The sequence below is a fragment of the Antennarius striatus genome, chromosome 7, assembly GCF_040054535.1.
Source record: "Antennarius striatus isolate MH-2024 chromosome 7, ASM4005453v1, whole genome shotgun sequence".
Classification (NCBI taxonomy): domain Eukaryota; kingdom Metazoa; phylum Chordata; class Actinopteri; order Lophiiformes; family Antennariidae; genus Antennarius; species Antennarius striatus.
Window position 1 is genome coordinate 20,009,448 of NC_090782.1, and position 127,639 is coordinate 20,137,086.

Genomic DNA, 127,639 nt, shown 5'->3' on the forward strand with positions numbered 1-127,639 from the left:
GTCTTGATTATGGATTTAATTCGATGTCTTAATTTCTATTTCCCTACATTCTCTATTTTCATCTCATCACTGGTTGTGATAACTGGTAAGTAAACGCTGTTTTCATTTCACCTTTTTGCTTTTGTTGGCCTGTAACCTGGACTGTGTCGGTTTTATGTTGCATTCAAAACAATTTTAGTATAATAATTTTCAAAAAGATGTAAAACTTGAAGTTTTTTCTCAACTTTGTCTTGTGTTCCAACAAAGCCATGCCTGGAATATCAATTAAGAATGTGACATCATGGCCAAACATTTCCTTTCAAAGTGAAAGATGACAAAAACAACAATGGGGTGGGTTGGTGACCCATGTGGGAGGGGGTGGTTTGAGAATGAGATGGGTCAAAAAGGGGCAAGCCGCTATATGTGTCGGTGGTTGTAAAAATAACCCAACGATTGTGTGTCTTCTTATCGCCACTGAAACAAACAGACAGACAACATGCATCAGTCTGGGGACGTCAGGTTGTCCCACATGTGCTGATTGAGGGCGTCCAGATAGGACCAAACAAAGACCAGTGGGGTTCATTTGCATATGAAAAAGCCCCCACATGCTGTGGGAGGGGATGTGTGGATGACCAGAGCGAAAATAGATGACAGTTCTGGCCCTGAATCCTCTGAATCCTGACAGAGTTGTGAAAAATGAAAAGGAAATCTTCTCCATGGTCCTAAATACTTATCAGATGTTTGTGTAGACTTCACACTCAACTCTGCTGCTTCATGTCCCTGACTGATCGGATTTAGTGGCTGATCCCTGAAGGCCTGTAACAGATCATCACCACTCACATACATGAGCTCCAGGCCCAAACCTCCACATCAGAGTCTAGACATGTTTAAGCTACTTGTGGAGAAGTTTCTGTAAATCTAACAGACAGATGAAGATGGAGCATTAAGTATAATTGCGCTCTTCTCCATCTTTAGAGCCTACACTCAGACTGATTGCGCTCTTGAGGGATGATCACTGTGTGCGATTATCATCTGTGAAGAATATGACTGGAGGATCGCTGGTGATAATAATATTCAATCCGTTTTGCATGCGTCTTGCAGCACAACAATCTTGCACACTTGTCGGATGGATATCCATCCAATATCGCGGATGAACAGACATGATGCAGCCACGAGTGTTCAGTTTGAATCCTCATTTTGTGGCATCATTCCATTCGGGTCAGTGCTTCTGATCTGGTTCTGTTTATTCTGGATCAGGGATATTCTGGAGACGACTCAGTGTTGGCTGTTTGTGTTTGAGATGAAAAAGTGTTTCTAGGTGGAAACAGTCCCAGCAACTATTTTAACAACGTTAAATGGGTAATGTATAAGAACTGTCAGGAAGAAAGTGTTATTGATGATGAGATTAAGGTCCTAAAATGCATCTTGTTTTTGCACAAAAAAAGGAAAAGTTTTAACTTAAATTTCACAAAAAAAGTCCCCGAAAATCACAACAAATCATAAACAAAACACAATTTAAGTTGAGCAACATTCATGTAAACAACACAAACCAATGTTTGAGGCTTTTATCAAGTTTTCTATGATTTGACACCCTTTACTTTTCTGTCTTGTTAATGGAGGAGCTGAAGAGCTGATCCTTGAATTAGTATGTGCACCATGTTCTGACAGCCAGACTTAAACCCCAGAGCTCTGTTAGCATGGCATTAATGTCCTGCAGATTATAACACACTATAGAGTGTCAAGGAGTAAATGCCTCAAGTGTGCAGTTGGATGTTGTTACCATGGAAACAGATTGAACGCAGAAGCCAAACAGTGGAACTGATTACCATGGCAGGCTGCCATGATGCCTTGAGAGGCCATTAAATTTCAATCCCTTGTAACGGCGACTGCCGGTTATGTCAGCGCTATAAAAGAGCGTCATGGCTCATATGACCAAACAAAGTGAGTGCGTCTATTCACATCAATGCAAGATGCTTCATATCACACAGAGATAAAGTGAGTCAATCGCTCGCCTTATTTATTTTTAATTTGCAACAGTGAAAGAGAAACTAGAGGAGTCTGATGGTGCTGGAGAGAAAATCCTAAACAGTAATGGGGACACAACCAAATGCTAACTTAAATCCTTAACATGTAACTGTTTATCTTATTCTTAAACATGCAGAACACTTCCTTGGGGGGACCATAACGTTCTGATATGTGATCCTTTTTGCAGGTGCGTCCCCCAGCAGCCTGCCTTCAGCAGTGGATCAGTGCTCTCCAAACCCCTGCAGAAACAGGGCTCTCTGCAGACCCCGCGGCGATGGCTACTCGTGCTTCTGCGTGCCGGGGTTCCAGGGCGCCCACTGTCAGATTGATGTGAATGAGTGTGTGTCACAGCCCTGCAGAAATGGAGCTACCTGTGTGGACAGAGTGGGTCGTTTCTCCTGTGTGTGTTCTGCTGGATTCACCGGTGAGTGGACAGAGAGACCCAGGGCCTCCCAGGACCATCAGGAACAAACCCTGAACATGTTTAATGAATAGTATGAATAGTATTTTTATTTTTAAATGCTTCAAGTTTGTGGTTGTGCCCCTTTTTAAAGTCTAAGTCAAATATTGTCAACATTTAAATTTGTGGTCATCCGAAAGTACAGGTTTTAGATTTTTTTTTTTAATCCACAAGAAATATTTTTATCATTTCAAAACATGCAATGTCATCTGGTGACTCATGATTATTTTTTAGTAACAAAAGCTACTAGAAAAAAACCCCATAACTGATTCATTCAGTCCCATATTGGCAAGTGACATCACTTCTTTTTTTGTAACTCTTATCAACTAAAATAAAAAGAATGGTTCATTTCCTGGTGAGTTTCCCACCATGCACCTGTGCAGTGATCATGTTCAAACAGCGTCTTGATCTGCTACACCTGTGGCGGGTGGATTATCTCCATCAAGGGTAAATGCTCAGGGAAATTTAAAGTAAGTAAATGGTGAGTTTTTACAGTAATTAACATCTTCCTGCTTAGCATTGGGATACTAACACCCCATATTAGGGATATATTTATTAGATATGTTGTAGACAATATGCTGTTGTCAGGCTGTCTAACAACAGGCATTGTTGTAGGATAAAAGTCCAGACATGATCACAGCTGCTGGAATCTTTGTTCCTTCTGCCCCCGTCCTCCATCTGTGCCGCCGGCTCAGTCACCCTTTCACATCTGTGCTGCTTTCATGTTCTCAGGGGCCACTTGTGAGGTTCAGATTGATGAGTGTCAGTCACATCCATGTCTACATGGCAGCAGTTGCCACGACTACAGCGGTGGCTTCGCTTGCACCTGCACATCCGGTTTCCAAGGACACCGGTGTGAAATCGACATTGATGAATGCCGGGAGCAGCCATGCCAAAACGGGGCTCGGTGCATTGATGGGGTGGATAAGTGAGTATATCAGGGCCCCCGGTTTGCTGAAAAAAAAAAAAGGATTTCATCATTTTAGTGAAGCATTTTTTAGAATTTCAATGTTTTACACTTTTAAAAACTGACTGAAAGATAATTTTCAATAATCTAAGATATGTAATTTCTGCACCTTTGACTGTTTCAGCTACACATGTGACTGCTCTCTCACAGCATTCACTGGCTCTCACTGTGAGATCCCCTTACCAGCCTGCCACTCTGAACCCTGCTTCAACAGCGCCATCTGTCAGGACATTCAGGGGAACTACACCTGCGAATGCTGGCCAGGTAGATGAAACACAAGTTTGTAGTATTTAAAGGATGTTTGTAAAGATGATGCATGTATCCTGTACACCGTAGCTTTACCGGGTGTCATACCCTGCTGTCAGTCACATGATTTCTTCCCATCCGTGACGTTAACTCCAGGCTTTGAGGGGCGTCAGTGTGAGGTCGACATCAACGAGTGTGGCAGCAGCCCCTGTATGCATGGAGGCCGCTGTGTGGAGAGGTCATGGCGGGTGTTGTACGGCAGCGAGCCTCTGCTGCCCGAACGCTACGACCAGCGGAACGCTGCAGGCTACATCTGCAGCTGTCCTCCAGGAACAACAGGTAATTTATTCTGATGAAACAAGAGGAACTCACTCCTGCCTCAAGCAGGTCTCCAGCGCCGGTGAGACGCCGGCAGGTATTTATGAAAAAAAGAGATTCACTGACTTCCTCCTGAAAACACAAGCTCAAATCCCTAATGTTGTCACACAAAATTAAATTATATTTAATACACAAAGACATTTTTTAAATATGTTTTCTGTTTTATTTTAATTAAATAGTGAAAGCACACCTGTATTTGTTCACCAAAGCAGTTTCCGAACTCCAAACATCCTCGACTTGTAAAAAGTTCCTGCGAGAACAGAAAACCTGAACAACTCAAGCTATAAACGAGGCAGATCAGACCCGCTGGAGTTGGGGTATTTTTGCATTGGCATTTTCAACTGAAGATATACCTCAGTGAGCTGCGTCGCTATTGGCCATCAGTCCCAGAGCGACCGGTGTGAATGTCTGGCAGCTCCCAGAACAGCTCTTGATTCAGGTCCCCGGACAGCAGCGGTGACAGGAAACAGCTGTCAGTGTGCTGTTCTGCCCTTTACCGCTCACGATCTGTCAAAAGTGATATTTACTGATTTCACAATGTCAGTATAAAGACATGCCATTATCACCCACCTGCTCGTGGTGGCTTTAATTTCATTGTAATCCTCATTCATCTCATGTCGGTTAATGATATGTAAGACATGAGTGGGAAGGATAAAGGACAACTGGCCTGTTGAATAAATAATAAATCACTACTTCTTCTTCTGCAGAAAATGAAGATTTATATTAGTCTAAATAATAGCATTCACTTATTTATGGTATGGATTTTTTGCACGTTCTTGACAAGAGAAGCATCGTTGCATTTTTTTTTACAATAAGTCACACTTTTCAACTGGTAAAGAGAAAAGACTCACAGCAGCGATGGAAAGCTAAGACTGTGAGCTGCTGCCTGCTGAGAGTTGTGTTCTAAAAATTGACTCTCGGCCATTTCCAGTGGCACTGACTCAGTAAGGTGGCCAAATAGCATTAGTTTAATCCCCAGGATCTGGCTTTGCGGTCTCCTGACTGGAGCTATTCAAGCCCTGCTTGTTTGAAGGAAAGTAGAAGAGGAGCAGAAAACCCTCACCAACAAAAAACAAACAAAAAAAACCCCTGAATATGGTGCAGTTAGACAAGTTTGGGGCTATTCTGGGGGAGACAGTGACGGCATGATGTGGACACCTGCACCATGGATTCGGGGGATTTTGTTTCTTGTTACAGGTAACATCAGGAGCCTTTTCTGAATGGAATTACTGAAGTGTAGAATTTTTATATACCTGTGTTGTGTCATATTTTCTTTATCTCATTTAATATGATTTAAAAAAAAAGTGTAAAGTGTGCTCTCCTATGGAACATGTAGTTGTTTCCCTATATATAGTTGTGTCAAATCATTGCAAGTATGATTTGTTTATGTTACAAATATAGATAGCATCTTCACATTAGCAACACATGCAGGCTTTTGTGGTAACAGACAGACCATGTTAAGAGCATAAAACATGAACAAGTGAGTGCTGTAGTGGTAACGGTGGTGTAGAGAGTAGAACTTCTACTCGACCTTCCACAGAGGTCGACTCATAACAGCATGAAGTAAAAGCAGGAATTCAAATCTGAAAGGAAACAGAAGCTGTGATGGAGTCGAGAAGAACTGTGGAGCGAAACAGGAAACGGGCACATGTTCTCTCCTGCTGCCGTTACATAATGTACCCACATAGCACCCCGGTGCAGTTGTTTGTAGTAAACAAACAGCAGCACTGAACAGGAATAATTAAAAACAGACTGCAGGATTTATCCCTGACCTCCAGCATGAACAAACTTTCTTCTGCTGACAGGTTCCCTCTGCCAGGAGGTGATAAACCAGTGTGCCTCCAGTCCCTGCCAGAATGGAGGCAGGTGTGAGAACCACGTTGGAGGCTACACCTGTCGCTGCCTCAGACAGAGCTATAATGGCCTCCTCTACGGGGGGGTGAACTGTGATGAGAGGCTGGTGGGATGCGAGGGGCATCAGTGTCAGAACCGAGGCTCCTGCTCCCCGTTCCTGCTGAACGGGACTCATGGGTACTTGTGTTCCTGTTCGCCTGGGTACACCGGCCCCCTCTGTATGACCTCCACCGCCTTCTCCTTTGAGCGTAGAGGCTACCTGCGACTGCAGAGCCCCCTGGTGGAGACTGATGCATCCTGCAACTTCACCCTCAGCTTCAGGACCGTCCTGCCCAGGGCGGTGTTGTTCCAATGGAGCAGCGGGAGGCTGCTGCTGAGTCTGGAGCTGGATGAAGGGCTTCTGCACCTCACACTGAGGAAGGAGGGCATCGAAGGGCCTGAAGCAGAAAGTTCTCACCAGGTCCTCGTGCTCCCACGTAGTGTCATAGATGGAGAATGGCATTCTGCAGAGGCCATGCTTGGAAACAGGGTGTTTAGTCTGAAACTGTTGGACGATGCTGGGAGCTGTGGGAGCCAGACGTGCCACAAGTTGGAAAGAGTCGAAAGCAACGTGACGGGCCTGGCTTCATCGCCTCAGAACACACTGATCGGAGGGATGTTTTTGGACTCGGATGGCTCCAGTAAGGACCCTTCACGTCCCGCGTTCATTGGCTGCATGCGTGATGTGTTTGTGGACGGGCAGCTCATCGTGCCTCAGCAGTGGCTGAGCGATTCTGCTGTCAATGTGCTTCCCGGCTGCAGCCACAGGGACCGCTGCCTGGACGCGCCATGCCAAAACGGGGCGAGGTGCGTCAATCTGTGGCAGAGCTACCAGTGCCTATGTCCGAGGCCTTACGGAGGGCGGGACTGCGAGGAGGGTATGTTCAACACCTGGGAAACTGCACGGTTATATATCAGCCATAGTTTGAAAATAAAATCTAATCCCATCAAGTATAGAAACAAAATGTTGACAATAGATATTTGGTGAAAGGCGTCATTTTCTCCATTCTTCAGTCAATCAAAAGTCAGGGTAAAGCCACGATAAAGATGGACGCAGTGATCCTCTTAACACCTTGGATTAAGCGTGTGAGGATTCTACTTTCGATGTCTGACGTAATTCAGTTGGTTTTTTAGTACAGTGATCAAAACTCGTACAGGTTTCTATGACCGGACATCATCCTGGTGTCCTTTCTGCTTTAGTTTCTCTACGTCCTCAGAAGGTGACAAACCCAAAGTGGAAACTGCTGACGGTGGACACAGATCACAGGGAACATGGGGGCCGGCCGCCTCCTCCTGTATCTGTTTCCATACGGACCTCCGCTGCTCAACTTATCTGTTCCTGGAGCTCATTCTGCAAAAAAAAAAAATCATGATGCTGCTTGGACAGAAAATATATATTTTAAATTTTTATACATGCCGAAAAATAGTGTGAAGGCTGCTTCCACTCTTTTGTTTTTTTCAAGAATAGAAATCACATTAAATAAATTCTCAACCACTTAAATCCATTTTAAACCCCAGAAATGAATCCCATAATTCACGCTGTCTGTTTTAGGCTATTGTGGTCTAATATTAATCAAACCAAAAATCTCATTTTGGTTACCTTTTTTAAAAAAAAAATGTTTTGCAGAACACGTTCCTGCACGTTTCGGGAGCGAGGACTCCCAGAGTTACGCTGTGTTCTCCATCACCGAGGATCTGGGTGAACGCTTCTCCATCTCCCTCTTCCTCCGGACGCGGCGGCACAACGGACTCCTCCTGGCGGTCACCAACAGTAGCATCCAGTACCTGCACATGTGGCTGGAGGACGGCAAGGTCACGCTTCAGCTCCACGACCACGAGAGTCTGAAGACGGGAAGCGCGATCGACGATGGGGAAGTCCACTTTGTGAGTGTTGAGGTGGAGGAGGATCGCATGCGACTGTTTTTAGCGGCTCAGGAACAGGGACGAGTGGAAGTCCGGGATTTCGGTGTCCGAGCGGGAGACACCATGTTGGTGGGAGGTCTGCTGGGGAGAAGGATGACTTCGGTTTTCGGTGGATACTTTAAAGGCTGCATCCAGGACCTGAGGATCAACGACAGGAGGCTGCAGTTCTTCGGGTTGGACGCCTCGGTGAGGTCTTACCCTTTGGAGCTCATGGAAAACGTGACTGCTGGATGCTCTGGAGATGACGCCTGCAGGGTGAGTTTCCACTTCTCACCTTAGAACGCATTAGTGGATGGAAATGTAAGATTAACTTTAGAAAAAGGACAAACCAGACCCTTACATTTGAAGGAAAACCTTCAATGCGTCTGTTTGAATGTGTCCTTCTCAGAGCAACCCTTGTCTTAACGGCGGCATGTGCTTCTCCACGTGGGATGACTTTGCCTGCACCTGCCCTCCCAAGACAACAGGGCGGCGCTGTGAAGAGGTCAAGTGGTGCGAGCTGTCTCCTTGCCCCACAAACACAGAGTGCAGGATGCTGAGCCAGGGATACGAATGTAAGCAGCATCCTGGATAGAAGTAAGGATGGAAGAGGTCACGGAGGTCATGGATTTGTAAACCCACGTTTTCTCTAATTCCAGGTTACTCCAATGCAACCTTCCTGAATCGCAGCACCGTGCTGTCCTTCCAGGGAAACGGCCACATATCCCGAAATCTAACCAACCTCTCCCTCAACCTGCGCACGCGAAACCAGAACGCGGCCATCCTCCACGCCGAGAAGGGCTCGGCATTTGCAACGCTGTCCGTCCAGGACGGGTTCGTCTTCGTGGAGCTCCAAAGCACCACCGGAGACGACGGCGAGGAGTCGGAGGTCGCGACCCCGGTCAGCCTGAGCAGCAGGAGGAGGGTGAACGATAACCGGTGGCACGGCGTGGACCTGTTCATGGCGGCGCCCTGGGCGCACACCTCCAAGTGGACCCTGGTGGTGGATGCAGACATAGAGGAAGCCAGCACCTCCAGGAGAAAAGGAGGCAACCTGGACTTCCTCAGGCAAGGGGTGGACATCTTCTTAGGGGGGTTACCCCATGATTCTGGTTGGTTTCTCACAGGGTGCCTGAGCACGGTGGAGCTCGGTGGCATCGCCCTGCCTTACCTTCGCTCCTCCGACGTCAACCTCCCGCGTATCCAGGAGCAGTTCACCCAGACGTCCTCGCATCCGCCGCTGCTGGGCTGCAGCGGGGCCCCCGTGTGCGAGCCCAACCCCTGCCTGAACGGAGGGGAGTGCCGGGACCTTTTCAACTCCTACAACTGCAGCTGCGCCCGAGGCTGGGCCGGGAGGCGCTGCGACTTCTTCACCGACACCTGTGCCTCCGGTCCTTGCATTCACGGTAACTGCAGCGTGAACGGGCCGACCTATCGGTGCGATTGCGAGTTTGGATTCGCCGGCGTGGACTGCGACCGGGAGGTGGACGTGTGCTCCAACCACCTGTGTGCCCACGGAGGCACTTGTCTTCACGGGCCGGACAGGTACGCCTGCCTCTGCCCGGAGAACTACACCGGACCCCTTTGCAAGTAAGTCAAGGACTTTTTTTTGGAATGAATAGGAAGAGGAGGGTATTAATGGAGGGAAATAGATTAGAACAGCGTCTTTCTGGAGAGAAAGAACGACTTACGTTAGATAGAAACCAGCAGCAGATGAAGAAACAATCACAATATGAATATTTCATGCTCTGAAAAAGACTTTGCTCTCCTGTGAACAGTTTGGAGAGTTTACTTAGTAAACACAAAGTAAACAAATAAATGCTCCAAATTGCAGAAACAAGGGACCGCGCAAAACAAGACAAACGAAAGCCTTCACTGTAAATGTCTCCACATCTCTGCCTCTGTTCAGCATTTCAACCACGCCTGCAGCGAACGTCTCAGATGCTGCAATTCTATTCTAGTGTCAGCCAGAAAAGGTTTCAGTCTGCTGCGGTGCCTCGCTAACACAAGGCGCTCTGGTTCGGCGCCAGTTTCTTTCCCCTGTCATCTACCGTTTGCCTCGGAGAACCAGCAGGGGAATGCCTCCAACCATTTATCCTGTAAACACACAGCTTCTTGCATTTCGCCTCTTTCGCACAAGCAAAACATTTGCAAGTGTCTCGCTGAGCAAGACACCAGACGAGCTGCACATCTCCCTTTAGTGGGAACATCCACTCTGCAAAGTTTTCATCAAAATGACTTCTTTTTTTGTTTGTGTCTCCTGTTTGTGTCTCGTCCTACCTCCTTTCCTTCCCACCCCCCCCCCCACCACCTCGTCTTCCTCTTTGTTCCTTTCCAGTGAGCGCATTGAAGAAATTCCGTGGTACATTGTTGTCAGAAAGGTGTAAGTTCCTTTTCTTTTTCTACTTTTCAAGTGTTTTCTATTTGTTTCCTGTTAGATATTTGTCTCTCAAATGTCATGTACCACATCTCCTGCCCCCCCCCACCCGCACCCCACCCCCAAATGGCATGCAACAAAATGGCGAACAAAGCTAATATCAACGCTCCCTGTGACATCGTTTGTCTGACAAACCCACCTTTGCAATGTAGCTCATGGTTTCTGGCATCTAAATTATAACTTCAACCAACAAAATTGTGCACATGCCAACATAAAGAACTATGTTTTGTAAGCGTTTAGGGATTAATTTCTAGTTTCTAACAGATTTGTAGCATTTAGGAACAGAGGCTTTTGTGCTTGAGGCAAAACCTGTCGGTAGAGGCCAAAGAGACATGGCTGCTTGTTCATTCCTACACGGCGTCCTGCTGGTGGAGTCTTCTTAAATCTCGTGACCCTGTTTCCCTCCTGAGCCCCTTCATCTCTCCTGTGTTGAGCTGCCAGAAACCAAACCCCCCCAGCTCCTATCTGGCTGATATTTCCTCTCCCGACATCACATTCTGCCCCGACAGGCCGAAGCAGCCTGTTTCAGTGTGTGGCGACGACACCAGGAACTACACTTGCTTCAATGGAGGCAACTGCACCGACCGGGAGCTGTCCTGTGACTGCCCCCCCGGCTTCATCGGACACCGGTGGGGAAGAATGTTCTATAATCACCCCATAAATCACTGCCTTAGATGAATGTTAACGCTGAGACGCGTCTCCGGCTCGTTCTCCAGGTGTGAACAGGAAGTAGACGAGTGCCGGTCCAACCCCTGTCTGAACGGAGGCTACTGCCGCAACCTCATCAACAAATTTGTGTGTGTGTGCGACATGAGCTACGCCGGAGACGTGTGCCAGACGGACGTAAGCGACATTTACTTTTACGTGGCCGTGCTGCTGTGGCAGAATCTCTTTCAGCTGCTGTCCTACCTCATCCTCCGGCTGGACGACGAGCCAGAGGTGGACTGGGGAGGCGAAGACGACTGAACGCAGGAGCGCATGTGTGGCGTCTGTCAGAGCGATTGATTGATTGATTGATTGATTGATTGATTGATTGATTGGTTGATCCTGAGCGGTGACGATGATGCAAATGTAGGGGGTCTAGTGTTCATGACGTCACCCTGCAGACCCATCAGGGGTTTCTCTGGTGTGATCACAGCTTCAAAAGTCCCACAGAGCAGTTTCTGTGCCTTAAATGAGACTTGGTTGATCAGAAGCACTTTATCGATCATACTTTATTTTATTGATTCCACCATCTTTCAGATTACGGATGCAAAAATCTTTTTTATCACCAACGCAGGTGATCTGGTTCAGAGCTGGACGATGACATAAGTGTTTGTTTGGTTAGTTATTTGTGGAATTTATGAAGTATTTCAACTGTTATGAAATCAGGGAAAAACTTGGTTTTATGACTGACTGACTGACTGACTAATTGACTGACTAATTGACTGACTGCTTTATGTTGGTTCCTACCAAATGAATAAGTATCTGTCTCTAAATTGTTCTGGAGAGACAAAAATATTTAGATCCCAGATTCATCATCAGCCTGTTTGTGGTCGACTCTTCATCACGCTGTAAATCGTCACACTCACGGATGTGATCGTGTTGTTGTTTGTCTTTTGTGCTAACATCATGTCTGATCATCAATGTTTGTCTATCTGTCCTTCATCGCAGTTTGTCCTCACGTCACGTTTTATTTCCAATCTCTGCCTCTGTTGTCAAATAAAACTGATAAAGAATCTCATCAGTCTTTGTCTGTCTCTCTAAAATTATTTGTCTCCTCCATCAACACGTACCTTTACCTGCTCTACCTCCATTTTTTTTGGACCTTCACCTGAAGGTCAGCTGTGGTCCAAATCCTTTTAACTGTGTGTGCGTGTGTTTGTGTGTGTGTGTGTGTGTGTGTTCGTCTGCGGGTGAAAGAGAAGACGTGCTGATGTCAGGTGGCTGCCATGACAACAAACACTTAATCTCCTTTAACAAGATGTGGTGTGATTCCCAGAATATCTCAAGTTCACAATCACACAAAGCAAAAGAACAAAACAGGGAAGAAGATGAACAACAACAGAAATTATATTGATTACAGTATTTTCCGCACTATAAGGCGCACCTAAAAGCCTACAATTTTCTCATTAACCTACAGTGCGCCTTATCGTGCAGAAAACACCGTAATCATTTATGTATTACACCTGGATGGTTGACGTTAAGCTTCAGGGAGGCTTTGGAGTACATTTTTGGTGAGAAGGACGCTTCACAATTTGTCCCCTGTCAACTACATATTGTTTCAAGTCACACTTGAAACAATCTGAACCATTCCTTTGATTAAAAAAAAGTGATTTTTTTTTTTTTAGCTTTAAGTGGAAGAATTTTGCTACAAAGACATCCGTTATAGATGTATGTAAATATGTGCATCACCTTGGGCATCAATAATCAGATGTCCATTTACTTTTGGCCATGTGGCCTGTACTCTCCTCTTTGCTTCATCTGCCTCTTTCCAAGTCGGTGTGTATATGTGTGTGAGTGTGTGTGTGTGTGTGTGTATATGTGTGTGTGCGTCCCTCCCAAGCACAGGTATCTCTAATGGCAGGAGAAACGGGGGGGTGGGGTGGGGGGTGAGGCAGGTATGGGAAGCAGTTTTTCAGTGTCGGCACTGATGTGGCCAGAACGAGGCGGAGAGGGAGAAATGTGCTTCGCCAGCAAAAAAAAAAAAAAAAGCAGGAAAAAAGAAAGAAACAGCATCTGGTGCTGAAGTGCAGTTTCAGCAGAGAGCTGGTGGCATTCAGAGAAGTTTGGTCTGCTTCACAGTAACGTATGAGGGCAGCTTATCTGGCAGGAATGCGTGCACAAACACACACACACACACACACACACAGAGCAGGTTGATAGTGCTGACAGCGAGGAAGCATTGCTGCTGTCTCTCTGTGTGTCGCTGCTCTGCTGAGGCTTCAGGGTGGCCTTGCTCGGTACCTTAGAGACTGGTTATCCAGACATCTCTGGTTCTGTGTGTGTGGCAGCCGGTGACTGATGGCGGGTCCTGGCTGCAGGCTCCTCCGGCTCGCTGGTGTCACACTCGCTGTGACAGCCAACTGTGCTGCAGTGACAGGTAAGCACTTTCTAGGAGTCAACAAAGAAGCTGAAGCGAGAGAAGGAAAAATGTAACGTCTACAGTGACGAGCAGGAGTGCATAAGTTATTTTTTGCCCCGGGATATGGATGGTTGTATTTTTAGTAGAATTATGTTTCTGTGTTGATTGCTCGTTGTAAAGTTTGCTGACTTGTGACATTTTTTTTTTTTCTCAAAGCCTTGTGTAACCTGACAAGTTCAGAAAGAGCCTTTAGTTAAGGAGAGGGTGTCAGTGTAATGGAGTGATACTTACAGCTGTTTTGCTGTTGCAGCAGCCGCCCAGAGTGTCACCACTCTCACGCCAAACCGAATCACTGATGTAAGTGAATCTGCTCTTGTCTTCTGCCGGCCGCTTTAATGAATGCTCACAATCACTCTCCTGCTGCTCTGGAAGCTTTCACAGGGATTGATTCACGGGGGCTTTCGGGTCAGGAGTGTGTGTTCCCTTGCAGGGTAATTGATTTTCTGGTTGGTTTGGGGGGGCTTTTTTTTGTTGTTGAAGCAAAACTAATTGCAAATTTGTGCAGTCTCAATCTGTGAATGTATGCTGAGATTTGTAGATATATACAGGAATCTGCTAATTGGGATTCATAAATGAAAAGGACAAATACAAATCTGGGTGAAGATTTGTGAGTTTGTTCAAATCTGGAAATATTCCTCAGATGTTTATGTACATATTCACACCTGTATCAGATTCAGTTTACTGGATCAGCAGTAAAAACCCACTAGATTATTTACGAGATTTCTGATTTGGCAGTGGATTCATTTACTTATACAGTATTACTTAAATAATATATTTAAATCATAATGTTCATAAAGCCGAAGCTTCATGGTAAAAATCGACCCAAGATGAAACTAACATGATATTTGACAACTAGGTCAGGTTATTTATAAAAGCAAGGTTTGATTTTTAAATCATCTTTGCATGTTGATAAGATCAAGATGAAATATTTTCATTAAAACTTTAATTGCTTTTTTTACTTTTAGTAGAAGTTGTTTTAATTCCAGCAGCTCAGCTGCACGGCAACGGCGTAAAAAATTAGACCGAAAGGAAGGCAGACCCAGAAGCACGAGGGGGCTGCAGATAAATATCATGTTTTAAAGCCAGGGAGGGGTCAATCGCTGCTGCAGATATGTCTGCACATTCACAAATTGATTGCACACACACACACACACACACACACACACACACAATTGAGATCCAGTACAATGGTTCCTAGTGGTTGGTAGTGATGCTTCTTGGGTGTTTGGTGTGTGGTGATCAGACAGGCCATGAGGCCAGAAGTTAAAAATTGATCTTAGCAGATTTCACAAGTCATTAAAAACCTTCTGACGCTTCATGGAAAGCAGATTTGCTTCCTGCTAGACAAGAATAATGTCTGTGTGTGTGTGTGTGTGTGTGTTCCAGCTATTCTTAGTGTATTTGCTGTGTATGTGCTAATGGGATCATCAGGCAGCCTGTGTGTGTGTGTGTGTGTGTTTTTGTGTATCTGTGTGTGTGATCCTCTACAGACGGAGCGTGCTCCATACAGCTCACGGTTGGCTGCCGTGCTGGCACCATGTCTGGTGGGCTTGGCGGTGGTGCTGATGCTGGGGCTGGCGCTGGCCGCAGCCAAACTGCGGGAGAGGCGGCAGACGGAGGGAGGCTTCAGTCCGCGGCGACTTGAGGGTTCTGGTGGTCACAACCCACCTGCTGAGCTAGGAAACACATCCATCAGCACTTTGGCAGCACGAGTGGAGCGCCTGGTGTAGTGTAAAGCTGAAAGCAGAAGTGTTTGAGAGTGTGTGAAGGAAACAGTGTGAGAGAGACAGGAATAAATATACGAGCTTCTGAAAACCAGGACATAAAGGCAGACCAGGCCGCGGGACCACCCCCCCTTCCCCCACTGAAATCACAGTTTTGTTTTCTTCTTTCATTTTAGGGGTCTTGTCGTCATTTGATTTCATTCATTTATCTTTCTTTATATAATGGCACATTTGACGGCATATAAAACAGATTTTTCAATGTTGTTGTTGGTTTTTTTTTTTTGCGGCCTCAGTTGAGAAGTACCTTGAAATACTTGTGATGTCATATCTCTGCTCTGAATATCCTCCTAGTCCTCCTTTACATCTTCATTTAGTTTTATTTCATAAATGTCCGTCGCCTCCAGACGACATCGAGGAGGTTCGGTCCGGTCAGCGTTCGGTAGTCAAATGATGTTTCTGTTGATTAAATCAGCATCCTTTTAAGGACATTATCTCATATTTTTGTTATTAAAAACATAGTTGTGATTTAAAATTTATTTCATATTTGCACAAAATATTTTTTTCTAGATTTATGTAGATAATTAGTATTTTTGCCTTTTAGCGCCCTCTAGGAGAACTGCAATTGATTTAGGTACAATAAAATTAAATGCCTGTGACCAGTTGGGTAATTCGTTGCCGTGGTAACACTGCTGTTACCTGATAGCTAACAGGACCTAATGCTAATGATCATTCGCTTAAAACGTTCAACAAACACCTAATCTCTGATCGCCTCTCTCCCTCCTTCTCTCCAGCTGACCTCTTCGGGTTTGAACTTTGACCTCTTGCTGTCCGTCAGTCTGATGTCCGTTGTTCTGCTGCTGGGCCTCATCGTCACCTCCGTGGGCCTTTGCGTGGCGCTAAATCGCCGGGCCACGCACGGCACCTACAGCCCCAGCAGGCAGGAGAAGGAAGGGTCACGGGTGGAGATGTGGAGCATCACCCAGCCGCCCCCCATGGAAAGACTCATATGAGACGCAAGAAAGGAGGATGATGTGGTCGTCACAGTAACGAAGGAGCAGATGAGACAAATACAACTGATAACAGATGCATCATGGGATTAAAACATCAGCAGAGGACTACCTGCAGACGCCGCCTGTCTCACTCCATCTGGTGTGGCATCTTTGTGTTGTTGTGCGTCGCCGTGCGTCACACGTCTTCCCGGTTTGTTTTGCACCCGAACGCCACATCCAGCCACCCAAATGAAAATTCATTTAATATGTTTTGGCCAATATATTTCTTTACGATTAATGGATCAATTGAAGGAACACCTGATCAGATTTGAAGATGTGCAAATACATCATCATCAATCCTCATGAGAAGCAGATATTTCCAGAGTTCTTGGACATCAGCGTAGGTCTAAGGGGAACTCACACTTTAGTGAGTGTAAAGTAGCATCTTTATTTATTTTCAGGTGACGTTCATGACTTGTTTTCATCTAAAGAAAAATATCAAAGCGGTTGAAGGAAGATAAAACAAGAAATGTGGTGTAATTTCAAGCATATACACTGTAATGACGATTTAACACAGATCATCAGCTGGCTATTATAGTGTTATTTTATTTTGTCAAACTACTGATGTCCTGGGGGGTGGGATTGGAGAGGGGGGTGCTGCTACTTTCACAACAGAACAGTAAGCCAGCAGCCTGTTTGTGTGTGTTGTGTGACCTTTGATCACCTGAGAGGGACGTGTGAGTCACAAAAATATTATTTTCCTTTCCACATTCTGGGTTTCTAAAAATAAAAAAATTTAAAAAAGGAGTCCAGAGACGGAGGAGCATGAACCAGTAGAATTTATTTTCAGTTCACAGTGCATACATTATGTGCAGTTGTACCAGGTTTCTCATGAATATCACATCAGACTGACCTCAGCTGTTCAGGACAGTTGTTTGGCCATGAGAACATGCAAGTGTGCACAAATAAGGAAATAAGAAATGAACATATTGACCAGTTAAGTATTAATAGAACATAAAATAAAGTGGGGAGGCTGCTGACTGTAACTCGCTTCAGGTTTGTCCCGACACAGAACAAACCTCTTTAATGTATGGAAGTGACGTTGGACCCGTGTTCTTGCTACTCGCTCACCAAAAAAATATATATTAATGACTTTACACTCTAATGTTAGGAGAGTTATCCAAAGTATCCATAGCCAATTACAAGCAGACATTGAAATGAAAAGATAAAAACCCTGACATTCAGTTCTTCATTTTCCCATATTAGTGTAAACCGAACCAGAGCCACAAAAAAACTTTTCCTGTCACCCTTAGTTACGGCCGACTGTTTCCTCCTGTCACACGTCTGTGGTTGGATGCACAGCGGACGTTTACACAAAATGCAAGGCTGACAAAGTTGAACTCTAAAAATCCCCAAATCAAATGACCATATTGTACAAAAACTATTATTTCCATCATCGTCTCTATTTGACAGAAATACTAAATACTGAAATAATAATACCAAACTGAGTCGAGCCAATCTGTGGAATGAAACGAAATAAAATCATAGCATAATACAAATACGGATACACACATGCAGATAGAACAATCAACATTGTACCGTGTACGAGCAAGTGTCAGTCCTTTTGTTTTAATTAGTCAAATGCTCCTTGAATCGAATGGCTACGTGTGACAGTTCATTATATTCTTTTTTTTCTTTAAGTTCCAAAAATAAAATGTATAAACATTCAAACATCAGGTGTCATTCTTCTATCACGTACAACACCGATCGTATATCATCAATGTAAAATAAACTCAAGCCAGCAAAAATACACGTCTTTTCAGTTGAAAATAATTTTCATCAATATGAAATCAACTCCTCTGAGAAGCGTTCGGCTCAGAATAAGGAGCTTGAGGTTGTTGTTTTTTTTGTTTTTTTTTAAAGCATACAATAAAAAGCTACACAAGTCATCACTTGTTACTACGACTGAAGTACCAAATTCACAAAAAGTACAAATAAAATAAAAACAAAAAGAATGGAGGAATCTAGATGACATCTCTTAAACACTGGGCAGGAAAAATTCCCGCCGGGAAGCAAAGAATAAAAGGGAGTACCTCCAGCTGTGCTGACGCCGAAACGTAAAAATAAAACGGCTATAAAAGCCGCGCTAGTACCCGAGTTTGTTTCAGGTCAGTTTCTCAGGACCCCAACAGGTTTTGCATCGACGTCTTCTATATAAACGCCACCACCTTCCTGGGATTTCAGGGCTGACCTGAAAACATTGCATACGTCGCCGTTCTAAAATACTGTACCGTGTTCTGATGACAGCAGGTGGTTCTCCTATGTAAGGCACGCCATCCTGTCACGACCACCTCTCAGCTCACACACACTCAAATACAATCTGATAGTTATTTATGATTCAGGGATGAGTGGGCGGGCGACTCCCACTACAAACTTAATGATTCATTTTCGAGCAGATTCATGCATTCGAATAAAGATTACTTTCACAGAAGAAAAGTGACCTTTTAATAATCTTAAATGTTTGCATAGTAAATCAGTTCTTGAAGTGTTTACAATGACTAAGGCCAGTGCAGAGATTGTACCCGAGTCAGTTTTTCTATTTTTTTTTTCTTTTTTTTGGGGGGGGAAAATTGCTTAGACTTGATTCCTGGGCTTTTAGAAGTACGCCAAAGAGTTTATGAGCAAATCGTTAACGCAGAGCAGCACTCAAAAAGCGGAGAAATGGCTGCTATTAAACTGCCACACCGACTGGCGTCTGGTATAAATCACGAGGACAACAAACCATAAATGTAATAATCCCCACACAAGTACATGAAAAAGCTTTCTTCTCGTCTCTCGGGTTCACAGCAGTGGAGAGAACGATGGGAACCCGAAAATCTCTCCACAGGAGAGCCTGCTGTAGAAATACTTTTGTTTGGTGTGCATGCGTCACTCTCTGAGAAGACCCTATCGCTGCTTTACCGTACAATCATCAGCCGCTGCGTCACGATACAGTGTGTGATTAACTCTGACAGTAGAAACATGAAATGATAAAAACCAAAGCCTCTGCAACAACTAGCCACTGGCGATAAGGCAGAGTGAAAGTCAGATGTGCTGAAAGGACTGAAACACAGATAATCAGACGAGGCGAGACGAGAACAGTGATAACGGTGGGCACTAAGACGAAACTGGTCACCATACTGGCTTTAAAAATGATGCACTTTCATTTTTCACTGTTGTTTCTCTTCAGAGAGACAAAACCCGTCCTGATGCTGACATGAAGAGACAATACGCACCTCTTCATCTGGAATGCAATGAATCGAAACAGCAGCTTTAAGCACATTATATATATATATATATATATATATATTTTTTTTTTAATACTATTACTAATCCAGCTAAATGCAGCGCTGTTTAAGAACCTTTAACGGTTGCATTTTAGATCTGAGAGGATCAGATTTGAAGTATTAAGACAGTATTAAAAAGAAATCACATGTCCATTTAAGGCATGGTGATAAGAACACGTTTAAATTACACAGTGTAGAATTAGTTTCAAAGGGCCGAGAGGACTTTTTGTCTAAAAAAAACAAAAAACAAAAATCCCATCTCACTTTCGCCTGGTTCTATCACCAGGTGAGCGACAATTTGTTCAACTTCAGGTGCAAATTGAATCTACTTGTGTGAAATGTTTAGAGCACAGCAGGTAAACGACTGACATGATGGAGTGCAGAGGAGTTATCATCTCTTCATCTGAAAATACTGACACCTTTCAAATTTCATTGAAGGTAAGACGGAAATTTGAAAAAACTAGTTTTTCTTTAGCTGGAGGGAATTTCATGTGGGATGGTTTTTAGATCTTCTTCTGTGAATACAAGATTAAGAGAAGTTAATTGTTAAATTCAGATAGAAATTCCCTTCTTATTCAACATTTGTAGATTTTTATCTAGATACAGATTATTATAATCGCTCGGCCTCAATTTATGTTTTTAGGTGCTTGTAGGTGCAGAGTTGAATAAATGATTGACATGTTTTAAGAGACTAAAACCAAACACACTCACAACTCTTCACATCAGAAGGACTCACTGATGTTTTTGTTCCCACATGTGGGTTTGATTCAAGAAATCTCTTTTTAAAAGACTCTATTCACTGTAATAAGTTATATATTCTTAATACTCTGCAGAACTTTTCTTTCTTTTTCGGGGGGTCTACTTATGACAATGGACACTAATTTATCCCCTCCTGTTTCCTGTCTTAGAGGCTGAGACTCTCTAAAAATAATTGATCATATTTCCTGATAAGTGAGACCTGTGAGTTCAACACCGCAGCAAATTATAGCAGAAGAGTCTGACTGTCTTAAAGAGAAGGTGTCTGAATCAGACGGCGGCTCTCTGAAATCCCTACGACTCCTCTGTGGTTTTACCGTGGACCTGGTGGTGATTGTTGTTGCAGTGAACCTGTGAGAGCTGCAGGCTGGTGTGGAGGGCTGGACCGAGACAACACATGGACTCAACCTCCTCCAGGAGGCCTCCGTCCTGCACCATCGAGCCTTTGCCTTGACCGAGGCACAGGCCGAACCCCAGGAGCCCATCCTTGGACGCCTCTTTCTCCCATGGAACCTGCATGGCTGACTGGCTGTCCCTGGATGGGGCCCTCTGACCCTCCTCTTGGCCCTTGGTAGCTTGCCTCAGGAGGACCTTCTCCTGGTAGTGCCTCACTGTCTCCTTGGAGAGGACCTTCCGCCTCAGGATGGCGGTGGAGGCAGTCTGGTTCTGCGCCAGAGGAGGCTCCGTGCTCACTTGTGGGTCTGAGATGGTCCGAGACCGTCCCACTGGTGCAGGAGAGGAGTTTGCTGATGACTTATGAGAGGATGTGGGAGACGGTGTAGATCTGTCTCTGTGGGAGGTTGACGGCGAATAGGAGAAGCGATCTCCCGGCTGTCTTCCTGGAGACGGAGGGTGAGGGTTGGAATTGGTTTCGTGATGCTGGAACTTGAAGACTTCGGCGTCCTCGTCCGGAGGGGAAGCCGTGATGATGGGGATCACAGGAGCTGTTTCCGTTTTCTTTGACCCCTTCAGGCTGATCTTGTTGGGGTATCTGCGAGGGGACGGGGGAAGGTGTTTACCATGGACAGCGCTGTCATCCTGGCCCATGTTCCAGCCGCCCTGATCCCCATCTCCACCAACGCTGCTCTCGTTTTCAGGCTTAGACTCGCTGGAAGACGTCGGTTTTTTCTGGCAAGAAACAGAGGAAGATATACTCTGGAATACCGTTGAAATGAAACATGTACTAATCAGTGTATCAGTTCAACATTTGGTTGGGCAACATCGGACCATTAAAGTTTCATTTATTCGACTCTACGTAAGAAGTAAAGAAAAAGTAGACGCTTTAAACTCGATGGTTACTCTGAGTAAATTATCCAACTTCCTGTGTGATGATGAAATGAGTATGAGGCTGTTTTAGTGTCTGGTTTCACACGAAAGAACACAAGCTTGGGAGGAAACAGACTCGTAGATATGACAGTACAAATACTTCTTCACGTTACACCTCTCTGCCATCTTTCTTGACGTCCTCAACCTGTGATAAATGACGAGCCTTCTCCTCATCTCACATCTCATCTCCCTCCAGTCTCTCTTTCCTACCGGGGCCTTGTAGTCCAAATCCTCCATGGACCTGAAGAAGTCCAGACTCTTGGCAGCGCTGAGTTTGCCTTGAGCCGTCGTGGTGGTGTTCAGGGAGTCCAGGATCTCCTCCAGCAGGTTCATCTGGCCTGAGCAGGAGGAGTCGACGTCCAGCTCTAGCGAGTAGGAGTCATCGCTGTCCTCGATGTACGACGCGACGTCGCCGCTGTCCTCTGACGAGATCCTGGAGAGAGAGAATCAGGTGGTGTGGAGTACATGAAATAACCACGTTTAATATTTATTATAGATTGTTCATTACTGTAAATAACAAGGTGAAAAGGTCAACAGATACAGGTGAGATCACCAAGTATGAATGACATTTCTGTCACTGCCATTACTAAATGTGTCCACTTGGGGGCAGTATTACCAGCAGTAAAAGGAGGCTGAATCTATCCACTGTTTCCTAATGAAATCCCACATCAGCTTACAGAAGTTCTAATATCTTCACAATCATGACATAAATACTTGAATCAACATGACTATCCCCTCAGTGAGGAAACGCTGAGAGTTAACAGATCATAAAAATGGGGTTAAATATAGTAACATTACAGCTTACTTGCTTGCCCTGTCCATCTCGTCATCGTCAAGCCCGTATCCGAGGTCTCGAGGGCCGATGCTGATGGGAGACTTGTTGAAGTTCTGCTGTTAATGAGAACACACAGAGTGAAAGCAGTTGGATGAGAAGCGTAACGCCGCTAAAAGTTACCGTGGAAGTCGTGGGCTGGAACCGCGGTAGAGGAAAGATGCAGATCTTTGTGTGGTGGGTCCCAGTAAGACAGGAGGCCTAGCTTGTCTTAATTAGCCGCGACTCTTTACGCTGATGCTAAATTTGGGTCTGGGGATAAAAATCTTCGAGATCCCCTGCAGTATTTTATCAAACTCAGCATTATGTACTTACACTCTGTGAGGTAAGACACGGGAAACAACATTAATCATTTCCACGTGCACACCGGTGCGTGTGATTGTATTTGTCATTGCAGTTTTGAATCACCAGTGTGTACTGTACTTGTCTGACATAGTGAGTTTAATAAGCCACCTGTGTGCCATATTTAATGGGCGGGTTAAAGAAGAGACAGAAGCTTCACAGAGGAGGGCAGGACTCTCCCCATGGGAGCCCAAATCCACCCCAGGCCACTTATTAACATGCCTTCCACTACGACGCACATGTTCCTCTCTCGCTGCATGTGCATGTTCTCTTATGTTAACACTATCTCACTTTTAAATTTACACGGTTCAACTCTTGCTGGTACACGTTCTTACTCTACACATCTGTAGTCGTCTCTGTTTTTACAAGTATTTAATGTTGTCCTTGTCAAGTCGGTGATTTTTGTACACAAGAACTTACGGGTGACAGTACACAGGCTAATCGCTCACATTAGCCCACATTATGGAAAGCCCACAATGAGATAAAAGTTCTCTACGGCTGTGAATGTGAGCGGACAGCAGACGTAAAGACAACAGTGAGTGTTTGTTGTGTTGTGGTTGTGATAGAGGGAAAATCAGAAACACAACAGTGGGGAAAAAAATGGTAAGAAACACCAATACATGATCAAAAGGAAGGAGGAGGAAGGGGTTAAATAGAAAAAAGGAAGGAAGGAAATACTGAGAGGTGAGGAAAACTTCCTCAAAGCTCCGACAGAATGATGAGAATGGGGTGCGGGGGCGCCGGGGGTGGGGTGATGTATTGGAACCGTGAACCAATCCGGTCTTGATTAGCCGACCCGGTGCCAGACAGACAGGCAGAATTTGTAACGTGTGGCTGGCCTGGCCTCATTTAGGATCCGTGTTCGACCAGGGACGACACACACACACACACACACACACACACGCACACACCCTATTACTAAAAACACAAAGAGTTAAAGTGCCATTTTGTCCATAAAAGTCAGCGGAGGAGATGTGTGCAGTAGCCACTTAAGCTTCTCAGCCATCGGGCTAAACATGAACACATGTGGCGGCACCGCTGATTGGCTGAGCCGCTCCCCTTCCATGGTAGCTCGGAGCTATAATGAAAGATTTCAGAGGGGCTCGGGCCTGGGATCCCTAAACAGCCTTTAATGGATTCCTGTGTCAGGGCAGTAAATCTGGGGCCAGACTGACGTGCCAGCCAGCCAGAGCGGGCCGGTGGAGTGGAGATGCACCTGTGAGACACTCGGCCAGGTTTCAGACAGGAACGGTTACACAGAAACACTACGACACATGTGCAGTACACGCTCACGCTGCTTGCACTTTTTGAGACGGAGGATGTGTGCGAAAGGGCTGTGTTTAAGGAAGCAGGGCCTCTCTCTACGTCTAGGTGTTTATTAAAGCAAGGTGAACCCAAAAACAAGCAGACATAGGTCATGACGCCCCGGCCCTCTGATCTCTGTTACAGCTTTGGTGTCGTCTAGGAAAAGGAAGTTCCATAGGGAGCAGTAAATGGAAGGCATCTCACTTCATGGCTTTATCAATTTGTCATTCCCTCTTTTCACTGTGACCTTTAAGTGCAGCAGTTAAAAGAAACTATTTACAACAACTGAGCATTTTATGATAGAGGAAGCAAATTTGACGCAGGAGCGGCGGTTATCACACATATCGGATTCGATTTGAGGATAACGTGAGACGCAAAGCGAGTTACAGTCAAATATAACATCAGAGCTAAGATTAAATGTAATGTGATAATTTTTTTAAAAAAAAAAGGCAAACACAAAAGAAACAGAGAAAGAAGCTCTTGAAATGTAGACATCCGCCATATGATAATCTGAGAAGCGGTGTTAAAGCTGTGACAGCTTTGCCACAATCCCGTACCTCCCCAGGCCTGACAGGACAGTGGAAAGCACAAAAACGGCAGAACAACAGATTATCATACCGCTCCTTCATTAGCCTCTCGCTGTTGGCAAATGGGGAGCTGAAAGGTGAAAATGGAAAAGCGGTTCTCCCTCCATGGCTTCCTGTCACCCGTTTTCTCCCTCCATCAATATGCTGTCAGTGACAGATGTCACAGTTTCTGTCTGTCTGGCTCTCTTTCCCCTCCGCCACATCACCGCGGGAGAGGCGGAGGAGAACGCGACGAGTGAAAGAGTCAGAAAGGAAGAAGCGATAGAGCAAAAGGAGTCGTAAAATAATTAAACTGGTCAAGTAATAACGGCGAAAACACAGTCGCAAACGCAGTATAAAATTCCTTAAATAAAAGATAAGATTTGACACCAGAGCTGCTCTTAAGCACTAAACTCACCAGACTGACTTCACACGCTCTGATGGAAACGTGTCTGAAACGCTTTTATGTCATTTTGGAAATTATTTTTAATCTTTGATCCCAGCTCTGGAGTGTCAGCCCAAAGATGGAATTGAGTCCTGACGACTTTGGGTTCAGGCTTCAGGCATGAAAAGCAACACACACTCTCATCTCCTGTACTGTGGATAGGACTTTACAGCCATGGACTGGAGAGCAAATGAATCGTAAACACATGTACTGCTATATTTTTCTCTAAGCCTGTGCATACTAACGCATCTGAGCAGCTCTGACAAAATAATTCATATTTAAGTCGTATTTATGAAAGGAAAACAGTCAACAATGACATTTTTAGAAGTTGGATTTGGAGAAACAAAACTTTCCGCCTCCCCTCTTTCCAGGCGTTATCATTTATGTGTAAGTATCTGCATTTCTGTGACGGGGCCAGCCAGTGGAGGGCTTTAATAGCCAGTCTTACACTATACATTTCATATGGTATTTCTGAGTGGGCACTGATCTCACAGCTTGGCAGTCTATGTAAAGAGATGCCGGCATAATGCAAACAAACCTTGGGGAGATGCAGAGGCATTGCAGAAGTACAGCCAAGCCTGTGTCTGCCTGTTTAAGAGACGTTCACTTGAAGGTGGGGGTTGTGTGTGCGTGTGCGTGTGTGTGTGTGTGTGGGGGGGGGGGGTGGCGTTTGAGGCAAGATCCACCACTTGTCCGCCCAACTGGCTGTTGCTAAAAGCCCGCTTCCCTTTTGCTTGAAACAGGAGCTGTTTAAAAGACGGAAAATGTGCATTATGCTGGTTCTGTTAAACTAAATTCAACTCATCCAGTAAAATCACCAGGTGTCTTTCTGTGAAGGGGGGAACGCCGTGCAGTACTTGAAAGGCGCCAGGAGATGGCACTTTGGTTTCAGCGAGAAAGCCAGCTGGGTCTCTGAAGTGAAGTGGAGACGACAAAAGCGTACAAATAACTGTCTAAACACACACAGACGTACAAACACAGGGCGTCTGCATTTAAAGTTCACTGAGATGAACCCCAACTATTCATCCAACAATACTCATCCACAATATTAATCTCTCTATGAATATTAAGAGCACATCTGAGCTATTTTCAATTTAGCATTACATAAAAAAAGTCATTACTATGAGTCATAACACACGTGCACCGCGTGCTCTGTAATCCACAGTGTGTGAGTGTTTTTAATACATGATTAACAATTCGTTTTACATGGAAATAACCGCTTTTGCTTATTGTCGGGATTCAACACAACACCCAAACACACATAATGTTGGGGTTTTTTTTGCGCTGCTGCATGAACTATACTTCAATTTAAGTGTAATTATATTAAAATATATTTTAGCAGAGGAGTGTTTGAACTCAGGGATGAATGCTTGTCATTCATGGTGAAATCACACAACTGCACGAACACACACATACACACACTTCTCAAGTCATGTGTACAGTGTACGTATGTGTCCGTGAACGCATGAGCTGTCTCCCAGTGATGCTAATACGTCCGACCAAGCACACACACACACACACACACACACACACACACACACACACACACACACACACACACACACACACACACACACACACACACACACACACACACACACACACAAATTGAAGTATTCGTTTGACTCTGTTGCTGTTTTACATCTTTGTCAGCTCCATGCACCCCCTCCCTCCCTCCCTCCCTCCATCCTCAGCTGTGTGGTGTTTTCTGGACTGGCACCTCTCCGACTTCACCAGGAGAAGGGTCCGGGGGCCTGGGGCTGAGCCCGGCCACAAGCCTGCTGGCTGTCATTGTCTATAACACTGTCCCAACCTCCATTCTCCTCTGCTCTCTTAACAGCTGTCATTCTTTTGTTTCCAACCCGAGGCAAACTGCTAAATGCATGCGTGATTGTCTACAGAGAGCGCACACACACTCCAAGAGATGCTCATGTACAAAACGGCTGAGGTGCAGACACACTTTGGATTTGCAGATGCTTCCAGCAAAACATCACATAAAACACACAAACACACCAGATACACAAAATCTTAAACAGGCGTGACGCTCCAAACGTAAAACCATACAGGAGCCAGAACAATGGCTGTTGTTTGCTGTATCAGATGAGAAGTCAGCAGCCCAAATTCAGTCGTGTTTTTGTCAAACGAAAGGATTACTCCTACATTCTTAATCAACAAGCTCACCAAACACAACAAATCACCCACATTGCCAGATACGACTGAAATATGTACGCAAATGACAGCAGCACTTTCAATTTGGTGCGTGTGTTGGCTGATCAAATAGAAAATGAATTTCATAACTCAGATTATTTTTTTTACTATGATTAATTAAAGGAGCTACTCCAGGATCATCCATTTCATTTTCAAGGACAGACACAGAGGGGTTTACACAAAAAAAAAAAAGAAAGAAAGATGAATGATAAAAATGTGTCAGGCTTTTCCTTTCATGCAAAGGGGATGGAATGTCTTTAATCAGATAACATTTTTGCCTCTACGTTTACACAGCAGGTGAATGAGCCTCTGTTGGTCACTTGATCAGACGTGTAAGCATGTAAACAGGAAGCAGGTGGTGGTTTCTGAAATATATATGTATGAGCTAAATAAGAAATGATAATAACATATATATTGTTTGATATATGTGGCACTAAGTCTTAAAGGAGCCGAGTTTTTGAGTTGAATTGTGTCACATTACACTTTGAGGTATCACCAATAATGAGTCTACCTTCATAGTTACACATGGGGAGCGGTGCAGTAACAGAGAACTCGTAGTTTAGGGCTGAGAATGAATGACTTTCATTCAAATTTAAGATTTAAGTTACTTTATTAATCCCCAGGGGAGAGATTCTTTTCCACCCAATATATCAAACATACATAAAGGCCAGAGCGTGCGCGCGCACACACACACACACACACACACACACACACGCGCACACACACACACACACACACACACACACACACACACACACACACACACACACACACACACACACACACACACACACACACACAGACAAAGGAATTATGCACATTAAATCATGGATCATGGAGACATGGGCATACATGTAGGGGTGCCCTAGAGGTAGTTTGTGTGTGTGTGTGTGTGTGTGTGTGGGGGGGGGGCGGTTGGTGCCTTGCTCAAGGGCACCTCAGCAGTGCTCAGGAGCTGAACTCTCCAGCTACCAGTTCACACTCCATAGTTTGTACCAAGCTGGACTTGAACCAGCCACCCTAAGGTGCCCGAGCCAGGTCCGTGTGGACGGAGCTCCTGCAGCCGGAGGTCAGGACTTCTGATTGTACGGAGCAGAGACTGAGTGGAGGAACGACTGGAGAGCAATGAGGTTTTGCTGAGGAACTATTATTGGCTTCTGTAGGCACGCGAAGTGGGGGAGGTATGAGGGTGAGGAAGAGGGGTTTTTTTTTTCCTTACTTAACCTTTATTTAACCAGTTTAGTCCCACTGAGAGCAAGTTCTCTAGCAAGGACCACCTGGTTAAGACAGCCGGGGGCAGAGCACAGAATTCCATAGAAGGTAAATACATTATTAAAAGAACTGATCTTTTCCAGTGCAAACTAATTTTAAATGTTTTGAAGGGTTGACAGAAGAGAAATTGACAGTTGACAGAAGAAAAACACAAAAAAAACCCCTGATGTCAGATTTCATTCTCCTCCTGGGTTTTGTGTCTATCATGTGTAAAGATGCAGGTCATAAAATAATATACCTAGACTGTGAGCGATAAAAATGTTAAGAATATCAATGTGAAAAGAGAGGAGTGGGACGAGCACATAGCAGATTATATGATGCACAAATGCACACATAACCAGAGCTGTGGGACATGCCATCCTCTGTCCTGCGCGTCTCTCCTCCAGTGGTCTCCAGGGACCCGTTACTGTGGCGATGAACAGGCCTGGATGGCAGCGACAGGGTATGAGCATGTGTGCATCCTGCCTGAATATTATGTGTGCATGTGTGTGTTTGTGGGTGTGTCTGTACATCAATTGCATGTTAACTGTTAATCTGTGTGTGTATCGGGGGTTGGCCTCTTCTTTGTGTGTGAACGCCGCGGTGGTGGGGGGAGGAGGTGTCCGAGGAGGCCTTTAGAAAAGCTCTAATTGCTGCCGCTTTCCTCTCCCCTGCCGTCACACCTTCATTCTGCACTAAGACTTTCCAGCCTCATCACACACAGGAAACACAATGCTAATAATTAGAGACAGCAAACGCTCTCTTAATGTGACTTGTGGCTCAACGGTGGCCAAAATGTCAGCGAGTGCATTGCAGGCATGTCCATTTAAGCAATAAGAAGTGAGAAGCTCCAGCTGCGAATACAGAGGTGTGTATACATATATACATATCTCTATATTAAATGCGAGATGCAAGTAGTACCCCTGAGGCTGTATACATGTGTTTGTACTGCACAGGAGTGTCTCATTTTAATTAGATGAAGCTAAACTTCCTGTACCAAGAAATGTACCTGTATATTTTCATTTACTCTCAATATGGTATATTTTCTGACATTTCTCTCCAGATAAAACTATTGAATTAAGTGTGTTTTCTGTGCACATATTTACCAGCTCTGCACATAACAAAGACTAAAAAAAAAACATGCTATCCACTTATGGTGCAAAGCAAATTTTTCAGAGGAAATGCTGACCAGCAGATGAGTTGCTTCTACTGTCCGCGCTGTTCTGAGAAAAACACTGAATGTACAACACGAGCGTGTTGAAAGGAAAAAAAATGCTTATCATTACATTTGGCACTTTGACAAACTATCGCTTCCAAGAGCTGCTGAAAGAGAGAAAGTGGAGAGAAAAGCGGACAGGAATAAAAGGAGAAAGATGTTCGAATGGAGAGAAGGAGAAAGGGAGAAAGGAGAACAAAAAGTGGACAGAAAGAGGACTAAAGTGGAAGACTGCGTCCGTGTTGATCAAGTGAAAAGTGAGCTCTGGTATAATCAGTCTCTGTACATGTAGTTAACTAATTTACTGATGTGTATCTGCGTGTGCATGGGTGTGTGTGTGTGTGTGCATCATACCCGTCTCATCTTCTGCAGTCTCCTTGGAGACAGGCTCTTAGTGCTGGTTGGAGACCCCGCGCAGACAGTCATCCCTTCTTCTTCTTCTTCCTGAAACACAATGAAGGTAAATCAGAGATGTGTTGTGTCAGAGGATAACCGAACGCTTCAAAATACATCTCCCTCGAATAACCAATGTATCATCTGCTGGAGCCAAAATTACAACTCATCCGATGTTCTTCTCCTTTATTTAAGTTCATCTTTTTCAAATGAAAGTCATTATCGGACTATATCGGTTGTCCAGTTTGTTGCTCTTTCTCATTCCTCCTGATAAAATTCATTGAATCGTAACGGATCCTTCAAGAATCTAAAGCCTGATGTAGCTAATTCATCATCATTTCAATACACTGAAAAAGATATAGAAGTTAATGTGAATCAATCCTCTTTCAAACAACGTCTGGTTCAGGTTAATACTCCACAGTGCATCAAACCCACAGATGACAATAGTTCTTCGTGCATTTTATTACCTGTGTTTGAGTGATGCTGGCTGAAATCTACAACATCCAGCTCTTTTAGGAAATCACTGGCACTTTTAAAATATGAAACTGGTCAATCATAAAACATTGTGAAAAACTCAAATCCTCAGTTTGGGTTCTTAGCCATGAAAATTGTATTGAGAGTTGGAAAGTACTGAATGAAGATCTGGTCTTAAAACATACGCAGGTGCTCTGACAGATTCAAACAAATACAACGACAGAAATGATGTCTGCTGAGGTTCATTTGTATATGTGTGTGCAATGCGGATTAACAATGATCCTGAGAAACGTCCATTCATTAAATGTGTATATTTAGAAATGTATGAATGCACAAAAAAATCTAAATCAAACCCCTCAATCACAGCTACTGTGCGTGTGTGTGTGTGTGTGTGTGTTTGTGTTTGTGTGTATCCACGTAGAAGGATGCTGCAAACTCCTCTTGTTCATCATCATCAGTGGCCTCTCTCCTCTTTTCCCCTCTGACAGATCAAACTGCTATCGCCTTATCAAATCCATCAGGCTTATGGAAACATACACCTCGTTACATTAGCTTTGAGGAAATCACAGGCGCACTGATGAAATATGCAGACAATAAAAGAGAAAGAGGGGCTGCGGCTTGGATGACATGACAGGCCGTAGCCAGAGGGGCGTTGGTTAAAAATGTACAGCCCTGAACAAAGCGCTAAGCAGACTTCAGCAGTCATTAAAAGCTGCGGCGTCAGAATCAAACTCTCCATGTAAAGCAGCCTTCCTGTCTGTTTCCATGAGAGAGGCATGTGTCTGTCTGTGGGCCCAGGAACAGAACTGTCTGTACGAGTGTGTTTGTGTGTGTGTGTGTGTGTGTGTGGGGGGGGGGGGTATTGTGAGTGTGTGTGGGAGTGTGAAGGTACGTGCTGCTCACCCTCGCTTTAAGTCTGCCCTTTATGTCCCGGATGCCCCTCTTGGCATGACTCTTGGCCTAGGAGGGAAAAACAACAGACACCCACAGTCATACCGACACACACACACCCACCCACACACCCACAGTCATACCGACACACACACACCCACCCACACACCCACACCCACACACACCCACACACACCCACACACACACACACACACACACACACACACACACACACACACACACACACACACACACACACACACACACACACACACACACACACACACACACACACACACACACACACACACACACACACACACACACACACACACACACACACACACACATTACTAATCAAACCATGTTGCATTAACATTCTGTTCTGGTTTCATGTAACATCAAGAAATTCTTTGATCCCTGTGGCAAAAACGCAGAGACAAAAGGCTGGATAAGAGAGCCTTGTACACTAACAGGAGGCGATAACATGAAAGGGCACCCTGACCACCTATTGTACAGCACATCACGACATGGTGCTGCTCATCCAGCGAATCCCATTTCTTCCTCTGTCTGTTCCAAAACAGACCATTTTTTAAAAAACTAATAAATTGTACGACTAAGATGACTCAAAATCACCCAAATGGCACTTGAGGTCTATTGAAATTGGATATTCAGGACGTGGTTCCGAACGTGAAGAAGAAGATTAAAGAAAAAGAAATTCTGCGCTGCTGGTTTGTAGATGAACGTACCTTTGTCACAGCTGTATTTATGAATGCCCCTCCTCTCTTTAACAGACAGAAAAAATAGTTAGTCATCCACATAGAGGCATTTTGGATAAGTTTCAGCACACATTCAAACTATTTTTTTAATGTTAAATATTCATATATGCACACAAGATAGGCAGTAGCTGTTTGATTATTACCCGGCCCAACCAAAGCATTGTCTCATGTAACAACTAACAGGTGGAGACGATTCCTCTCATCATCAGTTTGATCATTTTATATCTGGTTTTTTGAGCATCTTTGTCACACTGTGATGAGCAGTATCCTTAAAAATAACGTGGCAACAACTTCTACTGTAATGTTTACATCACAGCAGTCCTACAGGGCTAATTTGGAAAGATTAAAACGTAGCCAAAACACCTTACACAGTCGTAAATGTTGTCAAACAGCCTCAACGCAAAAAAGTGATGAGCTGCATGATTCCCAGCATGCAGAGGTTTTTATTTAGAAGTAGTTTAAGGGCAATGGATGGAACTGTGTGTGATTGATATCGGCTTTGAGTTCCACAGACTGACATTATGGCGTAGATATCTCTCAATCTCTCTCTGTGTGACTTCTTATCTCTGTGGTGTTCTGCATCTCTTGCTTGGCGTCTCACTCTTCTCCTCTGCTTGGTCTTTAGTGTCAGCACAAAGCGTCGGCTAAACGGCTAAACAGAGTAAATGGCAGGCGGCGTTTCAGAAGTCGGAGGAGGGAGAAAAGGAGAGGGGCCGAGGTGAAGGCCCCTCTTATAGATCCCTGTCAGTCAGGAAATGTGAACTTTAACAAACCTTTGAAGAGCACTCTAGAGAACTAATTCAGCCTCAGCTGACGGCGTGCAGAGAGAGAGAGAGAGAGAGGGAGAGATGGGGAGAGGGGGATGGAGAGAGAGAGAAGGCGAGAGAAGGGAGGCAGGAGGAGCCCTGATAGATAACAAGACGGAGAGAGTGAGGAAGACGACGCAAGATAGACGGCGGAGGAAAAGGAGAGGAGGAGAGAGGGAGACAGGAGATGAAGAAGGAGGGAGAGAGATCTGTGTTCTTGGGTCGGTTCAGCAGAGTAACCCCTGTGTTTGCTGCCAGATCAACACGTCATGTCGGAGGACGTCTTGTCACGTCAAATCACTTCTGTCTCCTTTCCCCGTCTGTCTCTACTGTCCTGCTGCACGCGCCGCTACACACACACAAAACCACACACTCACGCTGGAGCCGAACATCCAGGCAGCCCTTTCATTCTGACGGCAACGCCAGGACTTCAAACGCTGAGTCGTGTCAATCACGCTTTCAATTAAATATAACTCAGGGAAAAAAACGAGTGGAACATAAAATAAAGCAGCAGATAAAAGGACTGAGGTATGATAAGCAGGACATTGTGAATACCTTTACAGTGTGCATCCATTGCTGGTAAGACCTTGAATTACCTGGAGGGAAATAAAACACAGGAAATATGAATTAAAGATTTGAAACTCCACAATAGTGCATTAACAGTGCAGGGCAAAGGTAATCACATTTTAAATTGCAAAGCTTTTTTTTTTTTTATTGAACAGGACAAATATGGTAAAGTTATCGTCACCAGATAATGTTGGTGATAAAATGTGATTTGTCTTCTTCATCCCTTTTGTTACCTTCTTTAATGTCAGTTTTATGTCAAATTAACATTTGTAACGTAAATTTATGGACGTGTGACAACAGGAATGATTTACAGCAGAGACTTTTTCGTTGTATTCATCATTGTTTGACAACATAATTGCATCTGACAGTCAGAAATGGTATTGATGAACCTAATGATGCTATGAATAATTAGCTGCAACATGTGGATGACATTCCTTTTTTCTTGTCCTGTAAATACGACTCAGACCTGAAGCGCTCCTGAGGGATTTCAAACTTCTGATATCTCCTGCAGTCTTCATGCGTAATAAAGCTCAATCCTGCCAGGTGCCATTAGGTCTTTTGTCAGTCTTCTTTTGCCACATTCAGATTCGCAAGTAGATATTTTAAAAATTTCTGATGATGTTTACCGTAAATGACAGTGAAGGAGCACACACCAAATATAAAAACAAACAAACTCAACCGCTAGGAGTCCCTTTGAGCTATTATTTACACCGTAATTTAATCATAATTCAATTTAATCATCATTACACAATGATGATTACATTCAGTATGGAGGACCTGAAATAGTCCTGCTGTATTTTAAATAACTGATACAGTACATTTGGTTAATGACTACCACGTCCTTTCCTTTTAATTTTTTTGTCCAATTTTATGCTCTACTGTTAAATCTTACTGAAGTGCTGCTTCCTACCATATGATATATGGCATATAAATATAACGTGGCTAATTGATAGACAGGTCTAGCACTACTCACTTCCACAGAAGCCCCCCTCTGTGATCTCTTCTTCAAACACGTCGGAGAAGCCGCGGCCTGCGTTCAATTTGGCTAGCCGTCCGTCGATGAACTGCAACCATAAATTACAATGTGCTTATTAAAGAAGGGGTGGGGTGGTGGTGGTGGTGGGGTGGATGTGTGTGGACACACTTAAACAGATACACATACACACACAGTCAAACACTCGGGCCACAGTGGGGTGTTATTAATCCTACCTGACAGAAACTACATCCCAAGATTAGGTGGGCTGCAGGTAATAGGGATTTGGTAATGTGGAGCAGGTGAGGGATTAGGGCAGCAGACTTCATGCTGCACACTGTCTGAGACATGAGGAAGTTTCATTTCCTCCCTTTGTAACATGGAGCACATAAAAATCTATCTCATACACATGGACCTCATAGCCAAGACAGGTACACATTTCACGACCACAGTCACAAAGTCACATAAATAGTCCAGTATGAGCCATCACACGCACAACACCCACATACCTCAGCCGTTCTCATTAACACTATGAAAGAGAAGCACTTTTTACACATCGAAGCTTGAGAAACATTTTCTGCATTTTTATAGTTCCTGTTGCCAAATAAAGGCAGGACCAGGGGAGGAAATAACAGATCATTTTGTATATGCTGGAATAATTTTTATACTACTATTAGTATAATATTTAATTATAGTTTTAATCACATTACAAGAGCTTCAGCGCCTCCTCAGAGCTGTTTACAGCCCCGGTTTAGCGGCTGACCGTTGTAATTGTGGTTTTGGTATCTTTCTAAATATCGAACATGAAGAAAATGTTACGTGAATGTAGATCACTCAGTTGCACACATGGAGCACTGTTTTCTATTAGCTAAACCCAACCACACTGACCCCCGAGTTGCTGCTCGTTTCCTGTCCAATCACTTATAATATCAGAAAATCTCTGCATGAAAATAATACTCTCCAGTGAGATCCTTGGGCTAGTCTTGGCAAGTTCGCTAGCATATAAAAACAAGGCAGCTGCGATGTAGTACATTTCTCATTTTTAAAATGTGGGTTCGACGTTTGCTGAAGTGCTAAAAAAACCTTCGACTGGTTTTTGTGTCGTCTAAGTTTCTGTGTTCAACCTTTATGAGTAACTTTTATTAAAAAAACATCCACTCCTATTTGTGTAAAAAACAACAGCTAATGTCCCTTGGAATAATTAGTATGAATAAAAGTGTAATAACATTAACGTTCATTTAGTTGACATACTTGTAATTTACATATAGTCAGATACTTCCTTCACGATAACAAGCCTTCTCCCACCCCTGGAAGTATGTCCCAAGTGTGACAACAGTGTTGGTTGCGTGAGGTTGAACGTCTACGGGGACCGACCACTAACTAGCGTCCAACAAGCGTCCACAAGCTCCTCTGGTCAGGAGACTTGGAAACTCATCATTAGATCATTTTAATGAGAGGTGAGACGTCAGGTTCCAGCCACTCTGCCCAATTAGTGCATATAATCAACCCAAATCATCACCTAGCCAAAGCCTCACTTACCCACCCCCAACCGTCCACACACTCTGGCCGGATTACCTGCCTCGCTGTGGACCTTAATTAGACATTACCCAACAATGGCAGAGTGTGACGGACACACTCTCACTCACATTCAAACCAACACTTAAATGCTTGCTCATGCAACCATACCAACAAATTTGCACGTCCACAAACACACAGCAGACTGGTTTTCTTTCTTTTGAGATGAAGAGAGACCACAAAGAAAAAGAACGAGAAGTAAAATCCTTAAAATAACAGAAAAATAATTTCTAATTTCACATGAAGACCAACTTAATTCAAGGATCAACAGATTGAATGCATGTACTGTATATGAAATAACAAATTTAATCCATTAACGTTTAAACATGTTTTTCTTAACACATTTTGTTCAGATGAAGCCAAGCCCAACATGTTGAAGTGATCCAGGCACAGTTCCACACTTGGATGTGACTCCATCCCCTCATGTCTACATGTCATCTGGTTTCCTGTTGATGAGTTAGTAGCCGACGCCGGAGAGTTATTCCATCTGGCTACCAGCAACACATTGACTCAGGTTGGTCAGAGCGGTCTGGATTGGTTTTGGGGTTGGGATAAAGACTCTATGGAGGTTCATTCTAAGATAAACTGTATACATGGAGGGCCTCAGTGATTGTCATCATTATTTTTTTCTAAACTAGTTTCTGTAGCACGGAACTGAAAATTGTTTAAAAATGAAGGAGATTAGGTGGCAAACACTACTGCTGCTTATCTATGATGCACATCGATCAGAAAGGTAGAGCAAAACATACATTATGTCTATTTAATATTTAGGCATGAACCTACGGAGATCACGACAGAAACACATCAACTTCAAATGAGCTACAAACAGCTTGTATTTTAGAAAAGCTGATTTTCTATTTAAAAAGGCACCAAACAGCAGAAACTGACCTGAGACTTTAAGGGCCAACATCTAGCTTCCATCTTATTAGTATTTCCCATGTAGTTACACATTTTAGACATGGAGGTGGGACTTAGTCTTCTCCAGCATTGTTTGTCTGGATTCAATAGGTTTGACCTCATGCAGCTACTGTGATCTGGACTCTTGTGGACCCAGTGGAATGAAAGGGCATCAGATTTAAAAAAATTATTAGATTTTTCAAGGATACACCTTATCCCCCTTTCCATAAATATAGCGGCTACTGCATTAATATACACCGAGAATGATGGATGATTATTGATTGATGGGATGCACATTGTCTACACAGGTTCCTGGCAGTAAATCATCAGAGTACGGCCCCGCCGGACAGACTCAATAAAACAGTGTTTGGCTTAGTGCTGTCAATAACAGAAAGATACTTCATTGAATAAGTCTGTGCTAGCTCAATGCACACACATGACAGCCTTGTGAGTTTGTAAGTGTGGAGGGGCTGAGGATGGTTGATAGGAAGCAGGTTAATGTCGACAGTCTTTCCCCACGCATTCTTTCGGAGGGCTTCTCCCACCCGTTCTGCCCTGAACACAGGATGAGCCAGTGGACAGAAAGGACAGCATCCAGCGAAAGAAAAGGGTGCTATGATCTGAAACCTTGACATTTCACATGAAGGGTCAATTTAGGGTTGGCTTGATGTCTCCTTCATGTAGAGGCACAAAATAGTGCAACTCCTTTCTGTGATTTAGGCTCATTTATCCAAAGCAATATTCAAGTTACGGCTTTAAATGTCAAAGGGACGGTACATAATAGACTATGTTCACTCAGCCATTGAGATCCTCCAGTATTTATAATGCCCTTTTGACTGACTCCATACGAACACTAAATATCTAAGTACAGTATTTTCTGCACTATAAGGCCCACTGGACGCACATTTAACGAACTGTTTATTTTATAATTTAGTTCATATACAGTATAAGGCGTACCGGATTATAAGGCGCACTATAGGTCTATGGGAAAATTATAGGCTTTTAGGTGCGCCTTATAGTGCGGAAAATACTGTAATCACCTGTGGCTGAACGTGAAGCAACAAAAAAATCTCTTTTAAAAAGAATGAAAACACAATCAGCTGTTGAAAAGTTATTTCCGGCTGAGATGGCGGCACCTCATACACAGATAGCGCCTCAACGTGTGTGTAACGTGCGCTGTTGTCTAAAAATATGGTTTCAATTTGACCTGGTATGGTTGCCATAGTGTTGAGAGTGACTAATCCCACACTATGACCATTGCATGTAAGAGAATGAATGGTGCACTGTGTATCATTGTGTCAGATTTGATTGGTTGTTCGATGCACTCCTGATTGTTCGCTTGTTAACTGATACCATACCAGTTTGTTTACACGACCCACGCTTAGAAATGGCCGCCCATGGTGCCCCCTGGTTCCCCCGTCTCAATGATCCCATTGGGAAATAAAGCAGCGTCTGTTTACTTTAGCTGGAGCATGGGGAAAACACACAAGCTAAATAATTCAATAAAAGGTTTCAAAAAGTAATCTACTGTTATCTGACCTGCTGCTATTGTTATGTATTTGGAAATATTTACCTTTAATAAAAACTACATACAAAAAAATTACATTACTTTATTGTTTTCTGTGATAGATTAAAAAATAGAGTAAATTCTGATGACGTGTTCGGTACAGGTAATCTACAATTTCTATTGCTTTTATATGTATGTTTAATCTGTGTGACGATAAATCTGAGAACAGGCTTTGAAGGAGGACAAGAATATTCCTGTAGATCTGCGTTGGAAAATGACAACCTTGTGAGTTTTTCTTTTGTGTCGGGCACAGAAAGTAATTTGCCCTTCTCTACATTTCATGTCAGACTGTGTGACTATCACACCTGGATACACTGTGGTGTCATTGCTAAAATAATGTAGTGTGTGTCCGTACAATATGACAAATATAATGTTGCTACAGTCTATTACTCATTGTGTGTGGCAAATTGCTATTTATGTTTTATAATTGGGGGTGGGGGGCGCTGACAAGAAATCCATCATATTCACAAAGCTATAAATAATGTACAATAAACTTACATTATTGGTTTATAAGTGTACAACAGAAGCTTAAAGTATAATAGCAGTTGGTATAAAACTGTGAATTTCAAAACAAGCAGCATACTTATGCATATTAGAATTAATTCATGCGTGTGTGTGTGTGTGTGTGGCCATGTGAGTTGAATGTGGTTTGGTAGCGGATACCACATGGGTCATGGCCAGACCAGAGCTCAAGCAGACCGCTGGCCTCTCTCACTTTAGTCCAAAGAGGAGTGGAAGAGATAAGCTCACGCCATCCCTTGTGCTGGAGAAGAGGAGTAGGACGAGATAAGGGTCTGTTTCCTAATGCTACCGCTGAGGCAGCAGCCAGCCGGGTGGATGCTTTGAACTGCTGCTCCCAATCTGTTCGGCCTGGGAAAATTATAGACGGGGCAGGATGTCCCGAGAAACAAAAGGCTGATTGAGGGTCGCTGTGCTAGAACTCTCGGGGGTAAATCACCCTCCCATCAGGGGTCAGAGAGTGCAGAGAAAAATTCAGAGGGTGATAAAAAAAACAACATTTTCTTCAGAGCCAGAGGCATTTCTGCTTGGCTCGGGTAAGTTTAGTATTGCTGAAGGGGTTTGGGAGAAAAACAGTAAATAGGTGACTTTTTGGGAACATCCTGCCATCACACAGCAGGATGCAAAAACGTGGTTGATTTTAAATAAGAATAGTCTCAGAGGCCGGATTCATTAAGTTGTTTGTTTCGGACAAATGGAGATAATATATACTGTACCTCAAGTGAGAACCACAGTAAACAGTCTCTAGATGTCACCAGACCCCAGAACCCTAAACGAAGCTAATAGTTTGATGAGCAAAAAGGGAACCTAAAAGCTTCTTTCTAGGGTCACATCAATCAGAGCACCAACAATCACTCACGGCCAATCACACGTCTCGACGGCTGTCTGTACCTGTTTGAAGAGCTGCAGGTTGACAGCCATGGAGAGAAAGTTCCTCATGGTGCTCGAGCGATTATTCACAAAACTCTCTTCTGAGAACGTGATTGGCTCCCCCTGAGAAGTCCAGAGATATTATAGACAAAAAAAAAGATTAATACTGTTTAGATGAGGCACATTTCTCTTATTTACCTTCTTCTTCTTTTTTTTTTACCACATTTACTGACAGTAGTTCATAAATCCACCATAGGAGCAAAGGCAGTTAAGGGACTTAAATTATCTTAATATCATTATGGAATATAAAAACATTCTCTAATCAAGGGGCATTTCAACTGATTTCCTCATTGGTGAGCTATAGGTGCCTGATAATGGAAAATTAGTTTAAAAGAGAGACAGGAAGGAAATAGGAGGAAGGAGGATGACGAAGAAAAAAATAAAAAAGAGAAGAAAAATAAGAGAAAACAGTTCCCCACATACAACCAGGAGACAGTGTCCCAGTAAACTCCCCTGTAAAACACGCAAAAACATGATCACATTATTACCATTTCTTACATCATGCCGGGTTGGCCTGTGAGCTATATACACGGAGGATGACAACAGAACCACTGCAGGCCAATCACAAACAGCCCCACAGTCATTTCGATTTACGTTCTCTCATAATTAACATAATTCTCACGTATTTCAACGAAGCTCTAAATTCTCCTAGTGTAAAACAATGCGCTTTGTCTGTTTGAGGCTGTGAGCACAGTCTGGCACATAAAAACAACTTAACAACACCGGGGACTAACCCCATTTCCATGGATGGGCGGATAATACCAGTGGCCTAAATTACATCATAGGAATTCTGCTCCACTTACATCACTAAAAGTTTTCAAGTTGTATTTTTTTTCATACAAGCCCAGTCAAAGTAGTTTGTTGTAATTGAATCAGCTGAGCATCAGGCTGCTGCAGCTTCGATCTTAACTCCAAACTGACACTGAATGCCACTGAGCAAATGTAAATGTAAAAAATTTAGACTGGCACCAAATAGCAACTGCTGGAGGTACTGTAATCAAACCACTACCTTAAAACAATATAGGAACATTATGTGAATGTATTCTAGGAGGATCAGCAAAGACAACACAGCGCAAGAAAGACCAAAATCCACTTCCACACACATTGCTATATGTATATATATGTATTACATCTGCATCTATATGTGTGCTTCTGTAGGTTATACATTTCTTTCTATTTGTTGTTGTTGCCTGAAGGCAGCCCAGGAGTGTGTGACTAGTGGATTGGTTCATTGTCATCTTGTAATGAGAAATTCATTCACAAAAAAGTGACTTTAGAGCCAATAACTAGAGCAGATAATACTGAATAAGACGAAGAGGACTAGAGATCAGAGTAGAGAACCAAACATACGGTCACTGGCACTGACGGGTTTTTTTACATTTTGTATGTAGACAACCTCAGAGGAGTGTAAAAATATCTGCAGGTTTTAACACAGCAAATCCCAAAACATCTCTGGTGCATTAAATTATCTATCTTTGCTTACTACATCTTAGCCCTTCTTACCCTCAGGAGTGCATTAATTACTAGTTATACTGTTTTTAAAGTTAAAGATGTGGAATTATCAGCTACCTTCTCAGCACTGATGACAAGTTGTAGGTAATTATCGTGTTATTTTATAAGCAAACACAACCAAACTGAACTAATTAAATAAGACATTCTGTTTAATATGCATATGGATAAATGATTGTTATTGTATGACGCTTAAAATGTTTCCAAATACCTGCATTTAATTGTGCAGAATTCACACTGCAGCACATGCAAACATATAAATGTGCATGAGTGACAGTCTGACCTCGTCTTTTACTGCTTATGAACACGTGAAGGAATCAAAACTTACACAACCAAGACCTTTTAAACCCGATTGCATGATTATTGTTGATTATGTCAAGTTCTCTTTCCTGACATATGTGTCGCTCTGAGCCAACAAAAAGCACTTGGCACTTGGGGAAGCGTCAAGGTGAGCACAAACAAAGAAATGTTATTCTAATCAGCTGATTTCTTCTCAACTCATTATCAATTTCCAGTATCATTTAATTTACAACTCAGCAAGGCTCCCTCCAGGAATCCACACTCATCCTCCTGATGAAGCATATGGGCCTGTGAACCGTGGTTGTCTGCTTGGCTCCGTCAAGGAAGATCTTTATCCTCGGCTCAGAATAATAACTAGTGGAGTGATATTCCACAAATATCAGAACAAAGGGAATATCAATAGTATGATCATGAAGGCAGATTTAAACATACTTCTGCGTGTGTACGTGTGTTAACTCTTTGCACATATCCTGCCTAAAAGATAACATGGTGTGAGGGTGAGAGAACTAAGAAATGCATATTGTGCCCAGATATACACAAACACACACATCCACTGAGTCTCAGTGCTTGTGTCAGAGGGGAGGCAGTCTGTTCGTATACTGTCTGTATACACAGAAAGGAGAGACAGCATCAATAATGTAGCATCTTGGCTCCAGGAGTTCACAAAGTCCAATTAATCTCAAAGCCAAAGGAACAAAGGCTTCGCTATTTGACAAACAGGACATGCTGTAGTTTGCTGTGCTCCAACTCAGACTTGATAAGCAGAAATGTTTGAGAAAAGAAATGTTAGGGGGGCTTAGTAAAGGAGAGTAAAACACCAAAGGTGGCTAAAAGGGATCTTCAAAGGGAACGTCCTGACTCTTTTCCCTTCCTCTGACATTTCAGTGTCTCAGACAGGCCCACCTTAGCTCTACACTGCAGCTGAAAACACAGCTTTTATTTTCAGTCAAAACTGGCCCACTCTAACCAGACTCATGAAATATGTCTCACCTCACCAAAACTGAGAGCGCTCCAGCGTGCTGCACATGCTGATCAGAAAATTATTAGAGAAGAGTATTTCTACTTTTTATCTTTGGCATTTGTAATAAATAACTAATCAATTCAATAGAATTTGGTCGCTGCTGAAAAATGGTCCTAAATAGAATGGAAATAAAAGTTGTAATATCAGACAATGGCAGTGAATAATGGGCACATCCTTACGGGTTTATATCTGAGGGCATCTCGGTAGGATCCAAACAGAGCGGCTTGACTTCTCAGGAAGGCCCTCGCCACGCCACTTCCCGTAGCCGTCGACTGCTTCTTCAGCTTGCTCTTCAGAGTGGACACCTGGTAGACAAAAACAGAAGGAGAGAATGTGGGGGGGGGGGTTGAGAGGGGTGCAGAGGGGAGGGTGGAGGGGTAAAAGTTAAATTATCACCTCTGAAATTGGTGGAGGAAACAGCTAGCCCATTCTGGGTGTGAAGTATCACATTTGCAGGTCATCTCAAAAAGTGAAAGAAAAGAGAGGAAAAAGCTTCAGCTTTTTTTTCCAAGCTGGTCTGCTGTGCTACTGAGAGCACCTGCTGCTTTGCTAATTGAGCAAAGGATGGGGGGGAGCAAAGAGGAAATGGAAACTCACATCCCCGCTCTTCATCTCACCCTCTCTTTTCTTTTCATGCAGCCACCCCCGCTCTCCTCCCATCACCTTCTCCCTCCATTTCTTACTTTCCTCATCTTACTTTCCATTCCTCCTGTTTTCTCCTCCCCTCCTTGGCTCTCCCGAACTCCCTCAAGACAGGGACTCTTGACATAAAATGTCTTTAATTATTTTCCCCTCTCCTGGATCTGCCACCAGGACTCCAAGCGGGGAGTGGAGGAGCAAGCAGGCCCGAGCTTGTTTTAGGATGACAAAAGATTCACCCCGGCCACCGGGCCGTGGGGAGTCTGGGAAGAAGGTTGTCAAGAGGCTCTCCTCACCTGCTTAGCAGAAGTCTGATTGTGTTGTGCCAGAGCAAGGAGGAGGCAGAGGTAGCGAGAGGCCTGCTGCTCTCTGTGTGGGTTGTGCCAGCTTAGCACAAAAGCAAGTTTGACTGAGCGGCACAGAATGTCTCGATTACCGGAGCACAGCTCGGCCGGGGCTTCAAATTGCGATTCGAAATGAACCCTATAAATTTATTTTTCAATTTTCAATTTGTGAAATTGAGGCCGAGTATTATTCCTCACCGAACACATTATTTACTGCCTGTAAACATGAAATTAGCTAAAAGCGCTCAATCACTTTATACACACATAAAAAGAGCGCTGCTCAAAACAATGAGGCTGATAAGGATTTGATATCTCGCTTACGGGTGTGAGAACAGGGCACATTAAACCAAAGCTCTCTGTAAGAATGTCATCCCTCATTTCACCACTCTGTTTGACACAGGGCAAGAAAAGTGACTGTACATGCAGTACCGATAAACTGATTAACTGAACATGTTATGCCATGTCAGTGTCAGGTATTCATGTGTTAATCGTCTACCAGGGGGGAAAACAGATCCTATACATCAGTATTATTAACTTTTATAAGCAGCAGCATTTGCAGGTTTGAAGAATAAACAAGATGTGAAAGCATGAGGTGAGTCAACCATTAAATGACTGAAGTTCATTTGCAATGTGATCACATTTCGATCGGGTCCATTTAATTCAGACGTGGCCGTGCTGCGTGAGGGATATTGCGGTCTGGCATCTGCAATTAGTCTATGTGGAAAACTTAAAGGAAGAGAAGCAAAGTGTTAGCGCAGCTCGCACAAAAGGACAGAAAACGAAACCAAGGCTGAGAGAGAAGAAGAGAAATCGAGACAGAGAGTGGCAGCCTTAATCTGGGACAAAGACAAAACGAACAGCGTCAATCCCTCTCCCCAGGGCTTTCTCAGTCTCCACATCGTCCCCATGCTGCCACAGAAAATGCTCCCAGGCATCAAACAGGAAGTTTATCATGGCTAAATTAACAAGTGTCATCTACATATACGCTCATTGTGCTAAACGCTTTTATGTTTATGTAAAGACTTTTCTGGAATTAATATTTCATGTTTATGTGCGTTCTTATTGATTCTTTTCCATCCTTGCAAATCATTAAGCTGTCTTTTTTTTTCTTTTTCTTTTTTTTTTTTTGCAGGGGGAGAATCAAAGCGTGCACAATGTCAGTCTGAGTGGGGGAGGCATACCCCATAGACTGAGAGGAGATGGGATAGTGGAGTTTCGAACTGCAACTCCAAATGGGTACAAGCAAATACTTTTAATGAGGTGGGGACACTGCTTCAGATGTATTCTGTTTTCCAGTATTAGAGTACAATGTGTGATGACGTGATAAGTTTAAAGGCAGACATCCATTTACCACCAAAAGCGACGACAAATATCCCCCTTCAGTCACAGGTGTAAATAAATGACACGTAAGAAATAAACAGAAGTGCAAAACAAAAAGTCTAGTTTCTGTGATCAGCAGAGCAAAGAACAGTTTGCTCTGCACATCCAGCACTAAATAAAACATGTATATTTAGTTGTTGGGTTTTCAATAAGGCACCTAAGCCACAGTCATAAGGTATGCCTCTGCACTAATGGCTCTGTCAGACTAATTAACTTCTACAGTTTGAGTAAAGCTAACGAGATGCGTACAAGCATCAGAGGGAAGGCCAGGCTCTACAGGTGATAACCCAATTTGACAGTGACATTTTTTAGTGTAAAGTCACAGTGGCGGTGATGAGATCAAAGGCAGTGAGTCCCCCACTGGGTCCAATTAGAACTATAGCATTGTACAGGGAAGGGGTGGCGGGAAGAGAGAGGGGAGTGGGTAGTTGGAGGAGAAACTGTTGAGTTATGATATTCATAATCTATGCAGAGGGGCCTTTCCAGTACAGGTCTTCTCCCCATAGCTGTGATCTTTTCAATTTACATCAAGGGAAGATGGTCGGCAATGAAAGCGGGGCATCCAAAGCGCACAGTCCACAGAGGGCAGACATGGGGCCTCATTAAGACCCGGCCCAGCCAGGCCCAAACAGCATTTGAAGTGCGTCACATAAAGAGCATAAGGTCAAAGGTCAGACATAGAACAGATCTCCATTTAACTCTCCAGCTGGAGATGGTAATTAGCAGGTGCAATGATCATCCCTGACTGAGTGTAAGGGATGATACCACTGTAGGTGACACCAGGCATATGTGTGAATGTGTGCCTGTTTGAGCATGTCCTCACATGTGTGTGCATTGACAAAGCTTCAACGCTGTTACACAAATAAAAACATCCATCGGAGATCCCAGCATGTGAAAACTGAATGCGAATAATGTAAGCATTGTTTTCTTTTTCTTCCTCAGGCACTAGCTTCTGGAGAATGATAATAATAAAAAAGAAATTCAAAAAAATCTTTGAAGTAACAGCTACTGCTCTTTTTTAAAACTCATAAAATTACCATAGATTTCTTGCGATATATTACAGTGCAAAGTGCAGAAAAAAATCAGATCGTTTAACATGTCAAACCTGGTCACTGCAGCAAATTACAAACTGGAAATTATCTGCTACTTTTATTTGACAACGGAATCACAAAGGAGCAAACAAATGACAAAGGTGAGATTGTCTGAAATTAATTATGGAGTAACTGAGAAAATGAATGAATAAAGGAAGAAAAAGTTGTAAACAAATCTTTGAATATATATTTAGAAATTGCCCCCTAAATTTTCACTATAGCATAAAAAGCCCTCCCAAATAACGACCCTGACACTTGTCTGTTGTTCAAAAATAAATAAATAAAAAGTTGGGTTTTCTTCTCACAAAAAAGAATGTTGTCTTTAAGATTCTGTCCAGGGAAAGAAAGCCATGGGGATGCAATTAAAGAACTACAAAGAAAAAAAATAGTTATGAAAATCTCCCACTTTCTTTTGATGTGCTGCAGTCTGAACAGAACACATACACACACACACACACACACACACACACACACACACACACCAATACACACAAACACACACACATAAATTTGAACAAAGACTCACGAAGCAACGGCATATACGCTCACACACATACACAATAAGCATTCGAGTTGGAATCCATGCATGCATTCACTGCTGTAATTTAAAGCAAATATTAGATCTATTAGGATTTTTCTTAAATTCATCTTTATTTTCAGGTTTAGGGTAAAACTGCACAATAATAGGGATATTACTGAAGTTGATGACTACAATCTATTAAAACTAACCACATGAAATCACCTTTTTAGTTTTTAGTAAGGAAGCAAAATTAATTTTGGTGAATATTAAATCCATAAAATTCAGTTCTTAAATACATACGGTGTGTGAAAACGGGGAAAAATATCAGAGTAGGAAAATATTAAAGGACGTGGTGAAATATAATTCTTAGTCATTAAGCGTGATGACTTGCTGCTAAATAAATGCGGCAATACATTAGTGAGCGGAGTGAAAGAGCAATGGGGAAACAAAGTTTGTGTGTGTGTGTGTGTGTGTGTGTGTGTGTGTGTGTGTGTGTGTGTGTGTGTGCACGCGCGCACATACACGTGGGTGTGTGTGTTTTAATAGGGCTATCTCATTGCTATGAGACTCTCCCCGGTGTGGGGTTACTTTGTCAAGCTGACCTCTTATAGCAGCTGAGCAGTTGAGTTTTGCATACATAATTAACTACAGCTAAATGTCATCTCTCACTTCAATAACTAACGCAGTGGGTGAGGCTCCTCTCCCTTTTTGACTTCTAATCCAGAGCGAACCGCCGGCTGAAAATGTGAAAATGAAGTGCAGCTTTTTAAACTCAACACAAGTGAATGAATGGCTGTGAAACACTGCGGAGACGGCGGTTAGCGACATGTAAAACAATCCCATCCCCTAACGAAGGTGAACGCATTCTGGTATTAACACAACTGCATAAGCAAAATTAATTCTTTGGAATTGTTGTTTTATGGTTCAGACAGCCTGTGGAATAGTACAGTATGTAGCCGTCGTGGAGCAAACACATTCCAGGCAGGGAGCTGCCATGTCGTTAGAACAGCATGCAGCAGCAGCATTTACTTCATTATACTGGGGACGTGAAACACTTGGCTCTATCTTAACTGAAAATGGAGGAATGTGATGGACAAACTAAAAACCTGTGAGTAGCAGAAGTTTACTCCTGAACTAGATCTGAATGTCATTGATGAACATTCCCGGCCAACAACATCTGCGGCTGTGTCTGTGCATCTGTATGTGTGAGTGTTTGCCTGCTGTCGGCTGTGCTCCACTGTAGACGATGATGTAGATGTTGTTTTTGTGGGAGCATCGGAAACTGAACACCAAATTAAAGCTGCGATGTTTGATTAAGTGTGCCAGGTGATCTCAGGAGAGGCACCCAGACACAACCGCAACCCCCTCATTCATTTGTAAACCTCCAAATGCAGGCTTGAAATACAGGAAGTAGGAGTGTACGCTGTAAATTCCCCCTTTATTGGGAATACAAATGATCAAATGTATGAAGGCTAGGAATGTATGGGTACACGGTGTCAGCAAAGTAGCGAGAGGCAGAGAGGAGGAGAATAGAAGGAATTAGGCTCTGATGTGAAAGAGCATCTGAAAATAAAGATGTAAGCTGCATTGTAGCGCCACACCTTGAATGTGCGACACAGAAGGAATAATACATGAAAAAAATTCTTCCGTCATTGGTTTGAGATCAATTGCCAGGATCAAATAAAAATCTGATTCAGTCACACAATGTTTGTTTTCAGAATTAACAGACTCCTAATTTGCTATTCTTGGATACTTTTAATGACTAGCGCAGTAAACAGCTCCACCAACCAAAAGCCAATTATAACTTTATCAGCACAATATCTGTGCAGAAGAAGAACTGTCGATCTCGGTATAAGAAACAAAAATACCTTGATCTTCCAGGGAAAAACCACACTTTTTCCCCTCTTTTTGGAGTATTTCTTTACAATGTGCTTGTCAAAATATTGATTTTACTGACAAAAGCACCGTCTCTCAGAGATTAGTATGATTTATTAATGTGCTAAAACTTCCAGTTCAACTTAGACAATCTGAAAATATGCAAAAAATGCTAAAAATACCTGATGTAAAATAAAAACATCTATTTCTCCGATCATATGCAATGTTTACTGAAAACAGAAAAAGGCACCAAGTCAAAAGCAACAGAAAACTTATTTGATCTACATTATCTTTGCTACAAAATATATTTGTTAAACGAAGAAACATTTACATTCAAAAAGAAAAATCCGGCACAAAAGCACGGCTAATGTTGGCCCTTTGATTCATAAATTGTTTGCAATAAAAAAAAGCCAAAAGTTATTCTCAATATTATTGTTGCATCCTTTTTTGACTCATTTCCAATTAGTCTAATATTCCGATCTTTCCGTTTTCTGCTAAACGGAACCGCTACTGGCATGGAAGCGTTTATAATAGTCAATAAATCTAAAATATTAAGTGTGAAATTGTGGGGAAAGGACCATTAAGGGGCGGGCACTAGTGGAGCCAGTGTAGGGGTCCTGTCTGAAGGAGGATGGCTAATTCAGGACAACTGTGAACTCTGAACCTGCTAAAAGCATGGCCACTGGTCAGCCGAGCCACGTAATAGAGTCCACATGTGCTCACAGCCTGCGCTGCCATAATTAGACGGATCTCTAAAGTTTGGCTTAAATCAACATCAGAGCGCTTTATTTGCCCTCTAAGGTAGACTTAAAATACGTCCAAGAATTGCCTGTGGCCTTTACCTTTTAATCCATATCGGGCTTTACGTATTCACACAAAGTGAGAATAATAATTACCTCATAGGTCTCTGCAGGCAGGGATTCACACTGAATAAAGCCTGAGAATTAAGTAGCCGGTGTTACAATGAGAATTAAAGAGAAATAAAGAGCAGCTTTAACAGCACAGAAACAACATGCAGCGTTCACAGACTGGCTCAGCATTAATCAAGATTTCAGGCCTCTGTTTGACAAAATGCACAATGCCTCAAACATCTCCTTGTGTGTAAACGCAACATCAAATGCCATGTGGCATGTCCTCATCACTAACAAGCAAACTAACAAGAGACCTGGAATTCCACTCAATTAGTAGCTGCTCGCTTTCCTTATTAATCTACCAGCCCCGGTGAAAAGATGAGAGGGGACAGGATAAAAAATAGGAATAGGACTAAAAAAACAAACAACAATTTGTTGCAATAAATGTATTAATACCAGTGAAGTTTCAGTTTCAGGTGGTGTAATTTGACATGATATGTGGGCTATGTTCTGTCATTAGTCAAGAAAAATGGTGAGTAGGGGATCAAAGCAAAAAGGCACTGAGCCTGCCACTTAATTTATCACACAGCAAAGACAAAGGCTTTTCTCTCCGCTTCTGTCGCTTTTCAAAAGCCCTGACTCCTTTTTATGACAAACTCAGTTTGCGGTTTAATTTAGGACTTGAGTCCCTGGGTGCAGGAAAGCAAGCAGGCAAGAAGTTAGAGGAAGGTACTTCAGCCAGACAGGCACACAGGCATGAGAAGAGAACAGCGGGTGCAAAAAAAAAAAAAACCCGTCCAGGCTGGTGTAAGTAGTGTGAAAGAGACAGAGACAAGAGGGAAGACAGGTGTCATGAAACTCCAGCAGCCAGGCAGCAATGCAGGCAGTAAGTCAGGTAAAGCAAACAGGCTTTAAAGCAGGTAGGTAATTGTTCAAGATGTAGAAAGAGTTGCATCGTTGCAGGTAGTAAGAAGTTATTAATACACAATTCAATGAAGTGTGAGAGAGTCTGGATGCTGCTGGGCAGAGGATTGAAATATAAACTGCTGGTGGAGCAGGAAGTCAGTGGAACCTGAGAATATACTGTTAACAGTGTGGGCAATAGTGGGACCACAGTCTCAGCTGGGCCTCAATGCCTCACGGAGGAGCTTTAATACACGCACCGAGAATATCAGCTAAACAAACAGATTCCTGCTTCATGTGCGTGTGTGTGTGTGTGTGTGTGTGTGTGTGTGTGTGTGTGTGTGTGTGTGTGCGCATGCGTGAGTGTCTGTCTGGGTGTGTGTAAATGTGCGAGTGACCCTGACACCTTGGTGATGCTCCTGTAGTACTGACCGGCGTCAGTGCTCTGTTAATTAAAGAGACGATGCACTGGCAGGTGGCTTCACTGCCCACACTGGTAATTGGCCCCCTTCTTCCCACTCTCTCCCCCTAGAAAATCACCCATCTCTGCCTTTTCTTTTCTCTTCTCTGCCTCCTTCCCTCCTCCTATCTCTCGTTCTCAGAAACGTGCCAGTGGGCAGGCAGAAACGCAAGACTTTGTGAAATAATGATTAGAATGGATGGAGATGAAGGGAAGGGAGTTGCACATTTTCCCACAAGCCTCTGATGGTCGGGGAATGCTGTTCGCCTTCAAGCGTCACACGACGCGGCGGGAGTTTACTTTAGACAGCCACAATCTGAGGAGCCAGTGCTGCAGTCATTAATGATGTGGGGAGGGGACAGAGCCATACTTTGACAAGTTTCGGCATGTGTATGTGTTTGTCGGCGTGTGCTTTTTTGGAGGACGAGGCAATGTGTGTTTATGCAAGCAAGACTTGATGCGGAAGACGGAGAAACGAAACTGCTGTTTGTGTGCGTGCGTGCGTGTGTGTGTGACGTGTGTGTAACGAGACAAAAGGTTTGAGAAGGTGTGTGTGTCTCACCACGTCACTGGGCAGGTTGTGCAGGTCATCAAACGGACTCTCCAGGGTGTTGGTGTCCACGTTGAGAATAACAACATCCTCCAGCGACCGGCTGCGTACTCTCTGAAGAAGGAGATGTTTTGTTTTATCGGTAAAGATGCGAACAGAATTTCAATCACAATCTAACAATTACTGTAATTCCTCACCCTGTAATTCTGACAATAAAAACTCTTATTTCATATGCAGATGTTGTTTCAATATTAACGATTTGAATGTAACATTGATTCAACATATAATAGCAAATGCTTTTCAAGACTTGCAGAATCATGAATGTTTCAGATTTTAAATAATAAAGAATTTCTATTTTCGTCATTCACTCGTGAGCTATATCAGTCCTGAAACCTGAAGAAAGAACACACGGCAGTCACATTCAAAACCACACTGTCATCACATTCGTTATGATTAATGGTAACAAATGGTGTGTGGGGGAAAAACAAATATTAGAGCATCTTTACTATAACACACATGAACGTGCTTGCAAAATGAAGAATGGTAGAGAGAAGAACATCTTGGTTCACCAAAACCCTCATGCATCAACAACAACACAGTGATAGTGCGCTGTGCTGTGTGCATCCTGATGGCGACAAATTCAACAATTATTTCAGTGTGGTGCAGGACGCAGGCAGGTGTGGGGGGGGATAGGGGGTGGGGGGCAGCAAAGTGTGTGAATTTCTAGTTTGTCACTTTTGTGACAGCCTGTGCAGTGGAGGCTCACATGCTGATCTGGACTAATTATGTAGTGGCGGAAAGGGGGTCTGTCACGGATACAGAGTGGGATAAATACTGGCACTGCTGCAACTGTCAGACAAATATCACACATAAACACACACACGTAAACACGCGTGCATTACAACATATACATTTTTTCCGCACACAATAACCCTAACGCACGAACACTTGCATACCAACACTCACACACGAGTGAAATGTGCACATGCTTGCAACATGCATTCACACACAACAGCAGTGCTGGTGACAGCTTGCCCCCCAACCAACACAGAAGGTTTAACAATGAAGTAGAAAAGCTCTTTGTCTGCAGATACTTTTTCTGTCTTTCTCCCTCTGTTGTACTTCTAGATGAGGATGCACACGAGCAAGACAGGGAGATAAAATGTGGAAAAAACAATCTGTCCCTTTTTAAAAAAAAATTCTGTCTTACTGAAATTTGAAATATTTAACACCAAATGTGTGCTAAAATTTGCTTTAACCAGTCTGGAACTAGCTGAGCATAAAGAGGGATAATATGAATTTATTCAGGCATCCTGTTTAAATGTATTTTATTTTTTATATATCTGATGCAAAAAGGAACAACATCCACATGTAACTTTTATTACAAAGGGAAGCATTTGCGCCTATAGAGGTTGGATTGCAGAGGTAGATATAATTACACCCATTCAGTAAAGTAAAATATAATTATACACACTCCCACAGGTTAACTCACATACCTCCAGCAGACTGAGGTGAACTCCCACAAAATACGGCATGGGGGCACTGTAGACGGAGAGGAAAACAAAGTGAGAGGTATCAGTGTGAAGAGGTTTAAAGAAGAAAACAAATATATAAGGAGGCTAGAGTTGCACAGTGTATTTCATTAAAACCAGCACACTATATTACAGATCTGATATAACACTGTAGTAGTGGGCGAGTAGATGGATAATTAGGAAAGAGAATAGCTCCGTTATGTCTGATGATGAGTATATAAATACATTTTGGATTTTTTCCTTGGACCAAATCTGTCTAAAAGTCACCTTTTTCCCCATCTTTACAAAAAAAATTCAAATTTAAAAAAAAGGGCTATAAATCTGAAACTAGTCTCTGAAGTATTTTTTTTTAAAAAAAAAGAAGCTGTTTGTGAAATTTAGTTTCCCATCTGAAATAACTTGACTGGATAAAACTTGTTTTGTAACAATATGCAACAAGTGCAGATTTTGAGTTAAGGGACAAAATTTGACTGAAAGAATTTTTTTGAAAGTAAGTTTCAAAGTCATTTTAAAGATGCACGTATTAAAATCCTCCATGAAATTTAAACTTTTGAGAAATCTCATTCAGATTATAAAACTCAGCAGTAAAATATGATTTAACTGTCTCCACAGCACTGACAAAACGGTTGTTAAATTTACATAATTGCATTGTCACACGGCTACTGTTTTTTAAGTTTCCATAGATTTTGTGCAGATGTTAAATTGAACATAATTTCTTCTAATTACTTTTGAGTGAATTTAATTTGTTTGAATAAAGGCAATTATATTATCAAATAAACTGGATAAAAGAGACGTAGGATTTAATAAATTGTGAAAATTTATTAACACAGAGCATATTAAAACATGGGACACTTGGAAGGGCTTTGGATCATTTTTTTTCCAGTGTTAAAATAGTTTGTCAACAGTAATTGTCAAACTGAATCTACTAGGTCACTCTTTAAATGTGTTACTAACCTTTGTGATCTTATTACCTTGTAGGTTGGAGTCCTTCTTAACCAAACTGCTAACACTTAATATGAAATTATTATTAAGCATTACCTTATCACATACTGTACTATTACAGTCTGAAGCAAAAACTTTAATATTGAAAGTATGTTTTTATTAACAGACTAGAAATATATCTGGATGCTATTTCCACATTTGTTTTAACTGTGGCTATGTATCAGGCATTAAAATGTGATAAATCAAAGTTTCTTGAAAGTGAGGATTTGGGTGTTTTTTTAACAGTTGGTCAGAAATGAGCAGCCATTAGACAACATGAGCTGACAGTATTAGAACTTATAATACTTATAATCCTATTACATCTAACAGATTAAAATGATTTATTTAGAAAAATCATGATTAAACATTAAAAAAAATCATGTTTATTAAATAACCAAAAATTGTAAAATAAAAGCTACCACTAAAATCTATTCTCTCAGCAGCTAGAAATGGTGACTTAATACAGACTTGGACATACAGACATAATCAGAACATCAGCATCAATGCATATGTTGTTCTTTAATCCAATCATGTCGGGCACGGCTGCCTGAAAACCACCAGAACTCAATGACAATCGAGTGACTGGGAAACCTCAGACTAAGTGGTGAACAATCACCACTTCCGATCCAGTGCTGCAGGGCTGCTTTTTGATCATCCACACGGTAAAACCACTTCTGCCTTGTTGTGTTGTGATTTTCAATCATTGTTTTGAGGCTTAAACAGTTAAAATGTGACTCATTGTACAATTTGTCTACAACTTTCAAACTCAGTTACAATTAATCTACATGGAAAGACATTAATGGGGGGATACAGGGAACACTGATGCTGCAGATATTTGATGGAGTGTTCCTTCTAACAAGGTGGTAGATTCACAACGTACAAAAGACTCCCCAGAAACCCTAAGGAGAGAAAAATTCATCTTGGTGTTAAAAGCAGGTGGCAAGGAATGGCTGAATCATTGATTACGTTTTCAGATGCACCACACTGAATAAAATCAACATTCAAATGACAGAAATGTGGCAGCAATAATCAGATAGCTTTGGGCTGGTGGATTCCTGGCCAGCGTGACTCAGTAATCAACTTAAAGCCGACAGCAGGCCTGTAGCCCTGCTATTCAGCCAACGTCGTCTTTGTTTCATGAATATACAGGACCGACTTTCCCTAGCATTTGCACAGATACATGCACACAGATCTTGTAATATAATCAAGTTATCTCATCAGTGCATGGAGGACACTACTGTGATTAAATAAGATCACAATGAGTCTTCACAGAGTGATGAAAATCACATTTTACTGTCAGTGATAAATAGCGCTTTGAAAACGCCCTGTCCCTTGTGGTCAGACGCCGAAACGTACGAGCTATCGACACTGATTAAGCTGACTTCCCAAATCTGTCTTTGTTTATTTGTACAGATGTGAATTTGACCTGATCACGTGTGGATGAGCTTGTCCTGCGCTCCATTCAGTTACGGCAGAGACCATTTTCATTGGATGGGTGGTAATGAACCCCTGAGAGGGCTAATGCGATGAGAGCGCGGCACTATTGCTGGCATGAAATATGGAGGAAGGTGATTCTGGCCATTCGTTAAGTTGAGGGGCCACACAGGAGAAGGCACGCCATGAGAGGAATCCTCCAAACAACTCCATAGAGTGGGTGGGGAGAAAAGGTGTGAACATGTGTGTCTGCACTTTTAAGACTAAGTTTTAGCAGTGGACCTTGACTCGTGACACGCACACATGGCGTGGTGAGAAAAGGAAGGGCGTAAACATTTATCGTGATTGTCCTGACGGTGTTTGTGTATGCATGTGTTTCAGAGGCGGTTGCCTTACCAGCAGTAGTCCAGGAGATGCGGGGGCAGCACGGGGATGAAGATGTGCTGCCAGTACATAGGAAAGAGCAGAGCAGCCGCGCCGTGGACACACGCAGTTAACTAAAGGAACACAAGAATCAAGAGGAGCGTCTTCAAACAACTTTACAGTGTAGTATAAAAAAAAGAAGACAAAAACATGCTGCTGTATACCATATATTATCACAAAGTTCTGATAGCTCATATGATTTCAAATAAGTCAAATAAAGTCAAATAAATAAAAACCTTAAGCTAAATGTACTACTCATCTTTCCTTTTCTAATATATTCCTTTACCTTGTCTAAGTTTATACACTGATAAATCTATAAAAGAACCACCACTATATTCCCTCAAAAAAACCCCGCTGTTTTTGAAATCTAGAAGTCTGATGGAGGTGATGATGCTTTGTGTTGATGCGTTGATGTACTGTATGTTAGCCTTTAATCTTATCCACTGACAGAAACCCTCAAAAAGAACAGGGAGCACTGACGTGTCTGCTCTTACTGTGCCGAAAAACACGATCTGCAAGCTATTGTCGGAGGGAGTGGAGAACAGACTGAAAGCTGGAGATCAACCACTCGTCTTGAACTCATGACAAAACACGGCAGAGAAGAGAAAGATTGATGAGGAGGTGAAAAGAAAAGTATTGATGGAACTGACATGAGAAATGGCAACACATGCTTTCCACACAGAGCACATGAAACCAATGTTGCCTCCAGATTGATTGATTTGTGTTTGGTCATAGCTGCAGTAACACTGTTACTCCTGCACGTGGAATTAATATAAAACACACACACACACATATACCAACCTGCATGGAATATAAAGTTTAATAGACAATACTGGCTTTATGTTTGTAATTAATCACTTTTCAAATCAATGACCCAACGATCGGCACAAAGGCAACAAAAGGAGCCCAAAGCAGTGCTGACAGTCAGCATAAAAATCACCCCTGCTTCTATGGCCGACAAATTAAAGAGAAAATAACCTCTTTTTTAACAAATAATGAGGAGCAATCACATCAAGACGAGGCTCCCTACATTGTCAAACCAACATTACAGATAAAATTAAAGTCGTCTCCCATTGTCTTAAAGCCAGCATCCCCCTCTTGACATCCTATCTCATGAAAACCCAGCTACAGTAATGACCTGCAACGCACACATTCACACACACACGCACAGAAGGAGAAAGGCGTTAGCTCATCCACCAGATTAAAATAACATGATTAAAAATGGAAAGAGAACAGAGGTCTGAGGGGCTCCTGTGGGACTTCATTAGGGCAAATTGCCAAAGAATGAAACATGAGTTAGCCAAGAGAGACTGCGGGCTAGGCTAATACCACCGGGACCCCAGAGCAGCAGCCGCTGTTATACTGCTGCAGCTTCACAGTTAGTGTGAAGCGGACACACATTATCACACACACACGCGCTCAACCACCAGGAGACCCCCAGCCTGCTGACACACGCGATGTCACCACTGACCATGCGAAGGAGGGCGAGTTTGAAAGCCAAGACTGGAAAAAAAAGAAGCCACAACTGACACAGAACGAAGCTTTAACCCTCTGAATCCGACCAAAAATCAAGCCCTGTCATCTATAAAGCAGTGTGTGTGTGTGTGTGTGTGTGTGTGTGTGTATGTGTGTGTGTGTGTGTGTGCTTATTCTAACTGTATTCACTCAGCTGAAAAAAAAAAACACCCAATGATCTTCTTTTTCTAAACTGTCTCCATGCAGCCTCTCACACACACAGAGTCCCACAATAGTTAGGACTTAATCAACATTTAATTGGTGTCTTGCTCTGCGTTTCTGCATATGCATATTTCCGTTGCCTGCCGTCTTCAAATAAAACACAACAATGCCACGCTCCTGTCAGGATTAATTCCCTGGCAAACACTTTGTTTTTTTGTTAATTCTGAAAGTAAATCAATGCTATGAATATTAATGTGTGAAAAAAAGAAGCACTTGGTGGAAAAGCTACCATCAAAACCATCACACCGTTCTCCCATTTTTATTTATTTTTTTACTGAAGAGAGGACGCGATGGGGCCATTAAAGTGTGATGAAGAGAGGTCAGCGATCCAGCTCCAGCTGATATACATTCACACATACGTGCGTGCGTCACGCGCACACACACACACACACACACATGTGGACACACTAAGTGGAGAGCCAACAGGCGGGTGTATTCCTCCTCTGGGAGTGTGAGACAAGCCCCAGCCATTCACTGGTACCAGGAGGTAATGGCATAGAACATCTCGCTAACCAACTCCAATTATCTCCACCAGGCCTCAAGGTGAGCCCCCCAACTGGCATGATTTACGCTCAGGTTGAAAGGGAAACAGGAGTCTTTCTCTGCGCTTCCCTTCTTCTCAGGATGGGTGGCTGACTTGGGGGAGTTGGCTGTGGGGGGATTACTGAAACTAAGATAATGATTTATAAAGCAAATCTAGATTTCTGTTTTCTTTCATTTGCTATCTCCAAAGCGATGGAGGTGGCAGTGTGCCTGAGATAAGGTAACTTGGAGGGAACTCCAGAGGAATAGTTCACATATCTGTGTCTCTAATTTGGTTGAATACAAATCCCTATGTCCTTGTTGGGTTTCTTTTTTTTCTTTTTTTTTGAATGAATGAGGCAAAAACTATGAGGAAGATAAGTGGAAAACAGAAAAAAAATCATACCACTCTGTTTTTTCTTCATTTAGAGGGGGGGCTTCACATAAGAGTGGGTCATGAGAGGCTAAGGCTGATAAAATATTTGCCAGGCTGATAAATAATAGATGAGTGGAGCCAAATGGCTTACACGCTCCACAAAAGACCTGGGTGCTTAATATTCCATTCAATGGAGAATCACAGATACAGTCCCCAAGAACAAATACAGGATTAGGTGCTGGGTCCAGTCCTCAGGGACCAGGGCTCTGCCCGGTAATGAGGGGCTGCCTGCCGCTCTCAGTCTGTATGTGTGTGTGTGTGTGTGTGTGTGTGTGTGTGTGTGTGTGTGTGTGTGTGTGTGTGTGTGCGTGCGTGCGTGCGTGTGTGTGTGTTGCCGTTTCCTCTGAGAGAACAGATTATACAGCGACAGTCTGCCTCAAAAAGCAGTCAAGGTCTTTGGTTCTGCCCTGAGAGCTTTCTTCGTACGCCCTAGCTGAGACAGAAAGTGTCCACACTACCGCTGGCTTCCCCCAGATCCATTCAACGGGACACAAGGACCCAGAGCCAGAAAGAGACAGACAGACACAGAGGTAAAAGATATGGAGGAGAGGAGGAGGAGGATGTGGGAGAAGGAAGCGAGACAATTTGCATTTTATCTTTGAAGTAGGCATCAGTAAAGCATGGCTAAGAGGTCACACACCACCTTTGTCAATAACAGCGTCTCCGTCAGAGTGAGGTGTTCTGTCCCACTTAGTATTAAACATTAATAGTAAGTAGGAAGAATTACGGACTAAATAGAGCAGTAATAAAGAACAAAAAATCATAGTAAAAGTAAACTAAACTATTGCGGAGCTGATGTCAATCAAGTTGTGACTAAAATATTTTAACCACTTCAAATTAGACATCAAAATGTTTTTTGCTCACTGCTGTGTTCACATGGATGCGTCATCACCATCAACAATTTGCATTAATACTCTCCAACTGTTAGCCACTCCTCTGGTGCCTTTTTGTCATTGCAGGACAATACCATTAATCGACAGCAAAAACCATGACAAAGATGTTCACACAGTTTTACAAACTAACTGTAAGCACCTACTTGGATTCTACTGACATGAAATATCTCTACATTCATACAGCTTATTCAGATGAGCTCGTCCCTCTATGTGCCTGAACAGCAATGCAATGCCAAAATGGTGATTTTATTAAGGAGCTGGACCCACCAGAGACCTCAGATCCTCTGAGCTCTGCAGAAGATGACAGATACCAAACCAAAAAAATGGACATATTCAAGTAAACACAGATATAAATGGAGAAAGCGCTGCTATGCTAAGGCAATGTGTGCCCATTCCGTGTATTTCTCTTTTTAAATAGCTGTGTAATGGAGATTTGGCCATTTTACTGTACTCTGAGCCTCCATTTCACTGTTTGCATATTGTGTGAGACAAATAGCTGCTGCTGCAGGCAATGTGATTTAATTTGACAGGAGGAATAGTATCAACAGAGCTGATCTTGACCTCTTTGCGCTAGCCTCAAATGCTCATTTCCCTCCACAAGCCTATTTTTCCGAATTGTCTCGATGCAATCTCCAAAAGCTTCACCGAAATCATCTCTTCTCCATTCCCAGACTAATTTCCATCCAAAATTCTTCATTTCTTATTCTGCTTTCCTCCTGCTGTCCATCTGTCTACCACTGCCTTGCTTTGCAGGTTGGCCTTCCCTCTCGCCTTCCTTGCACCAATTACCCGCGATATGCTTCTCCCTCTGTTGACAAACGCCAGTGTCAGGCCCGGTATAACACAGGTGCGCCACAAACAAGTAGGTGGCAAGGGGAGAGAGGGAGAGAGGGCACACAGGACGAACACAGGTAACAGCTAACGCCAGCCCTCCCACACACGCACCAACTCCTTCGCGGAAAGACATAAGACATAAGGTGCAAACACCTGCGAGGGCAGAAAACATGCAAAAGAGACACAAAATGCACACACACAGTCACAGCAGCACAACTCGAGATAAGTTCACCACGTGGCACCAGGCTGAGATAAGTCTATTGAGGGGTAGGGCCTGGGAAGGAGGAGGGGGGGATGTCCCAATGTTCTGCAGATGCCCAACAACAGAGGCGCATTAAGACACCCAGGAAAAGGGGGTACAGCCAGGGTGAGTGAGAGGCAGATGGACGGAAAATAATATGTCAGTGGGAGAGAATAGCCGGGATAGAGAGTCAAGAATAGAGACAGAAATAAGTCGGGGAAAGAGAGGAGACGAACAACAGAAGGAAAGGCCGGAAACAGAGAGACAGCTGGCACTCTAGGGCATGCTGGATGGATAGCTCCTTGTTAGCATAGGCCTGACAGCCTGATGAGAGAGCTGCTGTCAGTCAGCGCCGGAGCTGGGCTGTGAGTCTGGGCGAGAGGTAGGGCAGAGGCTGGGCTCAAGAGCTGGGGGGCCTCGACAGATGAAAGACACGGAGGGTGGTAGGGTGATGGTGGTGGTGGTTGTGGTGGGGGTCTTCCCAACTGACTAGTTAAAGGAAGGGCCGATGCAGCCCTATTATACGGCCCTATGACAAGGCCGCACGCTCGGCTGGCTCCCGCCCCTGCGCCACCACCGAACAGGCTTTTAAAACAGTGGTACTGTTCACCTCCGGTCACGAAACAGCAATAAGTCAACTGACGCATTGTTGTACGATCATGATTTATTCCTTTGCTGTTGGCTGCTTGCGAGGCGCGTCCGCCATGTACTGGCAGACTGACACACCGGGTTCACCAGGGGCTTTAACAGAGGCAGCACCTAGAGCAGGCAGAATAAATGTAGCATATGTGTGAGTGTGTGTGTGTGTGTGTGTGTGTGTGTGTGTGTGTGTGTGTGTGTGTGTGTGTGTGTGTGTGTGTGTGTGTGTGTGTGTGTGTGTGTGTGTGTGTGTGTGTCTCTCTCTACTTTCTATTCCCTGTTTCTCTTTGCTTGGCTGAGAGGCTGGACAGGCGGAGGTGGTGAAAAGCAGCTGGATGGTGCTAACGATGTTAACAATACCTTCTCTCATACATTCTCTATCCGTGGAAAGCAGACCACAGCAGCATTACGCATCCATGTAATGACGGCTAAGATCAGTCAAACCAGCATTTTGCCCAACTTTCATTAATAATTATATACTTCTCAATGATATTTGATTGCAGGACAGGATGGCTTTTTGCAGTTATGTACATATAAACTTGGACAGCAGGACTAAGGAATATTTGTAGCCATTCCCAGATTAACTAGAAGATCAATATCAACAGCACAAAAAACCCAGAAAGAAATAAAGCATCACAAGAGCATAAATAAATAAGTCTGTGAATTATCACAAAGACTAACCAACAGACAGATGAGTGGCTGGAGGTAGACAGAGGATAAAAGGCTAACAGAGGTAAAGGTTTGACGTGGAAGCTCTTAGCCAAATCCGGTTGGCAGGAATTTATGAAAGAAAAGTAATCCAAGATTAGGTCTTCCAAGCTGTAAAAAAGTAAAAAACTGTAACTCATAGAAAAAAATCACCTCTACCCTCTGTTCCTGTTTCCTGCCCCCTGGAGTCTGATAATTTACATGGTGTAACTCATGTGTCACAGCAGTGTGTGCAGTCTAGACCCTCGGCTGAGGTGCTGCTGCTCTCAAAAACCTGAGAGGAGACAGGTGGAATTCTCTGAGGGCCGGGTAATTTTTATAGCTCTTCCTGATTATAGCTGTTGTGGGAGATCTTGTGTATCGATCCCTATGGCACCCATCACCACTGCAGGCCCCTCTGGCTGCTCTGTGTTCTGCAGCCTTGTAGATACCAAGGCAGGACCGACTACACTGCAGATACAGATAGGACATAGGATGACATCACTTCCCTCTCCCTTCTCATCTGTCATAAACATTTGGTTCTGCCTCATCAGCCACAGAGATAACGGGGGAGGATGGAATGAGGAACAGAGGGAGGATGAGTGGGAGAAAAACAGAGAGAAGTTTCCTCCCGTGTAGAGACTGAAAGAAGGGACTTTGAATTATACAAGAGAAAAGACATGCAATAAGGGATAATTTAAAGCTTCTTTTGGATATTATTACTCTGTAGTCTTGAAAAAACAGTCACATATAATCAAGCTTTAGTGTGGATTTTACATCCTGTCAGAGTATGGTGTTAGTGTACCAGGGCAAGGGGGGCTGGAGGGGCAGACAGATCAGTCTAATTCTCGCTACAAGTAGCACAACCATTTCAGATAAAAATTCTCATCGAGCTACTCGGGATTTGAAATCTGCTGGAATATTGATGAACAGAATCGTGTTAAATTTCAGAAACAGTCCTAATATTTGAGATATATACTTTTTTAAGAAGGCAAATTGGTATCTGAATTTAATATGAAGCAAAAAAAAAAAAAAAAAAAAAGCAAATGGAACTATGACTGTAAATTTGCTAAATTATCTCATTATGATATGATTTCTTTGGATAGTTAGTAAGAGATCTACAATATCAAACTTGTCATATCAAAAAACATAAAGCTTAACATTTATAAAACTTCCAAACAACTATCATTAAATGTTTACTACACTCAGTCTTCAAGTGTTTGCTGTATTTGGCCCAATAGGCCATAGCTGGTAAGTGACTGCTGCTGGGGGAATGGACTCACAGTGCTAAGCTTGCTTGAGGTAATGATGATGCGCCGTTCGTGCAGCATACTGGCATAGAGCTGGAGCATGTTGTTGACGTCCACAGCCACAAAGTACTCTGTCAGATTCCTCTGGAGATAGACAGGAACAGACAGATATGCAGGTACATAACAAACTGTCCTTGCACAACTTGCTTACAGTGAAGTGTCGATGCTACAGACTGTGAGAGTGCCAGAGTGTGCCATAAAGAGACGTGCAGTACTGGCTGAAAAAGGACTTCCACTTCCACCTCTGCAATTATTCTTTTTGCAGGAAAAATAAGAAATGGATTTTTTTTAAAAAGCAAGTTTAAAGTATCCAATTTATAATTTTTTTTTTTAATAGATAGCAAATCAATCAATATTGCTTTTTGTCTCTCAAATGGATTGAAGTTTTTATCTAATTTAGCTTGGAATAAAAACTTGGGATGCTCAACTTGAGCTACAATTCCAAAGCAAAATCAACAAAGAACATGTGTTCAGTTTAAATCCTCTAGTACCCCTGGCAATCAATGAAGTTCAACATTAAAAGTACAAGCACCACAGGAGATGAAACTGAAACAAGAGAATGATGCAATAATTTCAAAAGGTGACAAGGGTATGTGATTAAAAACGATTAGAGGCAGACATGTTTCCAGAGGAGAGGGATCTCTCTTCATCTCCTTTTCTTTATCCATGAATACTTACACTCTCAGGAATAGTTGGCAGTCCATTGATATCTGGGGCGATGAAGTAGGAGTGCTGCACAAAACAAAAACATGCAGTAGAGAGAAGGTCACAAGTGAAGTATACCACTCACACTGAAGAAAATGAGGAGAGGAGGGAGTAAAGGCCGATCACTTTGTTCAATGATTTATGGCTCATCTTCAGCTCTGTCTATATGAATTACAGAGCGGGTGTCTGAACTGTGGCGAGGCTTTTATCAGGCCTACAGAACAGAAAAAGCTCAGTAGCAGCTGGTATCCCCGAAGACACAGACTGGGGTGATGTCTCCGGTGGAAATCTGACTCTTTGTTTAAGCACTGAATCTTCCTGCAGAGCACCACCACAGACACTAAAGTGTGTGCGCACAGGATCACACGTGTCCATCCGCGCACACACAGAGGTTGTCGCCAGGATCACAGAAGACTCCCTGTCTTCCTTCTAGAGAGCAGGACGGTTTCAGTGGTCAGATCGAAAGGGGCCTGAGAGCGAAGCTGTTTGTAGACAGGTAGACAAACCGCCGGCCGACACACACTACCTGTGTCTCACACACTCCTGCATCTTTGGTGTGTTTGTGTGACTCCCAGCCTTCAGACAATCATCTGTTGTCTTAAAACGACTGTGGCATCTACAGCAGATTCAATTACCGGTAAGCTTTCAATGTGAACTATTAAAAGTAAAATACTCAGGTTCTTTGAGACACCTGAGAAGTCACAGTGTTTAAATTTTGGGACTACTGTATACTTGTTATGCAAATCATTGAACAAGTGATGTCAGGCTGATACACAGGCTGTGTCTCCAGCAGCTGAATTCATTTAATAGTCAATCTTTGTGATGGGGGGGTTAGCATCCAACACCTCAGCATGCAAAGAAAGGCAAAAGTCTGCAAAACAATTTATATTTATTATTTTATATAGAACATAAGTGAGGCCTAATACATTACTGTACATATCCAACAACGCAGTTAAATTCAGGAAAACATAGGAGGAGCCATTTAAATAAAGGAAGAGCAGCTACACACATCACCACCACCAATCAAAAATGTCTGATTATAGACAGGAGACCACAGAAGAAGAGAAAGACCTTTACAGTCAGAGAGTAAAAGATGTGATTTTTAAAAGCCCACCACGATGTGAAACCATCAGCTTTTTGTTTAGCGGGTCTTGAAAATCTGTTTTATGTGATGATCCAAACAAAGACTTGATTCTCTGCCATTGTGAACTGTGCTGGGTTAACACTCACCACTGATTCAGCGCCGTCCAACAACTACACTGTTTATCTGTGCACACACTTCACCGCAAGAAGAAGATAGAGTACTTGTGGTTGTTATTTTATCTGAGGTCTGACACTTACATATCCTTAAGTGTTATATTTAGAAGATTAAATAATTCCAACAAAAGCCAACTTTTTTATATTTTTCTTTATGCTGCTAAACAAAACAAAAAATAAACCAGTTTTTCCTCATTAGAAGAATGAGAAATTTTAATTTGCCTTTTTTTAAACATTTTTTTGCCTTTATTAGAGAGAACAGCTGAAGATTGTGACGGGAAGGAGTCCAATGCAAATGACGGTTATGAAATTTCCCAATGTCCACTGGCATAAAAACAGAGAATGTATATCTTGAATTAAGCTCAAACAAAAGCTTCTTCTCTCTGTGCTTTGTGGGTAGAATAACATATAACATTTCCTAAACAGCTCAAATGAAACAACATCGTTGAGATGAAGCATCGTGTTTGCGACCCAGTACAATACCAACAAACATAGTGACTACAATATATTGCATATCTCTTTCTTTCCTTGCGATCTGTGTGCTAAATAATGTTTCCCCGTTGGACTACAAATTTCAAGGCGCTGTGATAATCGGGAGCCATGCCCCTCAACTCAACCCAGGCTTTCACTGGCTGTTTGCTTGCTTATCTGCCTTTCTCTTGTTCTTTCGAAGACATGTTTGTATAAAACATTGAAAGTGGGTTAACTGGAAAAGCATCAAGGAGATTTTTTGAGCACAATTGCCTTTGCTTTTAACATAGAGATGGGGAAAAAAAAAACTTTGATATTCAGAGAGAGAATATAGCAGTGAGGAATGGCATTAATCATTTACAAAGTTTGATTGTTTTCCAGAGGAGAAGAAACATACACCAAGGCCCAGGATAGTTTGTTTTTGTTATATTTAAAAAGAGCGCAGCTTATTTGGCCAAATTGGAAAGCCGTGGCTCCCATGTGATTAGTGCAGAAGCTCGGCTTCGTATTTTACAGCAGCCTCCTTCCCTCCTCCCGTTTCTGTCGTTCACTCATTCCCCTCCACTCACCGGCTCCTTGCTTTGCCGATCTCTCAGTACTTGCCCAGTGGCAATATACAACTGCTCATTCTTGAACAACGAGAGAGGGAGAGAGAACAAAACAGGGTTCACACATGAAAGGGGACAATGATCCTTCTTCTTGGCTGCCATGATAAAACAAAAACAAAAAACCCCCCACTCTTTTAGGGAATAATTCTGCTTAATCAATTAAATATCAAACTCGTGTCTTCTCCAGAAAAGAGATGAAGCCATCACCTCTGTTCTCCACGGGCATCTTTTCCAATGAAGCGCTGAGATTCAGATAAAAGATTTTGCTTGCATATTCAGCAGCGACAGAAAACTGACAGGAAGACAAAAACTCATCTCAAGGATCCTCCCTTAATTGACCCTGTTAACTTTTGTAGACGTGTACTGATTACATCACATTAGTCTTGCTATGCTGAAAAAAGCCATACATATCCTTCTGGGGGCTTATGTCGCAGAAAACACCCCAAACTGTTTGTTTTAATCGGTCCAAAAAAGAAGCGGCACTCTTCGAGGACAAAGGCTGAGACACTGTTGATCCCGTGAGGATGTGGAGTCTAAGCGACTCAAAAATAGAGATGGTAATGTAGGAAACATTATGACTTTAGCCATTCAACTGAAAGCCGTTACATCCTAATTTCGCAGGCCAGGCCTACAGAACTGAAATCTGCTCAAGTACGAGAGTTTTCTTTTAATGGAGGAGCTGGAAACACAGAAGGAGGGATCGTGTCATAGTTAACACAAATACGGGCCGACTTTGAGGGATCTGGGCTTGCTAAGCCGGTCCAGTTTTTGATAAGTGAGATGCATGATGAGTCGTGAGAGGACCCTACAAATTTAAACATGTTCCGTTCGGGCTTTATCGCACAAAAAACTTTTTGTCACTGACACTTCTTGTCTCCAAAAAGAGTGTCTGTCCTGGACCAATGGCGCCTCTCTGCTCCTACCTAGTGTCTGTTAGCCTGCCTCCTGGTCCCATCTTCCTGCCTCCATTATCCCTTCATTTATCTTGTCCACTTGGACCTCCAAACTCTGTCGATCGCTGCCAGCTCCTCCTCGTCTGCCCCTTCATCTCTATCTTAATGCCATCCTTCCTTGCTCTTCTTGCCCTTGTGTCAATTTCATCTTAGTTCTCCTCTTCAGCTCCACTTTTTTTCATCGTACAATTAGCTTCAGTGTCTCCCGCTCTACTTTTAACCAGTTCATCCAACTGTTAGCCTCTCTTCTTCTTTTCTGCAGCCTTTTTCCTGATGCAACACACTACTAAAGTAAAATACCTGCTCCCTCATCTCTCTGTACCTCAACTCTCGTCTATCTTGCTGCTGATAAAGTGGAATATGAGAGCTATACCTACCACACTCAGGTTGACTGGCGTGAAGGGCTTTGGCACAGGCAGATCATAAAGAGAATTCAGCATGTCATTCAAGCTATTTTCCTAGAGGAGAGGAATAACAACAAAAGAAAAGACATTAAAACACAGGACACATGAATTTTATTTACTGGTTTTGTCAATGTCACCAGTTATGTGTCAATCTCAACAACAGTACTGGGACAGGCGCTGCTGCAGACCAGAGGGCAATCCTGCAGCGAGGCCTGAAGGGCTCCAAAACATCCAACTGACATATGTTTAATGAGCAATGTTGAGGTTAAAAGACGGCTGTGTGCAGGGCTGCAGACGCTTATTATCCAGCAGCGTTGATTTACGGCTGAAAGCGGGCTGTCAGTAATTAAGTGGGGGTCCCCTCTCTGAAAACAGGGGGTTTAAGGAGCCGTCAGAGAGAGCCAGCTTGACCACAGAACAGGCTCTGAGATTATTCTTAAAGCATTTATGAGCTCCAGGACAAGACTGCTATTTACACTCTTTGGCCTCTCGCTGGAAAACCGATGGGGACAAAAGTTTGCAGTATTTAAACCAAACTAATGCAAACCGAGAGATTGGGCATTGTTGTGTTTCCATTCTGATTCTTCCCTCTAAAGGAACTTTTGACTTTGGCTACAAGCCGTTGCTCGTCTGAGGAAGTTTGTGTGTGTGTGTGTGTGCGTGCGTGTGTGCGTGTGTGTGTGTGTTCATGAAAGTGTGAGCCAAAAAGAACTAGAAACTCCAGAAGAATGGGCGGCAATATACAGTAAGAGAGAGAGAGGGAGGGAGGGAGTGAGGGAGGGAGGGGTGTTAGGGTGTGTGCAATCGAACAGCCTCCTGTCATGAGAGGCTCAATGCTCACACGCATGGTCAGCAACACGGCCTGGGGAAACAGTTCATTTACCCCTCGCCTTAAACCCTCATCGCTCTTCTGTCTTCCCTCGTCTGTCAACATCTCCCTCTCGCCTGGAACGGACAGCGGGGTAAATAGAAACCAAATCATGCACACTAACACTTCAGTCACACAGGATTTCTAGCAATCTTTCTGTCTTTCTCACACACAAACTGTCCTATCCTACTTGACTGCCTCTCTCTCTCTCTCTCTCTCTCTCTCTCTCTCTCTCTCTCTCTCTCTCTCTCTCTCTCTACACACACACACACACACACACAAGACCGTCCTGCTGAATTCCTTGGAATCCTGGAAATAAGTGTGAACGTGAGTTTTTGTCGTTTGTGTTTTGTGATCGCCTCTTTTAACAAGAAGCTCCATCCCAATCACAGATCTGGAAGCAGTGACTAAATAACAATTGAAAGCAGTCCCTAAGCCGTTCTGTTTCCACCCCCCACCCCTCTCTCCCTTCTTTCTTCCTCCCTCCTCAGTCAACACATGGGAGCATCACCTACACCCTCTGCACCAGAGGCTGCACATCTCCCCAGTTTGTTGCATATTTTACATTTCCCTCCCTTTCCTGGTACGATGCAGTGAATAGTCTGGGGAGAAGACTTTTGTGAAGTGTGAAGATTTGTCTGTATGTTTGTGTTTGTGTACGTGTGTGTGTGTGTATGTGTGTGTGTACATTTGTGGTCTCTTTTCTCTCTCTATCTTTTTTTTTAACAATTTGTTTTCCAGCAAATCATCAGGAATAACTTCCAGTGTCAGATCAGCATTTGGTCTGTGAAATGTCAACATTGTTGCCGCTAACAACAGGAGCCAAGTCGAGCCCAAGACGGCAAACAAGGCTCGCTCACAAAAAAAAAAAAAGACAACATGCACGAGGCAGAAGAACAGAACAGAGGGAAATATCTCACCACAGAGCAGTTTCAAGACATTAAACCGTGCGCTTATTTCTCAGTTGAATCAAACCCCTTTATTTATCGCGTTATGTACTTACACAGCATCTTACTTTGTCTATATATATACATAACATCACAAGGGATGATTACCTGTTGTTTTGTTAGGTAGTCTGCCAGAGTATTTAGCAGCTTGTAGTAGATTTCAAACCATGGAAGGTAGCTGCAAGAGCAAAAAGAGAGAAATATATTAATAACACAAGTTTTAATTCAAACCAACTTGAAGAGTTAAGTGTGCCAAATCAAAGTAGACTAGTAGCTTGATTTAAAAGCACGACAAAGCAGAAACATTCCGTCTCTTGGAAATGTTTTTAGTGAGCTGCGACTATCTTTGGCATTAACAAAGTCTATAAATAATTTCACCATCTGCTGGATTGTGCAGTTTTATAGACCACTGAGTTATTCTCGCTGTATTACTGTATGCGTGCAGGGGCTAACATCGATGACCTAATGTCTCTACTTAAAGATCAAGTGCATAAAGACAATGATAATGGACTGTGTTCCCAGCGACAGCTGTCATTGTTACTTTGCAAAAAAATTAAAAAGTAAATATTCCTTGTTATGACATGTTTCTACCCAGGGCCCCACACGCTACACATTCCTAACATGTCTGCTCTTCAGGCCAATCAGAAAAAAAGTTAATTCTTTAACAAAGAGGCTCCATAGTTTTTGCCGTAGTTTACAAGCATGCTGCTAACAGATGCACAGACTGAACAAAAATGCAGCCCAAAATGATTCTCACCCCCACCCCCTCTTTCTACAGCTCATCCTTCCTCTACCCCTCTCCATACTTATATTCTCTACACGCAAAAAAAAAAGAGGGGGGCTTATGTAATCGCTGTAAATTAAGTAAATTCATTAAGAGGCTCACAGTAATTTATACTGTAGTGTTTGTGTTAAAGCGAATCACTAAGCGCAGCCACCATAAGCTAAAAGCATCTGTAGCATGGCTTTCTTTACAAAGTTGACATTTTCTTGGCCAAGTCGACTTGCTTCCCGGGTGGAAGATGGCCAACATCTTTCTTTTGGCATAAAAGCTGTGAGGACTCAGTTCATTTAATGCTATGCAATCAAATAATAAAAACATGGTGTCCTATCAAGGTATTGAATTTTTATTAAGTAAGGGGGTTTTAACATGCAGTTTTTGAACGCTACATGAATAATCATTGTAGATAAGAACTTCTTAGCATTTGCAATGAAATAAACAGAAACTCCCATTAGTGTCTCATTAACTTTCCTGGACGCGGGGGTTGAAAAATTAATTAGTGGGCAAATGCGCCAATCAATCAAAAGTGGAGTTTTATTTGCTAACAAATTCAGCGGGCGAACAAAGGATGCACGGTGCTAAATGCAAGTTATCAAGATATTAAGTACATTCAAACAAATATCTGACAAATAATTTCAATCTGCAGTTTTTTACTATTATAAAACCAAGAGAATAAATAAATAAATGACTCTATGACAGTTCATAGGCAGTTGGATGGAGACTGAGGAGTTTCCGGGCCATGGGTCACTGGCTGCTCTGCAGACTGGAATTAACAGACAACAAGAAAACAATAAAGTGAACCTAATGCAAATTTTCATTTCACTAAATCTGCAAGGGGCCAATGACAGGATGGGTTCCCGGGGAAATGCAGCCAAGCGCACCAATCAGAGAGGTTGACTGACCATTAGTCTGAAACAATCAGCCTCTTAACGTGCAAATATTTTGACGTCTACGCGAAGACTGAGTGCAATCAGGTCACACTCGCAGGAGGATCCAAGTCAAACACGCGTATGTTAATTCACATGCTGACCGGATATCAACCTGAAGACCTATTTCTGCCACCTCAAAACGAGGAATATCTGCGTATGGGGTCAGTTTACATTTAACCAAACAGTTCAGGCTGACACGCTGATTAAAGGGGAAGAGCAAATCCTTTGTATAGCCTTGTGTTAAAAAAAAACAACAGACTTCTAGACATTAATCCTTCATTTTTCACAGCTGAAGGGGATGTAAATAGGACTCTCGCTGTCAGAGCAGCCGTTAAGGCTCACAGATCTTACAGTCATTACACCACTACACCAAGGTGCTGTAAATCCTTTGTTTTAGAGGAAATTACATGACCGCTGGTGACGGCAGCCGACCACAAATTACCAATATTCACCTAATATCTTTCCACGATAGGTAATGGGTTTTTGCTTTCAAATGCAATGCGATATAACTTAAAGATGAATTGTTTTGTCTATTTACCCCCTCCCCTCTCCTTCCAAACCCCCCCCCCCTCTCTCGGTCGATGCAAAGTTAAAGTTTGGAAAGCTTAAAGAGATACTCCTACTCGTCACAGTTCATTGCTCAGATCTGTTTGTGCTTCACAAATCCTCCGATAGAGGAAGAGGCATCCATCACAGGAGTGTTCAGTGCGTGGGGGCCCCCACAATCTCCACTGCCATTTTAAACACATGTCTTCTCAAAGTGCCATGTACTCAAAGAATGAAGCAGTTAATCTGCAGCCCACTCACAGCCCGTCATACTCTCCATCCCAGTCTCTGACCACCAAGCGGAATGGAAATATCTGACAGAAGATAGAGCTCTGGATAAAATTAAGATTTATGCTATAATGAACAGCGTCGCTCGTTCTTGCACACACACACACAAATACAGAAGACATTTCATCTTTAGACCTAAAAAGGTGTTTGATTAACACTGAAGCACTTACATATCCTTTTTTTCTATCATTAACTACCTGTTGGGTTTGAATCAGGATGCTAATTCCTGTTTCTTAGATGAGCCTTAAAGTCGCTTTTACACTTTACAGAGAACTCAGTAGAGGATTCCATTTACATCTTTCCTTTTTTAGGGTTAAGGGTTAAGTAGAGGAAAGAAAGTGTCCTCCAGCGATCCACAGAGTGACCAGAAACAGGACTGACACACTCTCTAAAATGTACCCTAAAGCCCTGGTTGTTAAATAAAGTTGAAAAAATGAATGTTTGTCACTCGTTTCCTTTCCTCAAATGCAAGCAGCAAAAAAAGCATGCAAAGGCGATGAATTACAGTTAAAATAAAATTGTAACAAGCCATACTTTTGTTGCAAGTTGACTTTCTCCTTGAGGTTTTGCCTAAAGGGAAAAAGGCCCTTTCTGCTGCAGCTTTAGCAACGACACTACAAAGTTCTGTCCACATAAAACTGCCCAGCTCATTAAGGTGCTTCCTCCTTTAAGCAGAGGTGACAATTTTACGGTCTGAGCACTTCAGCAGTCACAGACACGCAAACCTTTTTAATTGCTGTTATTTTATATCCTTTGAAAAAGATGGTTTACATGAAAATAAAATTCTGTGCCTGGGCTTTAATATTATCTTTAGATATAACCAGGCATGTTTAACTCGTAATTCTTTAAGATAAATTACCTCCAGTAACTGCGTATGTCCTTTATTCTTTCCTCGACTGGTTGTTTAGCAAAAAAACTGTAAGAGAATGATAAAAAGCCTACATAATAATAATAATAATTTTTTTAAAAACAAGAAACTTGACCTCAACAACTTAATTTATACATTTGTTCGATGAGATATCGAAAATGTTTTTAATTTTTAAAAATGCTTCACCATTTCTCATCACAGTGGCCATACATCAGATGAAAACAAGGACAAAGAAGAAGATTAGGATAAAAAAACAAAGAAAGAAAAATAAGAAAGAACACAAACAATTCCAAACGGACCAAATAAATAAACTTTCTATATGTTATTTTATTATAAACGAAGCAAGCCATCCAAACTACTCAGAATGCATAATGTATTTTATACATCATATGTCAAATGAATTAGCATGTCTAACTCAGCGAGAGGGACAGGGGAACCTCTGCTAATTGGCAGTGAAGCTTCATGCATAATTATGGGCCAAGCGTCTTTGCTGTCGCACTGTGGCAGTAGCTGAATAACGAGGAGGAAGGAGAGAGAGAGGGAGAGAGAGACAGAGAAAGAGAGAGAGAGAGAGAGAAAGAAAGAGAAAGAGAGAGAGGGGAAAAACAAAGGCCATGAAAGCTGGCCGGGAGGGTGGGTGGTGTGGGTAGGAGGGACACTGTTCTTCATAACAGCTCATCAGGGCAACGACAAACTTACGACTGTCCATCAACAGCCACACAAATGCAAATGCACACACACACACACACACACACACACACACAAACACACACACACACACACACACACACACACACGCACACACACACACACACGCACACACACACACAAGAACAATTTACATGAGTGCTGCTTCAAACCATCAGAGAAAAAGAAAAGGCTTTGTGTTCCTTTTTTTATTTGGCTACTTGCTAATCTGTCTAATACGTTATTGTTTTGGTCAATTTGCTCAGATTATTCTTAAATTGACGAGCCTGTCCACGGCGATTAGCTCGAGTGTTTCGTCGATGTAATTGTAAGGTAATTATATCAGCACAAACATTGTGTCAGCATGCAATTACATGGGAATTAAATGATTATAGCTTTTGTTATAGATTAATTATGCAAAGAAAACGCAATTTTCCATGGTCTGAAGACCTTGTTTGCGTCTGAAGTAATAGGATAAATGCACCTATGAAATATCAAAAACTGCTAAACTTTTGGATAATTATAGACACATCCCCAACATATTTGTGTGGGCAGATGAGAATATAAATTTGTGACTCTGGCACAGTGCAGCTAAGTGTGAGAAAGAAGAGAGTGCCGTCTTAAAAAAAAAATCTGTGTTCATTTCTAAGATCTGGTAAATTAATTTTTTCATCACACTTGAGAAATAAATTCAGATTAAAAACAGTTTTCTGAGACAGATCCATAGATAATTTTAAAAAAGGGCAGCGTCTTAGTTATTTGAAAAAGAAAATAAAGTCTCAAGTGTTTGAAGAAATCTTTATCCACATATTTTCTTGATTCTCATTCAGAAAATAAAATGTGAAAGCTTGCCTTGAAATATTGATTTATTGGAGTGGAAGCGTAACTTTCAAAACCATCTATTTGTTTCTTTTGACAGTTCAATTTATGGAAGTACAGAAGCATCTTCCAGTGTAAGATACCCAGTGTTTAAGACTCCAGTAAGATTCAGTTTATTATGACATGATAACATGATTTCAAGGACACACACATACATAAATACACACACAAAAACCTCCCACAAATATTCCGTGGAGAATTAATTTAACATAAAAGCAGAACAAGATTTAGTGAGCTGAGTCTGAGTGTGACTGTGTGTGCATATGTGTGTTACCTGAGCAGACATATGCAGACGCGGCAGCCTTGAGTGAGTCGACAGAAACCGAACCGCTGTTTGCTGTCGATGTCCGTCAGCACAAAGGTGAAATTCTGCCCCACCTGATTGTGGGAAACCCTGGGGCGGGACACAAGGTACACATTTAAAACAGGCCAAATCCATGCCGAATGCCTATACAATCAAACGACGAAAACAGGGTGCATTAACTTACATTTGACATTAAGAACAAAACATAACGAAACACAAAAAGAACAAATTCATTCTCAGATGCAGTCTCACCATGAGCTAAAGCTCCGGTCAAGGTCCAAACCCAAATCACATTTTACTCCTATGGCTGCTTGAAAAACTGTACAAAGCTTTTCTAGCCACAAGGTATATTTCAGGGAAGCGCTGTGCATCCATCCACCACTAGATGGCAGCAGATCAACTTCTGTAAAGGCAGTTACAGCTTCCTCACCCTCTCTCTCTTTATCTGTCTACACTGGGAATTTGAATGTGTCATTTTCCATGCTGAAAATAAGAGGCCAGTGCTTTTCATAGAGCTGACAGTCTGATCGGACCTGTATCATGACACACTTCGATAGACCCGGGACTCTTTCACTCACATGCACTCATAAACATCCTGCTGCACGTGACAAATCAATCGGCTACGTCACTGATGACCTCAGCAACAGGAAGTTGTTGTGATCATTGTTGTCATTATTATGGTGTGGCCTAACCATCACAGCAGTGTGGTGCTTATGAGTAGGGGTATTTTGCTGGCAGTCGTCAGTTTCCTTCACTCCATTCATAAGAGTTTAAAACACATCAGATATGTTAGGAGTGCAGACCGGAGAAGCAGCACGCAATCACACCCACAAACACACATCATTACAATGTTGACTGTAAATTAACACGTGGATGTGACTTGGAGTGACGTGTCTTAGAAAGATTGGTGTATATGAGTGCCTGTGAGTGTGTGTGTGTGTGTGTGTGTGTGTGTGTGTGTGTGTGTGTGTGTGTGTGTGTGTGTGTGTGTGTGTGTATCTGTGTGTGTGAAGGAGGTGAAAGTGAGCTGCAGCCCTAGAAAAAGAAGGAAATAGGAACAAATCGTACCTTTCCACGTCAAAGGGAAAGCAGAACTTTGGTATCGTCTGAAGGACCTCCTGAAAAAACCAGAACAGAGACACACACACACCTTATTAGAGTAACACACATCACAGAGAAACAAATAAGCACCTTGTATTCCAACGCAAAAACCCTCTTGGGATTCCACTAAATGGGTGCTATATACTGGCTGAACAAAATGAGGATTAATGTTAAACGCTGGTGATAGCAATCTGACAAGGTCTTCACATCCCAAACAGTGCAGCCTAAATGCACTTAATCCAAATGAATTGGCAATATAAACCACTTCATTTGGCAGAACAGAGGGGAAAGGTTCTCTCTTTTCAAGTGCAGGGAGGGATCCTCGATCCACAGCTTGAATAATTAGCAGTTAATAAGTTGATTGATTATCGAGTGCCAAAGGGAGATGAAAAGATGCAGGAAGAGGGAGAAAGAGGGAGAAAGACACAGGGAGGGAGGGAGAAAAGGAGGGATGGGACACACAACACCAAGGCTATGGTGGCAGATTGTAGTGACAATGGGATAAGCAGCTCTGAGGGGTTAAGAGGTAGAAGAGGGGGGGTACAAGCCTTCAGGGCTTTACCTCCCAACATCTCCCTTGTGGGTTGGAGAAGTGTGGGGAGGGTGAGGATCTGCGTGCTCTTGAAGCAAGGTGGGAGGGGAGCGGGGCACCACCAGCAGCATATGGATTTAGACAGGGAGCAGGAACAGAGCGGAGCGCCATATGGGTGAGCACTCCAGACCGTCCACACAGCCTTCAAGTAACGGCTCCTCGTTTGTCTCCTCGTCCCTCTGGCTGCTAACCTGGCCGGGAGTTGGCGCCAGAACCTGGGTCCTTTTTGGTTTTTTTCCCCTGTCTGTCTTTCAGCTACCTCTCTCAGTTCCGCCCAGGCTCTGCCAGCCTCACAGACTAATCCTGGGTACCGAGTGGCTGCCTGCTCTGGCCTTTCTCTCAGTTTGCCTGCCAAGCTCGACCACTGAGCCCGAGGTCTGTCCCTTCGATCTGGTTGGAGAAGTCCGAGCTGAGAGCGCTGAGAACGTTCCCCCCTCTGGATGTCTCCTTCTCTCTCTCTCTCTCTCTCTTCTTGCCACCCCCCTGAGAATGATCCGGAGGAGAGATTTGGTGTCTTCTGTTGCTGCTGCCTACTGTTGCTAAGACCTCGCCACGGGAGGCAGCTACTGAAAGCCCACCTCATCCTGTTCCCCCATCCACCCACCCACCCCCTCCATATCAAAACTTAAAGCTGCCAACCCAGCACAACACAACACTTGCCATCGACAAGCCAGCAACAGCAACAATCATCTATGACAGGAGGGTGGATGAGGATATGTATATTTGTGTGTGTGTGTGTGTGTGTGTGTGTGTGTGTGTGTGTGTGTGTGTGTGTGTGTGTGTGTGTGTGTGTGTGTGTGTGTGTGTGTGTGTGTATTTGTGCATTTGACTGTATGATGCATTTGAGCGTCTGCCTGATTCAAGGACTTTCTACATTTAATGTGAAAGGGTGGTTAAGCATTACTATGTATGTGTGTGTATGTGTACATATGCATGTGAGTGTGTGTGCGTGTGCGTGGGAGGGGCAGGGAGGCGAAGTGGATTGTTTTTACTTATCAGGGTCTGTGATAAAATCGAGAACTAAACAAAGACCGAGGGCTCGGTGGCAGAGAAGGTCTCCATCTCTGCTGTGCGACTGTTTGTGTGTGCACATGTATGTGACTGTGTCGTGGCGTGTGCGGCTGTAAAACTGTCACACACATCAGAGCTGCTATCGCTGTATCGTTTGGTACTATTATTAACCGCTATATACGCACACCAATATGTTCCAGAGAGACCTCCCTAGCGCATTGCATATGGAACACAGAGCCAAACAGACACACACACAGGCACACACACACACATATGCAGGCGCTCGCTTTTCCCGCAAATAAAAACATTTGTCTTGCCAGATTTGAAAGTTGTCACAGCCCCGCCCACATCAGTTGTCTGTGTTTGAGTGACAGTCGAGGGGCTGCAGAGGCTCTAATCTCATGCAGGACCAGTGGGAAGCGATGTGTTTGTGTGTGGATGTGACACAGAACCAGCAGACATGTGCTATATACAGTGTGTGTGTGTGTGTGTGTGTGTGTGTGTGTGTGTGTGTGTGTGTGTGTGTGTGTGTGTGTGTGTGTGTGTGTGTATACACACACACAGGACAATGCATACATACCACTCAGTGAAACACTGGTAAAATGATGCCATGTAATTTATAGACATTTCTGTTTTATAATAGACTTGATCTAATCTTTATCTAATACTTAATTTTTTTTCTAATAATGGACAAATTGGACTTCTCTCTCATATTATAGGTAATGTTTGTCTATAAGATATCAATGTAAACACTGATGGGAAGCTGCAAAAAAGGGCACCTATAACTCAAAGCATAGCCCACTGTAAAAATTACCATACAGCCAGAAAATGCTTTGGCAGAAACTTCCAGGTAAGGTTGTGAGATACTTCCCTACTTCTGCCTCAAATCTTATAAAATGGAATCACCCTAGAAACTATTTTGACGGCTAACAATATTTAAAAATTCTATTTTATTTGCAGCGTATCCATTTTTGGAATCGGTGCCTCCATCACTCTTGGTAATCCTCAGCAAAGCAGTTCCAAAAAAATAATAAATCTCTGGGACCAACATTTAAATATCTAAGAATTTTTTAAAATAACTGAGTTCTTCCGGAAATAAAGTGTGAACTTGTCCACATATTGGGACGATTAGCTAAAAAATGATATTTTTGCAACAATTTCAATTTTAACTCAAAACACAACTCATAATCTTTGTTTTCCCTGATCTGTCAGTATTTTCTGATTTTTTAAATCTGTGTTAAATAGGCTGATATACAGACAATGGATAACTCTGCTGATTAATTATATTCACATGGGATAAATCTTCCTCAGATCTGTAGATTTCTTTCTAATTCCCTCCATCCTCCCTCCCTCCATGACTGGGCCGTTTACCATGGGGACATCTAAAAAGTATAGCTGTTGGGTGGGAGTGGTTACAGTGAGCACTGTATGACCCCCATCAATGCCCCCCCCCCACACACACACACACCCTGCTTGTCATTTTCCCAAGACAAAAGAAAAAGAGGCAGCTAATACTCTTGCAGCTTTGCAAAGGGGGTGGAGGCATGGGGTGGAATCTGCTACTACACCGGGCTGGGTGTGTGTGTGTGTGTGTGTGTGTGTGTGTGTGTGTGTGTGTGTGTGTGTGTGTGTGTGTGTGTGTGTGTGTGTGTGTGTGTGTGTGTGTGTGTGTGTGTGTGTGTGTGTGTGTGTGTGTGTGTTTTATCGTGAGTGGAGACAGGGATATCACTCAGTGAGACAGAATGCTCTGTTTTCCCCCAGTGGACTCTCCTGCTATCACTGCACCACAACAGCAGCTCTGTGCAGCTTTGCGCCATACCCCAGCAGAATAACACAGTACAGCAGGGAAGACCCACAAACTTTCTAGCACAGGGCATGAGGCAATCTTAAAAATAGGACTAAACTACACTTTAATTCTTGCACTACCCTGATTCTTTTATAAATAATTGGGGATTTTGTTTATGTACGGTTGGGGCTTATAGCAGGTTTTGGTGGCTATTCAAATCAACTACTGTATGTCAAGTCTTGGATACTAGGCAACGCCAAAAATTTGGAAACTTGCTATGTTAATCTTTTTGTTAAAAGTGGCTGCACATAAACTGATTAAATGCTCAACGCTGCATCAGCCATGGTATTTCATTTTGGTTGTGAGCATTATTAATTCTCTATGCAAATGGATGCAAGGAAGGAAAGAACAAGGATGGCAGGAAGGAGTCAAAGAGTGAAGGAGAGAAATCCTGAGAGAGACTGACTGATAGAGAGAATGTCGTAAGGAAGGAAAAGAAGGAAAAGGCATTCGAGGGATGGACCAGAGAGCAGAAGGAGGACGGACGAAGGAGAGGAAAGTGAGAGAGAGGAGCTACTCGGTTCATGCCCCTCTCCCCATGCAGCGAGGACTCCTCCCTGGGGGGACTTAGACTTTAAGCCCCTGCCCTGCTTTATATTCCCATGGCTACTGCAACCAGATCAATCTAGCTAGCTACCCGGTTTAACTCAACCCAGTTCAGTGCAGCCTGGCCCCCAGAGCCAGGGTTTGCTTCAAGAGGAATGGAGGCTGGTGGCAGGCAAATTTGTTAATGTACCACCAGTATATCCATATTAGAAGCAGATTTTAAAAGAACTACATCATTGCTTTTCATATGCTAGACCATTACTACAATTGACGTGTACTTTACATTACTGTCAGCTGTTTTTAAAACATGCTGTACCATACTGTTTTGTGGTTCTTACTGTAAAATCTATCATGGTGCACATTGTGCCTGCATTATTATTGTCAAAGCTAATTTATTATTTCCTGGTAAAGCAACTATACGACCAGACTGATTTGAAAAGCCTGCTCTGCATTACAGCACGAAAATAACATAACTTAAATCCAGAGGGGCATTCTGTAGAGCGCATACCTCTGCCAAGGCCAAACAATCCTACACATCTGTCTATCTCTTATTATAGAAAAAAAGAAAGAAGGAGGCGGTCTGATAACATAAATGATTTATTTGCCATATAACATGAATCATAGATATGAGAGACAATATTACTTATCTGTCATGTTTACCGCTATAAATATTTATGAACTTAAATTACAAACGCTCTAGTTTTACACAAATATTTTTGGGCAATCAAGGCCAGTTGACAAGTTTTCTTTAAAGTTGTGCATCAAACCAATATCTTTATCCATTCCAAAACTTTAGATTTTTGTTTGTCCTACGCCCCACCTGCAAATATAGCATCATGCAGATCAGCTTGCCAGGTTTTGCTTTTGTTCAAAACACACAGAGAAAAATACAATATCACAACACAAAAGATCACAGCAATAGAAATTTCAAGTTTTTGAAAGATGGAAAGACATATAAATCAGATAAATCTGGGATAGTAGTAAGTACATATTGAAACACCTAAAGAATCATGGCAAAATAGTTGGGTAAAAAATGTGTATATTTCTGTAAAATACATTGTACTAGGCTTCTTTAAAGAATTCTTAGAAAAAGATTTTTTTTTTAAAATACAAGTTTTAAATAAAAATTGAATTTACTAAGACAAAAAAGCATCACCAAACTCACGAATGTGGAAAAATTCTTGGCCACCTGAATGCCATATCCCACAGACTTTCTGTGGTGAGAGGCCTGCAGTTCATTGGATATTTTTTCTAAATCAGCTGTTGCCACACTACTTTTTGAATTTTGAAAGGTTAGCCATTTCTGGAAAGGTTCTCTAGTGCTATAAATCTTTTCAACTCGTAAGTGATTTGTCTCACTTTGACAAAACATTGATGGGTTCCTTGAGACTCAAAAAAACATTATGTACATCAAGTAAAGGAAGCCAAAAGTACAATTTAGTATGAAAACACTTTTTGTTAGACCTTCTGTCTGGAACTGTATGTTCATTTTTAATTTGATACAAACAACAGCTTTCTAAAAAGTTGGAAGATAAGCAAGTTTGACTCCAATTGTTCAATCCTTTGTGGAATCATGTTCTTGTGTGACACGTGACATTAGATACCCGATAGTTAGAGGTCTGTGTTGTATTTTGGTGCTTCATAATAGTTCACACACCTTCAGTGAGGAACAGGTCTGGACTGCAGGCAGGATATTTTGTTCCTCCTTCAGTGTGAAGCCAGTACTTTGTGAGGTGAGTGGTATGCGGCTTGGCTTGGCCCCTTTACAAGGCATTGTTTGGATGGCACCATACTTCTTCTTTTCCTTTCGGCTTTTCCCTTCAGGGGTCGCCACAGCGAATCAATTGCCTCCATCTAACCCTGACTTCTGTATGCTCTTCTCTCACACCAACTACCTTCATGTCCTCTTTCACTACATCCATAAACCTCCTCTTTGGTCTTCCCCCAGGCCTCCTGCCTGGCAGTTCAAAACTCAGCATCTTTCTACCAATATATACACTATCTCTCCTCTAAACATGTCCAAACCATCTCAGTCTGGCCTCTCTGACTTTATCTCCAAAACCTCTAACATGTGCTCTGATGGCCTCTGATGTACTCATTCCTGATCCTATCCTTCCTGGTCACTCCCAAAGAGAACCTCAGCATCTTCATCTCTGCTACCTCCAGCTCTGTCTCCTGTCTTTTCCTCAGTGACACTGTCTCTAGACCAAACAACATCGCTGGTCTCACCACAGTTTTGTACACCTTTTCTTTCATTTTAGCTGAAACTCTTCTATCACACATCAACACTGACATATGGTGAAAGGTTATCACCTGACACTTTTCTCCACCCATACCATCCTGCCTGTACACGCTTCTTCACATCTTTTCCACACTCTCCATTGCTCTGGACTGTTGACCCTAAGTACTTAAAATCCTCCACCTTCTTGATCTCTTCTCCCTGTAATCTCACTCTTCCACTTGGGTCTCTCTCATTCACACACATGTACTCTTGTCTTACTGCGGCTAACCTTCATTCCTCTCCTTTCCAAGACCACCACCTCTCTAGCTTCATCTCCACCTGTTCCCTGCTCTCACTGCAGATCACAATGTCATCTGCAAACGTCATAGTCCATGGAGATTCCTGTCTAACCTCGTCTGTCAGCCTGTTCATCACCATAGCGAACAAGAAGGGGCTCAGAGCTGATCCCTGATGTAGTCCAACCTCCACCTTGAACTCCCCTGTCACACCTACAGCACACCTCACCACTCTGTCCTCACTACAGTCCTGCACCGCTCTAACATACTTCTCTGCCACTCCAGACTTCCTCATACAATACCACAGTTCCTCTCTGGGCACCCTGTCATAAGCTTTCTCCAGATCTACAAAAACACAATGCAGCTCCGTTTGGCCTTCTCTGTACTTCTCTATCAACATCCTCAAAGCAAATACTGCATCTGTAGTACTCTTTTTTTGCATGAAACCATACTGCTGCTCACAAATGTTCACTTCTGCTCTTAGTCTAGCTTCCACTACTCTCTCCCATAACTTCATTGTATAGCTCATCAGCTTTATTCCTCTGTAGCTGCCACAACTCTGCACGTCTCCCTTCTTCTTAAAAATGGGCACCAGCACACTTTTCCTCCATTCCTCAGGCATCTTCTCACTATCTAAGAACCTGTTGAACAACCCAGTCAGAAACTCTACTACCACCTCTCCTAGACACTTCCACACCTCTACAGGTATATCATCACCATACAAACAAATGTATTTATTGACAACTCTATCGAAGCCTTTGATAGAATAAAATAGAATAAAGTCTTTGATAGAATCATGTCTGTTTTTAAAACTGTGTAGCCTGATGGACCCAAGGTCACTGGTATTCAATTCCTTCAGAAAGGAAATTTCTCATCTCCCTCTTCATGTTGTATTGATATTATGGAGTGCAGATGCAATGCTCCTTTAACTGAACATTGAGGAATGCATAAATTGTTGTGCTACTTGTACAGGCAGATTCTCACACAGTGCTAATAATTTCTCTTTCTGGGCATGTGAGTGACAAAGATGTACTGTATGTTGAATACTCCAAACAGGATGCTATATATTGTATATTTAAATATTCCACAATTAGCAGTTTTTTGTTGCCACTGTCCCATTTTTTGTGTTTGTTCTTCTTCTTTTCCTTTCAACTTCTCCCTTCAGGAGTCGCCACAGCGAATCAATTGCCTCCATCTAGCCCTGTCCTTTGAATCCTCTTCTCTCACACCAACTACCTTCATGTCTTCCCTCATTACATCCATAAACCTCCTCTTTGGTCTTCCTCTAGGCCTCCTGTCTGGCAGTTCAAAACTCAGCATCCTTCTACCAATATATTCACTATCTCTCCTCTGGACACGTCCAAACCATCTCAGTCTGGCCTCTCTGACTTTATCTCCAAAACTTCTAACATGTGCTGTCCCTCTGATGTACTCATTCCTGATCCTATCCTTCCTGGTCTGTTTGTTGCTAGCAGCAAAATCAGAATAAGTATGTTTACAAAAATTGGCGAAGTTGATTGATGCATTTCATTTTAATTACTTTCGAATTCAAATCAAAGGTTTAAGTACAAATCACAAGTATGTACACTTTCCATCAGCCATATGCACAGAATCATTAGCTTCAATGATAGCCATAAGCAAGTCCAAGTTATCTAAAAGAAAAACAGCAAAATATGGCTTTCCAATATAGGGACCGTTAATTATATGACCAGAAATACTGTGTATCAAAATTCCATCATTGTTTTGAACTATATTGTAACTAGGCAGCATCTATAGAGCAAACCATGTATGCTCTTAAGACATTATTCCCAGATCTCCTCTTTGATTTCTACATTTAGCTCAAGTGGGATTCTACTTTATGGATTTTGATAAAAGCAGGAAATCACCTCAAACACATTATCAAATTTAACAAAGAACCCAAGCTGCATTCCTCTCAGAGTGCACTGGATATCTGACTTCATCAACACGTGAACAATTTACTATGAATTTTTCCTCAAACTACCATATGTAGCATACCAAACTGATAGCGGGTGTGTGCAGAGATATCTTTTCCATATGTGTCAAACATGTAGTAAAACAGAGTTTCAAGGCCATCTTGGTTTCCAGCAGGCAGGGACCCTGGTTATCCAGCCAGTGCTTCAACAGTGTAATGACATATTCAGCAGGGCTACTAACACATCAGCACTGGAAACCACAGTATCTTCACTCACCCTTCCTTCACCTCCTCCTCCTGCACACTCTTGTGCCCTCTACCTCACCTCCTCTCTTCTTTCCTTTCCCTCCCATCCCCCCCCCCACCACTATCCATTCTCTTTCACCTCCCTCCTAAACCCCCTATCGTCATCTTGGTTTCCCCCCTTCCTGCGCACCCCCACCTCTTCCTCACCCTTACCAACACCCTCGTCCCTCCTATCGCCCCCCTTTTCCCAATTAGTCTGTCTGTGTGCAGCTACCCAGCCGATCTCTGCCCATCCTGCCGGTGCTGGTTTGCTCACCCAGCCCCTCTGGCGAACATGACAAAGAGAGATCCTCAGTATTCAAACAGACACACTGCTTTCAAATGCCGAATGGCAGGGTCGACCTGGGTGCAGCTTTAAGCAAAATATTCAAATTCTCAGTCTTTCTTTTTCAGGAATTTGCATGGATATGCATTCATTTGCAATGTGTAAAGGCACAAGGACAGCTGAGCCTTGGTTTTAGAGAGAGAGATGGGGAAAAATAATGCGAAAGAAAAATGTATGATGGTATGAAACCTTGATTACTGGATACAAACCAGGTCCAGAACTCCTTAAAAAATTGAGTTACAAACAATTCAGCCCATGTACATTTTAGCAACATCAGTCTGACTGATTACTATCAGGATGTGGCAATGCCAGTTAGTCAGCCTGTTACCTAATATACTTTGAACTTCCTGAATAACTTCCTGTTTATTCAGTGATCTCCAAACTGCACCAGATACTCAACGCTTGGTGGATGTGGCCTTCAGAGAAAGGAAGAAGAGAGCGAGGAACTGAACATAGACACAAAGATATTAGGCAGAGATAAAGACTGGAATGCAAGCAACTGAGAGATAGGAGATAAAGAAGGGAAATGTACATTTTCAGAGTCTTAATAGAGCTTTGAAAACGCTAAAGAAAGCATAGCGTTGGTTATTACATGGGGAGCAGTTTCTGTTTCTCTTGGGGAAACAAAACAAGGAGCTAAATCATACTTTTCAATTTTGTGTTGATTTTCATATCTCTCATACAACCAACCTTTTCGCAATGAATTGCATAATCAATAGAGCTTAAACCAATAAAAGAAAAAAGAGATTAATCTACTGTCATGTTTTAGGGTGCAGCATATTAATCCAGTACTTTACAAGCATCAAACAATCTATATGAGCTACTCACTTCGATAATATTTACCAGCCCACTACATCTCCCAGAACTACTGTATTAACTTCTTTTTCAAAGACCAATAAATAAATGCAAATAGCTGAGTGCTGCACTGCATTTAGCTAAGAACCACTGGAACACAGTGAGGCATGCAAACCCATGTAAAAACTCTTTCAAAATGCTGATTTGTATTCAGAATGCTCGTCTGAAAGTAAAAGCTACTTTGGCTGAATCATTTTGTAGCATGATGGCCAAGCAGACCTGCTGCAGCTCGCAGAGTTAGACCATTTAAAAAGAGGGAATGTCAGAACCTGTGTGTGCTCTGAGCAGAAACCACTTTTAGATTAGGCTTCTGTAGCTGACCCTGACCTCTGACCTTCCCGTTAAAGATATTAATGAAGTGAGTTCTCCTGTGGGGTTTGATTTGGTAAAGTTCTTCAATTAACTTCGGAGGGGATCATCGACAAATATAAGAGGGTCAACTGGGACCATGTGCTGAAAAACAAAATGATTATATTTATATTATACGCTTCATGTTAAATACCACTAGATTAGCACTAACAACAGGCAAGAGAGATGAAAAAGACTAAATTAGAATTAAAAAGGGCTGTATCACCTCATTTTACCGTATAAGAAACCAGCTTTGTAGATTTAAAGGTGTGTGAGCGTAATCTGATGCAGGTGCAAATGTTGTGAAACATCAAAATGCAGAGTTAAGACGAAGAAGGGGAAAAAGACACAGAAACTAACACATAGACCATGACAAGGGACATAGACCAGAAGCAAGACATAGGAGATGGATATAGTGACCCTTTCCTGTAGGAATAAAAGCACACACACACACACACACACACACACACACACACACACACACGTAGAAGAGTGAGGAGACGAGCAGAAGAACAATGGATAGAGGCACAGCCTCCTCTGGCCACTGCAGACCACAGACCCTGCAGAGATTTCTTTCATTAGGCTTTAATAGTATGCTGCTGCCTTGCCATTCTGACCTGCGCTCTGTGCCAGTAATAAGAACGGCCTTCAAAGCCGGACCAAAGCAACAGAGCTGCTTGAGAGGGGGATGGTATGGAGACGGGTTACGGAGAGAGAGATTGAGGGGCACACGAGCCGGTGAGGTACACTTTCAAATTGACATTGGAGCGTCACATTTTCACATTTATGCTCATTCTGCCCACACTGATAGGACAGGTAGGTGGGGGTTCCATTTCCTTTGTGTTTTCATGCTGTGTGTTAAGGATGTTATTTTTGTTTAAACAGTTGTGTTACTAGTGTATTTTTCCAGGTGTTGAAGGAACTTGCCAACACCTTACAGGTACAGTATGTATAAGTGCTATATGCGTACACCAGTCTGCAGCGAGAAAAACTCATGTTTGCTCCATGCATTTGTGATTTTTCAAATTCACACTTCCCGACCCTTGAGGATCCACGGATGTCTCAACCAAAGACTGGAAAAAATGCCTTATTTTGGCCCTCATGTTAACAGCGACCACACAAATTTCCACAGGCTTCAACAACTTTCTTCTTAAATGGAAGCATAATTAAGAATTCAGCAGATTTTACACAACAACTACGTTCACTCAATTCAGATCAGGATATCAAAGAATGGGGGACACAGTTATGGCTCAGGTTTTTGTAACAAACTCAAATATCACATAATCATGTGATGTAATCTCTGAAACTTTATAAATATCCAGAAATTTCCACGATAAACAGTAACCCATGACAACGTGACCGTGCTTTTGCACTCTGACCAGTTAGGTTCTAGGTTTTAACCCCGTCTTACTTTAGCATATGCCCCTCTGGGCCCCAAATTCATTCCTCATCAATCAGTTGTTAACGAGTCACTTCATATAACAACATTCCAGTGGGGTAGTATACATGCCATCCATTGTACTGCACTCATTTCTTCCCTGGTTCTTCCACAATGGATGTATTTATGTTATTGGGTGTGGGGCATATTGCATGGAGAATAAGTATCTGGCATCAACAATAAGAGTGTGCATTATTCCAGTGCTAATAACCTGTCCTGCTGATGTCCTTTCTACGTATCACAGATGGGCTCAGACTGGGAGAGAGGCAGTATTATGCCTCTGCAGAGATCTTCTACTGAATATATTACCATGTGATAGAGGGAGATGTCTCACTCCCTAATGCACAGACACCCACATGCACACACACACACAGACACACACACTCTTGTAGTGTTGGACCAAGAGAGCTGCTTATGCCCCAAACGTACGAGCATGGGCTTCATTAATGACATGCCAGGAGGAGAGGGATAGAGCGATAGTACGCGCATGTGTGTATGTGTGTGTGTGTGTGTGTGCTTGCGAGCATGCACACACACACGCACGCACGCACACACACATACACCAATACTAAACAGCCGAGGGGGATTTCCTTCTTTAAGCTTTTAGCTCCCACTGGGCTTAGCTCGACTGTATGAACCCCGATGTGGGCCTGCCTCTAACACATGGCGTCACACACATACACACAAAGACTGTATACATTGAAGCTCAGCAGGGGAGCGGCCCTACAACGCCGGCTCCTAAACATTTGGCTGCGGACGTCTCATTGACAGATGTATATGGAATCTAGCAGAGGAGGTCAGGTCATCGCTGCGCACTCCTCTTCCTCGTTCTTCTCACCTCCTTCTCTCCATTTACACAACACCTTATTTATCCTGCCATTCCTGTCCTTGGCTGCTGGCCGCTGATTATGCCACGTACGGGTGTGGGTAGCTAGGGGAAAAATGCGTGCCAATTAAGCCACATCGTTATAGGTGTGATAGCTCTGCTGGCAACGGCGGCATGTGGTTAGGACAAGTCTGGCAACGGATACCTCAAATACAAGTTTCCTGGTTGACAGGGACAACTATGCTCAAGTGCAGATGCACTATTTCTTCCCCCATGACTGTAAGCAAAACATTGAGGGAATTTGGCACAAGTCATAAACATACATTATTTTATTACACAATTTTGAAAATATGGGGTGAAGCATCAGATTTATCCAGTGACACTCAAAACAGAACCACAATAAATGGGTGTAAAAATTTTTGTTTCACTTTGATACCAAACAAGATGGAACAAGGTGGAACAATGTTTCACGGAATGACTAAAACTGTCCCTGTTCTCCTTTCTAAAACACTCTGTTCCCTTGCTGTGTGTCAACAGTTATCAACAGACCACAACAGTAATTGCACAATTTTACATTTCATGCCTTTGATTAGTCAGACGTATTCTGAAGGAAAGTACATTAAAATAAAGGTTAATTTCATCAAAGTTAGATTTTATCTGCAATAACATATTTATTTATTACCAATTACTGTTATTCCAACATCACTGGGGGGTTCATACACCAGTGAAACTTGACAATAACTGCGTATTAAAATAGTTAAAGCTTTGATTGGCTATACCTAGTCTTCTACTTTAGTAGTAACCGGATAGCTACAAGCTAAGAAACTAATTCACCATCGCATTTCTGTGCATTTCTTTGAAGCAACTCATCCTTGGAGTGGACAGGTTGCAGAGCTAAAGTGCAGTTAGCTGGCAAGACTTGTGGGACGGATACATCTGTAGCTGAATCCACCACTGTCCACCTGCAGCTTCGGAAACACAAGCAGCTAACAGCTCTTTACTCCACTGCCAAAACACACCACCACTTTCTTTTCACCAGTCGCTGGGCGATGCAGGAGAGATGTGAGCAGCGGGGCGTAAAAATACTTCCCCTGCTCTCCTCTTCCCTCACCACCACCCTGCTTCTCCCAGGAAGCCGGCCCAGAGGTCATTGCAATCAGGACCCATGAGCAACAAAGGACCTTAGTTAGGCAACCAGCTCAATGCCTGAGCCAAAGGCCAGCTTAGCAGGGTGAGACTGTCCATTAGGCAAGACCCTGGAACACCCGAGGGATCTGAGGTGAAAAGGGTTAGAAAGAAGAATAAAAACACTATCAGCCCAGACACATACACACACATATTCTCAAAGACATACACAGATCATATGAGGCCTTGTTTGACACTGCTGTCAGGGTGCAGTGAAGGGGAAAGACGAGACCCTGTGACACACTGAGACATCACACACGCATACGTACACAAATCCACACACACACACACACACACACACACACACACACACACACACACACACACACACACACACACGTACATTTCGACCTCTCCACACACACTCACACACACACACACACACACACACACACAAGAAAAGTATGAATTTCCATCTATTTCATCTCTGCGTTCTCCACACATTGAACATTGCAGTTACAGCTTCACAAAACTGGCTGTGGCAGTACCTAAAGAGATGACAAAACACGCTCAATCTCAACAGCTCGCCACAAAACAACACCGCTCCTCAGACACAGTCTGAGGGAAGGGTGGGGACATTAGCTTCGTCCTTGGAAAGACTGGTCTCACAGAGGTGCTCTTCTCATCTCTACATCGCTTCCTTTATCGACATCAACCGGCACCCTGATCTGTCAGCTATCCTCAGGCTACAAGAACTCAGTGCAGTGTACAAAAATCTCATCAAGCACATCACCCACTATATATTGATATGAATATTTCTTTCCACATAGTATTTGCCTGGTGAGCTGCACAATTTGCTTATAATTTAAAAAAATCTATACTTTTCAAAACAGGATCCAAGGATGTTATTGTAGCTATTTGTCAAGTAATCAATCACATATACTGATAAGTTGGGTCAACACTTGTTGCCCATCACCCTGATAAAGCTAATGGACTAGAGGGCTTCACAATCACTTCATCCTAGTACCTTTTCTCTGGATCTCACAGCCCTCTATCTTTTCTGGATTTCTTACTAGTTTTTCCTTCTGTACAGCTCTTACCTCAACTTCATTTTTCATCCTCCCTATCCCCCCCCCTCTCTCTCACAACTTCTTAACACCTTTACAACTTTCCCTGTTACCCTTTTTCCACCATAAAACTCTTTAAACTCATCTTCTTATTCTACAAGTCATTTTTTCTTACATTTAACACTTCCTCAAGGTCCCTGAAAGACATTTACCCTTCATTGTTTTTCAGTTAACACTCTGCTACCATCTGAGCACACAAATTAACTCCTTCACCAACACTATCGCCACTACCTCCTCCACTCCTCAGGGTCAGTATTCAGCTCCCCCAAGGCTGAAGCCACAAATCATGTTCGTTAGCTTCACCTCCATCTTTGAGACCACCGTTACATCAACTACCCAATAGGCCTCTTCTCCAAAGATTCCCCTTCCTGTGTCCCCCCACACAGAGCAGGTTCAGAGCTGGGGGCTACCAATCACAGTACGTCTGGCAGCTTGACCTGAAGGAGCGTGGTGTCAGAAGAACACAAAGATTTGGAGACACTGAAGCTGAAAGAAGGGACTTCCAAAGTGAGTGTCATGACCCCCGAGGGGAAACAGCAATGATGGAGTCTGGAGATCATTTCTAATGAAACTGCATTTTTAAAATGACTAGAAAATAACATTTAAATGTCGTATTTTTTAAAGAACAATCCATGCAATTATTAAAAACACACCTAGAGTCCACAACTAAATCCTGCAACGCATCAAATATGACAAACTGACAATATATAGTAATGCATATGCTCATTTAACAGCATATTTAGATGACCAAATTTCATCTAATGTAGCCTTGGTATGAATAAAAAACTGCATGTTATATGGCAAACACCATGCAGTATGCAGCAGGGTGATCAAAGTTGCACGATAAAAATTTGAGGAATGACCACAGAGGGTTGATATCAATTGCAATTCGCAGCTGAAAGAAGGCCTTGCAGTAAAATCTATTCATAATTCAACATTTCCTTCATTTCTCTCTGAATATTAAAATGCGTAATGCTAGCAGGAAAGGAATGTGTCTTATGGACGATTTGAGGGATTCATGTCATGGACATTCAGAGGTAGAAAAAACTGACCTGGAGGAGCAGCTACAGAAAGACAGGAGGGATGGAGAGATACTGAAAAATAGAAAACAGTGGGTATAAAGAGAGTTACGAAGATGGAGAAAGAAAAGGAGAGGATAAGATCTGAAGACAAAGCGAAAAATAGGGATGAAATTAACAGGAGCATCAAAAAGTTGAAGCAGAATAATGTTGATATACCGTGCAAAAACGTGCATGTGAGCGCTTACAGTCTGTGCAAGTTAAGTCCAAGCAATGTGAACAGTATATTATTCCTACGGAGGAGTGAGACTTATATATAACGTAGTGGCAGTACCATTTTATCTCACTCTCTTTCTCTAAGCATGTGTGCGTGTGCGTGTGTGTGTGTGTGTGTGTGTGTGTGTGTGTGTGTGTGTGTGTGTGTGCGGTATGCGTGTGCTATGCCTGTTCTGTCTGTTGTGTTTTTTCCACAACTTTGGGATGAGATCTGAGAGGAAACGGACAGATTTCCATCTGTCTGCTTCATTTGCAAAAAAAAAGAAAAAAAATCCCTTCTTGCGATTCAAATATATGCTTTAGCCACCTCTCTCTTGCCCTTCCTCTCTCTCTCTTTTATGCATATCTCCCTCTCTATCCAAGTGGCATCTGTATATGACCAGAGTATCGAAAGTCTCAGGGGTTGAGGGGAGAAACGGGGGAGCAGGAGGGGAGAAAGAAAAGGAGAGCAGAGAGAGAAAGAGGGAGCAAGCACCTCTCACTTCACATTTCCCCAGCACCACCCCGGCGTGCCAGCCAGCCTGCAGTCTGTTCTCCTTTGAGCTTTCTATTCTACCACAGCACAGAAAAAAAATCAATTCATATTTCCATAATCCACACTCCTGTCTGTCTACATGTCTTTGCCTCTCCACCCCTCCCTCCATCCTCCCTTTCCCTTCTCCCCTGGGGTAGACTAACCCCTCCACCTCGATCCTACGGCCTACAAATGTCATTACGCTGAGCAACAATAACGCCCCTAAACAAAAGGAGGCCTTGCTCTGAGCTCTGAGCCCTTCTGTAGAGACTGTTGGCTGCTGCTGCCATATGCTAGCCAGTTCGGGCTGCAGAAAGAGACAGAGACTGTGGCTACATAGGAGCCCCACAAAGGAGGAAAGAAGTCCTAATCCTGGTAATGAGGCTCGTGAATACAGCCTTTATGTATACGGGGGAAAGGGCCAATCCCTCTGTACACAGCACGCTAACTAGCCATCTCAAGGGCCATCTTATCCACACAACTTATCTGGTCAACAACAGAATGAAAGAAAAGTAAGGTTGTAGGGGGGCCTGAAAAAAAAGATATGTTGGGAATGGATGAGACAGGCCGATGCCAATACCTACACTGTGTGTGCAAGCAGCATTTGTTTTTCTCCTTCCCACTTGGATTCAGCTGCTCTTTTAACTTCTGTTGCCTCACTTCCATTTCCTGTACCTACCTCTGTGAGACTGTAATTTCTTGCTCACACTCTCATTCCCTCACTCCCTCTGCCTCTTACTCTGATAGCACGATCTGGTTCTTGTGGGGCAGGCAGACATCGCCTGAAGCATCTTTCTACAAGAACATTTATTCCTCAAAGTGGATCAGAGAGGCAGGAGAGCTGTTTAAACTGGCTGACTTGCCTGCTGTGTTGAGATAGTTAGCCTATACACACATTGTTGTCTCTCTATTTTTATTCTTACTATATTATCATATGTCCATTTTCCTGCCACTCGGGTCCATTGATGGACTGCTGATTTGTTCCTGGACCTGTTTCGTGCTATGGTCACATTTGGAATAAGAAATATGTTGTATGTCTTCTTTTGTCAAATTTCAGTTGTTGCTAAGACAGTCCAAAATTCTGTCTCGCTGCCGTTCTGTCAGACACACACACACACACACACACACACACACACACACACACACACACATACACACACACACACTGGCTGACAGCTCAGCAGCAGAAAGCAGGAGTCAAGGAGTCATCATTGGACCACCAACAGGAGAATAATGCACCGCACTCGCAGCATGACGTGCACAACTTAGAGGTTAATACACACATTACTACAGTCTGCATGATCATTTTTGATCAAGTTGGATCTTAACTGTTGTTCTTGGAAGGTGAAGCCAGAGTGAAATAACAAAGACATCCCGCTGAGGTCGTAAATTTTTCTAAGGCTACAGAACAAGGCTTTTAAATAAAAGGAATATTGAATTTAAATGATCGCATCCCAAAGATTTTCATACATGCTGTCCCTGGGAGACAGTTGAAAAGATTTGTGACTGGCTTAAAACACACATTGGGTTTATCACAACTCTAATCTTACGTACTGAAAATACATCACATGGGGAAATAAACATTCAATAAGGATATAGACAACAGTCTAATAAAAACCCTAGGGCTAGACCGGAAAACCAGTCCTGAAAGACAAAGTCAGGGAACCGGTTGGAAACTTTGCTTTCATATTAAAATGCAAATAAATGCTTGTTGTGTTTATGGGTTTGTTTACAACCACAACCATTTCAATAGTAACGCTTCCATGTTTCCCAATATTCAGTATTTATAATGAAGAGGAATGATAAAAAAAACAGGATCCAACATGTTATAGTAAATGAACCCTGACAAAATGTATTCATCAAAAATAGGACTCTTCAACGATGCAGCTGAGTGGGAAGTTTATGCAACGCTTCATATATATATATATATATATATATATATATATATATATATATATATATATATATATATATATATATATATATATATATATATATATACATACACAGTATATATAAAAAACTAATTTGGGATGAAAATGGTGTTGTTTAAAAAGAGCAGTGAATAACAGCTGCAGATTAAAAATGAACCTAATAATTCTATAAATGGGAAACAATGGGAGGCAGACACACAGAGTAGCACAATGAGAGGGAAACCGTGAGAGAAAGGGAAGGTAACAGTATGCATTCCTGTCACGGTTGCATGATAATTACTGATTCGTCAGTTATTGAAGACCTGCTCACTGCTTTTCATTACCTGCAACAGACATACAATGAGACGGAGAGGGAGAGAGAGAGAGGAAGAAGAGGAGAATTACGAGGAGGAGGAAGAGAGAGAGAAGGCGAGGAAGTGCTGAGAGGGATGAAGTTGGCGATGGTGGGGAGGTTACCACAGGATGGCAGGGTGAGAGCGGGCATTAGGTGAGGAAGGGAGAGATGGGAGAGGAAGAGCTGGTGGAGGATGTCTGCAACAATGAATGGGTGAGAGAGAGAGAGAGAGAGAGAGAGGAGAGAGAGAGAGAGAGAGAGAGAGAGAGAGTGAGAGAGAGAGAGAGAGAGAGAGAGAGAGAGAGAGAGAGAGAGAGAGAGAGAGAGAGAGAGAGAGAGAGAGAGAGAGAGAGAGAGAGAGAGAGAGAGAGAGAGAGAGAGAGAGAGAGAGAGAGAGAGAGAGAGAGAGAGAGAGAGAGAGAGAGAGAGAGAGAGAGAGAGAGAGAGAGAGAGAGAGAGAGAGAGAGAGAGAGAGAGAGAGAGAGAGAGAGAGAGAGAGAGAGAGAGAGAGAGAGAGAGAGAGAGAGAATGAAAAAGCAGAGTGTGTTCCAACCTGGTCTGTGTGGTCCTGGGGGAAGCTCCACAGCACGGTTGGATCTAGAGGTAATTGACAGACAGCATTAATCAGCGGGTGAGAAACACACCGTCTTCGCTAGCTGCCTCAGAACACATACATATTAATGAGCGGGGTGGGGGCAAGGGTGGATGCTGCAAATCTGTGCGTGCACACACACACACACACACACACACACACACACACACACACACACACACACACACACACACACAACACACACTTAAAACTTATATACTCACATACACACAGAGTAGTGAACGCATCGTGAAAGACAAGAGAAGAAGGGTGTCTCGGCTCTACGTGCAGTAAATATGCTTATCTATATTCTCAGTGCAGATATGATCTCTTATATTAGACACCGAATCATGCATGTTTAAGGAAGTCCTATCAACACATCCTCTGGTTCATTTGCTTAATTATTCCTACTCTGATACAAACATTTGCAAGGAAGGTGTAAAACCTAAACTGAATGATAACAATTATTTTTTTCAGTTTAACCAAACTGACTAATTCACTTTTGAGACTGACAAGAATTTAACCAATTCTGATTTTGTTAATTCATATTTAAGTTATTGTTAATTAGTTACCAGTGCATTTACTTGTGAGCTAAAAGCTGAAAATATTATTATAAACTGAATGCTGGACAGACTAAATAAAGAAAATCTTTGCTTTGATAAGCTGTGATGGGCATTTGAAATTCATAGAGCACATGTTAACTGATTATTAAAAAAGAAGTGACAGATTCATCAGCAGTAGAAAATAATGGTTAGTTGCAATCCTGGAAAATCTAGAATAGTCATTCTTCTTTAAAGCATTCCTGATCTATAACAGGATATGCTGGCACAACAAATAAAGGAGCATTAATCTTTCAGGAATTTTAAAAGTAAAGATTCAACAAAATTCATCCAACATAAAAACCACACAAAATCACCAATTTGTCATTTCCAAAATCCAAACAATCTTTTAACATGTTCCCTAACTCTGATCTGACAAATTATGAAATACCACCTCATTCTCTGACCCTGGAATCTGACACCTGATATAATTTTCCATAATGGTGAATCTAAATAGATTCCATCTTGATGTAACTTCTTACCTTTCACACATACTTGAAATAGACTGACTGAATCTGAATTAACATACATATTGGTGACAGGCCCATCTGTCTGGATCTGGATATAATTAATCGAAGTGATATTGCATCACCAGTTGAACATGCATAGGCATGTTTATTTTCTTTTGTTTGTTTCATTCTTTTCAAGAACCCTGTAAAATGTTGTTGGGAAGGGGAAAAACATAAACGTTATGAAGCAATCCACATCAGCATCTGAATCCACCTCAAAATCTGACTATCTCTCCTCACCTTGAATCTGTCGGCAAAATATCTTGTAGCCGAACGGAAAAACACACCGATGAGATCATGACCTCCTCGTACGTCAGTCGGTGAAGGTAATGAAGTACAACTGTCACCTCAGTGCGACTCATGTAACATCTCTTTTAAAGCTAGCTTTCAAAATAAAAAGTCAACCTCTCACAGGCTTATGCTGCAGAGTTGAAAGGAAGCCATCACAGAGACAAGGCCTGAACACAGGGGTCTCTGGTAAACATGGCTTCCACAGCTCCAAGGTCATCTTGTGACCTCAGCAGGAACAGCAATGGTTTGAGGGGATGCACTCGCACATGCCAGGTTCATTGTCATGGACACGCAAAAGGCCCACAGTCTCATGAACACACTCCCACATAGGTCTGAGAGAAAGTAAATCTGAAGGCAACAAACCTTTTTTTTCTAATTTTTTCTTTGCACTGACGTTTTTGACTTCAACAGGTAGGAGCTATGAGTTTGATTAAGTCCTTTTATTGAAAGCTGCATGACCATTTTCTAAGATTTTCATAGGATATACTTGGTCTAACCTCACCAATATACCTACTTTGATTAATGTAGACATTTATGAACCCAGAGGAGATCACCAATACACTAATACAGAGGAAGTGCAATATGACACGATGTGTAGAATAGCTTCATGGCTATCACACGACACTATCTAAAAAAGAAACAGAGGCCTACAATAGACACATGGATGACAGGACGCAGCAGAAGCCATCATGCCTTACATAATCCTGTTGGATAATTTCACGGGTCCCATCTTGAAAAGAGGAAGAAAGCAGCAAAGCTCAAAGCTGTCGACTCCAACCGGCCCCTTTCCCTCAACCATGTGATCTGTCACAGTGAGGGTGATTTTATGCTGATTTACTGGGTGAGAAGATGGGAACTGCTTCTACAGTGTGTCACAGGGTCGGACCGGGCAACCAAGACACGATCGCCATTATTTCAAACTTTTACCACGATTATGATTAATGAATGATTATGTGTTCTTCGCTTTTTACACACTGCCTGAAAATTCTAGATGATGAAAATATTTTTTTAAAATTATTATTAATGATGGGGTTGAGTTTTTGTGAGGGCTTTTTTAGTCAGCAGGAAAGAAGAAAAGTGAACAACCCAATCCCTATTGCATTAGTTATCTTAATGTGTTTTGTTGATTTACACGGCGAATAGAAAATCTCAATGAAAATATAAATGACAATCTTGTACTTAATCATCCCCAAATTGTTTAGTCAACGCTGACCTGTTGAATTGAGTATTTGCTGCTAATATATGTGTGGCTATAGTTCATATCACTGTGTACAAAGTGTGTACACTTCTTGGATGAGGTGCATTAAAGCTCCAAGTTCAGATTAATAATCAACTGTGTCTAATGACCGAAAGTCAAACATTTTACTTGTGGATTCCAGTATGATCAACTCAATATGGCGCTACATGGAGGGCGAGAGGTGGAGCACAAGAGAGGCATGAATAAAGAAACCACCTCTACATTTCCCTGCTCATCATTTCACCTACTGATTGCTTTTTCTAGTGTCCTTTCCATTTTTTTCACAACTCAAACCTCTCAATTTTCATCTCCATTTCCATTTTCCTTAATTTCATCTATTTCTTCCACAACCTTTCTTTCTTTTCATCCCGCCCTACCCTGAAGCTCTCTTTCCTCTTCACTTCTGCACCCCCTCCTCCTTTTTTTCCTCACTCTTTTACATTCATTCACCCCTCCTTTTCTGGACGTGTGGGGCGTGTGGTGGACGCGAGAGGGGGCCCGAAGGGGGTTAAGACTGAAAGTTGAAGGTTAGAGAGGTGAAGAGGACCCCTGCTGCTCCGCCAGGGGACACAAATGTCACCATGACAGATCCTGCACCAGTTAATCCACCCTCTCTTTCTTCAAAAATAGACACACACACACACACACACACACACACACACAAACACACACACACACAGTCTGACACAACCACAAAAATACAATTTACCCAATTTATGTGTGAATACTGCAATAGTGATGTCAAGTGTATAAATCAAAAAACCTCTTATCAAACCATTTTCTCTGCAGTATACAAAGTAGTAGAAATGCAAATAACTGATTACATTTAAATTATTGACTCAAAATTAATTTAAATGTCAACAATGTTCATGACTCGATTTGCCGGGCGGGTATTCTGATCAGATGTGAGCCCACCCGTTAGTACGCGTATTCTGTCTGTCTTTTCAAAACACGGGCTGCCGATCGCTGGAGTGTAAATGTATAAATGTTTTGGCTTTGTCACGAGGCCATAAAACATTCAACAGACAATGGTAGCTGTCAGTTCCAATAAAATATGACCACGTTAGAGATGTGTGCCCTCTCAAGGATGCCATGATGGCATAGGAAAGCATAAGCTCATAAATGCACATGGACACACCTATAGAAAGCTAATAAAAGTCGTAGTATAACAATTTTACAGTATAGTAATAAGTATTGCCTTGTTTAGGGGTGCTTAACTTGGGTAACAGATTTGTCATTTGACTACAGCAAAAAATATTCAACCACTTCCTGCTCTTCTGTGTCAACCCGCCTGCACTGTCTGCTGCTGCTGCATGCATCTGTCCTGCAAACCATGCCCCATTAAGTCTGCCTGCATAACGCATTGATTTGTTAGACATTAGCCTCTCTCTCACCTATCTCCATCAAAAGGCAACTGTATATCATACAGATGACAAAATCCAGTGTGTTGCTGCAAACAGTGCACAAACAGTCCATTTGATCTGTCACCAGAGGCAGCCGAAGTGACAAGGGAAAAAAAACCAACATATAGCATATTTCACCCTGGTGGAGCGCAAACAGATCCAGTGGGTGAGAATTGAATTGAAATCACCTATCCTGAGTTACATTTCTCCATTCACACCCAGAGAAATGGAGATGGGCAAATGTGACAACATGCTCAATGGTCTCTGTTTGTATGTGAGCCTGTGCACAAATTGTGTGCCATACAAGAGTTTGCGTGTTTACAGATGGATAACAATCTCAGGGGTGAATATTTACTGTACGGTAGCATGTCCATTGATCTCTGAGGGCTTCAAGCCTGGCCGAGCTGCAACAGTCACAATGGGGCAATATGTGGGAAGCCCCTGAGCCATGACACAGATACTGGGGAGAGGGGGTGGAGGTAAGAGATGGTCAAAAATCAATGTTTTGGCTATTCCTGAGACACTTGTCTTTAAAAGTCGGAGGAGGAGAGCTAGTGAGGAGAAAGTAAGGTTAATAGGTGAAGGGTTCTGGGAACTGAGAGCGGGGCAACAGGGAGGGAGTGGGAGGAGGAGGGATGAAGTAAGGGAAGAGATGGATGGATTGTGAAGAGTGGGAGGTAGACCTCGGCCTCTCTCGACTGACACCACTTCCTTTCTACTTCCTCAGGTGGATCATTAAATGTGATGGGATTAAACAGAATAACTTAGCGCTGTATATGTGCACTGAAACATGAGAGAAACAAGAAATAAGCCTACCCCTTCATCTGTCATTCTTCAAATATCTGCATAAATCTATGCCTGGCATTTCCAAGTAGGCTAAAAATGAAAAATGCTGGCGTCTTCATGCTGGCATACATCTATGCTTCTTGGGATTTCCAAGTAGGCTAAAAAGAAGTTGCTGGCAGAGAACGTCATTCGTAATGTTGCCCTAATGCTGTTGGCCGGGAGAAAAAGTTGGCGCATAACACCAGCTAGTCAGAAAGTTAACGCCAAAGCTGCACTCAAAATTATTCAACTTCAACCATTTGTGAAAAACAAAAAACAACTAAGGTCCTTTGAACTGACACTTTTACAAAAATAGCATTTGCAAACTACGGGGGAAAAAAAACATGATATACATGAAATGCACCCGAGCACAGAGGTCTATGTTTGTGTTTTTCTATAGGATCGTCTCAGCAGCTCAATAACAGTGGCCTGAACGTACGGTTCTGGCTTTAAGACAGAGAGATTCCAGTAAAACACAAAAAAGACCTAACCCTAAATCCAGTGTGAATACACATTTAGATGAAAGCTTCTATTTTATAATTCTCTATACTATGTGAATCAAACACAGACCTAGAACCCCTCATGGCCATAATGTTCTAAAGGCATAAAAAATGCACTTTTTCACCTTATTCCATGAACTACTGAATGTGTTCTGAGAGTGAATAGGGGGCCTGTTTGTTAAGAGAGGCCAAATCCCATATGGTGAACAGCAGCTCCTCTGGTGAGAAGAGAGGCTGTGAAAGCCACCGGCAGCCCATCTCCTCCATCCGTGCTATGGAGATAAAGGGATGTAGTGCCTGCCTCTCCTTGTTCCTCCTTTCTCTCACTCCCTTTGCCTCCTCTCCTCCCTCTTTCTTGGCCAGGGGTTAAACTGCTGCACTCTAACCTCCTTGGCAAAGATTTCATTCACTCTGTTTGTCTCGCTCGCTCTCTCATCTTTAAGAGAGATTTATTTCACAGTATGTAGTGGATTAGGCCCCCTTGTATGCCCTTGGACAAAAGCATTGTTTTAGCACTAGCCCGTTCGCTGTAACGGGAGGAAGCTACAGCTACCGAGCATCCACAATACAGCCATTGTGGATGCAGGGTTGGACGGACCCTGCCTCGGAGGCCGTCTAGACTTTGAGCCTGGGCTGATTGGAGAAACAGAGGGAGAAAATCCCATCAGGCAGTGGAGTGAAAGTTAACTAAGGTAACCTGCTGTGAACCTGATGAAGATGTCAAGCCAACATATGGCAAAAAATGTCTATTGTCAGAACAAGGAGCTTTCTTCCCTCAGAGGGAGGGTACGATGGAGGAGGAGGAGGAGATGAGGGATGGCTAAAGACTGGGGGGGGGGGTTGCACAACCTAAGGGAAGGAATAACTGTGGTGGTCATCGGTTTACTTCTGGATCAGTAGCCTTATTCTGACCGGGAGGAGGCCCAAGCCCTACACTCACAATTAAAGGAGTAAGCAGATTAACTGGCATCTTTCAAAGGCCAGTGGAAAGAAAAACACACTCACAGGCGTTTAAAACATTTTTTTTTCCTTTTGCAAATCGAGTCTCACACTGCACACTGCAAATGGCATTACATTTCATGCTGGTTTAGTGAGCAGAGGTTTACAGAGGAGAAACTTCTTAATCAATGATATGGTGCTTAAGTTTAAGACTACTGATTGGTCACACTATGTTGTTACAAATGAGGACTGGGGTCTGATGGCAATACTGAAAGTCAGAGGTTAGTTATAAACTACCTGGATTCAAAACAAATCACAAGTGAATGGCATCATTGAGACAGTGTAGACTAGGTCAAGAAATGCATCTAAATTTGCGAAAGGAGAGCTATTTTAATTTGCAATGCTTGAATAAAACAAATATGAATTAAACAAAGAGAAAACAACCTCCAAGGTAGAGCCCGCTTTACCAGCCAAAAACATCAACTAGCAGGCTTCACATGTAAGAGATGGCGGCCTGGGGGATTTCTAAGACATTTCTACAGCTTCATCTGAAAATGATAAACAACCTCAGCCACTGGAAAAAGAATAAAGGAAGAGCTGCACGCAGATGATGTGACCCTATTAATGCCACATTAGTTGTTCCATCTTGCCAGAAAAATGCTTCTTCAGTAGGATGAACTGAGACGGAGAGAGACAGAGAGGGAGTGAGAGAGAGAGAGAGAGAGAGGAGGTGGAGAGAGAAAGGAAGAGAGAAGTGAAAGTGATACTGTCTCCGGGCTAGTTGGGATGCAACCCAATTTCACAGCTTCACGAATGAGTGGCACAGCATATGGATGCAACCTTTGTGACAGCCTCTGTGTATCACCACATATCAGTGTTGATATTCCCAGTCAGATTCCATACTGGTCCAACATTATGTCAAGTACTGGCTCCGCATGACTGCATTTTCAACACAACACACCATCAATGTGTTTGTTTGGGGGTGGTGGAGGAGCGGTTAGCCTCCTAAGCTAAGAAAACAAGCCCATATCTCCCTAGACAGACAACTCTCTCCACACTGTGTGATGCTCGGATTCCACAGCACGATCAGATCAGGTATTCATACTGGAGAGGAAATGCAACCTAGCATCAGAGACATCACCTGAAATCTGAGATACAACTTCGATTTATTCATTTCTAAAATAAACGAACAGGTATTGCAGAGTTTTGGTTGCAAGTTCATGGTTCCATCTCCGGATGTTGGTTAGTTGACTTAAAAAGCATAATTTTTTCACATAATCACATTCCGTCCATATGGCCCAACCATCTGCCTCGGTGCAAAACAACGTCTATATAAGCACTACAAATTAATTGCTCTATTATGAAGCTAATAAGCATAAAAATACATGAATAGAGCCCATAACAAGAGTGTAACTTTCAGTACTTTTCAAATTACAATAGCTCCAGCGTTACCGAGTTACCAAACAGAGGGATATGAGGAATACCTGAAGGTTGTAAGGTGAACAGAATTGTTTCTTTTTTTGATGCGCAGATTACGAAGTACAAGAACACGGGTGATGGGGTCATTGTCACTCAATTGCACATGCTTAAGGGAGTGTTTCTTTTTCGGGCTTTGAGGTGGTGGTTGCAGAATCAGAGAAAACACTGTGTAGCAGCAGCAGCTCGTCGGGGTGGGGAGTGGATCGATCTCAGTTAATGTCATATGGCACAGCACCCAGAGGCAGATGCGTGGTGCTGATGACAGCTTAAAGCCTTGCCTTTGGCGGCTACATGCTTGGTGCTGCAGAGCTGTGATTTGAAGTTCACATGCAAAGGCTGACAGACAGACAGCTTTCAGTCAGGAAGCCAGACAGTCAGTCAGCCAGTGTTTCCACAGGGATGACAATACATCTGTCTCTGTTAAAAGTGTGCAATAACGCACAATGCTAATGCTTCAACAGAAACAGCAGACTATATCTGTGTATAGAAACATTGATTAATTGTAGGAACATTAGGGATGTTGTGGATTATAAGTTGTAGGTTAGCAAAGATGAGTGATTTAATATTCCATACCTGTAATAAACATAACCAAACATGATACCGTTGAGTTGTTTTTTTCTGTGTGGCTTCGCTCAGCTGCTACAGTTAGAAATCATGAATCTCTTCTTCTGCATGGAAATTATTAAAATCTTTTCCTCTGATTGGAAAATAAAAAAGAATCCATAACCACAGTCCAGAAACCAGCTTCAGTTTCACAGTCAGATGCAGAAAAGAAATGACAGGACAAAAATAAATACTGAGCAAAAAATAAATTTGAATAATCTGGAAGTCCTAGTTTAGTGAGAAAAAACTGGACTTCTATTAAAAGTTTGGAGATGTTTTACCTCTTATTTAAGAAGCTTCTTCCATTCTGACTGGTTGATGAGGAGTTTCTGGTATTAATAATTTCACTGTTAATAACTCACTTGGATACAATTCTAATTAAAATGTTTTAGCAAGGAAAAAAATGACAGGAAAATTTTTTAAGCACAGTTTTGAAAGCGTTGAATGAACCTGTGGTCAAAAAAAAAAAAACATTCCTGAGATGTATCGTGAATTCCCACCAAGTAGTTATTAAAAAAGTGGTTTATCAGATAAACCACTTTTTTTACCTTGCAGACAATTAAATCACTGTTCTTCTATTATCATTGTTTTGCAAGTCCCAATTTTGTCTTGAATAAAGTCACAGGTGGAACTTAAAATGCATAATGATGCATCAGGGCACACATAAGATGACGGGTTGATGACATTTGCAGACAAAGAATGAAATGAAGCAACTGAGCTGCAATGATGGACTGAAGATAACACAGAGATCAAACAATATCAATAAAGATAAACCAGTCTTGATTTAAAGCTCGTACCGTTGTTGGTGACAGCTGACAAAAGAAAAGCCAGTGAAGTTTGCATCGCTAGTAATCATGTTAAATTATCTGCTTCATCAGCTTGTATTTTCTGACTCAAAGAGGAATTGTAAAAGAAAGTTTAGTCAACAAGTGTTTCCGCAGACAGCAAGAGGAAATGTCGACAGAGTGACACAACACTTAAATTCCAATATACAGAAACCTGTGATGGAACTTAAAACACACGTTGATTACTATCAGCTAGTTTTCTTTTAGGTTTATATTCACAAAAAACTACACTTCACTTTCACAGGGATCCCTCTAAAACAAGAACATTACAATAAACTTCATTAAAGCATTAAATCCACACTACCAGCCAAATGTTTGGACACACCTTCTCATTTAATGGTTTTCTTTATTTTCATGACTATTTACATTGTAGATTCTATGAAAAAACACAAAAGGAATTAGGTAGCAAATAGAAAAATGGGAAATTACTGAAAATGTTTTTCATTTTAGATTCTTCAAAATAGACGTCTTTTGCTTTGATGACTGGGTTTTAATCTGAGGTGCTGTTAAATTGTGATTCTGAGGCTGGTGACTTGGATGAACATCTCCTCAGCTGTAGAGGTGACCCCTGGTCTTCTGTTCTTGGGGAAGTTTTCATGTGACCCAGTATCATCTTAGTGCGTGATTTTCAAGACTACCCTCAGGGATACATCCAAAATTTTTGCAATTAACTGAATGGCAGACTGATCTTCATTTCTTAATGTAATGATGGACATTTGTTTCTCTTTACTTAACTGATTGGTTCTTGCCATAATATAGATTATAACACTTGTCAAATAGGGCAGTCAACTGTGTGACAAACCTGCACAACACAACTGATAGATCTAAGAAGGCAAGAAAATCCACGAATGAACCTTGACAAGGCTCAACTGTGACATGAAAACCATTTCAGATGACTACCTCACGACGTTCACTGTGAGCGGGTCAAGGGTTTGCAAAGCTGTCATCAAATCAAAGGTGGAGGAACCTAAAATATGAATCATTGAGTTCTTTCACCGTTTTTTGTTTGCTATATCATTCCTTGCTTGATAGTTTAGATGTCTTAAGTTTGTACCTCAAATGTAGCAAGTAATAAAATAAAAAATAAAAAAAAATATTGAACGAGAATGTGTATTCAAATTTTTTACAGGGAGAGTATTTTTAAGGTACATTGATTAAAACATCAAAAAAAATAATAAAGTCATCAAAATTTCCAAACGCCCACAGTAGCTTCAAATTGGTTATTTAAGGAAACAAACAACCAAGACAAATAGCCAATTGTGTCAGTGTATGTGTGTGTGTGTGTGTGTGTGTGTGTGTGTGTGTGTGTGTGTGTGTGTGTGTGTGTGTGTGTGTGTGTGTGTGTGTGTATTACAGGAAACAAAGACACTGTAGATGAATTACATGATTTTAAATGATAAATGCTCTCAGACATTTAGAGAGACATCAAGACTGACCTATATTTTCTGTCTTGAAAAATAGGCCAAAACCCAAATTACGAGCCGGTAGGGCTTCCACACGCATGTAAACGGCATCATCTTTGAGGTAATTGTATGGTGTTAGGCAAAATAAGAGCAGCCTTGAATGGAGAGACATAGCCTGAGGGTATAGCTGTTGACATGTAAATACAGACGATAGAAGCTGAGATGACAGGATCGCACCACTAGTTCTGCTTGACTTGGATCTGGCCATGACCACAAAATTAAGGTCTAAAGGACAAACAGCCTGGATGTCAGGACACCGGTACTCATATCATGTCAATAAGAAAATTGATTTCCTTAATTGCCGTGGAAAATACATTTCTGTCTTCTCATCACTCATTTTTAGATCATTTTACATCAGTCTGCATGTCAGCAACCCCCTGAGACCAGAACACAAACACTGAGACTCAATCCTTTGTAGAGATTTCTGCCTATATGTACTTCTCCCGTTCCTCTAAAACTAAGGTATGCAAAATGATGGACATCTTTCCGACACCCCTAAAAAATTAAGTGTTTATTCATCATATATATGCACGCAAAAATAAAACAAATGATGAAGGATACCTATGAAAGCCAGAAGAAATTCAATAGAGTTAGTGCTAAACTAATTTTTACATTTAATACACTCACAGATCAAGGTTCCAGAGGGAAATTCTCCATAAAATAGTTCTGAGACCTGAAGGGAATAGCCGAAAGGAGAAGAACAAGAAGACTTCAGTGCTGTCCAACCACAGTTAAAATGATGCCATATTAGACATTTCTAATTCTAACAATCTCTTGAACAGCAGAGGAACCTCTGTTGGGCCATTATTTGTTGACATATATCATTATAAAAGCTTTGTGAGGTCTGACAGCTGTTAAAATCTAGACAACATTTAATCTGCCCAACATGACTCATCTCAGAAGTCAACATATTTTTGAGTGGGTTTTTTGATCAAATCCAATTTGCCATACTAGAACAGATTAACACTATCAAAGCTATATTAAAGCGGACACTGCAATAATCCTGTTCATTTGTAGGCTAAACTAGGCCACATTGGAATTATATGCATTAAAACCAGCCAATCATTGTTCCCTGACTCATGATACATGGTTCAGCTTGTGTTTGCTGGAGGGGTGTAAGTTGCATGGATTTGAGGTTCGACGTACAGTATAAACTAAAGCCATCTGCTGTGCCAAGTATATAATCATGGTCACCTATTGACGTCCTGTGACATAAGCCGTGAAGAAGAGCTGAGCTTTATACTGACACCAGCAGTTTTAGGAAGCTAAATATAGCTGGATTTTATGCTAGCCTTTTCCTTCATGGATTTTAATTTTAACTATGGAAAATTACATAACTTAAGACTTTTCACATGGGAATAAATTCATCTGCCATGGCAGAAAGATTCATAGGACATTCCAAAAGACACAGACAAAAAAATAAGACACAACAATGCCATCAAGCTGCAGATGAGGAATGGAGGTAAGGTGGTGAAATTCTTGTGCGTTCATAAAAACTGTGTCATTTTAAAACATTGATCAGGTCCTACTTTTCCACTCTTTTTCACCATGGAAAGGGGGAAGTCTAAAAATAACCTGAGAGCATCAGTGCCTAGAAGTCTTTCCATGTTCTCCCGGTCTGGCAGCATTAGTGAATTCAGACGAGCCTCCTGCAGCTCGCACAGCTTCAGTGTCTCTTTCTCATGCACAGTTATACACATATGCATGCAAGCGAGCACACTCTATCACACACACACACACACACACACACACACACACACACACACACATACACACTATATACTTTAAAAGGTGCGAGCAATCACACATTCACATAAAAAGCACCTAGCGCTTAAGTCCTGCATCAATGAGTGGGAAAGCTCAGCCAGCAAATCCCAAACTATCTCACCTATCAGTTTATAGAATCCTGCCATCAGCACATCCACAACCCCCTTCATCCTCCTCCATCCATCCTCTCCCATCTCCCTGCCTTCCTGTCTGCCCCACCTCATCTCATTTTGCCCCAGTTCTTCATGCTTTGGCAAATAATACTCTGCACGCTGTAGGAAAGACAGATCCGTCACAGACATCCTGTTGGTGTGTGTGTGTATGTGTGTCTGTGACTGTGTCTGTGTGTCTGTGTGTGTGTGTGTGTGTGTGTGTGTGTGTGTGTGTGTGTGTGTGTGTGTGTGTGTGTGTGTGTGTGTGTGTGTGTGTGCGTGCGTGCGTGCGTGCGTGCGTGCGTGCGTGTGTGTGTGTGTGTGTAAGGTAACATGGCACCACCTGTAAAGTCCCAGTGACCTGGTCCCTCACTCAATTCTCCTCATATGAGATTCTTGTTTCGGAAGGAGCCGTGAACACACCACCTCACGTGATCTCTGGAGAACTGCTGTGTAACGTTAAAAAAAAACAACTGACGACTTGCTGTCTCGATCAGCCTACTTTACTACTTTACAGTAAAAAGAACAAGAAAGACAGATAACAAATGAGTGCAGATGAGGAACGGTTTGGGATGTTAGGGTCATTCCATACATGGAGGTGAGATTTTAACTGTATGTTTACTTGTCAGCAGCAGCATGTAAGCTAATGTTAGCCTCAAGTCCAAGAATATTCATTGTTGCTTATCATGATGCATCAGCAGGATGCCTTTCTTACAGGATCGATAACAACCAAGTTCCTGACCAGCTTTCTCCTCAGGCGATGCCATGAGACGATGCACATCAACACAGGTCATCGTGTGGATAAACTTCAAAACCTAATCACCCCTTTCTCTTCCCAATGCCCATATTTCCACCAAATTTCAATGAAATGTGTTCAAACACATTTCAGTTATCCTGCTTATAATCAAACACACAAGCAAACAGCACCAGTCTGAATTCCTCCTCCAACTCTTGCTAGTGGCAGTGAAAATGACACGCAAGAGGAAGTGCAGGTACAGACATGTTTCCACACAGTCCAAAAGCCAAGACAATCTTAAAGTTGTACATTTTTAATTTGAGCTCCCCCATATAATCTTGAAAAAGGTAGGAATGAGAGCATAACAACAGCTCCCATGGCTTCTGAATAAGAAAACAGTTGGAACTAAACCCAGTAACCAGCAGGCCACTACAGACTTAGTGAATGGATGAGTGACTCTAAGTAGGGAGCTACAAATGACTCTTCACACAAATAAAAGAAAGAGACTGTTGAGCATTGGAAGAAAAAAAAAAGCAAGCTGGCCAAATTCGCAATCTGGGTAATCAAAATGGAAATACAAACAAGTCTCAGGTTATATCTTTCTGTGAGAGAGGCAGGGAAAACTGTGAAAACATTGCATTAACAGATAATGTCACAGATTTGCAGCTTAAGATTCCATTTTAGCTGAAACAAAATGTACTGCACCCAATCAAATCAGTAAAAATAGATCAGGCTGCTGAAGTCAAACTGAGGGTCAGAGATGATCTTACAGATTGTCAGATGATGTTGAGTGGGAGGGATTTCTCAAAGTTCAGTTACTGCAACTACTGCCATGCCATAAAGGGGATGTTAAGAACCCTCCTTAATTTGCTTCAGAAAAGGCAGACAACAGACAGCGGCGACTTCGGTGATATCTGATGCTGGATGTGTGAAAGAACCAATTTAACAAAGTCATAAGGCTGACACAAAAGAAAGAGGCAAAGGGGTTGTGAGATAAACAGAGTGTGAGACCTCGGGGTCTTCTCAGGAGTGTAAGTGGAGGAGTGTGGCCTCTCTAATGACCAATCAACACCCTACTTGCTGACATGGCATCTGTTAGTTCTCCAATGGCCTCCCATTTAAGTGTGAGCCCACCGTCAGCTCAACACTCAGCCGGAATCCAATCAGACAGCAAAACCGACAAATCTTGGGTCAAGGAGCAATTCTGACATTTTGCAGAATGTCAACGTTCAACCTTTTCTAAAAGTTCTACTACACGGGAGTTTTGCTCTACCAATATGAAGGGTGGAAATAGGAATGGGTGAAAGCAAAAGAAGAAAAAAAAAAAAGAAAATCACAGTGCTGCTTAAGGGGGACTGCAGCAGAGAAGGGAGCAGACTGATGACTGAGGAGCTGCAGGTGACACCATGACACCTCCGGGTCTCAGCGAAAAATGTTCTGAAGATAAAGAACAAAAGGTAACTTTTCATAGTTGGAAAGTGAAGCTACAAAATAACGTGAATCAAAAAGCAAAATGTGTCTAGTCTATACTTTTGCTTTGTGATTTCCCTTTATGTGTATCTGAAGGAGTCTACAGTGTACACCTAGTGCACCTAGAAATTTTAATAATTAAACATCACGCTGTGCTTTCTAATACCAGTGACAAGCTATTGTGAGGTACTGAAGCAGCTGATAAACTTCCCACTTGAGACACATGCTCATTGGTAAATAACTGTACATGCATGAGATGAAAACAAGATGGCAAGAACATTCAACTCTCTGCTTATGTCGAGCAGATTGTTCTGAATGTTAGTCACTAGTATGCGATGGGTTAACTTTCAGATTCATTCATTCAGACGATTTAAAGTTAAATTCATCTGATCTGCATATTTGAACTGAGGCATGCAGAAAGCAAAGCACACAATAATGAACCAGGTTTCACACCCAAGAGCATTACCCTATGATGAATCAGTGCTAGCTAAGCTATCCTCTTTGAAGACTTTTTTTACTTAAACAGTAAATTGTTCTCGCTAATTGCAGCATGAATGTTGCGATAAAATTGATATGCTGATCTATTAAGTTTATTGCTTTGTTACGGGGAACAATCTGGCTGGAGCGAGCGGGTGAGGACAGGTAGCATCTGTCCCCACCTACTGCCTTGGCAGCTTTAGCGTCATCTGCTAGTTTTGGCAGCATCTTGGAAGCACATCAATATGGCTTTATGTAGCCAGGGCCGCTAGTAGCTAGCATGCCAGTCACGCTCTCAGGCAACACTCACTCACAGGCTGAGCATCCACCGAGCACTGAGCCAAGAGAGCCAAGCGGAACAGAGCTCAGGCTGAACAGGGAGGCCAGGTCTCCGTGGACCAGCATGAGGAGAAAGGGACAGTGTCTGTCACCTATCCACACAGCCGTGTTTAGAAGTGTGGGGCCAATACCAGATATGAACATTGCTACCATCAAGGTTGTGAGCTTTATTTTCTTGTTTTTCTCCCCAGCAACAGTTCTATTATGGAATGCTGATGCGCTCAAATTACTACTTTATTAACATCAAATCTGGAAAGTGCTGGATATTCTAGTCAAGCCTGTGCCGCTGAAAACACACCCCAGCAAGTAATAATTATGACTTTGTCAGAGAACAGTAACAGAGTTGGTTTACATTTATTTTTGTGGCACTGGTTACTGATTAGATCATTTTCAGGTTTGTATTACTAGAAGTACTGAATTGAGCTGAATTATTGAACAATAATGCTAAGGATGTAAAATGTTTGAATCTTGTTCTAAACTGCTTTCAAAAAGAAATTAGCAACATATCTGACCCGCTTTCGTGTTTGTATAACTGTTTATTGCATTACTTGTCTAAGCGAATGAATACATGCATTTAAAAAGAAGTCCTGGATGGACTGACCTTTAAAAAAAGAACAAATACACCACTTATTCCTGCCATTCAAAGTTGTGCCACATCTAACAATTAAACAAACCTGTGAACTGCTCTGCTTCTTGATTTGTAGGAGACCTAAACAAAGACCCAAAGCCATTTTTTAGAAAACAAAAAGGTATGTATCCTCTGAGTATTCTGAATCTGCAATCACCAGGTATGTCAGAAGTTTTTTTATTTTAAAATTCTGGAGAAGAAAATCACAGGTGCTTGCTTCAGTTTGGAACAAGTCAAACTCTGATAAGGGTAAGCGACTCATTTTGACTATTTGTCACACCATACCAGCATCGCTGGAGGAGATAATGGTTCATAATGATGTACACACCGCAGTCATCCCAACTACTGTGCATGGAAAGCTGGCAAAACTCCAGCCATGGAAAACACCCCAACAGAATAAGCATTTTTCTGTGCCAATTTGCAGTTTGTAAGTTAATATGTTTATCAGTTAGTATGCACTTATCGATTAATTATTAAAATTTGTTTTACTGACTTAAATTAGCACTCATGTAAGTGATGCCAAAATGATGACTACATAATGTGTGAGTAATTTATTCTGAGACCGCTAATTTCAAAACATCAATGGAAAACAACTCAATGAATAAAAAGCCACAAGGCTTGTCTGCAAATATCTAAGTGCTGCAATAACTGCTGACGCCAGAAGGTGTGAAACCCAGTCAACACAAGTTAGGTGTCAGCTGACCACCTACAAAGTGTTCAGCTATTTGACGACAGTTTCTCTGCTGTTTGATCATGGTGGCTATTAACAAAAGAAAATACCCTGTACACTGCAATGGTGTCAATTCACGTTGTTGCACATGGATCTAGTTTCAGACCTGTAGGACCAGGATGTGGTCAGAGTGGAAAAACAGCAATGCGGCATCAGCAAAAAAAAACCCTGCCACACACAAAGCCTCCCAGTCTCTCAAAGAGGATGCTTGTTCAGTCAGTCTTAAAGCACGGTGTTGCAAACTGTACTGCTGATGGAAGAGGAAGCGCACAACTGAAAAGCAGCCAAAATCTATAATTAAACCAGCGATATGAGAAATATGAGCAAACTGAAACCCTCCACTACTTTCCCAAATGCTCATCTATTCTATGCCAAGTTGCTATGACAATTTAATAATAGTCTACCATGGTTGGACTATTGTTGTTGTTTTTTGTTTGCTTTTGTTTTTTGGGGTTTTTTTTCTTACCTCTGTCAGATAACGGGAAGACAATGTGTGAATGTGAAATGAGTGTCTCAGCCAAATGCCCAATTTTGGCTGCAGGAGAAATGGCTGTAGTTTGCGGTGAGCTACTGTGGAGGTTTCATAGCTGACGAAAGCTGTTCTGTTCGGATGCACTGCATTAACCCTTTCAACTCACACGAAAAATAAGCAGCACACAATTTCAGACAAACATACACAACAGATCCTATGTTAAGCATTTCACTCTTGTAAACTTAGCACTGTATTATCACACAATCTATCCATTGTGTCGTAGTGAAGTAAGAACAATCAACTCAGAAACATTCAAGACAGAAGATAAAGCCAAGTCAATGAAATGAAGATACATCAGATTCACCAAGAAGTGATTCAGGCATCAAACAGTGCTCCTCAACTCTGAGACCCTGCTGGCAGATAACATACATCTACATCCTTGCAATGTCCTCAGTAAGGACATTCATGTGTCAAATCAGAACTCAGCGCAGGGCAGACAGAGCACTTCGGTCAAATGTTTGAGCAGAACGTGTATGTTCCACTTGACCTGAAGGGTGTGTAAACATTTCTCTGTAGCCGTGCTCCAGGGAGTAGCAGTGCGGATATGAATCTGACCCTGGATCATACATAAGGGAAGTCAGTTATTACAGTGCAGGCTGGTGGTTTATGAGTTTGGTTTAGATTCAATATCAGAAAGACATCCAAAGACAACTTTCAGTCTACACTGGTCAGCCAAGCAGCTGCACAAGTGAGCCATCCACATAACACCTCTTTAACGTCAAAACTAAGCGGGCAAAATAAGACGACTGGTGTAATGTACAGCGAAAATGTTTTTACATGATATGTATGACTGATGTTTGACATTTGATATTGATGTGAAACATGGGTAACCATATTTCCCATATTCATAAAGAAAATGATGTTTTTGTCCTTTTGGCTGTAGTACTTTTCTGGGTTTCTCTGGACATTTTTGGTCTCGGCCACCACTGACTGGATGTTTATTCACTGCAAACAGCAGAACAGTTAAATGCACTGTGCTCACCTAAGAGTGATCTTCCCGAAGTAATCTTCATGTGGTCACAGTTACAAGACAAATACACACACTGGTGAAAACATGTCAGTCTTATTAAGAACAGCAAACAGCGACATATCAGTTAAATGAAGAAAGTGTTAAACTAACAAAGATTTTAAAGTAGCCAACATGTCCACGATTTCCAATTTAATTCAATGTTAACCTTCTCTAGTCCTTGGAAGGACTCTGAGCACACTTAATAACAGCACAGAGGTAATGATTGCTTTCATTGTGCAAGCCTGAGCTCAGTTATGCACTGTAGTCCTATGGCATTCGCTGTCTCAGTTAAAATACTATGTAAGCGCATTCGGTAATCACTACTGCCAATGTGATATGAAAGATTGGCTGTGCAGCCTTACAATTACTTTAATTACAACACAAACAATATTTTTTACAAACACATAGCATTCAAAAATACAGAACTTACAATCTTATCTTTATCAATCTGGATACTGAGGCCAAAACTACGAATTGTCTTCACTGTCAGATACCTTGTTCCCTATTTATTTGAAATTATTTTACTATTGCCAAATCAAATTTAAAAGGTAAAAATGACTAAGAAAACACATTTTTTAAATTGTTATCAAATTTCTGGATCAAGATGACATATTCAGATGTGATTGAACAGCCACAGACATAAAATTTACATTTTTTACATGTGAGATACAAGACCACCCCCCTCCAAAAAAACAAAAAAATATATTAAAAATTTTTTTATTTGAATTTGTTCTCTGCTAATCTATTTAATCTATTACTCTCTGGGTCTATAAAATTAAAATGCTTGGGGGGGGGGGCTATCACTTTCTCGGAAAGGAAAGTTACAAAAAAACGTAATTACAATATAGTAAGTGCATCAGTTAATTCTAGTCATATTTCATCTTTAAATATCACTGTGCTGTTAACAGATGAGACCAGTATGATTCTGCCAATGTTTGTTAATTATACATGACACTTACTTACTTACATCTAAACAAAAATAGATCACAAACTGACATTATTTACGACAATGAGAACATCACCTACCCTCATTTTCAGATGCTGGACAAGCCACCTTCAGAACCAGATCAAATGTTCTTTCTGGATTCTCCCTGGAAACAACAACATACTGTTGACTCAGAGGGCAACAAGTGTGTATTATACTTTAACAAACACACATGGACTGTAGAATTCCATTACTTACACCTTAGTGTAGTCACTGTGGACCTGTCCTATTTTTACATGACTCATAATGTCAATACAAGCATATTAGTGAAGGTTGGTGGTGATTTGGTGTGAGTGCTCCTGCCTCCCTGAACAAACTTGGTTCAGAGCTGTGTGCTGTGCTAGCCGAGCGGCTAATGGCTGGTCAAGCTAGGAGACAGCAGCCGACTGACCCAAATGCGGTCGAGCCAGCTGGCCTGGCGGTTAAAGCCACGGCTGGAGATGGCTAGACATTAAACCAAAACATTTTTTTAGATTCAGCTACAAGTTAAACGTAAAGGCTATGTGAACTATATATTAGCCATTAGACCGACGGTTGTATAGCAAGAATAGACGAAATTGAGGATACGCGTTCAAACTCGGAGGTCTTACTTTATTCTGCTGTCCATGGTTTAGCTACAACATCGCGACAACTCCGGGCTGTCGGCGGCTCTACTCTGCTCTGCTGGCCGACTGAAAATATGTCCACCTTCCTCAGTCTGAACCGACACTTCTTCCTTATCTGTCACTGGTTGAGTCCTGCCGCGACCACATGCTCGGAGGTGGGGTATTGTAGTAGTTTGTGCCGTCCTTTCGCCGTTAATGTCCCTCCTGTCCAGCACTACGTGTTTATTTCCCACAACAAACGCTCCTCCAGGAAGTGCTGTCAAAGATTTGGTGACGTCACGCGTCAGATGGGCACCTTGCTGCTGCTGCTGCTGCTGCCCGCAGCGTCTCTCCTCCGCTGTAGATGAGTAATAAACGTGGTATACACGGCAGACCTGAGCCGTGTGATTCACGCTTCTGATGAAAATTGTGCTGCCCTCCGAGGTTGCATTATAAATTCAATAATAGTAGTTAGCCTTTAGCACTTACTCCCAAAGCGGTGTTTTTGGACCATTTTGAGGGTTTTCCAATATGAGAAGCAGTTTAAACAAGAACCAATGCAGTCAGAGAATGCAACATCCCGCGACACCACTGAATTCAAAATTTTACCCTGACCTACTTGCATAGGTCAAAGATCAAAGCTATTGCTCTGACCTACTTTTAATAGATCAAAGCAGTACGGTCTTACACTGGCATTCTCCCTCGTCTTTCTATCTTATCCAGTTCCTGAGTGTACAAAAGTTAAAATTAGACCTTGATTTAGTTTTCTCAAGGTCAAGGTCATCATCTGATTTTCATTCCCTTTGCAGCCCGAGTAATGTGCTTTTTGTTTCATCTTTCTATCTGCAGCGGTTGCGAAGATATTTGGTGGACTAATGGACGGACGGATGGACGGACGAACGAAAGGACAAACACACAAACGCTGTAACATGTTGTAGATTATGAATACATCACATTTACAATATCTCGTCATTTGGATGTGTTGTAACGACACGTCACCAACAGAGGCATGTCACCAGGATTTGAGTATTGTTTCCGGTCACCTGACAAATGCATGCACCATATTCCCTTTCGTTTTAAGATGATGTCGACGTCCACTAATTCTTGAGATAAGGAACATGTTTGGCTCAATAGTCACTAAATGTTGCACGACGACAGTTGGTCATCTACCCAGCTGGTGGGTAACTTTGTCTGCCTGCTGTTGATAGCCAATTAGTGTGTATCAGCTGCATACTGCAAATGGGAACAAAGCCGATGATGAGTAAATAAAAACAGCATTTTTACACCATGAAAACTAAGACAATCTGTAAAAAATCTGTAGGCCTGCAGAGTTGACTGATAATCCACAAGGAACATGTGAAACAGAGTTATTTAATTCATTTATTCTATAAAATTCTTAATTAGAATGTTTTCAATGTTTACATGTTTACAATGTCCTGAGAGATTCTGGAGAATGACATCTATTATAAGGACTTCAGTATTTTTGAGATTATTTATTCATTATAATCATAAAGATGAATCTTGAATCTTGTGGCCCTGTACTAAAATATTACCTTAATTCAGTAATAACAAGGCAGTCAGAGATTGCAACATCCCGCGACTTACCCTGACCTACTTCCAGGGTAGGTCAGGGTACCCTGAAAGTAGTACCTGACAAGTGCATAGCTTTGACCTTTCAGGGGAGGTCAAAGCTATGCACTAGCCTTGAACAGACTGTATATCAAAGCTAGTGCATAGATAGATCAAAGCTACTACTATGGTCTTACTCATACTGGACTTCTCCCTTGTCTTTCTATCATGACCTTGAGAAAACTAGGTCCAGGTTAAATTTCAACTTTTGTAAGCTCAGGAACCGAATAAGATAGAAAGACGAGGGAGAAGGTCAGTGTGAGTAAGACCATAGGTCAAAGCTAGTGCCAGTAGGTCAGAGCACTAGCTTTGATCTTTGACCTATGCAAATAGGTCAGGGTAAAATTTTAATTCAGGGGTGTCGCAGGATGTTGCAGTCTGTGACTGCATTGGTTCTTGTTATTAATTGCTTTAACATTATATAATTAAAATGTAATGTTTGCAGAATATTCCTTGAAAAGGTTATTTTCAATTCAATTGCAACAAACACAAAAATTTATAGACTAATTCCAGCAGAGGAGTCCTCTGGGTGTCTCAATAAATAGTGCATCGACAATGTATATACACAAGGGCAGTATTTGCATTTGGGATCACAAGTCCAAAGGCCTAAAATTAATCTTTAAATCTGAAAAAATCAAATGCATGCTGTTCCACTGATGTGAACATTAATACTCTCAATCGGACACCAATGGAAAAAATATTACCTTATCAATTCTTTGATCTCTGGCTCAATTGCAAGGTGCGCTTTTAAAAAACAAAAGAACCCACATATGACCTGAAACAAAGAACTGTCATTCTTTAATAGAAATAATACATGTATCACCCAGAGCTGCAGAAAGCAACTTGTTCAGTCACCCTTTTTATCTGTCATGGAGTATGGTGACATAATTTATATCCTCTCTCCTGCCTCCAGTCTTGAACCTCTCGTTGCCGTCTGTCAGTCTGTCCTCGGTTTCATTCCTGGAATGACTTGAGAACCCATCACTGTTTATTGTTTGAGAAACCCGGATGGCCATCATTGGCACTGAAAAGACAACGGTGCTGCATTGTACTCATTGCATCACACCTGCCTGACTACCTGACTCTCACTTGTCTGTTGAAGCATAGATTAAGTTCCCTCTGCACTAGTCTCAATGCTACAGCATCTGGTTCTTGATGGTCAATGTACAGTATTAACGCTCATACTCGGGCACGTTCTTTTAAATATTGTGTGTTCTAACAATGGAAGAGTTTATATAAGCTTGCAGAATTAGAAAGGTCAGTCACTTTTGTGCAAACTCAGTCATCTATTTTCTTTGCCTATTTGTCATATTGTATATGTATGCATGTATTTTATTCAGAGAAACTCGTAAAGAGAACTTGCTCACTTGAAATTAAGTGAGAAATCAAAATGTAAAATTCAGTGACAAATTTAATTTTACATGAGAAAAAAAACTGTCTCCGTCCTACACACAAACTATACATAGAATGTTCCTACTCTACTCTACTACTTCAGCACAAGCTTCAACATTCAATATTAAACACATTGCACATAAATCAGCGAGTCATCATCTCTAAAAGTGAAAATCCACCCTAAACTAAAATACTCTAATTTAATATTGGGATTTATATGAGACACCTTATTATTTCATTCATGCATGCTTGGAGTTACAACTGTAAATCCTCATTAAATTCAAACTAATTTTATTGTAATATATCAATTTGAGATTATATGAGCCCGTAGAGTCACGAACAAATTTATTGTTGGTGGACCAGTTCCCAAAAGTGACACCTGATGACATAATCAACATCACCATAGTCATTATTTTCTTTTTTATGAGAAATGTGTGTTTTTATAGATGTTTATTTTACTAGCCAAAATCACTGATTTTCAGCATGATGTAAATCTGCTTCAGGGTGGACTTTCCTATTGTTCACACAATATTTGTCTCTTGGTAAATAAAAACCAATGACTTAGAGATACTTCTTACCCCTCTCCAGGGCATGTGTCTGGATCAGAGCCAGATTTTTTCAGGCTGACTAGAAGGTAATTAAGTGGCAGCAGACTGGGGCATGCTGTTTGAGGCATCTGTATGAAATGATAATGGCAGGACTGCACAAAGAGATGTGTTGGATATTGGTCACTATCAGCCACTAAAATGTCATGTCAGCGAACTGAAACAGTGGCCATTCTCAGATTGCATCTACAGTATGCATGATAACCTAATACAGTATTTAAAAAACAACAACAGTAGCTTGTCATCCTTCTAAAGCCTTGCTAGAACATTTCAGAGTGGCTTTTTTACTTAAAATAAATTAGGGACATAAAAATTGCTTTACTTGGTGTATCTAAAGGACTATCTTTCATTTTCTGATGTTTTGAGTGTTTTTAGAAATTTAACACATGCTATTCCTCTATAGCTGTCAGCACATTGTTTCTAAAAATATATATGCTTTTTTTTTTTACCAGTGATATGTAATTTGTATGTGGGTAAATGACCCTACAGTGTCAGTCAAAAGAAGCATGTCAGCTTTCATTATACAGAGCTCTGCAGTAGACACATCATCAGAGGTGCCTTGTAGCAGAAGATAACCTTGGACGGACTCATTAATGTCCACTCATCAACCTTTAAGGGCTTTGTCCAAGTCACTATATTACTTTAATATTATGGTAACGAGTCTTTGTTTGCGGTGCAGTGTCACTGCATGAAAGATGAAGCGTTAAGTAATAGTGTAATTTAACCACTTTAATTGTGTAGGGGGATATTTATTATTATTGCAAAGATACACTTTTAATAATGTTTGTATAGCTCGGTTATAATGTCATGCAGTCATTTTTACAAATTTATCTTATATTCTCCTTGTCAGAACGAATTTGTTTCAGTGTAAGTCTAATTATGATTGATTTAATTTTAGACACTAAAGAAGGTAAATCTGTGTTACTCTGTTGGAAAGGCTTCATTCGAATGAGAAAAGAAAGGCGTCTCAATTTGTTGAGTGTTTAACAAAAAAACATGAAAGAGCAGCCTGAGGATGTGTTTGTTTACCTTGTACTCTTTACGTGCAGGTTTCAGCAAACACGAGGACGTCGCTTGCGTGTGGGTGACGCAGAGATCACGTGACACCAACGTGACGTACTAAACCAGGAAGTACAACTCACTCAGTTACAAAACTGAGATGAGGAGGCAGAATGGAACATGTAACCTAGAAAGTTTTTATATATAAGCTATTTATATAATCAGGTGTCATATTATTTAGTTAATTATTTAGCCATTTTCTGTTATACAGTTTTGTTTTGTTTTTGTTTTTTTGCTAACAGTTCAGCTGCTGTCTTCCTCCAGGCTGCTGACGCAGGTCGCGCCGCACACAGAAGTTTCACAGCGGCATGTTTCACCACAATCACCCCGGTAACGTATTAGTCAGAAGATTGATTTTTCTCCATGTTCAGTTTAATAAACGACCTATAGCAATGTCAATATCGAAGCTCTCAGAAGAACGCTTGAAGAGACCGACAGGCAGAGGCAGGTTACGGATCGATGCGGCCAGCGGTGAAACGGACTCGGATGACGTAGTGACAGGCAGCATGGGGGGCGCGGACGACCTGGCTGCAAGAAAGTTCACCGAGGAAGACACCACCATCCACAGACTCCACAGAGAAGCGTGTGAGGTGAGATAAATCACTGGGAATCCAGTGATGTCATGTTCGATCTGATTACCGTAATTACGCATGATTAATTACAACCGCGGGCTGATTTTGTTCGGACTTGTGTGACTGCTGTGATGGAGAACTTGTTCTTTAAATAAAATCTGGTGCTGGACTAATAAAACCATTGTGTGTTTAAACTAATATTGATTATGGCATGTTAGAAGTTGGTGGAACGTATGGACTAAAATCAGGGTAAGTATGATCGGTTATGTATGAACATGATGCTCGTGAACTAAAATGAAAATGAAATAGAATATTAATTAAGTCCGATCTTCTATGATCATTTATAGGGATGTAATAAGTCATTTCTAAAACATCCAATCACTTTCATGTAATCTAACCTTAATTCTGGTGTAATGACATACAAGGTGTTAGACAACAGCTCGTCTCATCATTTACTCTATTCAGTAATATTAATATTTGATATTAATATTAGTGAGATATGTAGTGGCAAAAAAATTTTAATAAATTTTTTCTCAGGAATACCTGCAGAGTGATTTACACACAGTAGGTGTCGTATAGGTAACAATGGCAATTGTTTTTGGTTGTTTGGGGTTTTTTGTTTTTTTTTAGTTTTATTTTTAATTGATCACGTTCACCAAATCATTACGTGATCTTCCGTCTGATATATTCAGCGAGGTTCGTGCTGGTGACAGACCTGAATAGGCGCCATCTGCGTGCCTTTAGGCGTATCTGTTGTAAATATTGTGCTTCTGAGTGTGGGTGAAATTGAGGCAAGTTGGTCGTGACCTGAGGAGAGCGATTGGGTGGGAAAAGCACAATGCAGAGGGGCCCGGCTATGCCAGCTTCACTATGTGCCCGTGCAATGCCATGTGAAATGACAGGCCGTGTCACTGAAATGCCTGGGGCTCTTTTCTCTTTGTGGCCTGTCAAAGCCCACCAACTAGTGGGCTCTCAGTTTGAAACAGACTGAGAGATGACATTTTCTAACTTCCTAAGGGATGGCAGAGGAGTTCAGTGTTTTTTACTCACTGGAGGTGTTGGTGTGTCTGTGTGAGGTGCACTGGGAGCCAAAATAAAGAAATGATTGTCTAAAATATGTTTTTATGTACGATGCAATTATACCATAAATACAGAACTCGTGACGCTGCTGGTTGATGAATCATTACAGATTGTCACCTCTTGCATTGCATATAAGAGGACAGCACTAATTAATTAGTAACATCATAAGACTTAAGACTGTCTTACATCTGTTTCTATGCACAGAGGTCATCAATTCGTTCTTCCCCTCGACCTAAAGCAATCTGTCTGCGTATATGTTCATATTCAGGACTGTGCTCAGACGCGCTGCAGTTTACATGTGCCGTATATGGTTATGTATGCGGAGGTCACAAACCAGCAGACGCGTTTATATGTCATGCTAATTCAATAATAATGTCTTCATTATGTTCAGGCAAAGAAGCAGATGTATGTCGACCCTTCCAGTGGGTACAAGGTGTTCACGGAGTATGCCCACCTTCAGAGAGGGAAATGCTGTGGCAGTGCTTGTAGACACGTAAGTTCTTTTGTCTCCAACGTACCAGAATGTGTGTGTCTCTACTTTGCTGTTTTGTTGTGCGTGTTTGTCTGTTTTTCCCTTCATCCATCCGCTCTACATCTTTTCTCATCAGAAGCCTTTCTTTCCCCCACTTTAATTCACCTTAGGTATTAGATTATTCGTAAGGCAGGGCCAAAATGCAAAACACTGGAATAATGAAGTAATGTAAGAAATAGAAAAAAGACACAATAGGGATGGTATTGTGTCAAAAGACGGTAAGGTATTGACTTTGGTGTTAGTCAGGTGCTAATACCACATCAGTTTCAGCTGGGAGCTAAATATACGCTGCTACTCTGCCACGTTTCACAAGCCCTCTCAACAAGACTCATTAAATGTAAGAAAGAGCTTTTTTCACACCGATTATCCTCGCTGAACGGAAAAATACAACAATACACCCTCTGTGTTGAGGCTTGTTCTCAGATTCGGACCCAGATGCAGAGTCAGAGACCAGTGATTAGATTTAAAAGAGAGTTTATTGTCCTTTAACGCTGTTGGTCAGGCTGGCGAGGGCAGACCACTGATGGAAGGGCTTCAGAGACTGGCTGAGTCCAGTTGAGGGTGAGCTCTCTGTGGGCTGAGGCGGGTGGGTTGTGGGCGGCGAAGGCTTCGGAGTCAATGTCTGGCGCTGAGGTCCTGAGCACAAGGAGATAACTTGTTAAAATGAAGTCAGTAGGAGAACAACATGGGAAAAATAGCTAAGTCTAGCTACTCTGAGCTATTAGCAGCTAGATGTTGATTTTGAATACAAGATTCTTCAACCAAACTAAAACTGACACATATATGAACTAAAACTAACCTTGAATCATCCTGGTTTGTCTTTAAAAGTATGCCAGCTCTGTGCTGTTTCACCTGCTCCTGATGCCCAACCCGTACTCTCTTTTCTGCTGCCTCACCTCCCCCCTGTCCCTGCCTCAGAGGTGAGTCTTGGTCCCCATTGGAGCTGCTGCTCCAAACTTACTCCCCTGTTGCCACTTAGCACCGGATGGCCTCCTCCAATCCAGCGAGCTGTTGGCCGTGGGGAGAGCCTGGTGGAACCAAGCCTGTTGCCCAGAGCAAATTAGCCTATTAAAGCATCAGGAGCAATCCCACTGTAGACTTTTAATTTAAACAGTTAGTTAAAACTCTGGGCTTGTTACAGTCCATATGAGACATGCAGAAAGGAAGAAAGTAAACTTAGTTAGATGTTTTTGCCTGCTGCTGAAGGCAGATGGTGCCTATAGGCACAAGTTTAGAAATAGCTTCAGAATTTGAAGAGATGAGCAGTATCACCAATTCATGCAGGTGTTGTCATTCTGTTTTCACATCAGCCTCCCTGCGTTAGAACCCTGTCAACAAAATTGTGGTCGTTATAACAAAACTTCTAACAAAGCAAGAGTACTAGAACTAACAAAAAAGTGCCAATCTGGGAGCTGGTGGGGTTAAAAGAAGTGTAGGCAAAAATCCAGCTTGTTTATTTGAAGCATATTCTAATAGATGAGGGATAAATTAATGTGTGGGATAATAAATGTGGGTAGAAGAGGTATTTGTGCTCTCCTGCTGCCTCTGGAATAAGAAAAGAAGAAGACAAAAAAGGATTTATTTCTTGACAGGAAATGTTTTTACCATTTACCCTTTGAGGGGTCAATTACCATCAATCAGTCAGATCGGATTAAGTCGAGTTTATTCTATAAGAATTGCTTATGTTCAATCAAGCACATATGTTTACTTATATGTTAATGGTTGAATTTGCAATCAAATAAACACACATCACAGTTAAGCAAATTGAAGGTCAGCGTCTGGCCCTAAACTAAATCCGTAGTTTCTTTTTGTCCTGAAACCACAGTTGTAAATGTAGGTAGATACCTGCTGATGCTTAACGTCCCACTTACCTCACGTCTTTTGTCTGTCCTCCCTGGTGTGTTTCAGTCCTGATTTGATTCTGCATCATCATCCCATTCCCGCGTGTTTCCCTACATACACGTGTCCGCGTGTTGTTCTGTGTGTGACTGATGTTCTGACTCCACATGCAGCCCATTTAGCGCCGTTTAATTATTTTATTTTCTCCTCCAGTGCCCATATGGCCAAGCAAACGTCAAGGATCCTGCAATGAAGAAGCGCTTCAACTCCCTGTTTTATGTATGAGCTTAACGTGACAAAGGTGGGATGACTGTGACGAAGGGAAACCAGCACACGTTGCGCATCTTTTGCCTGTCATTACTTGGACGACTTGAGTCTTTTTTTTTTTTTTTTTTTTTTAGCGATGTGTTAAATGATGAAATTTGGGTAATGTCTGTGCAATAACTACCTCCTGTGAATTACAACTACTCTCCGGATTGTTTTCATTCTCATAAGACAGGCTTGTTCGCCTCAACCTCATGTAGAAGCACTCGTTCGCTTAATGGTTTCTATTTTCTCATATTTTCTCTCAAATGTCCGATGAATTGCCTTGAGCGTCATTTCTCGTTTCTCTTAGAGTGTACTTAATATTTTGTGTTACTCCGCTCCTCTGATGCATTTACAAGGGTTGTGGGAGTATGGAGATGAAAACCGAAAGAGCATTTTAGATCTTCGCCCTCAAGATAAAGGGAATATAAGCAAAATCAACCGTAGACAGTCAGATGGAGTCTTGTGCTCTTTTGCTTCCCATCTCTTGTTATTTTCTCTCCCAAATGTACGACTGCATGAATATTAGCATCATTTACACTCCACAAGTGCTCGACTGAACTGTCTACCTTTGACTGGAACACTGTGCTGGTAAAAATAGGCACGGGCCAAGGGTCAGCACTTATGCTTGGCTGCTCAGCTTTTACACCACTTGATGGAATCAGGCTGTTAACAAACATGCCATGGACATCAACAGCAGCCCTCCCCACAGGACTCGCAGCTCAGCTTCCTGGCAACACTGGGCTATAGCGCAGCTCCCTGCGGCTGCTCTCCTGAGCCTCAGCCTAATGAACTCATGGGCCCTCCTATCCCAGAACTGCTATAGATCAGCGCGGGCTTAGAAGCACACATGCATAAGCAGGCTTACTCCATCAGAACACCCTGTGGCTCCTAATAGGCCGATATAGAATAAAGGTTGCACTAAACACTGCACTGTAGCCCACAGTAATAGTACAAGGTAAGGTCAAGCACTCGTGCAGCACTACCTGTGCATGCGAGAGATGGTTAGAGAAAGACACGCTACTTGATTTGTGATTTGTGAGTGCATGTGGGGGGGCAGCGTGATGCCTTCGGGCTTTGGCTCTGAACCTGCCACACACACTCGGCCGTCTCCGCCTGATTGGGCAAACAGCGTCGGGATGAGAGGATGTGTCTGCCGCGGAATTCTGTTGCAGCCACCTACCGGCGTGGCCACAATTTTCCTCGGCAGGTGGGTCCCAAAGGCAAGTGACTAGTGATCGGAGCAAAGCCCTGTGAGCGGCTACAAGGAGATTCATGATCCCAACAGTGCTGGGGAGGACAGGTTCTCGGGGACGCCTCGTCAGGCGGGATGAAAGGCGAATTTATTTGGTGTTATTCTAAACCGAGGCAGCGGAGCGTGCGGCAGCAACATTCCTACAGCGGGATGGTGAAGGTGTCACACTCATCAAGTACCTGGGCCTGCTTGCCTGCCGCAGATCTGCTGGTTTTGCCTAGGGACTTGTCTGTCACATTAAAGTAGATGCATTGCCATTCAGGGCCTCGGCGGTCCCGCAGCCTGACCATGAAATAGGCCAACTTTCATGTCTGCCTCATCCCTCCACGTCTTCTCAATCCAGTGATGGCACAGTTTGAACTGTTTTTTTTTATTTTATATCTTTTTTTTTTTATCGTGTTCTAGCTTAGCAGTTGGTGACTGAGACAAAAACAGCACAACAATCCCTTAGGAAATTTACTTGAAAATCAACCCTGCTTTCAAACACCACACTGAATCATCAAATTTAACTTCTCTGTGTTTTTTTTTTTTAATGTATTTTCGTCAATCATGTTCTGCCACGTGTTTCCATAATTAAAGCGTTGGATAAAAAAATTATTAATGTTTCTTTCTGATTAATTATTTGATGATCAGCATTTTATTTATTTTACTGTAGATCACCTAAATTGCCGATAAATACCTTATCCGTGAATTAATTCATTATGTTGACTTTTCCTGCGTTATTCGGTACCAATAAAATAATGTGTGCTATTCCTCAGTGCAAACAAATACACCACATGTACACAGTTGTATTCCCTCACTGCAGATGTGCTCCCAAGTTACAACATCAACCAGATGTGAGGTGTTTATTTCAGGCATTTTGGACTGAACATCTCTGACCTTCAGTTGAGCATATGCTGGGCTGGAGTGGAGTGGCAGCTATATAATATGTGCCTTTCTACGGAAAGATGGCACTAGCCACAGAGAAAGATAGAGCTGTCCAGTTTGAAAGTGTGACCAGACTGGCTCAAGTCACAACCAGTTGACAGGCCGAGCAGCCCTTTGGCACACACCCCCCCCCCCCCACACACACACACACACACCTCGGCTCCCCATCTCAAAAGCACAGGAGCCCTGCGGCCAGCGGCCCCAACCACAGACAGTCATAGTGTCCCCATCACTGTTAGCTCGGACAGCCAGAAACTGACATAAGGGTTGGCAGGAGGGAAAAAAAATAAAACAACAACTTGAGTGTCAGCCGTATGATGGCTGAAAGGAACATCAGTCTCTTTGTACATGCAGTGTGTGTGTGTGTGTGTGTGTGTGGAATTGTGCATGTGTATCTTGATATTCAAGCAGCATTTGAGCAGCCCCTACATCAACGTCTGGTCGCTCTACACAGACAATGTCAGCTCGCCTCAGGGCAGAAGCCTCCACAGTGGTCAGATGGACAACCCGATCCCTGTGGTAGAATTAGTGATAAAAAACACACATGGTGACGGAGTGACAGTCAGGGCATCAGATTCCTTTGGACAGACGAGGCTGCAAATAGCACAGAAGAGCGTTTTCTCCCTCCGACCGCAACTGGTGGTCAGTCTCATGCCAGAGCGGGTCGGAGCTGCCAGATGAGCCCAGATGAAAGAGTCGGGGGGCGATCATGGGCACCTAAGCGCCCCATGACCACTTCAGCCTGTTAATGTCCCTCCAGCTTTTTACATCTGTGAAGTCAGATCTCTGCAAAACATAACAATAAATATCTAATATTTACCCTTTACATCCTCTAACCTTTTTCTTATATGTTCTGCTCTGGCTTCACTGAGTCGTTTGAATGGGGAAGAATGAATTCAGGAATAATTCTCCGTCGCTAAATTGGTGTGTCTTTACCTCATGAGATCGTGTAACGATAAAGAACATCCTTCTTTTATGTTTCCTTGTCCTTTCTATTGTGGCTAGATATGGACTAATACACGCACCATTCCCCAGGAGGATACTCTGCCCCCAGAGGAGACGGAGGGGGCTGGCGGGTGGACGTGGTGGTGTGTGGTTGGA

At 42.3% G+C, this 127,639-nt stretch overlaps 4 protein-coding genes across 8 annotated transcripts; 3 read left to right on the top strand and 1 right to left on the bottom strand.

The window, feature by feature from the left end:
* Window positions 1-5,099: 5,099 nt before the first annotated feature.
* Window positions 5,100-16,165, top strand: crb1 (crumbs cell polarity complex component 1). The gene is made up of 9 exons (XM_068318799.1): window positions 5,100-5,252; window positions 5,861-6,826; window positions 7,576-8,126; window positions 8,260-8,425; window positions 8,510-9,440; window positions 10,189-10,233; window positions 10,797-10,916; window positions 11,004-11,130; window positions 15,927-16,165. The coding sequence occupies exons 1-9, from the start codon at window positions 5,201-5,203 to the stop codon at window positions 16,143-16,145; spliced, it is 3,177 nt and encodes a 1,058-aa protein (XP_068174900.1). The 5' UTR covers window positions 5,100-5,200; the 3' UTR covers window positions 16,146-16,165.
* LOC137598551 (protein crumbs homolog 3-like) lies at window positions 13,088-16,066 on the top strand. The gene is made up of 3 exons (XM_068318803.1): window positions 13,088-13,369; window positions 13,662-13,708; window positions 14,902-16,066. Exons 1-3 carry the CDS (start codon window positions 13,291-13,293, stop codon window positions 15,139-15,141), a joined length of 366 nt encoding a protein of 121 aa, XP_068174904.1. The 5' UTR covers window positions 13,088-13,290; the 3' UTR covers window positions 15,142-16,066.
* Window positions 16,166-19,491: 3,326 nt separating the features above from the next.
* dennd1b (DENN/MADD domain containing 1B) lies at window positions 19,492-115,662 on the bottom strand. 3 transcript variants are annotated; one of them, XM_068318800.1, is made up of 23 exons: window positions 115,349-115,661; window positions 114,800-114,864; window positions 95,202-95,245; window positions 75,744-75,793; window positions 74,646-74,765; window positions 69,502-69,571; window positions 67,552-67,632; window positions 66,183-66,242; window positions 63,859-63,912; window positions 63,154-63,264; window positions 55,855-55,955; window positions 53,008-53,053; window positions 51,524-51,625; window positions 43,078-43,203; window positions 40,030-40,131; window positions 34,581-34,671; window positions 33,596-33,636; window positions 32,205-32,240; window positions 31,468-31,524; window positions 30,052-30,141; window positions 22,338-22,423; window positions 21,743-21,965; window positions 19,492-21,334 (listed from the first exon to the last, which is right to left on the bottom strand). In XM_068318800.1, the coding sequence occupies exons 1-23, from the start codon at window positions 115,363-115,365 to the stop codon at window positions 20,501-20,503; spliced, it is 2,607 nt and encodes an 868-aa protein (XP_068174901.1). In that variant the 5' UTR covers window positions 115,366-115,661; the 3' UTR covers window positions 19,492-20,500. The 3 variants fall into 3 exon arrangements, with proteins under 3 accessions (XP_068174901.1, XP_068174903.1, XP_068174902.1); XM_068318801.1 differs by having other exon boundaries at window positions 20,501-21,334; window positions 22,338-22,420; window positions 115,349-115,662; XM_068318802.1 differs by lacking the exon at window positions 66,183-66,242 and having other exon boundaries at window positions 19,493-21,334; window positions 115,349-115,660.
* Window positions 115,663-120,101: 4,439 nt separating this feature from the next.
* Window positions 120,102-126,208, top strand: c7h1orf53 (chromosome 7 C1orf53 homolog). Of its 3 annotated transcripts, XM_068319260.1 has the most exons (5): window positions 120,116-120,149; window positions 120,292-120,357; window positions 120,435-120,617; window positions 122,071-122,172; window positions 124,264-126,208. In XM_068319260.1, exons 1-5 carry the CDS (start codon window positions 120,141-120,143, stop codon window positions 124,333-124,335), a joined length of 432 nt encoding a protein of 143 aa, XP_068175361.1. In that variant the 5' UTR covers window positions 120,116-120,140; the 3' UTR covers window positions 124,336-126,208. The 3 variants fall into 3 exon arrangements, with proteins under 3 accessions (XP_068175359.1, XP_068175361.1, XP_068175360.1); XM_068319259.1 differs by having other exon boundaries at window positions 120,128-120,149; window positions 120,292-120,617; XM_068319258.1 differs by having other exon boundaries at window positions 120,102-120,617.
* The last annotated feature ends 1,431 nt before the right edge of the window (window positions 126,209-127,639 follow it).

What these genes read in the sequence shown, in the direction of transcription:
- crb1 (XM_068318799.1), top strand. Translation starts at nt 5,201, where the DNA reads ATGATGTGGACACCTGCACCATGGATTCGGGGGATTTTGTTTCTTGTT. An exon ending in CTGGAGATGACGCCTGCAGG is followed by an intron (nt 8,127 to 8,259) that starts GTGAGTTTCCAC and finishes TGTCCTTCTCAG; the next exon opens with AGCAACCCTTGTCTTAACGG. An exon ending in TACACCGGACCCCTTTGCAA is followed by an intron (nt 9,441 to 10,188) that starts GTAAGTCAAGGA and finishes GTTCCTTTCCAG; the next exon opens with TGAGCGCATTGAAGAAATTC.
- LOC137598551 (XM_068318803.1), top strand. Translation starts at nt 13,291, where the DNA reads ATGGCGGGTCCTGGCTGCAGGCTCCTCCGGCTCGCTGGTGTCACACTC. An exon ending in CAACTGTGCTGCAGTGACAG is followed by an intron (nt 13,370 to 13,661) that starts GTAAGCACTTTC and finishes TTGCTGTTGCAG; the next exon opens with CAGCCGCCCAGAGTGTCACC. An exon ending in CGCCAAACCGAATCACTGAT is followed by an intron (nt 13,709 to 14,901) that starts GTAAGTGAATCT and finishes GATCCTCTACAG; the next exon opens with ACGGAGCGTGCTCCATACAG.
- dennd1b (XM_068318800.1), bottom strand. An exon ending in CCCAGGACCACACAGACCAG is followed by an intron (nt 75,794 to 95,201) that starts GTTGGAACACAC and finishes TGGTTTTTTCAG; the next exon opens with GAGGTCCTTCAGACGATACC. An exon ending in CATCTCCTGGACTACTGCTG is followed by an intron (nt 53,054 to 55,854) that starts GTAAGGCAACCG and finishes CTCCGTCTACAG; the next exon opens with TGCCCCCATGCCGTATTTTG.
- c7h1orf53 (XM_068319258.1), top strand. Translation starts at nt 120,336, where the DNA reads ATGTTTCACCACAATCACCCCGGTAACGTATTAGTCAGAAGATTGATT. An exon ending in TCCACAGAGAAGCGTGTGAG is followed by an intron (nt 120,618 to 122,070) that starts GTGAGATAAATC and finishes CATTATGTTCAG; the next exon opens with GCAAAGAAGCAGATGTATGT. An exon ending in GTGGCAGTGCTTGTAGACAC is followed by an intron (nt 122,173 to 124,263) that starts GTAAGTTCTTTT and finishes TTTCTCCTCCAG; the next exon opens with TGCCCATATGGCCAAGCAAA.